This window comes from Phragmites australis, chromosome 5 (assembly GCF_958298935.1).
Source record: "Phragmites australis chromosome 5, lpPhrAust1.1, whole genome shotgun sequence".
NCBI classification, from domain to species: Eukaryota; Viridiplantae; Streptophyta; class Magnoliopsida; order Poales; family Poaceae; genus Phragmites; species Phragmites australis.
The window spans coordinates 2,389,032-2,530,380 of record NC_084925.1 but is presented as its reverse complement, the minus strand read 5'-3'; the positions used below and the strand labels follow the sequence as shown (position 1 = coordinate 2,530,380).

Here is a 141,349-nt window from a genome sequence, read left to right as displayed (position 1 = left end):
GGTTGACTGAACCTGGAACTCTGTTCAAGAGTTTAATGGCCATCTTGCGGGATGTAGTTATATGCTACGATGGAACTGTGAGAAACATCTGCAGCAATTCAATCATACAGCTCAAGTATATGGAAGGTGATGAGACTGATTTTCCAAGTGACTTACCTCCTGGTGAACCCGTGGGTGTCTTAGCTGCCACAGCTATCTCGAATCCTGCATACAGGGCTGTCTTGGATTCGTCTCAGAGTAACAATGCTTCGTGGGAGTTAATGAAGGTAGTAACGTTATAAATATTTCGAGGCATTGATCACTGAGGGATCCTAAGTACTGTTTAACAAGGTTATTGTATTCTTTTATTCTAACAGGAAATACTTCAGACAAAAGTTGGCTATAAAAATGACATCAAAGATCGAAAAGTTATCCTGTTTCTGAATGACTGCTCTTGCGCCAAGAAGTTTTGCAAGGAAAGGGCTGCTATTGCAGTACAGGGTTGTCTTAGGAGATTCACCCTAGCAGATTGTGCTACTGATATCTGCATTGAGTACGTATCCATAAAATAATTGTCCTCAAATGTCTCAAATCACCTTTCCCCCCCTTCTTTTTGTGGATCGCAGTAATCTTGTCTTATATTTATGGCTAGTTCAAGCAACTTCACGAGTTTTATTGTGTATTAGTGTTAGCCTGAACCTTAGGATAAACTCAGATTTCCATCTGTTTGATTGTTTGGCAACCAGATATCCCTGTTCCTTGGAATCAGACATTTATGTCCATTTCCCAGTAGAGCTTCCTTAATCCTTTGATTTCCCCTTCAAATTGTGCAAAGCTATGCGACCTAACTGCCATAGGTGAACTTAGCAATTGGCTGTTCACGTAATTTTGATGTTAGCTACCGATGCAACAGGGTCAGACTGGCCCAAGAGTCCCACTCGCCCAAGCAGAGGTATATTATGAGAAAATTTAACAGGCTGTCACATTATTTGATCGAGTCAAAATTGGCAAATGCATGGTCTGACCTTCTCAAAATGGGAATAGATATAAGATGCTCTCACACTTGGTGCAAGCTTTTATGTTCTTTATTTTAGGTCAATAGAGCTGAACACCACAAATATGGTTTTTGCATTTTCAGGCACCAGAAGCAAATAAGTTTAGATGGAACATCTGAAACTGCCCCAACTCTTGTAGGCCATATTCACCTAGACAAGGTATATGATGCATTCTGGCTTTTCTCACATGACCATTTTTGTGAAATATATATATGTATGTCTTTCTTGCAGGCACAGTTAGAAAGGATAAACATAAGTACTCAAGATATTCTCCAAAAATGCCAAGAAGTTTCTGTGAGATATGGGAAGAAGAAAGGACATCTTTGCCACCTGTTTAAAAAGATTACTTTCGCTACTTGGTAACTTATTTTAGTTCCCTACTATAATCCTGTGAGCTTTCACCTGTTCAAGCCTTAATGTCACCCAGGGGGTGGGGAGGGGGGGGGGGTTGAAGTTTGTTGTAGACTGCTGGGGTCACTCAGGGTATTCTGTTCTTCAGCAACATAAGTTCTAAACCCTTGGTGTTCATTTTATTCATTTCATTGTGTAATGCACATATGTGTATGCGGTACACAGGCATGAATGTAAATACTGCTGGGTATGCTGTTGAAGTATATTGCCCATCTTTTGTCAGCTTAATCTTTTGGGCGAACCTTTTAGTGTATGAAAATCAATATGGTGTCATAGCTAAGGGTCCTGAGTTTGAGGCCTAGCTAACACATTTATAAAAAGATACTTGCGGCCCACTTCTAGTCCACTTCTTAGCCTAGGTGTGATAGGGAATGGTAGGTGCATGAAACTCAATAGAGGGATGTGTTCTGGACGAGGGGTGACATCCTACTTCTGACTGGCTACTGCATCCCACAGTCACACCCTGAATTGAACTTGTCAATTGTGTACAATGGACCTATAATCAACTTGAAAAGGTATACTCAGGCAGCACATAAGATGTTTAACTTCAGGCTGCCTTGACAGTTGGAGCACTCTCAATCTTTGCCAAAAATATTAACTCCATTGAAGTAGTGAGATATATAACTCATAAGAAAGAGGGGGAAGTGATACTATAGCAACCTAATTATTCGCTGCATGAAAATTGAATACTTCCTGTCTCTGCCTTTTGTTAGTTAGGTATGAGGTTATATGTTCTATAGCAATCATACAAGAGCATGCTTAACAGCTTAAGTCATCGCTTAAATTTGAAATGAATCTTTATTTGCTTCCTATTACCTACAATGGACATGGTTTGATGTTGTTTGTAGCAAAGAGCTAATGCTCCTTAGGGCTGAGGCACAGTTAGCTACTTAATGACTGGGTTTTTGTCTAGGGACATGCAGTATGAACATATTTTTGATTGGGAATCAGTCACTTCAAATATTATTTATATAAGCATGATGTTTTTTACATTATTTATATTCACCGTCTGTTTATTATGACATGATTTATATTCATTAGAGTTAATCTAAAGGGTTTCAATTTTTATCCTTGGCAGTGATTGTTCATTCACACAGAAGCCAATTGATGGAAAGCTACATAAGATTCCATGTTTGCAGTTCTCCTTCTCTGATGACAACACCATATTATCTGAATCTGTTGAGAGAGCAGTGAATGTGCTTGCTGATTCTGTCTGCTCAGTGCTTTTGGATACAATTATAAAAGGTACAGTAAGATGCAAAAACTAAGGCTTCTTCCTTTAGAATTTCATTTACTGGGTATGTTCAAATTACACTTAATCCCATTCAAATGAAAATTCATTGTTCGTATCTTATTGGAAAGAATGCTTTGAGCCTAATTTTTATTTTACAATACTGGCACATATATAAAGTAGAGAGATTTAACTATCACTATCTTGGTTGAACTCATCGTTTCCTATGGGCCATGGTTCTTTATTTCTATTCATGTGGCGCCATTCGTAGAACATGAACTTTGTATCATATGGCAAAACCAAATGTTTTGGTTGAAGGGCAATATTTTCCGATGGACCATGGTTCTTTATTTCTATTCCTATGGCCCCATTTCTATAGCTTAAACTTTGGTTTTGTATCCTGAGTTCCAGTTCATAAGATGGATACGAGGTATGCAGGCAGCAGGCAAAACCAACTAGCTTGGCAGAATTTGTCAAGAGTATTAGGTAGCAGAAACACTTGTTTTTCCTTGTCAACATAGTACTATGAATTCTGAAGTCTCTGCAGAATCTGTTTAAGCTTATTTTACCTCTCTTTGTCAAGTTTTGTGTTGCTGGTTTCCTTTGATCCATATTTTAGTTGTCAGAGTTATAGTCTGTTTGTTTAATACATAATGTCTCTAGAAATAGTGAATTCTGATTTTACTGAGTGAAAATAGCGAATTTGCAACTTTGGCTTCTCATTCCTATTCCTTTTGGTGTTTATCAGATACTCAGATACACTGTACATACTTGCGTGTTGCGTATTACTGATGAGATATATATGCATCCATCTATGTAATAGGTGTCTTCCATTTTGCTGAGAATAGTAGTCGATCTTACTCTATATTTATAGTAATAAAATGGATAATGCACGTTTGGGCTATAAGTTCACGGTATTTGTTTTGATAGCATCTTTGGTTTTAAGGGGAAAACAAGTGATGTTCACTATTTGCAGTGGCAGCAGTGTTATAGCTGTGATCAAAACGTAATACTCAATATGCCTTTTGGATTTGACTGATTCCATTGGTGTAAACTTACGCTTGTAGTTATACATACCCTCTTGTCAACTCATTGATGAGTCTAAATTGACTCTTTAGGTGTTCTCCGATGAAGGGGAATGACTCTCAGCTCAATTATTTGGTGTTTGTTTGCACTGTAGGTGATCCTCGAATTCAAGTGGCTAAAATTATCTGGGTTGAATCAAATGCAACCTCTTGGGTAAAGAACACACAGAAGGTATCGAAGGGCGAGCCAGCGTTAGAAATCATTGTTGAAAAAGATGAAGCTTTACGCAATGGTGATGCCTGGAGAACAACAATTGATGCCTGCATACCTGTTCTTAACCTTATTGACACACAAAGGTCCATCCCTTATGGTATTCAACAAGTCAGGGAACTTCTTGGTATCTCATGTGCCTTTGATCAAGTTGTGCAGGTTTGCCACCCAACTTCCTTTGTTTGTTAGTAAAAAGTGGACAAGTGATTTACTTAACATCCACTGTCTGTTGAACAGCGTTCCAAACACTGGGTAGGATTACCATATTTTTCTGTGATCATTTTTTCTTTGGTCAAATAACACATGTTCTCAAGTTCGTGATCACCAGAATGCAAATTTGATTATTGGTATTTACGTTACGTTAGGAAAAAGTATAAGTATCATGTGAGCATTTTTTATGAGGAATATTCTACTAGTGCTATTTTTTGTGGCTAATCATCCAAACATTTTAAATATCACTCCTTCGTTCTAATATGTTTGATGTTTAGCTCTTTGCACAAGAATGTGGGCCTAGTATAAATTTGACTGATACACTCCCGTTTGATTGCCTTCCTTATATCTGCATCTCATACCTCAAATACAGTGTGGATACTGTGTCTGGGGGTTCCAGTGTAACCATGCATAGAAGTACGCATATATCAACTAACCGATGACCTTTTCTTTTGTATCAACTGGGCCACCCATTTAGCATGTCTCATACCGCACTGAGTGCAAGAAGCAGCGGGTCAGTCACTGCCATATATCAGTAATTGGGGCACAAGACAACATTAACATCACTATGTCGGGAAGAGGCACATCAGTGCCGCATGCCACCGTTTGTTTTGAGTAACCAACTGCTTATTAAATAGAAGCATGTGCATTCCGGGAAGAAACAAGCAAATTATGACCTTGGGGTCCTAAAACGTCAAAGATATTAGAACACTTTTCCAAGGCTAAAACGTCAAAGAGAGAGTAATGATTAATTTAGCAGGTTTGACTGCAGCTAGCATAGGGACATTCATTCCTCACTCAAGGACTTGTGGGCATTGGTAGATCTTGCCTTGTTTAGTATCAGTGTCTAGCTATTCTAGTTGATCATTGTAGAATGGATATTAGATCTTCTGATATGTCTTGTGACTCACATTGTGTTTTACATCCAGTTGGCTCAAGTGTCGTATAGTACTTATTACAGCGAGAGCTCTTTCTTATCAGTTTTGCACCATTTACATCACGATCTTATGCTTGCTTATTTGTGCAGCGGCTTTCAACAACTATAAAAATGGTTGCTAAAAATGTCCGCAAGGACCATTTGATACTTGTGGCGAACAGCATGACATGCACTGGAAACTTGAATGGGTTCAATACTGGTGGTTATAAGGCAACTTTCCGTTCATTAAAAGTTCAAGTGCCTTTCACAGAGTCCACTTTATTTGTAAGCTTATATCTAAAGTATCTTGTTTTTTTATCATTTCATAATTTTGTTGATATGTTGGTCTCAAATATCATATTTCTTATTGTAGACCCCTATGAAATGCTTTGAGAAGGCTGCAGAAAAATGTGATTCTGATTCATTGGGCTGTGTAGTTTCTTCATGCTCATGGGGCAAGCATGCTGCAATTGGTACTGGGTCATCTTTTCAGATTCTTTGGTACGAAAATCAGGTAAGCTAGTCCTACCCACCAAAGCTTATTGTTTTATACCAGTAGCGAAGCTTGAGCCCATATCTACTGGGGGCCAAAACATTTTAGATGTCAATAGAAAGCTCCGCTGCTGGTTGATACGGTCTAACCATATGGAATTGCACTTCTGTGTTTTGATTTCTTTGATGCAGCTGAAAAGCAACAAGGAGTACGGTGATGGGCTGTATGATTTCTTAGCTTTGGTCAGGACTGATCAAGAAAAAGCAGGGTACACGTTCTTGGATGATGTTGACTACCTTGTAGAGGAGAACGCGGTAGATGATGTGTGCTTATCTCCTGAGCTGGATGGGACCCTTGGTAAGCCCACCTTTGAGGATAATTTTGAAGAGCAAGATATTCAGAAAGGCAGCTCATGGGAAAATGGCACAACGATGAACTCGAGTTGGGAACAAAATGCAAGTGGTGGGAATGATTCTGGTGATTGGGGAGGCTGGAATAATGGAGCTGCAGCAGCTGCAAAACAACCAGACCAAGCTAATTCATGTTGGGATGTGCCTGCACCGGTGGAGGACAATTCCAATGATTGGGGAGGATGGGGCACCGAAAAGCTGAATGACAAGAAGCTTGTATTTGGAGAACCAGCTGAACTTGATACTTGGTCTGAAAAGGGTGCCAAAATGGAATCAGATGGTGGTGATAGTAACTGGGAGAAGAAGTCCAGTGCTCATGAGGAATTAAAGAAAAGTGTGGATCAAGACCCCTGGGGAAACATGTCAGCATCATCATCAGAAAATACATGGGACAAAAGGAAAGGAGATGGAGATGATGGTGCCTGGGAGAAGCAAATGGGCTCTTGCAAGAATGTGGATCAGGACTCTTGGGGTAACAAGACAACATCACCGTCAAGCAATGTGTGGGACAAAAAGAAGTCTGATGAAGGTCATGGTAACTGGGAGAAGCAATCGAACAATTGGAATGAGCAGAGGTTGAATGTAGATCAGGACTCCCGGGGCAGTGCATGGGGCAAAAAGAAGTCAGATGGTGGTGACAATCTATGGGAGGAGCAGCCCGGCACTTACAAACGGAAGAAGATAAACACGGATCGTGATTCTTGGGGTAACATGATGTCACCACCATCGAGCAATGCATGGGCTGCTGATGAGGGAGATGGAAGATCAAATACCAAGTCTGATGCAAGGTCCAGTTGGGGCAATAATCGGGGTTCAAAAGAACCTGCTGATACCAAGAGAGATAAGATGGAGACTGATGAGCATTCAAAACTCCCAAAAGAATCGGATCCCTGGAATACAGGTAAATCAAATAAAATTTCCTGGGAGAAGTCTAATTCACTACAGGATTCCTGGGGTAGCAGTGCAATTCACAACAATAACACGCAGGAGGGTTCCTGGGACAAAATGGCTGTAAAGGATACCAATACACAGCAAGATTCATGGGATAATGTAGCAATCCAGAATAACGATGCACAGAATGATTGCTGGGACAGTGTAGCAGCAAAGGCTCAGCCTTCAACTGAACAGGATTCCTGGGGTAATCCAACACCATCGGACAATTCACAAAATGCTGCTCTGGTTTCCCAAGGAACCACAAATTCAGATGCAAAGCAATCAGGTTCTTGGGATGGCTGGAATGCTGCCCCTGAGAACTCATCGAACACTGATAAATGGAATGAGGCAAATGATTCTAGCAACAACAAAGGCTGGAAATCAGATGGATGGGGTGCCAAAACTGGTAACTGGAGAGGTGAAAGAAACAATGCTGGGAGACCCCCGAGACCTGATGAGAGGGGTCCACCAATGCCAAGACAACGGTTTGAACTAACAACTGAGGAGAAAAACATTCTTCTAGAAGTTGAGCCCATTGTGCTGTGTGTCAGAAGGATCTTCCGTGAAGCATGGTAAATTAACTGATAATTACTTTTTTTTGTGCTTCATAGTATACGATCAAGTTTTTCAGTATCTTTAAACAATGAAAAGTGTGACACCAGACGTGATGTTTTACATGAAAGAATGCAATATGCAATACAGCTATCTGGTTTTATGTAATGATAGTGTGACGTGATGTTTTACATGAAAGAATGCCATATGCAACACAGCTATCTGGTTTTATGTAATGATGGTCTTGAAATTTTAATTTTATCTGTGTCTTAAATTTCTCAGTGATGGTGTTAGACTTCCACCAGAAGATGAAAAGTTTATCCAAGAGAATGTTCTTGAGCACCACCCTGAAAAACAAAGAAAGGTGTCTGGTGAAATCGACCATATAATGGTACAGTTCTTATGTCATTTTTGGGTTCTGTATTTACTATGTGATCATTAATATGCCATAGCAAAAAATACCAAAGTCTTATTTTGGACCATGGTTTATAATTGCCTCATTTGATTTGACAGGTCGACAAGCACCAAACTTTCCAGGATACCCGGTGCTTTTTTGTTGTCTCTACAGATGGATCACGTTCAGATTTCTCTTACTTGAAGTGCATGGAGAACTTCGTGAGGAAGAACTACACCGAGGATGTTGACTCATTCTGCACGAAGTACTTACGGCCTCGTCGCAGGCAAGCACCAGCAGCTGATGGAGGGATGGCACCACGGTCTACCACAGCTGAGACCGAGCAAGGGACTCTAGCTCCACCAGAGACTCAGCTACAGACTCCAGCCCCTCCAGCGGCGACTCCTCCACCAGAGACGCCAGCTTCTCCAGTAGCGGCTCCACAAGAGATTCCCAATCCAGATTCAACGGGAGATGCTGGGATTCTGTCGATGGGGCCTGATCTGAATAACTGATGCTTAGGGTGTGCAAAGCAGTTGTATGGAAACTCACCAGACTTGTGCTCTGAGCATGTCCCTTGCTAATCTGTCTACTTCCCCCGACTGTCTAGAGAGGTGGCAGCGGCGAAAACTCTGTAGATTCTGGAGTATGTTATGCTGCCTACCGTAGCAGTATCTAGTTCTCTCCCCCCTTCGATATCTGTGACAATGCTGTGACTACCTGTTGGTAAGCCTTGTGATTTCTGGTTGCGGCAACCTCGAGATGATGCTGAACTAGGAAGCCTCGGGACTATGTTTGGTGCAGTTTCAGTTTGATCTTGTTACCAGTCCAGGAGCTATCATATCTGCGAATCAGCAGAAGAGCCTTGCTCTCCAGAGATTAACTTGTTGAAGGCTGATGCTCGCACAGCATGTGTTGAAGATACAAAACAAAATTCATATCCAGTTTTAGCCGTTTGGAAGCAGGCTCTTTCTGTTTCTATTATGCTGTCGTTGCTGGAGTATGAGTTTGAAAGTCTCAGAATTAAGGTGGTGTTTGGGCACAAGCCAAATTTAGCAGCATCATGCATGGTTAGGCGAGTTTGACCGAATCCGGGTAGCTTTTGACTATTTCAGATTTCAACTTCGAATGAATGAATACGCCTAGATGGTATTAGTACAATATGGATTACTTGTATTCATACAAATCGTGTCCTAGTGTTATTCGGATACGGACACGAGTGTTGGAATCTGATTCGGATTTGGATTTCCGATTCGATAAGGAAAATTTGGACACGTGAAATACAATTTAGAATTCGATATAGGGGTTGGAATTCGATTCGGATCCAGAGTGTCTGATTTGAAAAAAAAAAGTGTCAAGTAACACTAGTCTAGGGCTGGCAATTGGATATGTAGGTTTGGATATATGCGGGTTTCAGTCCTGACGGGTTCGGATTCAGGTCATAATTTTTGCAAATGGGTCTAACGGGTCAGGTCGTGCTTGGGTTTTATATTTCTCCTATGGGTGTTCGTAGGTCACCCGATAGATGCATTTAGATGCTGCTGTTGCTCCTATTTTTTTGACCTTCCTGTTGCCCTATGTCCTGCCACTCCCGTTACCTAATCGGCACATCGTCCCACTATGTCGCCTTGGTAATGACCCACCATGGCATCGCCTCGGTAATACGCTTTGCTGCTGTCGCCTACCTAGAACCCTTGCGCGTCGTGCTCCTGCTGTCAGAGGAGGGCAGAGCCTCTGCCGAGCTGAGTTCCTGTGGCCGCACAAGTCTGTTGCACCTGCCGTCGGAGGGAAAGGCCAAGCAGAGCCCTTGCCCGAAGGGCTACCCAGTTGTAGCTCTGCTGCTGCACGCACCGTCGAAGTCTTGTCAGCCGTGCCCCCTGCTGCTGCCGCTCATGGGAGCGCACGTGGAAGAAGAGAACAGGGCGCAATCTTGCTATAGCACATCTACTGTTGCGACGAGCCTTGCTACTACCCATAGAGATCGGCGACGTGAAGCGGGAAGGCATGCAGAGGCTCTATTGCGAACACGCCCGACAAGCTGAATTTGATGGGCGCCCGAAATCTGACAAGCGCCCTAAAGGTTCAGGTTTAAGTTTAATTTTTTGTTTATTTAGTACTTCGGGTACGGATCAAGTTGAAAATGTCTAATTTTAAATTGAGCATGATTTTACTCCGCCTAAACTCGACTCGATCCATTGCCAGTCCTACCCTGTCCTCGTTTGATTTCGTTCGTATCGTTACCGTAATCCCGTTGTCTGTAGTAAATGCATCTTCCCCTCCGATCCCCATCCAACGGCTCAGACGCGCTCGGCCGGCCGTCCACGCGCCGCTTGGGCCAAACAAAACCGTCTCGCCGCGACTGGCTGGCTGACTCACTGACTCCCCGTCCCCACCACCTCCACCTCCCTCCAAGTCTCGGTGCGCACTCCCCCGCCTCGCCGCCACGACAACCGCCCCGCCGCCGCCGCCTCCCTCGCCGCGCCCGGCTCCCACCCCCACCTCGCCATGCAGGCCCGCGTCGTCGTTTTCCCCGTCAAGGGCCGCGCCTGGTGCTTCGCCTGCCCGCGCGCCTCCGCCGCCGCATCCGCTGCCTCTGGCGGCGATGGCGCCCTTCCGCCGACGACTACTCTGAAGGACCTCTGGCGCGGCATCGCCTCCGGCGGCCGCACGGCTCCGGAGAACGCCGAGGCCGTCGTTGACTTCGTCGCGGATAAGGTGCTCGGCGGCACGCGCGCGGCGGTTCCCGTCGCCTGCATTTGGGTTTTGGGGGGGGGGGGGGGAGGGGAGGTTCTGATGGCGGGGTTTGGATGCGCAGATGAACCGGGCGTGGATCGGGTTCGGGAGCGCGCCGGAGGGGTCGATGAAGAGCCGGATCCACAGGTGAGTCGGGGTTTAAGGTTTGGGGTTGGTTTGCGTGCGACCGAGCGACTAGAAATGGCGACCTAATGTGTCCTTGTGCTTTTGATGCGGTGCAGCTTCGGGCTGAAGCTGCTCTCGCGTGTGCGGCCGTCGGAGGTGCTGTTGAAGTCGGTGACGAAGGATGTAAGCACGCTAGAGATCGTGCATCCGGCGAGGTGAGCTATGCTAATGATCGCTTGCATTGCTGCTTGCCTTGGTTAAAGTAATGTGCATACATTTTGTTGTCTCGTTTTGTATTCTGGTGTTCAATTCTGTGCTATGCTAGTGTTTGTGAGTTTGGTAGTCTGAGTTAATGGGTCTTGTATTGTAAATTTCCTCCAGTTTTGTGGATCTGAATGTAAACAGTATCTACTGTTAGTGCAAGTACGAAAGCAATGTATCATAGAACGCATACATTGTTGCCCATGAATGAATTAGTATATTACACCGAACAGAAAAAAAAGACATACAGTTTTCACAATTTTCCTAGTGAGATAAGTGCGTTATGTATGATAAAATTTGTTCGCCAACTTGCTTAGAATCTCGGTCAGTTGGTCTCAAGAGTCAAGACGCACACTGGGTTTTGCTGGATGTGGCTCCCTTGACATTATTTCAAGTTGGCAGTGGACGTCATTGGTTGCTTGTCTTTTTGTGTTCTGCATGACTGTGATTTGTCTTAGAATGCTGTTATTGTGGCTTTTAGATAGGCTTGTTCAAGGATGGACATGTACATTTTCCGTGTCTCTGCTCCAGTTGTTATTGCATAGAAACAGCTCCAAAAGATCTGGCAAATGACTTGCGAGCATTGATTGTGTTAACTTGAACAGACATGATCGATGCTTGACATCCATGCAATGTCCTTTGAAATTAAACTAGTATTCATTAAAAAGTAATATTGATTTCGGTACTCTATGTAAAGGTTACATGCATTATTTTTACCCTACATTTTAATCCCTGTAGTCACACACTTCTCCTGCAAAGTAGTCAGCTGGTGGATTTAGTTGGTCACTTGGTCTCTACTCTGTCTCGTGATTTTTTGTCTTATTCTTTTACACAACATAGCAACCTTCTGCACTGTTTTCCTTGTAAAAAATTGCTTGGGTCTGATATATTACAAGTTCACAACTGCATGGAAAACTGCAACTGAAACCCTAGCATATTCATATTGATTTTGGCATACTCATAGGATGTGCATATTACCCATATTGATGAACATGTCTTTAGATGTCATTTAATTTTGTTGGAGCTTTGAGTTTACGACATTCCACACATATGTTAGATAGATAGATTAGCTTTTTTAAGCTCTCGCGATCTGAAAATTAACATGTCCTAGTTTCTCTTTTTCTCTGCAAATTGTTTGGAGATGGTAGTTGTGAGTTACTACTTTATGTACATTTTTAAGGCTTTTAGGGTGTTCATACGACTTTTTGTAATCCAAGGAAGAAGTCAGCATCTTTAATCTTCTATAATAGAGTAACTGTATGTAAAAAATTCACTTATTTTCTTACGTATGCTTTCTTGCTTGTAGGGTATAGTGTGTTGTTTTTGCATCTACTAAGTTTATATGACCCCAAGACCCTAGAAATGAGTCATTTGTACTATCATTTTCCTTCACTGGCTTTATTTGTACTTGTGTTACCTCATGTACACATTACTAGATCATATGCTTGATGTGATTTAGAAGTTAGCTGCTGGGTTTTAAGAATCATTATGGTACTATAAGCATCACATGGTAATTTTTCTGACTGCCAAGTGCTAACATGGTTGGCCAGCAATTTTTTTACTCACACGCCTTCATTTATCTTTACACCTGCTAATTCCGAATCACAACTTCTCACTGCAGTATAAATCCTCGTCTTGTGCGTCGACGGTTGCGGCATATCGCTGTTAGGTGAATGCTTGATGAACCTAACCTCACACCCCACCGTTCCACATACACATTCACACACGCACATTTGTATTGTTTTATTTAATTTAAATATTTTATGACTTTTTTGCTTGTGCATTAATTCTGACAACCAGGGGTGCATCAGTTCACAGGAACTTTCTCTATGGCTCAGTTTGTTTGCTTCCAGTTACTAGTGTTTTCATGGTAGGTTTACACGTTACAGTCATTTTCTTTGCGGACAGTGGTGTCAACTACCAATTCATAACAATGCTTTCAGTTGGACAATTTCAATTTTCTCTGAAGATATTGTTATTTTACATTTATTTTTGATTTTACTGTATGAAGTTTTGACTAAGACTCAAAGGATGGGATTGTATGCTGCATTATTGCACATTACAATGTAAGCTTCATAATAGCAAATAATGTTAAATAGATGGTATAGCTTGCAAATTTACATATTTATAAAGGAGGTATTAACTTAATAGACTATATCAAGATGCAACTGTCTTATACTTGATTTATTCAATTGCAGGTACTACCTTTACCAAACATACCATTTTTTTGGGTGTTATTTCGTGCTTATTCACATTGGAGAGCTCTACAGGTTTGTGAAGTCATCCAATTAGTGCTTAAGAGATTTTGCCTTCACTCTTAATTTTTTCTGCCTGAACTATACTCATTGTTATGGTTTTCACTGATATGCCGATTATACAGCATATTTTCCCAATTTCTTAAAAAATATGTTTGTCTTGTGAGTTTATACCCTTGCAGTGCTAACGAAAGATTCCCTACAAATCTTCTTGGTGGCAATTAGCACCTCTAGGGTACAAAATTGTGAAGAATTTTTCTTTTTCAGTGCATAAAAACTATTAAAGGCACATATCTGAATTTCTTCAGTTTACCAGTTTAATCTGTTAGATAGACGTCCTGATGATAACAAGGTTGACGGTTGCTACTTGGTTCAGACTTGCCATGTCTTCTTTTGTTGGTATAGATGTCACTGTGACTATGACAGAATTAACATATAGTCTGCAAAAATTAAATCAAATAAAGAAAAGATTCAACAAAAGCTTATGGAGCAAGATTCTTTGACATGCCAAGCTTGTGATACATTATCTTCTTAGTTGTTCTTTTTTTTTAATTTTCACGAATTTGCACTGTAAGCCATCTTTGTGGTACTGCACTATCACTTGCAAAGTGGCAGCCATGGCTAGTTTACCAGCCAGGGCCAGGTAGCTTTAAGTTACTATAAGCTGAAGTCTCTCTCCTTTTTTTTTTGAGCTGGAAGGCTCTTGAAATAAACTACTTTGGAAAATTTCTACTGCGTAGAAACTTAAGTATTATTCTTATTGCGAAGGTCATAGCTGTTTTGCCCTTTCTTGGGTTGTGTAGAAATTAGAATGCCATGCTGTCTTCTGGTTTATTTCATTGTTTTTTTATTTCTTAGGTTTGCCTGATATTTATTTTGATATAGGGAAGTGAGAGGCTCCAGTTGCTAGTTTCTGACTGCTCAGATAACTGGAAAGTCCTTGAGAAGAAGAAAGAGATTAGTTCAGAAAGGGATGGCAGCCCCTGTGAAAATGCACAGTATGCTCCTTGGGTAAGTTGACCTAAATTTGAAAAAGAGTTAGACCTTCAGGTTGTTGTATCCTTGGGGCAGATTTTGCACCGAGGCAATTTAGTGGACAACTGGAAATTATCTGTTATTTGAACTGAAGTGGTTTCTGCCCCAATAATGCCTTTTTGCACATCAAAATATGTGTAGCATTGCCTGAATGATGTCATTGCTGCACAAAGATAAGATCTTGGAGTGAAATCTACCAACAGTCCTTAAACTTGTACCGGGTTCTCACCTAGTTCCATGAACTCTCACATTGCAGATTTAGATCCCTAAACTTGCTAAATGTACCACCCGAGGTCCAAAACCCCGGACACCCCTTCGACTGCTGATGTGGCCAATGACGGGGCATGCTGACTGTGTAATCTTTTCTCTCATCCTCTCTCTTCTTTCTCTCTCATCCTCTCCCCTCTCCAGACAGCCACTCGGAGCTCATGACCTCGTCCACCAGCGGAGCCACCTGAGTGAGCCAGCGCCTCTTCTGCTCTGAGTCTACCCGAAGCAGCCGACATTGCTAGGACCATCGCCACCGCTCCTAGATCCACCGGCCCCGAAGCCCGCAGCGGTAGGTGACAAGATCCAAGGGGGGCACGACATGCTGCGATGCGCAGATGCCCACACCGACAACGCCAAATAGCCCGTCGCTCCCGAATCTTGGTCATAATCGTGATGGCCAAGCGAACACCACATGTAGACAAAAACAATCAGAGCAGGTTTTGTCTTCTGATGCCATTGGGGTAGTCACCGACGGAGATGATGGAGTAGGCGCAGGTGAGGTTTGCTGCTTTCTTATTGGCCAGTGGTGCCGATTTGTGCGGATCTGCAGCTACTTCGTGAGGAGAAGAAGCACATGCGGATGGCCAGTGCGGGACACCGGAGAGATCGGTGTCTATGAAGCAGTTGGATCTCGTCGCTTCCTGGCCTGGCTGCTTGCGTGAAGGAGCTGCCATCGGTGGACGGTCTAGACGAGTAGAGAGAGGAGAACCTCTTGGCCTGGCTGTGTGCTTGGAGGAGACCCTGCCAGCGGCCGGTCTAGACAGGTAGAGAGAGAGAGAGAGAGAGAGAGAGAGAGAGAGAGAAATGAGAGAGATGGTGCTGACATATGGATCCCACATGTTAGGAACGCACCTGCCAGAGAGGAGAGGATGAGAGAATATTACACAATCAGCATGCCCCGTCATCTGCCACATCAGCAATCGAAGGGTACTAGGGGTTTTGAACCTCGGGTGGTACATTTTGCAAATTTAGGGTCTAAATCTGCAATTTGACAGTTCATGAACGGTTGGACCTAGGTGAGAACCTGGTACAAGTTTAGGGACCTCTGGTGGAACATACTAACCATTGGTTCTAGATCAGACACTTGAAGAGTACTAGTAAACTGAGGTCCTATTGCTTAACCTACTGTAAGGCTGCAGTTGTTTTGATATTATCCAAATTATTCTTTTTGAGATATATTATCCAAACTACTCTGTTTTATGAAATGGACCCACAATCAAGGGCAACCGAATCTCCGTAGTTCCACCTTTAATATCATAAGATCATATTTTGTGTGTGAATTTCTTTAATATAATTTTCTGTAAGCGAACAGGTGGAACTAAGAGTTGTTGGGGTGTGGACCTATTAGATAGATTATCTTAAAGTTATTTAAATGAGATTGTTAGATTTCAGTTACTTCTACCATATATTCTATTTCCTGCATGTGTGCTTCTTTAATGCTTTTGGTATTCATTCAACAGAATTTGCGATCATCGAAAGAGCTTGATGGGTTTCTCAAAAGGGGAAACTTGGATGAAGGCTTGGACTGTGATACCCTTTCGAGCATATGCAAGGAGTATGATCTGGACAAGATTGATGTTCTCAAGTACAGGGATCTGCCGTAACCACATCCAGATCCTTGCTCTGAAGTTTTTTCCATTATCCACTGATGTTTGTACGGTAAAATTCTTCTACTAGTGAGATCAAGCTTAAGGGTACAGGAGTTGCACGGACCACTAACAATTGGTGATCAAATGCGGCTTTTTTTTGACAGCATCGAGTGTTCTAGTTATTCTTGAAATCAGTCTGCTGCTATTTTTGTAAGCTGAGAAACAAAGAGCACATACAAAACTGTAGGAACCCAGGGTGATTTGTTATTGTTCCCACCGTGTAAATAGAGGTGGTGACATTTTGCTACCTGCCTAGCTCTTCCGTTTCAACTCCTGTCAGAATTTGCAGCTTTGAATTGTGAACAATGAAGCCAAAAGTAGGGTTGAGATTGACCATTAATACGTGTTTTTTTCTTTTCTTTTTGTTTATGGATCCGAATCTATCTTTGGGTCGATCTGAATCGTATTTTGGGATCCAAAGCAGAATATTTCTCTATGCAAAGTAGCACTAAAGATTTGATGAAAGTTTTAGGAAGTTTTATGTTTCGACTGATGCACTTGCATTATCTATCGGATTGCCATTTGGATGATAGGAAAGATGTTTTCAGAAATTCGGCATCTCAAATTCGTTCTATTTTATATGCTTGAAATCAACATCGATTTTGCTAATAAGGGCAGGTGGAGGGTACTAGAAAATCACCAGAGAAGCCACGCCATGGGTGTGTGGCTGGGAAATTCCTCCATACCTTTTTTTAACCTAACCCCTAGCGCTAAAAAAGAGAGAGAAGAAACAATGTGAAACAACCGCGACTGTGGAGCATGCATGGCCGCCATAATTTTGTTTGTTAGTTAAGTGTTTGATTGCTATCATAGGCCCATAGCTCTAGACTGCCTAATTTTTTAGTCTCTTGGTCACTCGTCGCAGTCACAACTTCACGAGAAAGTTTATCTAAGTATAGATAGTCAATTTTCTTGTCATAAAAGTATGGTCAGACAAACATTAGACCTCTCTTAATGGTTTACCTCGGTTTATGTCTTATATATTAAATGCACACACATATACATATGATGAAATCTGATGTGATAACTGATAAGCGATTAAATAATAAAAGAGAATGAGCTAGTATCTTAGGGAACAAACATGCTAGACTCGAAATCCAAGAGATAAGAAAACAACAAATATGCATAGGGGAAAGGTAGTGCCTTTGGTATATGTTGTCATATTTATCTATTGGTTATACAAAGCTATCTAAATATAAGCTATAAACATTATGTATTAGGTTGTTTCAATTTAACGAAGTTTCTAGTTGAAAAGTTTTAATTCAAGGAGGTTTCGAGAGAAAGAATTTAAAAAACAGGAAAAGTTTCAAAACGAGGGAAATCTCAACGAGCAAAGTGCTTGTTAGGCTTGCGAGTAGGTGGCAAGCCAGCTCGTTAACGAAACAGCTAAATCATGGACTTAGCTCGTTAAAAATTGCACTGAGCCATAACAAACAATTAACTCCTTGGTTGTGTCCCTATTCTCTTCATTTTTCACGCCTTTGGTTCATGCACGCATGATATGTTTTCCCTTGAGCGATGGAAAATGGGGGAGCCTCTCGTCTCGTTTCAGAAGAATAAATTCAGTGGGGTGTGTGTACGTGCTGCGTTTCATTCCTCCGAAGTGCTTTGCCTCTCAGATCCCAGGAACATGTACAAAGCACAGCACTGGCTCTGGTGAAGCAGAGGGAGCAGGAGGTTAGAGACAGTACCAAGAAGTAAGCTCCACATCCATGAAGCGTCTTTCGGCAAAAACCACATACATGAAGAACGTCCAGAGCAAAACTTGTACTGTAACAAAGCTAGAAAGAATACATTGAGAATTCAACCAAGGACAGACCGAGCGCAAGCACAAGGCTGTGCACAGACTTATTGCAATACTAGCTTCTGCTGAGAGTTCCTTAAAACAATTACACACAAGGATTTCAATTTACAATGCTGAAAGACAACGTCGACCAAGTCACCTTCACAGAGATTGAGGCGAACTCAACCTCTATCTGTTGACTGGTGCATCCACAATTGAACGCTTTGAAGGAACTACAATGTTCAGTGTCACTGCTGTAAGAAGGCCCTGAACCTGCCTTGAACTTCAAATCCATCTCCAAGTATCTATCACTACAGCAACAACAGTCCTCCTTAAGTCACGCGACTCACCAATGGCGCCATCAAAGAGCCGGATTTCTTCAGGCAACCCACTGATGGTATAATACACTACTAACCCAGGGACATGCCTAACTAGAGCATGTACAACACCGTTCGACTATAAAACAGAACGGCCTCATCCAACATGAAAGTACAAAGTTTTTGTGCCTCACGTACTAGCACACCAAAATCGTTGCTCTTCAGCGCTAAAACAAGATTTGCCGAGTTAGATTCTAGTATAATCTTAAAACAGAATGGCTCGAAACCAAATTGATTGCAGCCAAACAATCATTTTAATTCATTTTAAGTAGGAGGTACAAGACAGATTCACATGGTTCACACACTCGTGCCAACACACAAACATGTGCGGGACCCTACACATGTGAGGTAGAGATGCGAGGACCTTAGGTCTCTGGTGCATCGGTACATGTAAGAGGGCGTCTATTTTGCAAATGCGTGCAGGATAATAGCGCATAGGTGAAGCAACCGCCTTTTCGATTTCCTTGTAAACATGCTAGAACCTCTCTCCTCACTTCTTGTTTTTGGTACAACAGAAAAATCAAACTGAAACAATGAAAAAAAAGTAAAATCGTCTGAAACAAAAGATCAAACTAAAACGTTTAAAGTCAAAAGGTTTCAATTTAAGGAAGTTTCAAGTCAAAAAGTTTTAACTCAAGGAAGTTTCAAGGGAAAAAAAATAAAAACAAGAAAATTTTCAAGTAAAGAGATTTCAAATTGGAGAAAAGTTTCAGAACGACTAAAGTTTCAAGTCGGTTTCCAATTAAACAAAAAATTCAGTTTGAATAAAGGAAAAAAATCACTAGAAAATAAAAAGCTAGGGTTTCATCCCCACCGCCGTTGGTGTCGCCGCCGCAGCCTCCTTCAGTCTCCAACACTCGTGTGTGACATCGCATGCACTGACCATATGTGGTCTCAGACTCCCAAAGCTAGGGCAACATGCTCTTTCACTCTTAAATTGGGTTAGCCCCTTCTTAAATTCGCAACCCAACTCTCATACTCCTCTAAAAAATCTCTCATACGACCCATACCCTCATGCCTATTTTCAAGGATCAGCTCACACTAACATGCAGTACGGAAATTTTCTAAGGGCGTGTTTGGTTCTTTTGCCCGCTCGCCTCGCTCGGCACGGCTAGCCTTGCCAGCGCTGGAGAGCAGATTTGGCTCTCTCACGCTGGCAAGGTGAGCACGGGTATCGAGGCAGCTGGCAAAGCATCCAAAAGCGTGATTTCTTGCTTCACCAAGCAAAACAAGCCGCAGCAAAGCTACCAAACGCGTCTTAAGTTTAGATTTTCTCTCTCTAGGATTTGGACACTAGTTCCCTCCTTGATTTATGACAGCTTGTATGATTCACAATTTAGTTACCAATCAGAAGAATAAAAATCTTGGCTAAGTTTGGGATTTTATTGCGACTTGTAAGCTTATTGCGTCGACTTAGTCCATAATCTGACCCTCACATGCTAGTCCACAAATTTTGCCAAGTCCATCATTTGAAGGGGTGCTCCATGATCTGGGTTTTGAAGGGGACATTTACACATGGTGGAATCAGAATCCCCAGGGAGAGGATTATATCCGGGAATGACTTGACAGGACAGCTGCAAATGATAGTTTGAGGGAGCGTTTTCCGGTAGTGCAGGTAATAAATGGTGATCCTCGCAATTCAGACCAAAAGTTGGTAATAATCATATGCATTGATTGTCCTATTCAATGACGTTTTTATAGTGGAGGTAGAGCAGGTGACTTTAAATTCAAAACCAAATGGCTTGTTGAGGAGGACTACACAAAAGTAGTGTTAGAAGCATGGAGTAATGCAATGGGAGGGAGTGAAGGGACCTGAAGAAAGTATTATAGTCCATTGCTGTTGATCTTTTTTTTTTACAGCCGGATTCCCTTTCCGCGGCCTACATTGGAGGTACATGTCCAGGGGTCAAACCCCAGGCCGGCAAGGTCACACCCGTGGGCCTTACCAATGAGCCGTTCGCTCGCATGCCGTTGTTGTTGATCTAGCAGATTGGAATTGTAAGGTACTTGGGTATTTGGAGAAGAAATTAAAACAAAGTAAAGAAAGACCCGGAGGTCTGTAGGAGAACAAAATCCTCCTTGATATTATATCTTTTTCGAAGAGTGCATTTGTTCCGAGGTGTCTCATCTCGGACAATGTATTCTTGCACATGAAATGACTCATTATATGAGGAATAAGCGAAAAGGAGTGGCAGGCTATGAGGCTATCAAGTTAGACATGAGTAAAGCATATGATCGGGTCGAGTGGGTGTTCCTAAAGGAAATGGGTTTTCACGCCACAATTCCTTGGTACATCTTGTGATGAAACATGTTTCTACTGTTACATACCACATTAAGGTTAATAGGGAGTATATTGATGTTATATCAAAAGGGGATTACGGCAAGGAGATCCTCTCTCTATATCACTTCTTATGTGTTGAGGGGTTCTCATCATTACTACATAAATTTGAAGTAGAAGGGAGGATTGGAGGTGTCAAGGCTTGCTCTAGTGTACCAAGCATGTCCCACCACTTACTTTGATTCATGCAAATGAGGGGATGCGCATCAGTTACCGAGTATTCTTCATTTATATTAGTTGTGCTTAGGTCAAACCATTAACAAGGATAAATTTGCTATCGTGTTTCGAGCCAAGAGGAGGAGTGCACAGAAATTGGCATATAATGTATGTTGCAATAATGCTAGCCAAAATAGGAGGAGTGTAGGCTCGGGTCAAACTAATGGAGGAACTGATAATTATTGGCATAAACTATGGATCGGAAGCTATCGTGCCCGAGTAAAATCAAGCATTTTATGTGGAGATTAACACATAATTCATTGGCTTTGTGCTCCAACCTGAAGAGAAGAGGGATTGATGTGGGATGCTTCTTTTGTCGCAGGTTAGATGAAGATGGTGCACATTTATTTTTTAAATGCAAGCATGTCAAAGAAATGTGGAGGCAGATGATGATGGAAGAGAGACAGGTCGTGTTTGCAGAGTGTCAGTCAGCGCCTACTATTTTGCAAGCTATTTTGGCTCTGAAACCCAAGGAAATGGTAAAAAAACTATCACTTTTATGTGGATTTGGTGGGATGAAAGAAATCGAATAAGGGAAGGTGAAAGAAGAAGGGATATTGATATGCTAGTTTATGTTGTCAGGAAAACATATGCTGATTATGCACAAGTGTTTTAGAAATAGAAGGCAAGTACTCAGAAAGTAAGGGAAAAATGGAAGGCACCTTATAGCAATTGTGTGAAGCACACACAGATGTGAGCTTTTTCTACCTCAATGCATTCAGGTGGATGGGGTTTCATAATAAGGCCATGTTTGTTTCAGCTGGAGATTGTGATAAGCGGATTGTGGATTATGAAAAGCTTGATTGTTACAATCTGGATTGTAAAAGCTGATAGCTGTTTGGCAATCTGAATTTTGATGTGGGTAGATTGCTGCTTTTGGATGTCTATTGTCTGTAATGTCCTCATATTTTGGGTGGCTCACAGGCCAGTGACCAATGGGGCCCACATGGGGGTGAGACGAGGAAGGCCAAGGATAAGGTCGGGTTCTCTGTTCGTGTAGCTCACAGAGAAGAGAGAGAGAGACCGAAGGGAGAAAGGGAGGAGGCTGGTCGGGTCGGCTCGGTGACGGCGTAGGCGCAGCGGCACGACGCGTCCGCAAGACTGACTGGCTGGGCCAACTGAGCGGTGTGACGCCGGAGAGAGGAGACTGGAGGGGAGGAAGAGGGAGGCACATGAGGGAAGCCGGAGGAGGGAGAGAGAGAGAGAGAGAGAGAGAGAGAGAGAGAGAGAGAGAGAGAGAGAGAGAGGGGTGGCGTGATTCGGTGGAGCTTGCCAGCGGGGAGGAGGTCCTACCGGGGTGAGGTGGCACGCGGTCGAGCGGCAGTACACGCAGGACAGAGCGGCGGCTGGGCATGAGCACGAAGGGTGCGGCGGTGGTGACCAGGCCGACGGGGAGGAGGTTTGACTGGGGCGAGGTGGCGTGTGGTTGAGCGGTGGAGCACGTGGGAAAGCGCGGTGGCTACGCAGGAGCGCGAAGGGCACGATGGCGGTGATCAGGTCGGCGGGGAGGAGGTTCGGTCGGGGTGGTGTGGCGCAGCGACAGTGCACGCGGGACGGCGCGGCGGTTGGGCAGGAGCGTGAAGGGCGTGGCAGCGGCAACTGGGACGGCGGACGACACTGCAGAGTGCTCCAGTGGCTGCATGGGCTGAGCAGCGGTGACCGGGACGACGGGTCTAGAGGAGGTGGCGCCAGTGCCCATGCACAAGAGCGGTGACAACGCGATGGGGAGAGGTGGCACGACACGATGGGTAGTGGCAGACATGTAATTTTGATGGACAATCTGTGTAAAAGCTAGGGGAGGCTGGATTGTTGGATTGTAATAATCTAAGATTGTTAGAATCTAGAGCTAGAACCGTTTGTTTCAGCTTGGGATTATAGAAGCTAGAGTCCACAATCCCAAGCTGAACAAATAAGGCCTAAGAGATAGCGAGGGTGATGTGCTAGTGCCAGGAGCTGGAAATATTCCCATTGTGATGTGTTGCATAGAGCAAGGCAACTTCTAGAGTTCTATCACATATGCATTAGCCAAGATATTAGTTAGGAAGCTACTAGAATTATTTTTTCCATAGTAAAATTAGAATTGTCTAGATAAAGATATTTCACATGAACCTTCTAAGGTCTTGATATTTGTAGCATGACATGACTAGGATCTCGCCAAGTGTCACTCATCCAATAGTTTTTTTCTGCCTATATAAGGAGGGTGCTAGGTAGAGAAGAGATTCTTGTCATGTACACTTTCCTCTAAATTCTTGAAATTGCTACTTGCAATCCCAGCCAGGTCCATTAACCATAAACCAAACCATGAAATTTCTGGGAATAACCCTAGTCCAAGCTAGATTACCATTTTTTTTGAATTCTTGAAATGTTACCAACAATCCCAACCCAATCCACTAGAATTTGCCGTGAATTTGGCGTGGATGGGGCTGAGATTGCACCTTCCAAAATAGACATTTAATTTAAATATGTTTGATGCCAATAATTAGTGTAACCGCTTAGCTAATTTAATTTCCAAATAGGTCAGGTCATTACTTTCATTATTATAGTCTTCTTAATGTATTTTGGATAGCTACATTTGCGAAATTTGACGATTAATTTATGCTTGCTGAATTCATATATGATTTGTAACATACTGCTATGTTTAACCAATAAGGCTACTGCGGGAGCAATGAGACGATGCTGAGGGCAGCAACAACAACCCTAGGCCTAGGAAAACAACCATGGTATGCCTCGATGAAATGGAGGGCGGCCAAGCTCTACCGAGCTACCATGGGGATGTCGAATCCCTACTGGTGTGGTACCGCATAAATGAATGATGCCTGGACGTTTAAAACTTTTTGGCCCAAACACTGAGGTCTTTACCACACCAGCCGGTGGCACATTCCATATGGTGATTGAGTACGATGGTTGATCCCTCGAGTTTCCAATAGCTGGAAGGGATCTCTATGTCATGGGCTGGAGGGGACCTAACAGTTCATATGAGATCAAGTCAAATTATCAGTTTGAGAAGTACATGATAGGTGAGGTCAAGACGGTGGACATTAACAAGAATTACAACTCTCTGACTTATGGTGGGAAGATCGAGAAAACTAGGTTGTCGGTTCATGCTTTCAGAAGCGCTTTTGACGACTTATATAACTACAATGGAGGAAGTCCATGGAAAGTGAAAAAAGTTTGCAGAATAATTGCAGTCCACATAAGTGAGGCTACACGCCTTCAGGGCGTGTTCAACATAGTCTGTGCTTCATTCAATGATGGCATTGTTAGCTGGTTGCACAAGATGACATCAAATCCTTGTTAGGTGAATAGATGGAGCTACTACTCTAGTAAATATATGGATAAAATAGATTACATGTTGCTTGGAGAAAGGCCCCCCAATGATTAAGTGCCACATCATTGATGTACAATCACCTGAAAACATTCTACGGGAGATACGTGTGTTTCATCATGATGGATATAACGAGGGTGTGTTTCAACACGAGGCTTTACTTAATCCTTCTATCTTTGAAGCTGTTGTCGATACATCTCAGGAAGTGGAAGGCAGCAACAACAACTGGAGGAAGGGAAAGCATGACCAAAACAAAAGTGGAAAGAAAAACAAAAGGCTGAAGAAAGTTTGCAAGGGAGGATAGGAGACACCTCCTTCCTTGCTGGAGAATTGCCCTCCACTTCTTTCCGCCTTTCATCCTCCATTGTTGGAGGATTAGTGGCATGGAGTCAAATGGAATAGTGAAGGTCAGAGTTTCTTACCATCATCACACCGGAGCTACAATACAGGAAGTACATTGAGGCATTTGGGAACTGAAGTATCAGACTACATGATGCATTTTCCTGCTCTATGAAAATTCTAAAACCTCAACAAAATAGTAAATATTGTCACCATTCCTTTCTTAGGGATCGATCATTGTATTATCATCATTTAATCAAAAAAACAAATATTAAATATTTCAAATTGGTACTCACTATGTGAAAAAGTATATGGGTGACGAGTCCCGTACCTATCACCCCGAACACGTCACTGATGACTAGTCATAAGTGATGGATGAAAGTGCATCTAGCCCTTAAGTGTGGTTTTAGCAATTAATGATAATACCTATGGACTAACAATGTTGTTGAGAATTATTAGTAGGTTGTTCCATAGGTAATGCATGGAGGAGATATATGCATCAAGATAAATGAGCTCTAAGTGATAACCGGGTAAGTGATGATAATACATATAGACTAACAATTATGTTGAGAATTATTATTAGAATTATTCTATAGGAGATGCATAAGAAATGAAGCATGAATTTATTGAAGAATACCATGAGATCAAAAGAAATGCATCGTTACCATTGAGCTCTTAGTGATGCTCATGAGATGAATGAGAAGCTCAAGAAGATTAACGATAAGCAAAACGTCTAAGTTACTTGTGGAGATCAAGTAACTAAAGGTATGGCATTGTTAATTAGGTTGTATGGACTAACCTATGTTCTTTGTGCTTAAGGGTGAGTTGGGGTTAAGTTCTATAAGAAGGAATGAGTTAAATTGAGATATTCAATATGCCAAGTCGGAAGAGCAAGATCAAGACAAGCTTAGTGGATAATTTGTTTGCTTGATGCTTGTAGTTCATGCCTCAGTGGTGAACCAGATGAAGATGATGAAAAGAGATAAGTCTTCCATGCTTGATGCATGGGAAGCAATCAAGTAAACTTCATCAAGCTTTCAGAAGATCAAGTGAATATCAAAATGGAAGCGATGATGATCATCATCATCAAGAGAAGAGGATTTGATGATGAGCCTTTAAGCGCTATGAGAAGTATAAGGCTTAGATGGTGTGTTCATCAAGTCTGACGGGATTGCTCAAGGCAAAGGTATAATTAGAATAGGTTTTCTAGTTTTGCCGGTCACAAGGAGTTTGGTAAGAGACCAGGTTATATGATCGATAGCCGTACTATCAATAGGGACTTTCGAAAGCGTTGCTCGATTATTGTGTTAAGTGCTCAAACCATGTGTTTAGTACGAGATGAGTTTGTGTTGAGAGTTCGCTTTAGGAGTCCAGGATATCTGAAAGATGTTTTAGATCTAACCCTTTATATTGTTGGCCTTAGTGGTGAAAAGTGGTTATAGCCAAGTCTTAGTGGTGTTTGGCATGTTTCATGTGGCTCCTAGTTTAATCTTGTGGGATTAAGCTTTGGACAATGGGTTGAAGTGTTTGAATCGGTCTTCAGAGTATTCCTAGCTTTGATCAAATATGTTTGTGATCATGAATTTAGTAGGGATATGTAGCCCTCTGAATAAGCTTTCTGTAGAGTCCGAAATTGTACTTCGAAATCAAAAGTTATCGCTATTTTCAGAGTGTTAGTTGTGCTGAAATCGGAAGTTCCAATGTGTAAGGTCGAAAGTTCCTATATCAGTCAGGAATTTTGATGTTTTAGGAATCTGAAGCTCTTGGTTTACTAATTAGTTTATAATCGAAAGTTTTGATATTTTAGTCGGAAGTTTTGATCTAAATCGGACTATCCGATATCCTCAAAGCCTATGGTTCTCGATTAGGGTTGTTGTTAATCGGAAGTTCCGATCTAAGCATTAGAAGTTCCGATGCGTGCTGGAAAAAGACTGTAACAGTTAGTTTCCGACCGTTGGAATTCTTGGGATCGGAAGTTTCGATCAATACAAAATCTACCAAACGGTTAGTTTTTCAGAGTGGGGTATAAATACCCCTTAGCCTCATTTCGTGGGGCTTGTTGATTAGAGGGCTTTATGCTACTCTTGTGAGGTGTTTTGAACTTGGTGTTCTACCTTGAGTGCTCTCCTTCCCTCTCTAACAAGATTTGGTGAAAATCAAGCCTTGGTGACTTAGTGAGTAGAGAGAGATGTGTGTAAGGGGTGCGACGCTTTGGTAGCCCACGGATTGCCGCATAGGTTGCGTGTGTTTGAGCACTCGGTGTTGATCATCCGTGAGTTCAGGAGTTTGTTACTCTTGAAGACCACCTTCTCCTAGACGGCTTGGTGTTAGATTGCCAACGATCTCCTTGCGACCGAGCTTTCTCTACGGAGATGTAGGATATCGGTGGATATCCGAACTTTGGTAAAAAATTATTTTCTTCCGTATTTACTTACTTTTGTATTTTACTTTGATATCTATGCTTGTATGCTTATTTGTATGTATATAGAGTTAATTTTGTAGTTTGAAATTTGTTGTTTTGAATTTATCGAAACTTTCAATTTTGGGAATTAGAACTTCTAGTGAACAATAAAATCAAAACGGACGATGAACACTATCAGAACTTTCGATGAACAGTAATTTTAGACTTTCATATTAGAGTTATCTTGCTTGATTCGAATAATCTTTATCTCACCCTAGGATTGTAAGCTTCATATTGGTTTAGGGTGTTTGTGCACTAGTTGAGCCTAGCATATTTAGTTTTTCTCTTGTGAAAAATTCGCTAGTTTATTTTCGCTGCAAGTTTAAACGAAATAGTAAAAATGGCAAACCTTTGGTAAAACACCTATTCACCCCCTTTAGGCGACATCATTATTCTTTCAATGGGTATGGATCCATCACCAATGAGGTCATAGGTGACGGATCGTAAATGTGACCCGTCACTAAAATACGTCTCCCATATACTGGGGAGGAAGACATAAGCGACGGGTAAACTAGTTACCCGTCACTTATGTTAAGACATAATTGTCTGGTTAATAGATTACCCGTCACTTATATTAAGATACAAGTGATGGGTAACCTTTTCATCTGTCACTTATATCAATACATAAGTGACGAGTAATAAGGTTACCCGTCACTTATTACTTAACATGAGTGATGGATAACCTCTTTACATGCCACTTATGTGTAGCTTAACCTGCAGGATTGTATTGTTTTCTGACTACATCATGAAGCATAGCCAGGATTTTACAGTTATCTTCTCCCTGCAAACAACAACAATGTATCCAAATCCATATCGAAAAACACATTTATATAAGAACTCACTTCATCGTAGAATTGCAAATTTTACAAAGTTCGAATCAATTCATCACATAATAGCAAAGGTTACAAAGTTTCAATCAATTTATATTAGGGTTTTTATAGTGAAACTCGTTGTGTGGGTTGATCACTTTTATGAACTCGGCGATCCGTTGTCGAATCTCTGAGAGTGCACCGACGTCAAAAAAATAAGCTGAAAAATCCTGCATAATTTGACGCGTAACCAATCTTATGTTACCATAAAATTAAACTAATTACTGAAATTAGTTACGAATAATCTTGTATTGAACTTACATAAGGGGATTTCATATCCTTTGCTCGGATCGTGAGGAGTATGTTCCATGCACATAGAGTCCGCAAGTGTTATCCGGTGGTTGTTGGTAGTACTGATGAAAAGAAAATTTACTATTAGATCAAAAGGAAAAAAGTACCAACAGAGAGCATTTGGTAATATGTTTGGTAGCATTTACTGTGAACTCGATCTTGTGTGTCAGTCTACGGCCATCTTTCGCGTTGTAGTTAGGATCAGCTCAAAGGTACTTGTCAAAAGACCTGCATAAAGAGGGATAGATTATGGAACATTTGAATGTTAGAAAAGTTAAATATGTAAACTAAGCCAGATAGAACTTACGCGTTGATGAGTCCTTTTACAACGCTGTAATCACGCTCTTTAGGTTTGCCTTTTGGTTCTATTGGTCTTGATGAGTCGAGGTACCATATCAAGTTTCACTTGAGGCAAATGACCAGTAAGACCTAGTGGCCACCGGTGTTGTGGACGCCCAATAGGTAGTCCATTTTGAAATATTGTTGCATTGCCCTTGCCATATAATCCACATCGTAGTCGCTATGAAGGTTGATGACCGAGATTGTAATGGCCTCAGGGTCAAGAAATCCGATGGGCTCCTTGTTCTTCTTTATTTCTTTGACCAAATGTCTACATATAAGAATATATTTAAATTCAAAATTTAGTGGTATTAATTAATAAATATACAATTTCAAAGAACTTACAATATGAACATCCATAATAACGATACGTCCATGGCATCAAGGTTGAAGATGTCATATAAGCCATTGAAATCCATAAGGAAGTAGTTGTCTTCAGTTAAGAAGTGTCATTGTTTATACTGCATGACTATGAATTAAGCATTGATGTCTCTAGAAGTCTGCATGTAGTAATTATCCAAGTCGACACATGCTTGTCCCATCCTTGTTAGGTCATCTACCGTCATCAAGGGTTTCCCATATTGGAATTTTGTGTTGGCACTAGTCCATGCTGCTCCAATGTCTGTGGAATTATTTGCCGGTACAATAGCCTTTGACCTCTTCGGTAGGTGCTTCTTTAAGTCTTTATTCTCAGCTCCCTTTTCCTTCTTCTTTGGGCTCTCTAGGGGAGACAAAATTGGAGCTGGAAGTGAGGCCACCGGATGTGGAAGAGAAGGTAGTGAAGCCTTCTTCTTTGAAGGAGGAGGAAGTGAGGGGCGAGGCGGCGGTTCACTTGAAGCTTGTCCAGATAGGGATGCACTGGAGACCACAAGGTCGTCACTCTTCTACTGGATACCTTTGACGAAGAGCTTCACCCAGAGTTGTGACTGCGTCATTGGGGGAGCTCCAACATGTGATCGGTGATATTGTTATGTATCATGTCCACCGTAAACGCAGCATACCCAGCACATATCGGGACCATATGTAAGAAATGGACATCTGTATGCACCTGGCTCCTTGCAACCTCAATGTAATACCCGCTAGACCTGATTATAAGGCTGTGGGGCATGAGCCCTTCTAGCAGGTCAATTGTATACAGCTCAGTCACGGTGGCTACTGGTTGACCTCCTTGGAGGCGCAACTACTCTTCTGTGCATTTCCAGGGCTAGCTTCCTCTGGGATGGAAATCTCTATTCCGTGTGCTGCAAGTGTTTGCATAAACTTTCTGGATGATGTCCCGTATCAATGCATCCACGTCCATTGCACCTGACCTCTTCCTCTTCTTGTACATTCTGAGGTCTTCGGGGAAGTCAAATTTTCAGCCCTGAGAATTGGATACACCTCACACTCGCCCTGGGTGCTCCTGGTTTCCTAGCACTGCTGAGAGAACATCATGTTCCCTAACCCCGGTGAAAGAACCTTGGCTAGCTTCAGCTGCCTTTTCTTTTACTTTGTCTGCAATTGATTGGGTTTTGCTGTTTCTAAATGTGATTTCTCCACTTTCGGACAGCTCACCCTTGCACGTAAATATGACCACAATAGTCCCAGGAATTGCAACCAAGGATTCTCACGGTCTTCTTTGGCTAACTTTTCATCCTACGTTTGCCATTTCGCCCTTTTCCCCATGTACCCGTTTGCACCGATCTTGTGGTTGTGCTTGTTCCTAGCCCAAAACTGCTTCTTCCCTTCACTCTCCTTTTTGAACTGCTCTTACTTCTTCATCTGCACAAAAGTATCCCAATCTTTCTCTTTCAAGTGCTTGTAGCTCTCGATGGGTGACACTCATTTAGCCAAGTACCGATTAATAAGCTTGCTCTTAAAGCTTCGGTGAAGTTTCACGATCGCTTTCATTGTTACATTGACCGTGACGATCGTTTGATGCTCACTCATGTTTCCAGGGTAATCCAGATACTCCTTGACGATATTATCAAATAAGTCCCTCTTCACTTCATCACTGAGGTCATCGAATTTAGTCGTTATTGGCACCCTCTCACGAAAAATGAGCCATGTGACCCTCCAGAATCTATTCAATGTCTTTTCATCCATAGGCAGCCCGTCAACATCGATTCCCATGATTGTAACCTTGTCCGTCGATCACTGTGTTTTTGACCTTGGCTTTCACGCTCGTGCACTACTACCAACTGTCTTGCATGGAAAGTGCGCTTCCTCCATCTATAGAGAAAACAAGGAGGTTGATATGAACAAAAAATATTCTTTCATTCATGAAATATAAAATGCATTGAATCATATTAATACCTCTTCGACGGGATCGTAATCGGAGCTACCTGCCCGACGTCGGCTCTCCCACTCGCACGAAATAGGGCTTGGGCTATTCCACGAGCGCCAACTTTCGTTGTTGCCGGAGGAGGACGACGGGTGTGGGCTTGGACTCCTATCCCCACATCTTGTGCCGGGGCTGGCTCTAGTGTGAGCATCCTCTGTGCTTGTAGTTTCTTAGGGGTGATAGTCTTTTTCTGCCCTATAGTTTCTTAGAGGAAAGAAAAATAATTAAGGCTAAGAACAGGGTGGAATCCTGGGGTTCATACCAATGCAAACAAGTGTAAATGCTCTGGTTTTGTAAGTAGAAGGGGATAATTTGTTTATTCTGTAACGTAATGGATTATGGAAAATTGAAACACTTAAACAAGACAATTTGGAAAGTAAAGGAGGGTAACATAGTGTCAAGTTGTACAACGAACCTGGTTCATGGATATTGGTAGCACTCTTACTAAGGTTGCTTGGATTTTTAAGCATAAGCCAAGAGTTGATTATAACCACTTATTTCCTTCAAGTGCTTCAGGATTTGTGCAACTTCTGTTGAAGGCATAGAGCCAGTAATTCCTTTTACATATTTGACACTCTGCATCTCATTCAAGAAAATAGGAAGAAGGAACATTTTGCCTTTTTGTTTCCCTACTTACATGAAAATTGTAAATGACCATCGGAGGGCAGCTCAATTCCTGGGCACTTTCACCCGGATGTTTTCTAATCAAGCTAACTTATACAATATGATTCCTTGGCATGGGTATAGAAAGATTAAGGAAAGGTTTGTGCCTTTTTTTGGTTGTAGGGCACATTGCTCGGCATGTGATTGCTTTTACATATTTATATTCTCGGCATAACATGTTATGGTTGCCTCATGATAAAATACAATAAGTAGTAAAAAGACTCTAGATAAACTAAGGAGGTTTCAAGGAAAGACATATGTAAACTTTTTAGTATATGCAGCATATTAATGCAAAATTAGCATATTTAGTAAACAAAAAATAAGTATAGCGTCATAGTCACATGTCAATCCACTTTAGAACTTCAAAAGAAAATATTGGCCTAGTTTTTGCATGTTCACCACACACCTGATAGTGTGCAAATCCATAGCATAGATAGCGCAATATGTGCAGCAAAAGTTTGGATTGCAATTTTGATCTATGGTACATGACAAGAGACCTCTTCGCAAGCTATAACATTCAACGCATGCAATGGATAGCTCTGCTGATTATAAAGAGCAATCAGCTTCACCTTAATAATCATCTAAACATCACTAACAAGAGAAGGTGTCGATGGTGAAAGCTAAACATCACTAACAACGCATGCGAAAACTGATTTTTGATATCTAAGCTTTATCCCAATTTAAGCAAGTTTTTAGGTACTAGGCTTTAAAACCAATTTAACAGAAATCTTGTCATGATTAAATTCAAAATCAGAACAACCAATAAGCATTGATGAACTAGATCAATCCCGCCATTGTAGCCATTGTAGATGAGGAAGCATCTACATCAATCGGTATGTTAGTTTCTGAATTTGTTAACTTCAAACTGCAATATTAACTGACCTTCTTATAATTTATAGAAAATAGATTTTTTATCTCTAAGCATGCAGATATACCTAGGACAAGTCGTAGGTACGTATACATGCCCAGAGAAAAAAAAACGCCAATACCATATCAATCGGCACATGTGGATAATCTCGTAATTATGTTAAGTCATCAATTGCAGAATAAGAAAGTACCAAACTAGTTACTCACTGGGATGTGATGGTAACATCTAAAACACCGATATAGCGATACACATCTAATATCATGACATACATATCTAATAATAAGCCAACATATTTTGAACTAAAATACATATCTAATTTCAGGATCTAAATTGGCTAACTAAAATTGCTAACTACAATTTGCTAACTTGAATTTGAGAACTAACTCAGGTGTTTCGTGGCCCTTCCAGGTAAGAAGGATATATGTCATTGAGGATCTAGATGTCAGGAGTACGAGGGTGGTCACCCGGACCCAGACAGCCGGATAGGATGGAGCGTCCACCTCCATGCTGTGTAGATCTACGCCCTCCACCTCCACTGCCACTATTGCTCGCCATGGGGACGTCGAGGAGGTGGCGATGGGCCGACGCGCGACAAGGACGAGGAGGCGGTGGAGGACCGATGCACGATGAGGATGAGGAGGTGGCGGTCGGCGTGACACGAGGAGGAGGAGGCAGCGGGCTGACGCACGACGAGGAGGAGGCAGCGGGCTGACGCACGACGAGGACGAGGATGAGGAGGCGAAGAGCCGATGCGCGACGAGGAGGCTGCGGATGGGGAGGAGTCGGCGGTCGGGGAGAAGGAGCGGCGTCAGGCTGAATAGAGCAAACGAGGAGAGCGGCTAAGTGCTGGATATACATATAACACAGGCATCAGTATCAGTTCTTAAACTCCCGTGTGCGAGTAATAATTGAGGAGTTAAGAACCGGCACTGATGGTTCTTGGCGCATCAATCGTGGTTTTTGCGCGGGAGTTTAAGAACCAGTACTGATACGTCAACATTGCCAATTACGCTTGAACCGACATTGATGAGGCGCTATTTATGACCTTTTCTGTAATAGTTGTTGGGGATGACCTCCCGCCCTCCCCCCCCCCCCCCCGTCTTCGGAGGGTAGCTCGAAGTCTACTGGAAAGGTCGCATGCTTGCCATTGCAATTTCGTTTCAGGGACTTCATCTGAAGGTGGCGAAGATTGCGAAGCTCCATCAGTCGAAGGGTGTAGGCGCGCCCGCATTCTCGATTTCCCGTGCCGGTGAAGACGTAGGCAAGCCTTCGACCGAAGGACGAAGCCCGTGCCTGCGGTCCTGAGTGATCGCGACGGCTGAAGGTAGAAGCCGACCTTCGCTCGGGGGCCGAAGGCCATCTGACGGACGACTGAGTGGAGAAGACTTCGGCAGATCTTCGGAGACGAAGATCACCGCGGGATAGTGGGCCCGTTTTAGTCGTTCAGGGCAGGGTTGTAATTATGTAATTATGCTCACTTGTACCATAATACCCCCGGATATTCCGAGAATGTAGCAGGTAAAAGGGTAAGATTTGTAAACCACGTCTGGGGTGGTCGAGTACGAGCTATAAATAGTGTCATACTGTACCCGGAGAATCGATCGAAAAACTGTTCCACCTCTAACACGTGTCACCCCGAGAACCCTTCGACATTCCCTTGACCGAAGGACCATATTATCTAGGATCTTGGTTCCAACAATAGTGTTTTGTAAAATTTGGAATGGTCATAAGAAAGTAGGATATAGATGCAAAGATGAATAGAGCGTGGAGAACTGAATGTTAGAAACGGTTATATTTGAGGATCATATGTGCTATGTGCAAATCCAAGTCATTTGAATAGCCTCACCTAGAGGGAAAGGGAGGGAGTATCCAATGTGTTAACCTGTCCATTCGAATAATTTCATGAGTGGGGAAAGGAAAAACCATAGCTCCTTTTAAGATTTTTTATTAGAGACATAAGTGGGTACCTAATTAGTAGTTATGAGTCACTATTTAATTTATATATTTTTTAACTTAATTAGGTGGAAGTGAATCTCTAGTTTTTTTTTTAGGCATGCCTAGTGACTAAAAAATACGAAACTTGCATTCCTATTTTTGATTGATTTTTCACTTGTAGTGCTCTGTTGCTTTGATTGGATTTTTTGAACCATAATTAGTAGGGCTCTTTTGGTTGTTAGCTTGAGACGTTAGAGCGTCGGAGGGGGAGACGAGGAATCGAGCGTATTTCCTTCTGTCATTTGGGAGACAGACAGTGATAAAAATCCAGTTATTCAAAATTCAGAATATTCAGAGAAAAACAAAGGATTCAGATATGTTGACTAATTAAAAAACGCATGCATCTGATCTGATAATTCTGTAGCACTAATCCGCCTGCATCCTAGCTAATTAATTCCTACAAGCATCTTAAGGCTCAAGTGCAGGGAATAATTGAACTGCAAATCAAGCACCATCATATCAGGGAGGCCAATTGCTGCAGGAACGGCCTCGGGAATTTTCAGCCCACGTGGTATCCAAATGGTGAACATTTTTCTATATTTTCTAGAGAGGAAAAGAAAAATTAAAAAACTATACGACCATTTTAGAATTTGAGAGAAATAGACTCCTTCAATCCATTCAGTGGATTGAAAGTAAATATTGCCTACTAAACAGATAAAAGGTTAATCTAAATGCCTATATGGATAAAGAAATGGTAGCAGAGGCACTTTCCACCCGCTGTATGGACGCATTCTCTTAGCTCTTATTTGTTCCACTGTTATTGATTTTTCAAAATAATTGGTTTGCACAACTGAGGAGTGCATTCTGGCATGCTATACTTCTGTACAACAATAATCATTGGGCAATCATTGTAACAGGTTATTTTAATATATCTTGCATGTATTTTTTTAATACAACAGATGGATCATGGATGACGGGTACATTCATCACTTTGAGATGAACTAGCATGGGTCACATCAGTTCCCAATCCTCTATCATGCAATGGACCCACTGTCAGGGTGCAAACAAATCTTCAGAATTCCATCTTAAAAATCATAAAACGATCAGATTTGGCGTTTTTTTCTCTCTCTTCAATATGTTTGATTATTTCATATTTTCATGAGGTTAATTTCAGACGAAGTTAATTTCATGAGGTTGTTCGATTTCAAGTACTTCCGCGTACCATAAGTTCTATTTCTTGCACGCTTTTGGTGTTGTTCATTCAATAATATTTGAGGAAAATTCGTCAAAGAAACTAGATGGGTTTCATGAAAGACGAAACTTGGACAAGATTTGGATTGTGGATATACCGTAACCACATCCGGTTTAGAGCTCTGAAGTTTTTTCCTTTTTCCACTGATGTTTGTTGGGTAAAATTGCTCACCAAGCAATTCAAGCTTAAGAAAGGTACATGAATTGCCTGGAATTAAATATGGATTATTCTCACACATCATAATTTGTTTTTTTTTTTGTTATGCTTCAGTGCAGTCTGCTACTAGTTTAATAGAAAGTAAAAAAAAAAAAGGGGTCAGGGCTTGCGATACTGTAGGAACCCAGGGCGATTTGTAATTTTGTACCCACCATGTAAATAGAGGTGGAGGTGCCCTTCTGCTAGTTCTTCCAGTACATCAGCAATCAGAAATTGCTAGTGGATCTGCAGCTGTGAACTATGAAGTCAAATGTAGGGTTGAGATTGCTTTCAAACCAAAAAAAATGTAGGTCGAGATTGACCATTGTTAGTACATGGTTTTTGCTTATGATCTAAATCTTACTTTGGTTAGATCAAAATCTTAATTTGGTTTTCAAACAGTGACGAATCTAGAATAAAAAATTAAAGACTCTTTCTCCTTCCTCCTCATATCTCTTCTCCTTTTCTTTTTTTCTCTTCCGTACCTAAAAATTAACTAAAAATTAAAGGAGGAATGAGAGGCTTCAAGAGCTTAAGGCTATCTCCAGTAGATACTTTAAAAAATTATCTTCTATAACACTATTACATCATTCTCTATTTTTTTTCTTCTTCAATAGCTACCTATTTCCTAAGTTACATTACTCTTCTCCTTTTCTCGGGCCAACAGTCATACACAGCAACAATAATGCAGAGTCCTTTTTCCTTCGGCAAAGTTGCCGCCCGAAGCAGCAGCCTGCATCACTGTTGAACTAGATACCAATTCTGTTGGACTTGGATACAGCTATCTCCGATAGCTAAAAAGTACCAAAACGCGTTGCAACAATATTGCAGAATGGAGATACGGATTCTCAGATGGCCTAAGACCCATGTGGATCGCCGCTGCTTTCAAAGCAGATTCTTCTCTTTGCTAGTAAATATCTGATCTTTCTGAGGTGCTTTCAGTGAAAATTCCAGTCCTAGTGCTTTGCATTTTGACTGTTGACCGATGCACTTGTACTACCTCCATTTCTGATTGCCATTTGGATGATCGGTATAAGTCGGCAGTAGAGAGAATTTTTTTTACAAAAGCATCAGAAAGTTGTGCTAGTAATTTTATATCCATGAAATCGACTCATATCTTAAGCGTGACCATTATACTGACAAAGATTGGAGCAAATCAAGCAAATGGTCATCCATCTCCCTTTGAAGCTTATCCACACGGTACACCTTGACAGCAACATTTCCATGGCCATCTTTAACGCAGATCGTGTCCGATGATGAGGATGGCCCGAAATCGACACGCCAACTTGTTCGTCGCAGTTGCACCCTGACCAGGGAAACGTTTCACTCGCTCGGATAATTCGAAAGGGTCGTGCTTCCTACTGAGCTATACAGGTTTGGGATTGCCCGTGTCTTGTGCGCCAGAGAATCTCTCGCCGTCGACTCCGTCTCCAAAATAGTACAAAACACGAGTGCAACTTATGTTGTATTTTTTTATGTTCTTATTTAACGCTTTAGATCATATCAATAATCTGTGACTGTTGAGAGATTTTTTCTTTTTATACATGCTGCTAAGCAGTGCATGGAATAGGCCAGGCACCACGGCAGTTTGACACGGACGGCTGATGAAGGCTGCATCACGTCAGAATATCAGATCAGCCGGGGCATCTAGCATACAAGTTGTATGTGCGATTTGACCCTGGCCCCATGGGCGTGGAATTTTTTTCCTTTTAACCCTTTTTTTTAAAACATATTCTACAAATAAACTTTTATAAAAATAATTTTTAAATTTAACATCTTAGTAGCTACTATATATATATATATAACATTTTACATTAGACTTATAAGATCATGTGTGACAGTTATTATAATGCTAATTGGCACGATGTTGTGTAATTTAACAACCACAACAATAATTCATTTTTTATATTGTTTTCTCGTAGGTTCATTCGTAGAAAAAGTTTTTGAAAAATGCTAAAATATAAAAAGTCCACCCCCATGGGCTCCAGGGCACATACACACACAAATCCGGCAGCCTACTTGCGCAGAGACGAGATACGACCTCCGTTTCCAAAAGGAACCGAACCCTTGTTAGGGAAGAGGAGAGAGGTTTTGGCCTTGGTATCGTATCCCAGCAGGAGAAAACGACGTCTCCAAGCACCCACCTCTCCCTGTCACGTACACAGTATTCTATACCGGCCTACAGAATCATCCTGTGTCATATAGTTGCCATGACATGCATCAATGGTGGACACGGATCCTCTGCATTAAGGACGATTAATGCAGAGGATTACTGTTTATACAGTAATATGAGTCTGCTGCTGTAGTCCTCTGTATTAATTTATTACTGTTCACTGAGGATACTGTAGCTGCAGTGTTTAATTCTGCTGTGCCACGGACCTGTACTGTAGCACTAGGTACTGTAGCGTACTGCAGCAGTTGCTCCAATCCCTCCATCTCCAAATCAACGACTGTGGAGTGCTCCTAATGCACTTCACTGTAACTCTCTGCAGTTGCCAATGGCAACTGCAAAGGATCCGTGTCCATCAATGATCAAGCTGATCTGACCTAGCTTTGGCAGTAACATAAAATGCAACAGTTGTTAACTGCATAATAGAGTAGTAGTACTGTTAGTTCGGAGCCCGTGGTGTTTTTTTTCTTTCGCACTAGCAATAATAAAGTGGAGTGACATGACATCTCACCTTTCCGACCATTTTTCTTTTTTCTTTTTTTTTGCCTCCGACTCTGAGTACAAACATAGTATCGAAAGATGTCTCAAACTTACGCCTACCACATGCGTAGTACGTAAATTCAAGCATACACAGATCTATACCTGTACACAAAAATGAAGAATATGTCATTTGTATAGGTCGAAGTTGTGGCTTCACATGAGTTTACCGGGACTGGTGCAACAACCATTGATGTCTAAGGATCTTTTTGTTTGAATTTTTGTTTTTGAGCTTTTTTAAAAAGCTATGTTTTTATCTTGTTTGAAAAGCTGTTTTTGAAAATAGGTTGTTGATTTTTATAATAAATTTTTAGCTTCTCAGTCCATAACTTCTCAGAAAAACGTATCTCAGCGAGCTTATCAGTTTTAGTTTATTTTCCTCAGAAATAGACTTCTGGCTTCTCCAGAAACCACTTCTCTAGAACCCCGTTTGTTCTGACTTTTAGCTTCTGCCAGTAGCAGAACCAGAACCAGAAGTAAAAAAACAAACAGGACCTAAATGTCAAACTCAGGTGAGTGGGCTGTACAACGGCAACGCTCACCACCACGTTACAAGCGTGTTTGTCTTCCGACCATTTTTTATGGTTTTAGGCTTCTCAACTCTTGGCCACTGTACTATGTTGCGAGAAAATTTATTTCTTCTTGCGAGGACTTCTGCCCTAAATTTGTCCTAGCATCTTTTGCTCTTTTCATGCGTGTTGTTGCTGAATTGATAAATCGGAGCGAATAATTCATAAACAATTTAAATTTTTGTCTGATCCTTTATTCTTTCAAAATCCAAAATACCCTGTATTTCATTTTTGTCTGCTCCTTCTCTATTATTCTTTCAAAATCCAAAATTATAATGGCATCCGCCTGATTTTGTGAATTATAATAATATTTTTTAATCGATAAAAATATAATGACATCAATCTAATTAACTCTTAATTTAATCTACTCTTCACCAATCCCTAATAACTTCTCTTTATCGCTACTACTTAAAATTAAAAATAAGTAGTACACTTCCTTCCTACTGTCTACCTCTTAGGTCCATGACCTCCGCACACGTGGGCCCGGCATGTGCTCAAGCGTGGACCCTCGCACTCCCGCCCAGGCGTTGCCGCACCGAGAGTGAGCGCACGCTCACACGTGAGCAACTAGTAATAAAATAATCGTTTATACTACGGTACGGTTGTACTGCTGCGCCACTTGGCTTGCTCGACCGCGTCATTATGATTAGCCTCGCTATGCAGATGCACCCTCCCCGTCCCACGTATTTATGTGTCAGGCCCCTCGTGCTGCTACAGTAAATTGCTGAGCTTCTGTTGGCAGTTGGCAGCACGACCTGCACGGTGCACGTACGCTGAGACCTTTGGTTTTGCTCGTGAATGGGAGCAGTTTTTTTTTATATCTGTATTTGGTTCTTAAAAACATGATAACTTTTGATGTTAAAATCTAATTTTGATTATTTTAAATTCTATAGAAAGCTTATTCAGAGGGTTACACATCCCAATTGAATTCATAACCTCAAACAAATTGGATTAAATTAGGAACCATCCAAAACTAAATTCGGACACTTCCACACTTTCCGCACCAGAATTTCTAAAAATAATTCTCACTTGATTTTGGTTAGAAACTATTGATCACTGAGACAAGACAATTAGTTCTACATTGTATCCCTCTTAATAGTGTGGCATGTCTATACTTAAAATCAAAGATAAAACTCGTTTGAACCACTTTGAGCTTTTGAATAACTTTCAAGTAACGTTTTTTCATTCAAACCTTGAGTATTGCCAACTTCTATATAATCTTTACTCCATCTCTTCTTGATTTTTCATATGATTGATGTGAATTATTCATAGGTTTCTATGGCCTCAGACGGTCTATTGGCACAAAGCATTCACTCACTCTTCACCACCGTCTTGGTCCTTCGGTGCTAAGCCATTTACTTGCCCTTCACCATGGATTGTCCATCGCAGTCGAGTCTTGCTTGTCCTTCACCGTCTTACCATAGAAAACCACTTTGTATTCGACATCTTCAAAAAAATTATTTTATCAAATATGGAGTCCACTCTTGTTTTTCACTCTTAGCATATATGATTTCACTTCAACTTATGCTTTCTTATGGATCCTAACCCTATCTCATTCTCAAGCATAAAATACATGGATTAGTTCATAAAACCTAATTGATAATTTTTGTAACTTAAGTTACTTGATCTCTACACGTAACTTATTAGCTTTCATGCATATTGTCAATCTTTATATAGAACCTAACCTCACTCATTCTCAAGCACATATCACACGGGTTAGTCCATAAAACTCTATTGGACATTGTCATACTTTTAGTTACTTGATTTACACAAGTAATTTAGTCTTCAAATTTATTATCAATCTTATTGAATATTTTCTTCTCTTTATAAGCATCATTTAAAGCTTATTTATCTTGATGCATTTTTAATCTCCTTATTTATCTAGAGCTCATATATATCTCTCAATACATTACCTATGGAACAAACTACTAACAAACTTAACACCGTTGTTAGTCTATAGATATTATAATTAATTATTAAAATTATATATAAGGGTTAGATGTACTTTCAGTTATTACGTCATTTTATACTTAATGTTACTACGTCTAAAATTTATATTTTTATTATAATATACGAACATTTAGCAAGGGTTTGTCCGTTTAAAAAGTTGCCCAACAACCTCAAGACTAGGTAATTCCAGCTAAAAAGTGTAAAACAGGCCGCTTGTAACGGCAGCTGGCTAACCTCTTTTGACCGTAACCACGTCCACGCTGTCTCGTTCAACAAAACCGGAGGGGGTAGGCACCCACCGGTGGTGATCGAAATACGCGGGGACTCGGGGTGCCCTCCGCAAAAGCGAGAGAGAGAGGCGAAGCGAGAGAGAGGAGGAGGACGAGGAGGAGGAGAGGAGTCCACGTGAGTGAGAGGGAGAAGAAGAGGGAGGAGAGATCTCCCCCCCTTCCTTCCCCTGCCTCTCTCGTCCCCTCCGGCGCCAATTCGGCATGGATCCCCCCCGCGGAGGTCAGCGCCCCCCCTCCGCCCACGGTTCCTCCCTGGGTTTCCCGGTGGTTTTTTTTGGGGGCCAGGTTTGGCCCACGGCGCGCGGCGCGGCTCGATCCGCGCGATTGGTGGTTTAGCCTGCGGGTTAGGCGGCGCGGGCGGGGGCGATTGCGTGCGGCGAGGCGGGATTTCGTGGCGTGCGCGTGGGTTGGGATTTTTAGGGGTTTGCGAGCTCTAGGCGTGCGGCGGCGGCTGGTGCGTGGTGCTCGTCTTCCCAATCCGAGATTTGGCGTTTGGGGTTTGATGCGTGTGAATGTTATGTTTTCGCTCTTGGCGATTTCTACTGTTCAATCGCTGGTCTGGTTAGTTAGACGCCGATGCGTGATTCAGCTGGCGATGGAGCTCAAGGCACGCGGATGTCGCCGCAGCTACTGTCAGATGCTCGGATTCGTGTGCATGCGGTGATGGCTACTCGCATTGCGCGCTTTCCGCCCGTGGGAGGTGCGGGCGGCAGGGTTTGGTGGCTTTACGTCGTTTTCCAGGGCTGTACGTTTCCACGGCTGGTGCCTCATTGTTGGTAGCAGTAGTATCTCTTCTGAGATGGGAGAAAGGCTCGGCCGGTGGTTCAGCTGCTACGGGCTTCTGTTGGGGTATTGTATGTTGTTTGGGTTGGTGGGATGGCATTGACTTTGGGATTTTCATTCACATGCATGGGTTTGCTTGCTTTGTGGATGTAGTTGCTTTCGGTACGCTTTGTCGATTAAGTTTGTTAGAAGAGTGGCTTTAAGTCTGCTTCCATTGATGCTGTCTACAGGTAGAGGTAGGCAAACAAAAAGTTTAAGTTTGTTAGAAGAGTGACTCTAATCTATCTCGCCTCCCATCGGTGATGTCTACAGGCAGAGGCTAGGCAAGTAGAAGGCTCCTAATATATACGGTGCACCTATAGCTCCACTAAATACGGCTCCTGGCTGGTGCCAGATTCTGAGTTTCATAGAAGAAATGCTGTGCATGTCTACTCCACGTTATCAGTTGCAAAAATGCCTATAGATATGGAAATACTGAGGCATAATTATCTTCTATTTTTAGAATATATTTGCAACCATTCTTGTTTCGCTGATGTCTTCAATTTTGTGGGTCCCCTCTGTGAAGAAAGAGGATAATAGTAAGGGAGGGAACTGGCAATAATTGGCAGCATTAAATTGAGATCAAAACACATGTCTTAGGACAGGACACAAGACACCTTTGTGAATGTTAAGTAGCTAGCCCGATTGGGTGTTTGAGTCGAATAGAATCAGGAAGATCGCGTGGGTCGGCGAGTAAGAGATGAACATTGACCGTTTTACGGTCTGGCATCCACAAGAGAAAGTGGCACTAATCTTCTCAGTGTGCCCCTGGACTAGGGACTGGACGATGCCCCAAGTTGAGGGACTTCCCAAGGGCACCACAATCACTTGACCCTAAGACCACAGGAGGAGGGGCAAATATGTATTTCACGTGTGCTGACTCAGAAAAAGGAGATGGGGTCTGTGCTGACATATGCTGGATAATTTGACTTCTTTATTTTATCTAGTGTAGTTTAATTTCTAAGAAATTGGTTCTCTTATTAAAGTTTGAGGCCTTAAATTGAGTCAATCATGCATGTAATAGATGATGGTTGTTAGTGTGAATTGGCAAACTAAGGAAGCTTGATAATATATGTTGGAATGATTCCCCCAAAACCTCATAGCCAGCCACTCTTTTCCTTGACTGCTTTATGGGACCTAATGAATTTAAAGTTTTGTATTTTGGTCTCAAACTTTGTTGATGTGTTATTGTAAATATGGATGTTTAGAAGTTTCTTTGATACATGCTTATTGGCCTTCTATATCAGTACGCGTATCTGATGATGCATGTAGAGTCTAATGCTGCAAAAGCTTGAATTATATTTGATATTTATCAAATGGATATTAATATGTTGTATTGTTATCTTGCTCCAGGAACTACTATTGATCCTGCTAAATGTCGATTGATGAGTGTGGATGAAAAGCGAGAGCTAGTTCGTGGATTATCAAAGTGTCCAGAAAGTGCTCCTGACAAACTCCAGTCATGGAGTCGCCGTGAAATTGTAGATATTCTTTGTGCTGATCTAGGAAGGGAGAGGAAATATACTGGATTATCCAAGCAGAGAATGCTAGACTATCTCTTCAGGGTGGTGACTGGCAAATCATCTGGCCCTGTGGAGCATGTGCAAGAAAAAGAGTCAATTCCTGAGCCCAACACAACTAACCATCAGTCCCCAGCTAAGCGACCGAGAAAGAGTGACAATCCATCACGATTACCAATTGCTGCAAACAACTCAGCAGCAGCTGATGTAACTGGGCCAATTAATAATGCACGCTTCTGCCAAAATGTAGCTTGCAGGGCTATTCTTAACCTGGAAGATAAATTTTGCAGACGCTGTTCATGCTGCATTTGTTTTAAGTACGATGACAACAAGGACCCAAGCCTTTGGTTGTTCTGTAGTTCAGACCAACCCTTCCAAAAAGATTCTTGTGGTTTCTCATGCCATCTTGAATGTGCTCTCAAGGATGAAAGAACAGGCATTCTGCAGAGTGGACAGTGCAAGAAACTTGACGGTGGCTATTATTGCACTCGCTGTTGGAAACAAAATGATTTGCTTGGGTATTGTTCTGTAGCATCTTTTTGTTACACAAATTTTCTATGCAACTCTGCTTTTTGTTTATGTGCTTCCAATTCCATTATTACTGCTTCATTGTCTTAGTTTGAGCTTTCTGTATATCTTGACTGATAAACATAACAAGTAGAGGTATCTTAGATTGATTGTTGTGAGACCTAGCCTTGATAATTTTCATATTTGTTTTGCAGATATTATTATTTTCTGGACCTTATTAATGGAAAAGAACAAATCTTTGCCAGAAAAAAACTTTTGTTGTTGCTTACTTGTACCATTCTTACGGATTGATCCTTGTATTGTTGTCATTATTTAGTCCAAAAACATACAGTGGATAATTGGATATTTCAAATTGGTACTTTTAGATGGGACCTCCTGTTCTCGTGTTTAAACTTTATGCAATGAGCTGTCACTGTGACTTGTTATACGCATTTCTACCTTGTAGAATGATGCATCCATCCATTTTCTGTCTGGAGTAAGAATTGTTCATTGGGGCAGACTGAGCCTTATGCTATGCTATTTTAGGTTTCAAACTTATAATATAGGTCTTCAACCCTATTTATTTTTCAGTTCTTCCAGTATATCCTTAAGGGACCTTGCTGTTCTAGTTTCAAGGGATGGAGTGAATGTTTTAGTTCAGTGAAATTTTGGGCATTTGGCATGGTTGTGAGGTGAGATATACATTCAAAGATGGACATAGCATGGATAATTTAATGTTAGAAACAGTTATTGTTGAGGCTCATATTTGCTATGTGCAAATCTATTTCATTTGAATAACTTCGCAAAGAGGGAAAGGGAGGGAGTTTACCCATTGAATTAGCTGGTTCATTTGAATTACTTCACAAGAGGGAAAGGGAGGAAGCATAACTTCCTTCAAGAATTTTTTTATGGATTTTGCACTTGTGCTCTGTTGCTTTGATTGGAATGTTTGAACCATAATTAGTAGGGCCCTTTTGGTATGTTAACTTGCCGAGCGACCACATGATTGTTAAATGCCCTTGCTCAGGTCCTGGAAGAAACAACTGGTGATAGCTAAAGATGCTCGACGGTTGGATGTATTGTGTCATCGGATTTTTTTGAGTCATAAGGTCCTCGTCTCCACAGAAAAGTACTTGGTATTGCACAAAATGGTTGACACAGCGTTGAAGAAACTGGAGGCTGAGGTTGGTCCTTTATCTGGAGCTCCAAACATGGGTCGTGGAATTGTTAGTCGACTTGCTGTTGGTGCTGAAGTTCAGAAACTATGTTCTAAAGCAATAGGTGCTATGGAATCTATGTTCTGTGGTGCATCTCTTGCTAACTCAAGAATTCAGCGTACGTTTCCATGGTTTCCATGCTCTCTACGTTAGAACTTAGACCTCACATATGCAATGTAATTGACTTATTGTGCATGTTTCCATTTTCAGGACCTTGTGCGATACCATCGAACTTCATAAAGTTCGAAGCTATAACCCAAACATCTGTCACTGTATTTTTGGATTGGGATCAATGTCCTATGCTTGTGCAGGAGGTAACTCGCTTTAATCTATGGCATCGAGTGGCTGCTACTGAATCCTACCCATCAAATCCGACTGCCATAATTCTTGTGCCGTCGAAGACATTACTTGTCACTGTACTTGAACCGGCTACAAGCTATATCTTTAAGGTTGTTGCTTTTAACAACTCCAACGAGTTGGGATCATGGGAAGTCAGAATGAAGACAAGCTGTGAGAAGGAAGATCCAAGGGGTTCAATGCCTGGTGGTGCTGGACTAGATCGAAATAATGGGAGCCCAAAGACAAACAGTGATGGTCAGTCTGATCCTTCATCGGAGGGTGTGGACTCGAACAATAATACTGCAGTGTATGCTGATCTAAACAAGTCACCTGAAAGTGATTTTGAATATTGTGAAAATCCTGAGATCCTTGATTCAGATAAAGCATCTCATCACCCTGGTGAACGTATTGATAACTTGCAGAATATACAGATGGTTGCAGGTAGGGTAACAGAAGTCACTGAGCTGGAAGAAGCTCCTGGGCTCTCAGCGTCAGCTTTGGATGAGGAACCCAATCCAAGTATTCAAACAGCGCTGCTCAGGGAGTCCTCAAACTCAGTAGAGCACAATCAAAGAAGCCTAGTTCCTAGACCACAGGACGTATCAAATGCACCAGCTGGAAATGAATTGGTGATTGTTCCACCTCGATACTCTGCCTTAGTGCCACCCACTGCACCCAGAGGTATGGAAAATGGCAAGGAGAATGGTGGAAGGAGCTTTAAAGGAAAACCTGGTGATAACATTCTTCAAAATGGCTCTTCAAAGCCTGAAAGGGAACCGGGCAATTCGTCAAATAAAAGAACATCAGGGAAATTGGATGACATTGGTCACAAGGATGGGTGCCCAGAAGCATCTTATGAGTACTGTGTAAAGGTGCTCAGGTGGCTGGAGTGTGAGGGCTATATTGAGACAAACTTCAGGGTGAAGTTTTTTACATGGTTTAGCTTGCGAGCCACCCCTCATGAGAGGAAGATAGTCAGTGTCTACGTGGATACTCTTATTGATGACCCTGTCAGTCTTTCTGGCCAGCTTGTTGACAGCTTCTCGGAGACAATATACAGCAAAAAGCGGTCTTCCATGCCCTCTGGTTTCTGCATGGATCTTTGGCATTAAGGAACTGGAGGTTCTTATCGTTCTCTTTGTATGGAGCATATTTGGCCCCATTCTTTCGTAGCAGATCGTTGCATTGATTCTTCATTGGAAATTTCATTGAAGTAGTTAACTTATACAATCTTCATTGAAACTTCCTTCGCTATGACAGTAGGTTTAATTTATCTGCAACTTTTATTTACTTTTGCTCCATAGTTTACAGTAGTATCATCTGTATCGTCCATGCCATTCTTAGAGCATCATGAGCTGTGCGATTCGGCCAGCTTAGGGGCATTATGAAATTGTGGCGGGCAGGCGGGTGGAACCGTTCTGTGGGATGAAGCAGGTGTCGTATCGACGTCGACAAATCCGAGCTAACCATATCTTGTCAGTAAAATTACTGCTGTATCTGGGGGAAATGCGGTGTGTTGCTGGCTTATGTGGGGAATGGGAGGAATTATGCTTAAGATGCAGAACGTCTGCCTTAATGTTATGTTGACTCGTGCTTCTCTATCTACTGCTTCTTTTGTTGGCATACCGGTGTGCTGTTTGAGCGCTTCCATTTAGTGATTTGAATTTTTTTGTAGCATGCAATGAAACTGTTACATGGCCAATATATGTATCTTAACCTTGCACAAGCGCGATCGATGCATGATGTGCAGGATTGTTTTGTTGACCACGAGCTGGAAGGCCCACATCACGGACCCGGATCCTCTGCCTTGCACCTGATCTGGGCTCTCCGAATTTTTGATTGGACGGTGCGTGTTTACCTTAACGCAGAGGGCTGTAGCTTCTCTGCATTGGCTTCTCCAATGTAGAGGATCTTAGTCCCCACATCACACAGGGTTGAGGCATGCAACCAATTTCGCCACCTTTTCATCGTCCAATTTCAAGGTTGAAGACGGTACATATTAATCAAGCATCAAAACAGGGAGTAGTAACGTTGCATCGCATCCCGGCATGGATGAAGATTGAAGCTAAGCTAGGCTGGCTTCAGTTCTAGCTGTTGGTGCTGCTGCCGCTGCTGGAGGGGAAGAGGAGGGCTTGTGGATGACGAATGACATGCACTGGCACTGACGCGAGCTGTCGAAGGCGATGAGGCGGATGTAGGCGTCCGGGTACTCTTTCCGGCACTCTTCCGCCTCGCGGAGCACCTGGGAGGCGTCGGTGCAGCCGAACATGGGCAGCTTCCACAGCGTCCAGTACCGGCCGTCGTAGTACCCCGGCATCTGGCTGTTGCTCCGGTGGATCCGCCCGGCCTGCAGCAGAGCAGTCAAAGGCTTGCATGACATCCCATGACCAAATTTAATGGAATTCTGATGGTGATGGACAGCAAGTAGGCATGCTTGTACCTCGTCAAACTCCAGGCAAGGCACCCATCCTTTGGACATGATGAACTCGATCTCCTTGGCGATGGATTCTTCGGTGAGGGGAGGCAGGTACGACAGCGCCTCGTACCTCGTGTTCGTGAAAGGGTTCCATGTCTAACCCATGCATCATCACATGCAAATCAAACGCCAGTTACAACTAGAATTCGGTGCATGAATCTACGATGCAAATCTATTTGTTGATGAGTTAAGCATGGTCACCTTCATGCAGTAAGTTCTGAAGCCATGGGACGCAGTCCTTGCCCTGCAAGATGGACCTGGCAGCCTCCTTCCGGCAAGCTTCGCCGGACGCAGGCTGAAGATGCTGGCGCCGGCGACCAGGCTGGCTGTCGTGTTGATGAACATGTTCTTGACAGAGAGCGAGAAGCAAGAGAGGCTTAGAAAAGAGACGGCAATGGCTGGGAGCAGCAGGCGAAGCTGGAGCGGTGATGCCAGCTTTAAACAGGAGAGTAGTTTGCCCATTGGTCGAGAGGAACGGTGGCTCCAAGATGGCAACTCTATGCGTCTGTAGTGTACGATGGGACCAGAGCAATGGCGATCTCTTCCTTCGGTGTCGTCGCCGACATTTTTATTCCTTCCTCACTTTACACTTTAGCGTGCCTGTCCAGCAGGCTGCTAAAGGAAAGTGTTTAGGCGAACATCTCCAATTGAAATAAATAAATAAATGAAAAGTATTAGGCTTTGTCACTTGTTTTTGGCTCTCTGATTGTTTGGAACCGCATAGAATCCACTGAACATAGTTTACAAGGGGCTTGACATGTGTCATTCAGAAGAAAACACAAATGCACACTAAAAGCAATATTTTCATACTATGCAAAACTGTAACATGATATTGTCAGCTAACTCGTTAAATATCCTTGATCCTTTATTGTAGACATGAAAAAAATGTAAAATCTCAGGCTAGAGGTTTCTGGCACTCCTGGTTCTGATCATGCCATGCTTCCGAGCTCTTGAACGAAGGCGTAGTATTCTGACATGGAGGGCAGACAACACAGAATTGATCCACATTTGCAGTAAGTAGAAGGGCTCAACGCTACCATGTGAGAGCTGCAAATTTGTTCTTAATTTACAGGTTGATTAATATATGCGGCACACACTACCAAAATGGCCCCAAAATTGCAGGGCTAAGGCACTATTTACAGAAGATTTATAGAGCCACTGCAGGTTCTAGTGTGAAAGACAATTAGACCTACTTCTAGTCCTCACTACGTTATACTGCAAATGATGCTCCCTTCACACTTGCATCGTTCAGAATGTCGACCAAGTCGTCGTCCAAAGCCAAATCCTGCACTCACAGTAGCAAAGTATAAGCCCTAGTTCAAATGTCAATATCTCCATCACAAACTGCAGCAAGTTCCAACTTCCAAGCTGTTGTCTAGATGATCAAACCACTTGTTCAAGTGACAATTGTACAATCCATTTCATCGAATTAGCTTTGAGATTCATGCCGGAGCTTTGAAAGGTAAGGCAACGGAAGAGGATTTCACTCGTATGAGTGAATCTTAAAGCCATTTCAACGGTAAGGATAGTACAAGCGGTTGCTCGTACAAGTGGTTTCACATGCATTTCTTGACTAGATGGTGAGCTTTGCCTTCTCACTGGCTGAACGCTGATGAACTTGATCCCTGGAAGACGAAGAAGAAGGAGAAGGAGAAGAATCTTTCGATGACGGCGTGACGAGCGCGTGCAACCGGGTCAACTCGGGCAGCACGACGGGCTCCAGGTCCGGCCGGTCCCTGCGCCGCATCTCGCAGCACTTGAGCGCGAGCTCGGCGAACTCCCGGCCGGGCCTCCTGCACCGGCCAGCCGGTCACGTTGCCGTCCAGGAGGTCGGCGAACGTGCCTTCCTCCAGCGCGTCGGAGACGGTGTACGCGAGCCCCATGGCGTCCCTAGCGGTGATCATCTGGAGGTAAATGACGCCGAGCGCGTACACGTCGGACTTGGTGCAGACCAGCCCCGTCTTCTGGTAGTACTCCGGGTCGATGTAGCAGAAGGTCCCCGTGGCGGCAGTCATGGTGGCGTCGTCAAGCGACCGCGGGATGATGCGGGCGATCTTGCTGACGAAGTCGGCGTCGAGGAGGATGTTGCCGGGTTTGAGGTCGCGGTGCACGAACGCCTCGGGCTTCATCTTGTGCAGAAGAGGCGATCCTGAAGCGGAGACGCCACGGCAGTGCTGGCGTGCCGGACCGGCAGAAGAGGCGGTCCTCCAGGCTGCCGTTGGTCATGTACTCGTACACCAGGCAGCCGTACTCCGGGCAGGCGCCCACCAGGTGCACCATGTCCGGGTGCCGGATGTTGTTCAGCAGGTCAACCTGATGATCATAACGCAACTTCCCTAAGTTATTTCTCCTTCAGGTCACAAAAATTTGTCGTTCTGGACATCAGCATGGTATCGAAAATACAACTTCCCTAAGCTAATTATTTCATCACAATTCAGAAAAACATAGCCTTTTATCAATGATGAATGCTGTTTGTTAAGAACATTAGATAAGTTTACCATGATGCCGAAATGGCAAAAAAACTCTGGGCAATTTTTTATGTAGTTTGGAAAGTAGGAATGCTAGTGACAAAGGGTATACTTTTATCAGACAAAATCAGCTTTGGACATACCTCCTGTTGAAACTGCTTCAGTCCCTGAGTTACATTAGAATGGAGGATCTTGATCGCCACAAGAGTACTGTCAAGTGTGGCTTTGTAGACCGGCCCATAGCCTCCTTCCCCAATCTTCAGCTCGTCGGAAAAACGGTCGGTTGAATTGGCGATATCATCCGGGGTGTATATTCTGCATTCGAGTCTAGTAGGGAGACACTCTAGCATCCTTTTTGTCTCGATTGGCCTCGGCAAGGCTTTACACTTCAGATCAAGTCTGTAAGTCTCTTCTGGAGCAGATCCGCGTCGACTATCATTTCTAGGTGAGTAGAATTTTGGTGGCAAGCGTCTCAAGATCGGGTGAACGGCATCCTGGGAACTATGATTTGTAAATTCCTCTATGATTCTTTCTCTGCGTTGAGTGTCCGAAGATAGTGTGTCAAGTGTCAAGAGTTCATGCTCTGGACCAATTGCTGACTGAGAACATGGTTCCGCATCCGGTCTGATTCTGTAGGGAGGGAGGTTGGAAGAGGAACTTTCTGGGTTTCTTGCCATCTCCTTTTGTATCTGTTCAACATATGCACATGAATTTTTGGTCAACAGGTGAGTGTGGTCCAAGTAGAATGCTTTAGATTTAGTTCAAGTTTAGAATTGGAGACACAATCAGTTTTACAATGTAAATCATAAGCATCAAGCTATGGAGATGGTGACGCAAATTCGAGGCTTTTTCACTCCTTCGCCAACTTCAGGGCACGCAAGAACACCATCTCTTCGCTTTACAAGCCAGACGGCTTGGTTTCCTCCCATCCTGCTATGGAGGAGATCTTATTCAGTCTTATCCATAGAGTTTTTTATTTTTATATTTTCTAACATAAATAATTAAATAAATATACCATTGATATAAAAATTTACACGAATAGCCACCCACCGATCTCTTATAGAGTTACTGCCCCTCATATTCAATTTGTATATGTTTGAATCTTGTTTGAATTCAAATTGAATTAAAAAGAAGAATATCATATGAAATGATAAAAATGCACATAAATAAAGTATTACAAAGGAACTCACTTTTTCACCATATAACTTAGGGCTGAAAATAATCTTAAAAATTATTCCATCACATAATAAGAATATTAGTGATTTTTCCTAGATTTTTAGAATTTTATTTGTGGCCATAATGTTATAAAAGTAGTCTTTTTTGAGAATTTTAATTTAAATTCTATACATATTTTTTTTCTATGAATCTAATTAAAATAGGTTGCATATAGATTATGAAACATGTAAAAAAGTAATAGCCTTTTTGGAGCAACAGAAAATTATTATTTTAAGTAGAGAAAATAAAAGGGAAAATGGGAGGAGCAGAGTACTTCTGTCAAGTACTGTTCACACACTGGCCACCTGTTCTTCCCAAAATCCTAACGCCCCTGAAAGTGCTGTAAGGGTACTGTTCACACATGGTTAACCGCCGTTTGAGGGGTTGTAATGGCGCGGTAAGGGCCAGTGCTGCTTATGGTGGTAAGGGCGGACTGTTTATCGAATCTTTTCGTTCGAAGTATATTTATTTAATTATTTATATAAAAAATAAAAAATAAAAAATTCTGCATCTGCATGCCACTCTCTCAAATCAAAAGCCAGCCCGAGCCCGGCCCAAAGCTCCGAAAGGCCCAAAGCGCGTGGTGGCGAGGGCGCGCACGCCAAGAAGACGGTTGCCGGCGGCGGGTCCATTAACGGCTGGTGCTCAGCTGGTTGGCCTCGATCTCCACCCGATGACGAAGCAAACGGTTTCTCTCCATCGGCATATCCAGAGCTTGCGAGTCCGGTCGGCATGCGGCAAGGAGCTGAGGTTTAGGCCCCGTTTGGCACGATTTCATATTCTTTTACAAACGATTTGGATTCAGTTTCTTTCTTGAAATATTATTACGTTGAATCAGAATCAACGTGTATAATCATTTAGCTAGTTTAGTAAATTCGGATTCTTCAAGATGGAACGTGAGAAGGGAATGTGATTTTAATGAGAAACACCATTCTCCTGTCAGTAAAAACATAGAAACTCTTATCTTAGTTTTTTTTAAGAATCAGAAACCAAATTAACTATTTGACAGTTTCTAGCAACAACCAAAAGCATTTCTCGCTACCAAAAGCACCTCTAATTTGCATGGACTCCCAGCGTCTTATCTTTCTTCAATTTGCTAATCGCCGACCGTGTTAGAAACTTACAGCCGACTTACGCTTCTTTTTCATGGCAAGCATTGGCCACTTGTAGCGTAAAATTAAAAGGATCGCAAATTAACCTGAATTATGAAACCACTCGTACAAAAGTAACTGGTTTCTCTTTTTCTTAGTTGAAAATACTAGCTTTATTTCTGTTTCTCTGTTGTTGCTTTTTCTAGTTCTTTTTTCTTTCGGTTTGTAAGCTGTACCTTTTCTTCATTCCTTCCTTAATGAATTGGCAGCGCTCTTGTCTCTCTATTAAAAAAAAAAAAAACTTGAAAACATCAAAATAAAACATAAGACTACTGAAAATTCTCTCTTTTCCCCCACTCTCTTCTCTACACATGCACCTATATTACTATATACACGTTAACGTTTCATCATAGTTCGTTCTTCGAAGTTTTTAGGCCTCTTGATGCAATAGATGATAGATCGATCGAGAATAGCATCTGATGTCAACTCGGGGAAATGAAAATCAAAATCCTATTGGACTGATTGACATCTGCCCGGCAACTGCAGTTGTTAGTACGTTAATTGCTGACAAACGGTCTCCGTCCGTCTGATGCAATCCTCAGTTTTTTCTCAATCAATCCCTTAACGAACTGCGCGTCAGGCTGCCAAATTAGAAGATTAAAGTTAGCAACCATGCAACGGAAGTCATATATTTAAACTCGTACACGAAGAAGTTTTTTTCTCGAAAAGAGAGAAGCTCTGCAATTCATTAAAGAAGAAAATAGTTTTTACAATAAAACATAACCCTGACTCAGAACAAAGAGAATGAAAAACTACATAAAATCAAACAATAAAAACGTTAGCACATAACAATACCAAACAGCTGAGCACCAATCTAAATTACTACATGTTTGTGCTGCCCTTCACTTTGATTAAATTTAGTCAAATCCACCAAACATGCACAAGAAATAGTTAATAACTGAAAACGAGTGCATGCATGCATGCATGTGTGTTGTTTTTCTCCTTTGATCGTCTACTGATGCTGACCGGTGGTTCAGGTAAAAAAGGTTAGGCCTTTTCTGGCAGCTAGCTACCAACTCTACTGCCTTCCTTTCTTTCTTTCTTGTTTGCAAGCGAAGTCAAAGTATCAAACTACAGCTGCATCATGCAATGTAAATGTAAGCAACCAACAAAATCCTTTTTTTTATCGATAGTTAAATAATCAAGCAAACAAAAAATGTTCTATATATTCAACCATTGTGTTCTCCTTTTTTCACATAACAACTTGAGAAACCAAATTGAAATATGTATTGATTTATATGTGATAAGTGATTGATAAGGTTGTTAATTTGGTTTATCGAGTTTTGTATTGCCTGGCTTGTGCGGAGAGTCCACAAATTCTTCGGATAATCCGTAGTTTTGAAATGAATTGGGATGTACGAAGAGTCCGCACATTTCTCGGAGAGTCCGCAAATTTTTTTGGATAGTCCACCGTTTTGTAGTAAACTAGGATGTGCGGAGAGTGCACATATTTTCTCAGAGAGTCCGCCCTTTTACGAAGAGTCCACAAAATTCTTCGGATAGTTTGCAGTTTTGAAGTTAACTAGGATGTGCAGAGAGTCTACCTATTTTCTCAGAGAGTCCGTATTTTTTCGGAGTGTCCGCTCTTTTCTTCAAAGAGTCTGCAGTTGAGCAGAATTTGAATTTCGATTGGAATGTGCTCTAAGTTGATTTGAGTTTTTAATTGAGTATTATGATTATGGACTAACTGCAAATGGAGTTTAAAATATGTGTTTACTTATCTCATGGTATACAAGTGATGGATGCAACTTAGCGATCGACGACGGGTGATCGGGGCCAAGTGGGGTCACTACAAGGAAATAGGGCTTTTGCCACGGAATATATTGCAACGACACATAATTTGTTGCAATAGATAGGTTCTATTGCCACAATTAGTAATATCGTGGCAATATGTCGATTATATTACTACAAATTTTCAGTGTTGTAATATTTTTCACTTTCGTTGCATTAGCTTGCTCTTTATTGCAACGAAAAAAATATTCGTTGCAATATGTTGCTATGTATTGCAATGAAAAATAAATTGTTGCTATGTATTGCCACGGTTCAAAATAGTTGTGATATCATTTCATTTTTCGTGGTAATTAGTTTGTTTATTGCCACAATTTCTTTCCCGTGGCAATAATTTCTTTAATCACTGTTAAGTCCTAGTCAGCTTGGGCCAAATTTGGAGCGAGAAACTATCTCCCATTCATCTAATTTCTTAATCGTTGCATTAAGTCTCCCATGCTCCTTTCTCTCTGCACACGGCACAGCCTAGCACCAATTTGTGGCCTAGCCGCCCCAGCACCTGTAGCCCCACATCGCACCCTAGCGCTACTCCACTGTCGCATGCATGTGCACGCCACTGCCGTCCGCCAAGCCGAATCGAGCCGTCAGCCCATATCTGCGACGATCTCGTACTGTGGCGTGGCAGTTGAGATGGACAGGTCTTCCTCGCTTGCGACTCTGTTAGGCTGCTAGCGGCTAGCCCCCTCTCAAGGCCTGCCCCCATCGCCAACTCCTCCATCAAGGTCGAGCCGAATCGAGACATCTGCCCGCTGGACTGGTGGAGTGTTGCCGTTGCCCGTCTGCAGTCCTGGTCGGCGCCTTGCTGTGGGCTGCCCGTGAGTGCCAACACAACTACACATCGTGACGCCGTCGCCGTGGGCGTGGACCAGACAAGTGCCCGGCTCCCGGTTGCCGACTCGTTGAGCACCCTGTAGGGTTGGGCTATGGCTTATGCCCTGTGGTAAGCTTGTTTAATGTCCAAAATTTCTTTGTCAAATTGCCTGTGGGTTGTGGCTCTTGAATCTTGATAGATGTGAAATTGCTTTGCCAGGCTTTCGTTCAGTTGCTGATGTAGAACAGTGGAAGCATAAGATCTTTGAACGTGAATTGTTGAAGAATTGTGCAAGCTGCAAATGTTATGCCTGTTGAACACTTGAACTCACTATTGAAGTTGCTGCAAGCTACAAATTTTCAGACTGTTTATGCAATTGTGTTGTAGTGCTGTGCAAATTTATTGAGTTATCTGAGTAAGTGAGTAATTTGTTTATCTCTTATCTGTGCTTCAGTCGATTGAAACTGCTTGATGGTTGCTGTGCAAATTTATTGAACATATTTTCTTATTTCGAAATTTTAATATTTAAATGTTGCTTTATTTCATCCTCCTCCTCCTTTGGCCTGCTGCAGTTTATTGATGACCATGACGACTTGCTACTTCGGGTCGAATTTTAGTATCATCTATTTCATCTACTTCCCCCACTCGGTTTGCACCAATCCCTTTTCCCTTCCTCTGTTTTCTCCTTACAAATCTTAACTGTTACTATGTTATCTTATGATTTGTTGTTGTGTGCATTAAGAGGACCAGTTTCGTGATCTATGCTATGTTTGTACGACTTTATCTGATATTTTTCTGGTTTTGAGTTAAATATGTGATTTCCTTATTATTTCTAGATGTTATGATGCTTCAGCAACAGTAGTTAATTGTCCTTGTCAAAGTGTAATGGCAGAGCTAATTTGTGGCTTTGTGCTGTCACTTGTTTCAAAACTTTTAGTATTTGTTGAGTGGATATCTAAAATATCCTCTGCTTTGGTAGATAGGATCAATGTTTTTGATTTGTTCTTTCTTAGTCGATTAATCCATGATGATTGTTAACTAAATTCTTAAGATTACGAACATTGTAAGACCTAGACATTATTTAATCAGAAATCAGAATCGAAATGATAAAATTAATATTTAAGACATGTAAAGTTTAAATATGTGTCCTTGGCCTTTTCTTACATAGGAAGCAGTTTGCTTGACTGTTAGTAATTTCTTGGCCTTTGATTTGTAGCCTTAAGCAGGAAGTATGCCACCATCAAGGAGTTGGATGCGTATGAGCAGATCATCTGATGAGTGGTAAAAAGGCTTTGAGGAATTTATTTATATTTGGAGGTACTTATAAAGGAGAAACTGCACCCTGTCCTTGTGCAAGATGTCGGAACATGTCCTACAAAACACGCTAAGAGGTCCAAAGTAACTTGATTTCGAGAGGGTTTGATGGAAGTTTCATTCAAGGGGAAGAACATGGTGAATATTCTGGTGAGGATAACATTGATGAAGGAGTTGGCGATGAAGATGTGACACAGGACGATCTTCCAGTTCATAATCTGATCTCCACCCTTACTAAGGGCACTATCCATGGAGACATCACAAGTAATCATGAAGATGTTGATGCTAACAACGAAGGGGCATTTGATGATGTTGGTAATGTTTATGGCAGTAGTTTAGGAGCTGGAAAGAATCAAGAGCCAAATGATTGTGCTAAGGAATTATTTAAATTATTAGGAGGCTGAGAAGGAATTGTACCCAGGTTGCAAGAAGGCCACTAAGTTATCATTTTATTGTTAGACTCTTTCAGATCAAGTGCATGTTTGGTTTCAGTAACAAGGTGCTAGAGGCAATACTTCAGTTGTTCTCGCTCGTGCTCCATGAAGGCCACTGTATTCCAAACACTTTGGAAAAGGTGCAAAAGGTTGTTCGTGAGCTTGGACTTGACTACCAAAAGATACACGCGAGCACCAATGATTGTGTGTTATTCCGAAAGGAGTATTCTGACACGCATAAGTGTCCAATCTGTGCTGAAGGTAGATGAAATAGTTATGTGTTGTGTGCCATATTATAGTTTGTTTGTGTCCACTATTTTGTTTAGAATTAACATATGACATTCTGTTGGACCCCATCGGTATCCAATGCTAAAGAGGGAATAATTAAAGGTGGTTCTTATTGTTCTCATATAAGCAACTAGTATTATTTGTGTACCACATCCCCTTCTAAGTAAACATTGCTTTTGTGCAAATGTTCTATAAATTACTGTCGCAAGAATCAATGGTGAGTATATTACTGCGTTGTTTCATTTTGTAATTTGTCCTTATGTGAATATACACAAAGGTTTCTATCTGCCAAGTCAATTTAAATATCTTAGTCCAAAAGGGTTGAGATATTTCCTACATCTATAAAGGCTCGACTGGATTGGACCTTATGGCTTGCTTGTTACTGAATCTAGAGTAATTACCAAATGAAATCCTTGCACAATTGTTGCAGTGCATGCAACCATCAGAAGTCAAATTATTGGTCAAATGTTTTAGTTCATATAGTCCCTCGTTCAGCACAATGGATTTATTTTATTATACGTAATGACTCGTTTCATTATTGCAAACCTATCTAATTTTGGTTTCTTTTTATAGGATGGAATGATTTGAGTGGAGCACTCGGTGCTATGCAATGCATGGATAAGACAAGCAACTCAAAAGTAGAGAACAAGCAATCCCATGTCACCAAGAATAGTGCTAATGCTGTTATGAAAGTTTTAAGAATTTTATTGTTTCCTTTAAGGAGTTTCTTATGTAATACATGTCGTGTTTCGTACTTTGTTGGATGTTAGCACATACTTGCAATTTATTATGAATTATTATTCATTTTTTATACAATTCACATTTATCATTTGTTCCTATGATATGATGGGTGTAATTTGTACCCATGTTCATGCTATTGGAGCGAATAATATAACCATTGTAGTACCAGTTCAACTAATTTTGTTGCAATAAGGGTTTGTGGCAATGTCAAATAATGTTGCAATATATATTGCCACCAACATATCTTTGTTGCGATAAAACCAATTGCCACGAACATATTTCATCGCGATAAGACCTATGGCCACGAAACATATTTCGTTGCGATAGAACTAATTGCCACGTACAAATTTTGTGGTAATAATGATTATATTGCCACGATAATAGCCGTTGTAGATGTGGGCTAATGCAACATTAGTTTAGTTGCAATAAGAATATGTATTGCAACAAACAAAACATATGGCAACAACTTTGCAACATGGCACTATTTGCAATGGCTAGCGACGATTTTCAAATTATTGCGATAGACATTTATTGCAACGATTTTGACCTTAATGCAACAATTTTCTCCCGTGGCAAAAGCCCGATTTCCTTGTAGTGGGTGCTTGGTGCCAGATGATCAAGGAGGCCGGGCGGAGTCAAGGTTGATCCTAGTGGTATACGTGGAGGTCAAGCAAAGCTTGGAAGATGGATGAAGATGACGTGTTGATAAAGTCAATCGAAAAAGATGCCAATACAAGTGACAAGGCAGCTCGAGGGATCAGGAGCGGGAGAAACTTGCCGACAGTAAGGATCGTAAGATGTAGTACACGCGTCGATATCAGAGTGCTTGTTTAATGTGTAAGCAAGTGGGTGTAGTTTTTTCGCTGTGTATTTGTATTGTGTTCTATTGTGATTCTCTTTTAGAGGTGCGCTGGGTGATTGAATAGGAGAAGACCATCAATTTCACAAGAAATTTGTTGAGGAGCCTATTCACCCATTTCTAGTTGTCACTCACGATCCTACAATTAGTATCAGAGTAGGTTTGATCATTTGTTGACCTAAACTAGCTTTGTGATCTGTAGGGGGCATGAAGAAAAGTGGGAAGATTATGATATTTGATGGTTGTGATCTTTCATACTGAAAGTTGCGCATTGAGGCTTATCTTCTAAGGCAAAGAAGTGTAATATGGGAAGTAGTTGATTCCAACTATGAGACCACTGCTGCTCGCATGACTCAGGTTCAAATCGAACAATATGAGACCAAAAATAAGGCTAGAAATATTTTGTTCACTAGTCTGAGTCGGGATGAGTTTGACAGGGTCTAGCACCTCCGTACTGCCCGGGAGATCTGGAATACTCTGAGTGTCTTTCATGAAGGCACTAATCAGATTAAGGTCAGACACCAAAGCACATACAACCAAGAATACTAAATATTTGTGCAAGGCCTTGGAGAGTCTTTGGATGCGATATTTGCTCGCTTTGATGGGATTGTTAGTAATCTTTAATCAACTGGTGTTTTGCCCTATTTTGAACATAAGAAAGTGATCAAGCTTCTATATACTTTTGACCGTAGCATATGGGAAGTGAAGATCTCGAGCATTGAAGAGTCTCCAAGTTACAACACGTTCACTTGTGATGAGTTCTTCAGAAATCTCAAGTCTACCGAGATAGCTAAGGCGGCTGGAATCGGTCTCAGAAATCCCCTGTCACAGAATATGACGTTGGTTTCCAGACCTGGTGGTGGCAATCAGTCTGTAGTAGATTTTTTCGCTAACACTTCATCGAGTGGATTTGCTTTATCTTTATTTATTTCTGTCACAGAGGAGCAAGTGGACGCGCTGAATAATGAGGACTTTGCACTGATTGTGAAGAAGTTCACCCGATTCTACAACAATCACCGAGACTAGAGGAGGGGTGGTTCTCGTGCCTGCTTTGAGTGTGGTGACAATACCCACTTCAAAGCAGATTGCCCCAAGCTCAAGAAGAGCGAGGACGGTGACCACAACTACAACAAGCATAAGAAGAAGAATAAGAAGCCATTCTTCAAAAAGAACCGTGACAAGATGACCAAGAAGACGACCAAGATGGCTTTTAGGGCATTCGTGGCGGCTCTTAGCGACATCGATTTCTCTTCCAGCGAGGAGGAGAGCTCGGAGGAGGATGAACCACAAGCAAAGAATAAGAAGAAGGCCAAGGACTTCACCGGCCTCTGCTTCATGGCAGAGGACAACAACGACCCCGAGCTGAATCCTTCCGAAGTATTGCCTTCTTGCGACCAGCTTTCCTTCCAAGTAGATACCTTAAATGATGCTTTCGTTAGCAAGGATAGGTTACTTAAGAAATATGTGCGTGAGTTGAAACATCTTAGGTCTAAGTTTGAGTATGTCTCTACTGAACTTGCATTGCTTAGGTCTAGCCCCAATGTTGAGGAGTGTGAGAGTTGCCATGATTATCATGGCTGAACTTGTCGAGCTTCATAATATGCATGCTCAAGTCGTCAGTCGGCTTGAGAGTGCCGAGAAGAAGCTCCTTGAGAAGGAGTCTAGATCTACTCTCTTGTGTGCTTGTAAGAATTATCCCTTGCTTGCAAAGAATATTGAACTGAAAGATAAGCGTCTGAAGGAGCTAGAGTCTAGATTAGAGAGTGCTGAGAGTTCTAAGAATGTGCAGCCAAATTGTTCCACCTGCACCATCTTTCAGGGCAAACTCAGTTGGGTTAGAGGGTAAGTTCAAAAGTTTTTGATTGAGAATGAGTACCTCCTTTCTCTGGTGAAGAAGTGCTCAGAGGGCAAGGGAAAAATAAATTCGATCTTGGCTAAGACCAAGGTGTGTGCTAACAAGCCGAGTTTGGCTCTTGAGTTGGGTTTTGAGAGGGTGGCTTATAGTGGGGAGAGTAAAACTGTGTTCACCACACCTACTACACTAGAATCTAAAAGGTACAAAATCAATGCCACATCATAACCCATCAAGAAACATATTCATTAACCCACAAAGAAGAAATTCACACCACAACCCAAGAGAGCTCAACAGTCTAAGATAAAAGAGCCTATGAGAGAGCCCTGAGTGACCGGTAGACGAGTTCCTGAGAGACGCTACCACTGCACCTACTGCTAGAGAGAGGGTCATTTGGTTGTGTTTTGCTTTCATCGTAGGAGAGATGAGCGGTGTGGACATGTACTGCTCCTCTATTGGTATATATGAGCCTTTTTCTCGCTTCCACTCATGAGTCCCTAACGCTTTTCACTCTCTTCCTAGAGGTGTTGCCCGACGTGGATTTTATCATGACTCATATGGTTTTGGTCCACGTGTAAGAGGCTTTGAGTCCTAGCGCTTTGGCGGACCATATTTTCCTCATCGTGGTACTTGCCCTCAGTGTACTAGACCTATTTTACCTACACCTACTTTTACCACTTCAGGGCGGATGATCCAGTACTGGATTCCCAAGAGGTTTATTACTAACCCCAGTACTGAGCCATCCATCTATTATTCTTCTCATATGTAGGTGGCAGATGAAGACCTGGAGAACATGTGGCTCATTGACTCCGGTTGTTTGCGCCACATGACCAAAGATTCATCATGGTTCTCCAGCCTCACCCTCGTGAAGCAACATGAGTACATCATATTCAGGAATGATCGGAAAGGAAGGGTGAAAGCTAAATATATGGTAAGGGTGAATGAGAGTTTCACTCTCAAAGATGTAGATTTCGTGGAGCATCTGGGATACAACCTTCTCTCTGTATCTCAGTTGTTGGATGAGGACTTAGAAGTGCACTTCAAACGCGATACTTCTTGAGTTCTCGATTCTTCTAGCACTTTGATTTGCAAGATTTCTCGAGTTGGTAGAGTTTTTGGAGCTGATTTTTCTGAGTCTCTTGGTTCTTCTCGTTGTTTGATCGCTCAAGCTTCTTCTAAGCTTTGGATGTGGCATAGGAGACTAGGGCATATGAGCTTTGATTTACTTACTCGTTTGAGTGCCCAAGGCTTGATTCAAGGATTGTCCAAACTCAAGTTTGAGAAAAATCTTATTTGTGCTCCTTGTCGGCATGGCAAGATGGTTGCTGCCTCTCACCCACCAGTCAATCTGATGATAACTAAACGACTGGGAGAACTTCTCTATATAGACACTATTGGTCCTTCTCGGGTTCGTTCGACGGGTAGAAAGTGGTATGTTCTTGTCATTGTTGATGATTTCTCTCGCTACTTTTGGGTCTTCTTTCTTGTGAGCAAGGATAAAGTGTCCTCACTTTTAGAGCTTAGCTTTGAAATTGTCCAAGGAACTTTCTGGTGCATTGAAAGCAATTCGCAATGATAATGGCACCAAATTCAAGAACTATCTCTTTGATGCTTTCTGTCTTGATCATGGCATTGAGCATCAATTTTTGCCCCACGGGTTCCTCAGCAGAATAGCGTGGTTGAGTGGAAGAATCGCACTTTGGTGAAGATGGCTAGAACGATGCTCGATAAGCATAGGACTCCTAGGACGTTTTGGTCTAAGGCCATTAGCACACCATGCTACATCTCCAATCGGATTTTCTTGCGCTCGATTTTGAATTAGACTTCTTATGAGTTGCGCTTTGGGAGGAAACCAAAGGTTTCACATTTGAGAGTTTTTGGTTGTTGTTGCTTCATCCTAAAGTGTGACAATCTTGATAAGTTTGGGTTGCGTTCTTCCGATGGTATTTTTTTTGGGTATTCTCTTCATGGTCATTCTTACAGGGTCTTTAATCTTGACACTAACACCATCATAGAGTCATGTGATGTGACCTTTGATGAATCAACCTCTTATGCTAGTTCTGTCTTTGAGTGTGCGGATGATCAGGAGATGAGCGAGAGCATCTTTGTAGATGGCGACCTTTCAGCTCTCGGTAAGGACGAGAATGATCCACTACTTCCCTCGACCACACATGCTTTAGAGCTGCAACCTGCTTCTTCTACTCCAATAGAGGGTCCTGTAGCATCTACTTCCACTTTAGCTGCTCTCGAGCTTGCACGAACACAGGTTGAGGGGGAGTTCACCTCTAGGCGTGAGGCCCATCAACACCTTCAGTGGCGACATCCTTCACACATAATGATTGGAGATCTTGATGAGAGGGTAATGAGGTCAAAAACCGCTTCTCATGCTTATTTTACTGATTCTATATTTGTTGCTTCTTTTGAGCCTCATGATATTGGACATGCTTTATCTGATTCGAGTTGGATTAATGCCATGCATGAAGAGCTTGAAAACTTTGAGAGAAACTAACTTTGGGTCCTTATAGAACCACCCTCTGATATTCATACTATAAGAACTAAATGGGTTTTCAAAAATAAATAGGGGGAGGATGGATCTGTAATGATAAACAAGGCTAGACTAGTGACTCAGGGTTTCACTCAGGTTGAGGGGATAGACTTTGGAGAGACCTTTGTACCCGTATCTAGGCTAGAAGCCATTAGGAATCTTCTTGCATTTGCAGCATCCAAGGGTTTCAAGTTATATCAAATGGATGTCAAGAGTGCTTTCCTAAATAGTTTCATTTAGGAAGAGATCTATGTTAGGCAACCCTCAGGCTTTGAGCACCTCAAATACCCACATAGAGTTTACAAGCTTAAAAAGGCTTTGTATTGGTTTAAGCAGACACCTAGAGCTTGGTATGATAGACTTAGGTCTTTCTTGCTAGAGCATTGGTATGTGATGATGTCAGCTGATAAAACTTGATTCGCTCTCAAGTATGGCAATGATTTCTTACTTGTTCAGATATATGTAGATGATATCATTTTTTGTGACTCTTCTCATACACTTGTGGCCAAGTTTACAGAAGCCATGAGCAGGGAGTTCGAGATGCCGATGATGGGCAGGATCAACTTCTTCCTTGGGCTTCAAATCAAGCAACGCAAGCAATGTATATTTGTCCATCAGACGAAATACACCAAGGATTTACTAAAGAAGTTCGACGAGAGTGATGCGAAGCCCTTGGCTACACCGATGGCTACCTCGATCGTGCTTGATCCAAATGAAGATGGCGAGGAGGTGGACCAGTAGGAGTACAAGAATATGATCGGCTCTCTCCTGTACTTGACGACAATAAGATCTGACATCCACTTTACTGTTTGCTTGTATGCTCACTTCCAAGCTTCATCGAGGACGTCTCATCGCCAAGCAGTGAAACACATTCTGAGATACCTCAAGCACACTCTCGAGTATGTGCTTTGGTTTTCTACTTCCTCTTCACTTTCTCTTCGAGGTTTTTCGGATGCAGATTTTTCTGGTTATAGAATTGACAGGAAAAGTACCTCTAATACTTGTCACTTCTTGGGTACTTATCTTGTGTGTTAGTCTTCTTGCAAACAGTCTAGCGTTGCGCAGTCTACTGCTAAAGATGAATATGTAGCTGTTGCTCACAGATTTTATAGATGGTTACTATTTTGAGGGAATTTGGGTTGAATTTCAAGATTGTGTCACTTTTGTGTGACAATACTAGTGCCATAAGCTTAGCCAACAACCCAGTTCAACACTCCAGAACCAAACACATAGATGTGAGATTCCACTTTCTAAGAGACCACAATGAGAAGAGAGATATTGAGTTGAGCAACATAGATACCTAACACCAGCTAGCCGATATATTCACCAAGTCTCTAAATGCTACAAAATTTGACTATTTGAGAGGAGAGCTTGGTGTGTGCTATCCCTGTGGCATTGTGTGAGAGGGAGTTACCTTTGTATATACTCTATCTTACTTTTGTTGTATTTGTATTGCATCGTATCATGTAAGATAATAATAGTAGTTGAGCTTTGACTTATATGTCTTTAGCATTTTTTATTGCTAGACTTGAATTTAGACTTTTGAGTAGTTATAAGGAGCAAATTTTTAATCTTAAGCTCCTCTTGATGCTTTGACATGAAATATTTTAAGCAAGTTAACTTTCTTTAAAATGAAATTTAGCAATTTTATGAATCATATAGACTATAAAATGCTACATTCTTGATCACCATGTTCGTAATTACTTTGGCTAAGAGTAAACTTAAAATTTGAACATAATCTTTTGTCACTCTTGAGTATTTGCTTTAGCTTGATCAGTGCTTAAATTAGGGCTAGTTTTGTGAAAAGCTTGTGCTAGACTGCTTTATTCAGTTCAACGGATTGGGGGTCTTTGATCTTTGTCTATGTAAATATTTAGCCCATAATTAACCCTTAAGAGAGCATGTGCTCGTTTGTGTTACAAAGGTACAACTTGTTTTGGCTTTGTAAAAAATTGCATATCTTGAATCCTATATCGAGTTAATAAAATAAATGATCAAGTTTTGAGAATTGAATCTAATATGGTGGCTTAAGGCTTCATGTGGTTTGTCAAAGAAGTAAACCCATGATTGTTTAAAGCTCACTTGAGGATAGTTAAATGATCAATGAGAAAGTTAACTTATGATTTTTAATGTGCTAAGAATGTTTTTTCACGTTGTCAAACTAAGGCTTGGATTGATATGAGGGTGTTTGCATAGCCTATTGGGTTGAACTTGGTTGTCTAGTTTGAACTTGACATAACACTACACTAGTTCATCTAATCTTTGCACTGATCATGAAACTGTGGATATTTTTGTGGTGATATCTTTTGGATAATTGAATAACATGATCAAAAATTACTTCACTCGTGCTTGGGACATGAACTCATTTCGAGACTTTGTGCACTTTTAAGTTATATTTTTTACTTCTCATAGTGTTTTGACATCTCTAGTCCTTGCAAGTGCTTTGTGATCTATATGTGAAGCTTTGTAGGCTTGCATTTGATTTGCACATCTGTGGTATTATCTTGTATCCTTGATGTTTGAATTGCCAAAGGGGGAGAGCATATGCACAAAGATGAGAATATGTATAAATATGCTTCAAATGGGAGAAAAGAGAAATTTGCAACAAACCTCAAAGAAAAATAAAAAATATGCATTCATCAAGGGGGGCTTTTTTTTTTGAGTTTTTCTTGCTCTTTTGAGGTTTTAGCTTGTCTTTGCCTCTATTTGTCCTTTTGCAATCCTTCTTATATCAAGCGACATGTTTTTGCTCTTTTTTGAGTTTTCGTCACTTGGATGTGATTCATCTCTTCAAACTCAAATCTTTGTGTTTTGAGGTTTTGTCAATATACTCATCAAGGGGGTGATTGAGAAACCAAGTTGAAATGTGCATTGGTTATATGTGATGAGTGATTGACAAGGTTATCGATTTGGTTTGCCGAGTTTTGGATTGTCTGGTTTGTGCGGAGAGTCCACAAAATTCTTCAGATAGTCCACGGTTTTGAAGTGAACTGGGATGTGTAGAGTCCGCACATTTTCTCAGTGAGTCCACAAAATTCTTCGGATAGTCCGTAGTTTTTAAGTGAACTAGGATGTGCAGAGAGTCCGCACATTTTCTCATAGAGTCTGCATTTTTGCGTAGTGTCCGCTCTTTTCTTCGAAGAGTCCACAGTTGAGCAGAATTTGAATTTCGATTGGAATGTGCTTTGAGTTGATTTGAGTTTTTAGTTGAGCATTTTGATTATAGACTAACTGCAAATAGAGTTGAAAATATGTGTTTGCTTATCTCATGGTGTGCAGGTGATAGATGCAACTTGACGGTCGATGACGGGTGATCGAAGTCAAGTGGGGTGCTTAGTGCTGGATGATCAAGGAGGTCGGACGGTGTCAAGGGTGATCCTAGTGATACACGTGGAGGTCAAGCAAAGTTTGGAAGATAGATGAAGACGGTATGTTGACAAAGTCAAGCGAAAGGGATGTCGGTGCAAGTGACAAGGCGACCTAAGAGATCGAGAGCGGGAGAGACTTGACAGCGGTTAGGATCACAAGATGCAGTACACATGTCGACATCAGAGCGCTTGCTTAATGTGTAAGCAAATGGCGTGTCACGCATTGAGAAGCGTGCAGAGGGTTTCTCGATTTGGCCTCAAAACCGTGGGAGGACTAGAGGAGTACGTAACGCCATCACGAAGTTTGCGTCGAGACGAAGCAAAGTCGTGAGAAGCGCCGTGGCCGTTCGATGAATGAAGAAGAAAATTGACCAAAATATCCTCGACGGTAGGTATGAGTGTACTACGTGAGAGAGATATTTTGGAAAAAAAGCTAAAAAAATTAGGGGTAAGTTTTCTAGCTTATAAATAGAGAGGTAGGGCTAGAGAGAGCTTAAAACCAGTCATTTGAGCATCTTGTGCCACTCATATGAAGGCACTGTGCTAGAGTTTTAGAGGATAGTAGGATGAGTACTTAGCATATGTAATATGTGAGAGTTTTGAGAGAAAAATTTTTGTAATCCGTCTAAAATAGAGCTAACATCTTTGAGTAATGAAATTTATTTTGTTACATATACTTGAATTCCCCTCATTCTAGTTTTACTCTATTAGTTCCCTTGTCTTGTATGCAAGTTTTTTTTTTAGTGTTGATTTTCGTTTTTCTTTTTAGCTAAAATGTTAACATTTTTAGAGGTGGTTCTTCTTGATGCTAAATGCATAAAATTCATATGCACATGCATATGTAATAGGATCTTGAATTTTCTTGCTTTTAGACCATCATCTTAAAGATCTTTTTCATCCAGTGTTCATCTCTCGATCCTTGAGTGATTTTTTCTCAAGATTCAACCTTTATGTGGGGATGAGTCATGTATTGGTTTACTGTGAAACCTAGTGTTCGATTTCAACCATAAGACTCACCTTTTGTTGAATCTTCAAGTTTAGTTTTTGACCTTTCTCGGAATCTCTGGCTCTCCGGTACAATCTCCGAACTCTCCGGAAACTCCGGACTCTCTAGAGTTTCTAGGATTTTCTAGGTATGTGTAGTTTTTTAACTGCATATTTGTGTTGCGTTCTATTTTGGTTCTCTTTTAGAGATATGTTGGATGATCAAATAGGAGAAGATCATTAATTTTATAAGAAATTTGTTGAGACGTCTATTGAATTCTCTCTAATCGTCACTCTCGATCTTACACAACTCAAACTTTTGTGTTTTAATATGCATAAATATAGTCTGATCATCTGAGAAAGTCCTGGTACGTAGATCACCATCTTTTACTTGCTTTTAATTTGGCTCCATGCAATGTCCATACACATATAGTAATAATATTATGAGAAATGTAACTTCGCAACACGTTGTGCATGCAAGAACTATTTTGACCGTTAATCGCTCCCACATGATACTCATTTATCTATTAATTCTCTCACCTACTTATATGATTTTTACACCTACTCTTTTAACATAAGTCTCAACGTAAATAAATGGTCTTGATACCACATACGTCCGCATACCCTTTGGAAATTTTCCTTCCATAATAGTATCCATCTATCTATCTACCTTGGAATTCAATCAATCATCAGTTGAATTTCTTTGAGAATTCAGATTGTCCGTGAGAAAGAAAAAAGAAGATGTAGCTAGCAGCTAGGTGATCTTTGGAGACTGCCATCCGTCGTCAAGGTTCGGCGTTAAAGATTCAGTACGTTGCTTCAACTGACTGTAATCTTGTAATGTTGACACGCTTGCATGCATGTGTATGTAATAATCTTATAATGTATTCGCCAAATCTTGAGTGCCTTTTGACCACATTTTCTTCTTCCTGCCTTTGATGACGGATGGATGACGATGCAAATGCATATATGCATGCGCCGACGACTGTGTTTGTGTGCCCCATTTCTATACGAGGGAACCCTTCTTTTTGTGAGGTGAGGTATGTACGACGGAATTGATCTTGGAATGTTGTCTCCTAACGACAGGATGTGTTCTTGAAGGAATTTATGGAATCTGATTTGATATTGCAGCGGCTGCGTGTGTTAAAAAGTCTGAATTCTGAAATCTAACAACCCGGCTTGTTTGTTAAAATGGAATAGCGCTGCAAAGTCATATCGATTAAGGGATCTATGCAGTAGTACTCTAAGGAAGGAAGGAAAATTTTCATTAGGAATTAGGTATATGAACGTATGGTTTATTAGAATCGTTTATTTGTATTGAAAATCGTATTAAAAAATATGTAAAAAAATTATAAAATAGATAACAAATAACTGATGAGTAAATATTAAGTAAAAGAGATAGACAATGTGTATCCACACCTCTGTGGAGTTGTATATTCACTACTCTCAATTGCAAACCGTCTTGTGGACGACTGGATGTGTATTGTCCACCTCATCTGTTTAACGAATGATAGATATATAGCGAAAAATTTAACTACTTGATTGCGATATGGATGCTACAGTAACATACATAATATTGCAAGTCTACTGTGGGCGTCTTTGTCAAGGTCCAGTTTTGCCTAACACACTGCTGCTGCGAACTGACTAATCAAGAGCAGCTTCCTTGTTCTAAACGTGGACCTACTAGATACATATATCTTTCTTTCTGCAGGTCCTTCAACGCATTCTGTAGCTACCAAAAAATGCGTCCAAGTTACATATTTTCTGCCGTTCAATTCCAAGAGCCTTCGTTTTCGATTCCAACCGAAGCATCCGATACTGGTCACACGTTGCGACGTCTGCCTGCCTTGTCACTCACAGGAAAGGAGAAGAGGAGCGGGGGCTCGATCGACCGGCTACTTACTGGCACCTGACAGCAACGTTGCAACGAACTCATGATCAAGACCTGACCTACAACACGCACTGCAGCTCGATCGACATGCGTGTGTGTGACTTTTGATCCACAGATTTAATTCGTTGGTTTACTTGATCAGAAAAGCTTATATTACCCTCCGTGACATGCGAGCTGATCATAGAAAAAGGCTAAACAAACCATTCTCGTTTTGCTCTCTACGATGTATGACCGAAAATAGCGATGAGAGGTAGGTGAATAGATATTTAAAGATAAGGGGTTTAAAATTCTCTTAAATATATGAGTATATGAACGTTTATGCTTCTAACAACAAGAATAACAACTTTCTAAGGTTGAAAAATCACAGTTTAAAGGCAAAAACGAAAATTAACAAGAAAATCACAATAAAAAAAAAACTTGCAAACTTATGAGGGGACCAATAGAAGATTAGAAGAGGGGAATTCAAACATATGCAAAAATATAAACTTCATTACTCAAATATATCAGTCTTATTTTAGACGAATTACAATAACTTTTCTTCCAAAAACTCTCACCTATTATATAGGCTAAGCACTCATATTACTCTCCTCTAAAACGCTAGCACTAGGCTCTCAAATAGGTGGCACAAGGGGCTCAAGTAGTTGGTTCCAACTCTCTTGTAGTCATACCCATCTATTTATAGGTTAAAAAATTTAATCTCTAAGTTTTCTAGCTTGTTATTAAAATACATATCTCTTATAGTACACTTCTATCTATTACCGAGGGCATTTTGGTTCATGTATTGCTCCGTCCATTGAACGGCTATGGCGCCTTCACGACTTAACTTCTCCTCGACACAAGCTTCGCGATGGTGTCATATACTCATCTAGTCCTCACACGGTTTTGAGGCTCAACTGTGAAACCCTTTGCATGCTTCTCAAAACGAGACTTACCGCTTGCTTACACCTTAAGCAAACGCTCTAATATCGACACGTGTACCCCGTCTTGCGATCCTGATCGCCGACAAGTCTCTCCTGCTTCTGATCCCTCAGGTCGTCTTGTCACTTGCATCGGTATTCCTTTTACTTGACTTTGTTAACACGTCATCTTTATCCTCTGTTTTATGCTCTTCTTGACCTCCATGTGTATAGCTAGAATCACCCTTAACTCCGCTCAGACTCCTTGATCACTCGTCATCGACCACCAAGTTGCATCCATTACCTACATACCATGAGACAAGCAAACACATTTCCCTAACTCTAACTCCAGTTAGTTCATAATCAAAATGCTCAAACCAAGCTCAAGCAATCCAAAACTTGACAAACTAAATCAACAAACTTGTCATCACCAAGAGCTGGAAGGTCACCATTTATAAAGATGCTATCGCTCATCTCCTGATCACCTGCACATTCAAAGATAGAACTAGCACAGGGATTGATTCATCAAAAGTTACATCATATGATTCCATGCTGGTGTTAGTGTCAAGATTGTAAACCCTGTAAGTATGGCTATGAAGAGAAAACCCAAAAAAAATACCATCAGAAGAGTGTGACTCGAATTTGTCAAGATTACCACGCTTTAGGATAAAGCACTGACAACCGAAAACTCTCAAATGTGAAACATTTAGCTTCCTCCCAAAGCACAACTCATAAGTCAAATTCAAGATCGAGCGCAAAAAAATCCGATTTCAGATGTAGCACGTTGTGCTAATGGCCTTAGCCCAAAACTTCCTAGGAGTCATATACTCATCGAGCATCTTTCTAGCTATCTCCAATAAAGTTTTGTTCTTTCTTTCAACTATGTCATCCTGCTAAGGAACGCATGGGGTAGAAAATTGATGCTCAATATCATGTTCAAGATAGATTGTATCAAAAAGATAGTTCTTGAACTCGATATCATTATCACTGTGAATTGCTTTCAATGCAACTGGAAGTTCTTTGAATAATCTCAAAGCAAAGTTTTGAAAGTGTGAGAACACTTAATCCTTGCTTACAATAAAGAAGATCCGAGAGTAGCGAGAGTAATCAATAATAATAACAAGTGCATACCACTCCCACCCGTCGAACGAACCCGGGAAGGACCAACAATGCCCATATGGTGGGTTCTCCTGGTCGTTCAGTCAGCACCAGATTGATTGGTGGATGAGGAGCGGTAACCATCTTACCGTACCGACAAGGAGCACAAACAAGGTTCTTCTCAAACTTGAGCTTGGGCAATCCTCGGATCAAACTTAGGATACTCAAACGAGTAAGCAAATCAAAACTCATGTTCCCTAATCTCCTATTCCACATCCAAAGCTCAGAAGAAGGTTGAGCAAGTAAACACCGAGAAGAACCAAAAACCTCAGAAAAATTGGCTCCAAAAACTTTCCCAACTCGAGAAATCTTGCAAATCAAAGCGCCAGAAGAATCAAGAACTCAAGAAGTATCACGCTTGAAGCGCACTTCCAAGTCCTCATCTAGCAACTGAGATACAGAAACCAAGTTGTATCCCAGATGCTCAACCAAAGCCACATCTTTGAGAGTAAAACTCTCTTTTACCTTTACTGTTCCTTTGGCCTTCACTCTACCTTTTCAATCATCTTTGAAAGTGATATACTCATGATGCTTTATCAGGGTGAAGCTGGAGAACCATGATGAATATTCGGTTATGTTGCGCGAACAACCAGAGTCAATGAGTCACATGTCCTCCAAGCCTCTACCTGCCACCTACATAGAAGAAGAACAGAAGGTGGATAGCTCAATACTAGGATTAGTCAAAAACCTCATGGGAATCCAGTACTGAGTCATCCACCTTGAAGTTGAAATAGTAGGAGCATGCAACTCAACACCAACACGCTAGGGACGAGTACCACTATAGGGAATACGTAGTTTGCCAAAGCGTTGGGACTCAAAGCCTCTTACATGTGGATCAAAACTATATGAGTCATGGTAAAATTCACACCAGACAACGTTTCTAGAAAGAGACTGAAAAACGCTAGAGACTCATAGGTAGGAGCAAGAAAAAGGCTCATGTACACCAACAGAGGGACGATACATGTTCCGGGTACTTCACTCCCACTCACGCCTCTCATCTCTCCTACGGCGGAAGCAAAACCCAACAAGGTGACCCTCTCTCTGACAGTAGGTGCAGTAATAGCGTCTCTCGGGAATTCGATTGCTAGTTACTCTAATCTCTCTCACAAGTGTCATCATCTTAGGCTGTGGATCTTTCTTGAGTGTGGGTTTTTCTTTGTAGGTTGAGATGTAGATTTATTCTTTTCTAGCATATATTGTGAGGCATTAATCTTGGCTTTCTTCAACTCTAGGGTAGTGGGAGGGGTAAATACAGTCTTGCTAGAATTGGTGTAAGCAACTCTCTCAAAGCCCAAAGCTAATCCAGCCTTATCAGCATACATCTTGGTCTTGACTAAGATCAAATCTATTTTGCTATTGCCTTCTGAGCACTTCTTCACAAGAGAAAGGAGATACTTATTCTCAACCATGAGCTTTTCAGCTTGCTATAATCCAGCTGAGCTTGTCCTTAAGGACCATACAAGTGGGACACTTAGGCTGCACATCCGTAGAACTCTCGACACTCTCCAATCTATACTCTAGCTCTTTTATGCGCTTGTCTTTTACTTCAGCATCCTTTAAAAGCAAAGGACAATTCTTACAAGCGTCTAAGAGAGTAAATGTAGACTCCTCCTTAAGAAGCTTCTTCTTGGCAGTCTCAAGCCGACTAGCAATTTGAGCATGCATAGTTTAAAGCTCGGCAAGCTCACTCATGACAACCAAGCAACTCTCACAATCCTCATCCTCAACCTTAGCCCTACATCTAAGCAACTCAAGCTCAAAAGGAACAGACTCATACTTAGACCTAACCTCCTTCAACTCACTCATAGTTTTCTTAAGCAATCTATCCTGGCTAACGAGAGCATCATTCAAGGTACGACTTGGATGCAAAGTTGATCGTAGAAAGGTAATACCTTAGAGGGATCAAGTTCGGGGTTGCTGTCGTTGTTGTCGTCTGCCATGTAGCAGAGGTCAGTGAAGTCCTTGGCCTTTTACTTGTTCTTCACTTGCGATTCCTCCTCCTCCGAGCTTTCCTCCTCACTTGATGAGGTTTCGATGTTGCTGAGAGCTACCATGAATGCACTAGAAGTTGCCTTGGCCGCCTTCTTGGCCACCTTATCACAATTATTTTTGAAGAAGGGTTTCTTGTTCTTCTTCTTGTGCTTGTTGTAACCGTGGTCGTTGACCTCCCTCTTCTTGAGCTTAGGGCAGTCTGCCTTGAAGTGAGTGGTATCACCATACTCAAACAAGCATGGGAGCCCCCTCTTCTCTAGTCTCTCTTGTTGTTGTAGAAGCGGGTGAACTTCTTCACAATGAGAGCAAGGTTCTCATCATCCAGTGCATCCACCTGCTCCTCTATGATAGAAACCAAGCAAGACAAAGCAAAATCACTCGGTGAGGTGTTAGCACAAGAAAAGCTAGCTCCAGCCTGATTGCCACCATTTGGTCCGAAAACCAATGCCATGTTCTGAGACAGGTGGTTTCCGAGGCCAATCCGAGCCACCTTGGCTATCTCGATGGACTTGAGATTGCTGAAGAGTTCATCACAAGTTAACATGTCGTAACTTTGTGACTCTTTGATGCTCGAGATCTTCACTTCACATATACTACAATCAAGAGCATAGAGAAGCTTGATTGCCCTCTTATGGTCAGAGTATGGCAAAACACCAGTGGATCTAAAGTTGCTCACAATTCCATCAAAACGAGTAAACATAGCATCCAAAGATTCACTAGGCCCTTGTACAAACATTTGATATTCTTGGTTGTAAGTGCTTTGACGTCTAGCTTTAATATGATTAGTACCTTCATGGAAGACACACAGAGTATTCCATATCTCCCGGGCAGTACGGAAGTGTTGAACCCTGTCAAACTCATTCCGACTTAGGCTAGTTAACAAAATATTTATGGTCTTGTCGTTGGTCTCATACTATTCGATTTGAACCTGAGTCGTACGAGTAGCAGAAATCTCGTAGTTGGAATCAACTACTTCTCATATTGCACTTCCTTGGCTTAGAAGATAAGCCTCCATGCGCACCTTCCAGTACGAAAAGTCTCTTCCATCAAATAATGGAATCTTTCCACTTCTCTCCATATCGCCTACAGATCACAAAGGCAGTTAAGGTTAACAAAAGATCAAACTGACTCTGATACCAATTGTAGGCCCGAGAACGGTAACTAAAGGGGGTGAATATGTCCTATAAATTTCTTACGAAATAGATAGCCTACTCTTTGTTCACCCAATACTTCTCAAAAACGCACAAACAGAAACATAAACTTTAGAGAGACAAATCAAGAAAGAAAATTCCAAGACAACATGACTTCATGGATGGAATATGAATCATAGGCTCTATTCAAGACCATTCCATATGTCTTTGAGCAAAAAACTTGAAACTTGAACGAAGAACAAAGCAAAACGACAGTCACCAAAAGAAGCAACTCTCCAAGTTAATGGTCTGGAGACAAGAGAATTCAAAACACTCTCAAATACATGAGTATATAAACATTTATGCCTCTAGCAACAAGAAGAATAACTTCTCAAGGTTAAAAAATCGCAGCTCAAAAGCAAAAACAAAAATCAACAAGAAAATCACAACCGAAAAGAAAAACTTACAAACTTGCAAGGAAACCAATGGAGAGAGACTAGAAGGAGGGGAATTCAAGCATATGCAAAAATATAAACTTCATTACACAAAGAGGTCAGTCCTATTTTAAGCAGATTATAAGGATTTCTCTCTCAAAAACTCTCACCTATTACATAGACTAAGCACTCATATTCATCTCCTCTAAAACCCTAGTACTAAGCTCTCAAATGGGTGGCACAAAGGGCTCAAGTGCCTGATTCTAACTCTCTCATAGCTCTACTTCTCTATTTATAGGTCTAGAAAATTCGACTCCTAAATTTTCAAGCTTGTTATCAAAATACTTCTCTTTTGTAGTACACTTCTACCTACCATCGAGAGTATTTTGATCAATATTTTGCTCCGTCCATCAAATGGCCACAGTGTCTTCGCGACTTAGCTTCGCCTCGATGCAAGCTTCACGATAGTATCACATACTCCTCCAGTCCTCTCACTGTTTTGAGGTCCAACTGTGAAACCCTTTGCACGTTTCTCAAAGCGTGACTCATCACTTACTTACACCTTAAGCAAGTGCTCTGATATCGACACGTGTACTCCATCTTGTGATCCTGACCACAGACAAGTCTCTCCCGCTCACGATCCCTCGAGCCGTCTTGTCACTTGCACCGATATTCCTTTTGCTTGACTTTGTCAATACGCCGTCTTCATCATTCGTTTCATGCTTTGCTTGACCTCTACATGTACAGCTAGGATCACCCTTGACTTCGCTCGGCCTCCTTGATCGTCTGACACCAAGCACCCGCTTTGCCCCGATCACCCGCCATCGACCGCCAAGTTGCATCTGTCATCTGCACACCATGAGACAAGCAAACACATTTCTCTAACTCTAACTCCAGTTAATCCATAATCAAAATATTCAAACCAAACTCGAGCAATCTAAAACTTAACAAACCAAATCGACAATATTTTCAATCACATATAAATTAAGGCATATTTCAACTTAATTTCCCATATAACTTGGAAACAATGGAATAGGAGTTATGTTGACTTAGCTAAGAGGAACATAGTTGTAATTTGCTTGATCCCAGCTATTGATCAGAGATCCAATCGGTGGTTAGGAACATAAAAATTCTATCAGGGCAGTGGACGTATGGTTCATCAGAACGGCTTATTTACATTGAGATCCGTATTGAGGGATAGATGAAAAAAATTATAAAGTAAAAAAAAGAATCAATATATATAGATAAATATCAGATGGTAGAAGAGATAGAGGTCGAGACAAAATAAACGTATGTAAAGGTATACAAAGTTACATTTCCCGGTGGTTAGGAGTGTATCCACCATGAACTCTAGGCGGAGGGGGCTCATGCACCGATCCTGTGAGCCCTTTTTAATTTTTAAACATAAAAAAGAAATAAAAAAGAAGAAGAAAAGGAGTAAGAAGAATAAAAAGAGCCCTACTTAGTAGCCTTTTATCCGCCAACCAAAGAAGGCAAGACGTACGTCAACCAGAAGAAGGCTCAACGTGGGGAAGGGAACATCACGAGTGAGTTTGTACTCAACATAAAAAGGAGTTGATTAGTACTAACAGCACTGCAGCAGGTGTCCCTGTCATCCTCTTGCGAAGACACCGCCATGGCCATGGCAGGCCAAAGCCGAGTCTTTCCACCCACCAACTCCTCTGCATCTTCGTCCTTTCGCTTCTCCAGTTCCATTCCTACCCCCGTTTCCTGTCTCTTCCTCGCTTGGCTACATGTGTATAAATGCGCCGTGCCGTGCCATATTATTCCTGAGAGATTTTGCGGTGCATGCGTGATCTTCTCGACCACCAAGGAGGAACGAGGGCCTGCTAAATTTGGCAGTGAATTAATCAGTAGCCAGCCATTGCTCAGTGCAGTTATTCGATTCTTCAGTTGCCCGGTCGTTTCCATTTTGCCAGGCGAGAGAGAGAGAGAGCAGAGCGTGCCGGTTCTTGGAGGGAGTTCATTGCTCCTGGTTGGCTCCATGCGTCGCGGCGAGGTGGCTCGGATTAATGGCTTCCATTTGGTCATGAGGGATTGATTGATCTATGCGTTGCGTTTGCGCCGGTGGAGATTGCGGAGGAGGAGGGGAAGAGGGACAGCTGCTTGTTGGTTGGTTCTTGCAATGAGCGACGTCTCCGGCAGCTTCGTGGTGGCCGCGGCCGTGGTCGCCGTGTCGCTGGCCGTGGCGTCGGCGGCGGCGCACGACTACGGCGAGGCGCTGCACAAGAGCCTGCTCTACTTCGAGGCACAGCGGTCGGGGCGGCTGCCGTACAACCAGCGCGTGCGGTGGCGCGGCCATTCGGGCCTCACCGACGGCCTCGAGCAAGGCGTGGACCTAGTGGGCGGGTACTACGACGCCGGCGACCACGTCAAGTTCGGCCTCCCCATGGCGTTCACCGTCACCATGCTGTCGTGGGGCGTCCTCGAGTACGGCGAAGGCGTCGCCGCCGCGGGGGAGCTTGCGCACGCGCTGCAGGCCATCAAGTGGGGCACCGACTACTTCATCAAGGCGCACACGGGACCCAACGTGCTCTGGGCGCAGGTCGGCGACGGCGACTCGGACCACTACTGCTGGCAGCGGCCGGAGGACATGACCACGTCGCGGCGCGCGTACAAGGTGGACGCCGAGAACCCCGGCTCGGAGGTGGCCGCCGAGACGGCCGCGGCCATGGCCGCCGCCTCCGTCGTGTTCCGGCGCGCCGGCGACGCGCACTACGCGCACCTCCTCCTACACCACGCGCAGCAGCTGTTCGAGTTCGCGGACACGTACAGAGGCCGGTACGACGCGAGCGTGGAGGTGGTCAAGAGCTATTACCCGTCGTCGAGCGGCTACCAGGACGAGCTGCTGTGGGCGGCGCTCTGGCTGCACCGCGCCACCGGCCGCCGCGACTACCTTGACTACGCCCTTGCCAACGCCGACGACTTCGGCGGCACTGGATGGGCCGTCTCCGAGTTCAGCTGGGACATCAAGTACGCTGGACTCCAGGTCCTGGCATCCGAGGTACGCACTATGATATGATGAAAATACTTTCAAGAAAATCTACACGTATAATATTAATGTTTTCAAACTAGATATTTTGAAAGCTATCGTTAGGCAATGTTTTAAAAGTTTAACCAAATCTAATGCAAAATGTCATGCTTTTATGTTCGGAGAGAGTAATAGAGATTAAAATTTCCACTGTTGATTGGGGTGTAAATTTAAATTGCTGACATGCATGGCGTGAAATCTGAATCAAGAGCTGGTAGATAGCATATGCAGGGTTAGCATTCTCTTTTGTTGGCCCACACTTTGATGGAGATAGATGTTTAGCTGCAGGGCTGCAAAGCCAGTGAATACAAACAGTTCTAAGTTAGCATGAAGGGCAAGCCTGTTTGGTGCAACCTTTCCTTTTGCTTACAAGCATATCCCTGCCCTGCCCCCTTGCTTGTGTTTGAATTTGATGGATGCACCACATCCAACAGCTCCGTCTTGCTGAGGAATGCATAGGCGCCGTATACGCTTTTGGAGAACTAGCACGAGAACATCTGTACATGCAGCGTACGTGCTGATTTTGGCACATTCACATTTTCTTTGACAGAAGTTAAATCATATATCATCAGAAGCGTCATACGTAGAACCGAGCGATAACTCGATTGGTAAAGCCTTCAGTTAAAACTATAGTTCGTGTGAGTACTTCTATAAAAGATTTAGTACTCTCCTCCCTTAATACAAAGCTGATGGAAGTCTTCTTCTGGTGGTTCAGTTTTTTCTTTTAAAGGGCCATATCATCAACTAATTAAGCAAATGATGATTATTCGTAACAAAGCTATATATGGAGCTTCAATTGTTTTTGAGCAAGCTGATCCTTCCTCTACCTGTTACTTTGTCCTTTGCTAACCCTTTTTTTTTTTCCTCTAATGTGCTCTAGGTAGCATTATTCTTCAAGCAACAGACTGTTTTCCTAACCTTAGCATTTTTTTTATAAGGTGTACTAGACTGATGACATTGTTGGGGTTTTGTAGAAATGAACTGACTTCCTAATCCTAACTCCATTGACCATTGTTCCCTCCAATGCTTAGAATACAAGGCAGCCATCTCTTACCATGCCCATTTCTTTATGCATCCACAAGCCTTTCCTCTGTCACCATGCTTAGAATGTGATGTTGTGAAGCAAGCAAATCAATCAACTCTGAAGATTCTAGCCATCTTGCTGGTGCAGTTGGAGAAGAGAAGTCAGTGTCATTTTGGAATTTTCTATAGAAAGCACGATATAATTTGGGAACAAAATAAAATCGATATAATTTGAGGACAAAATAAAATGAGAGTATGAGCGAGACAGCTCCTGCTCATGAAGACAACACAAGAACCATGGCATTCGACCGACAGTGGTTACATGTCTGGGAAAAGTTGAAGTGGTTGGATCACAACCAGATCCCTGACAAACTGAACCCAGGAAGGATCATGTGCCCCAGGATTAATTCTAATATCTCAATTATTTACCTTCAGCTTAATATAATAATATATGAGCCTTAACAATTAATTTTGGTTGACACTGAAATTAGGACCATAACAACATAAGGTTTATGCTGTCATGTACAGATACAATCACATGGCTGGCCACCAGGCAATTGGATAGTGTCAGTTGGGAGGGATGAACGGCTGTGGATGCAGTTTTGCATTTCCCTATGGCTGGCCACTAGTCTTACTCCTAAAGTCAACGGTGCAATAGAGTTGGCCCAAAGTTTGACTAATTAACAGAAACTGATAACAAAATAAAACGATGATATTCTATTTATTTCAGTAAAAAATGTGGCACAAGATGTCTCACTGATAAGCTATTAAGTTTAAATGGCACGCGAAATGCAACTAAGTAAAAAATCCTCCTTTTTTTGTTTAACAACGCAAAATATGTTACAAATTTTTAAGATAAAAGTGGTTTGTTCTTCAGACATTGAATTTCCACCCCAAAAAAAGATTATTGAAATATTCGTAACTTGTCACTTATCTCCTTTCGAAGATTGTATTGTGCATATGAACAGTTTAGATAAGAAGCAATTCATCATCTATTACTTGTTGATTAATTTGACAGCTGCTGAAAATTTATTTTTGACCTGAGTTTTACAGCTGCTGAAAATTTATTTTTGACCTGAATTTTACAGCTGCTGGTTGAGGAGAAGGAGCGGCAGCTGCGGCTGAGCGACGAGCAGCGCGCGGTGGTGGAGCAATACCGGTCCAAGGCGGAGTACTACGTGTGCTCGTGCATGAACCGGAACCCCGGCGGCGCAGAGCACAACGCCGGCCGCACGCCGGCGGGGCTGCTCTTCATCCGCCCCTGGAACAACCTCCAGTACGTCTCCAGCGCCGCCTTCCTCCTCACCATTTACTCCGACGTGCTCGGCGCCCTTGGCCAGCCTCTCCGCTGCGGCCAGTCCGACGCCGGTGCCGGCGAGGCCGCGGCCGAGGCGGGCGACGTGCTGGCGTTCGCCAAGACCCAGGCTGACTACATCCTGGGCACCAACCCGATGCGCACGAGCTACCTCGTCGGCTACGGCGCGGCGTACCCGCGGCGGGTGCACCACCGCGCGGCGTCGAGCGCGTCGTACCGGCACGACAGCGACTTCATCGGGTGCCTGCAGGGGTTCGACTCGTGGTACAGCGCGCGGCGGGAGAACCCGCACGACCTCGTCGGCGCCGTCGTCGGCGGGCCCAACGCCGAGGACGTCTTCAACGACCACCGCGGCGCATACATGCAGACGGAGGCCTGCACGTACAACACCGCGCCCATGGTCGGGGTCTTCTCCAAGCTCATGCAGCTAGAGGGGCAGCAGCCGCGGCGTCCGCCGTCCTCGGCGACTGCGGCGCCGGAGGCGGATCTTCGATAGGAGAATCCATTCCTTGGAAAATGTTCGATGTGAGAGGAAAATAACATCGGTGAAAGGAAAAGAGAGAGAGAAAAAAGATATTGAGTAGGATGGATGTATACATGATTCTTTTTTGTTGATTCATAGAGATTGTTTGTTTCATCTTTTGCACATAAAAAGGAGATGAAAGGAAGAAACATAGAATTTAATCGAATCATGTTTTGCACGACAAACGGAAATATCTTTATATTTTCTTGGTTTTCCATTAATGTTACCCGCTTCCTAATCTTCAGTGCTTTAAATCAAGGTTTCCGGAGACGATTTCAGTTGACGTTGAACCGAAGAAGTCAGCGAGATCTAGCGGTGGAGTTTGATTTCTAGCGGGATTTTTTTATTGGCGGGTTTAGAGGGAGTTTTTGAAGAGGGAGGCCAACCCGATAGAGAAGGACCGTCGAATGAGATAGTGTTGAGGTAGGGGAGATAAGTTGACGATTTCAACAAAGTTAGGTTAGCATGATGATAGTGACGGGTATATGATGCCGTCGAGAATAAGGAAGAGGGAGCATTCCGTGAAGAGAGAGAAGGGAGGTGGGGGAGCGCTATGAGAAATAAAAGAAAGATAAAGTATGATAGACAGGTAAGAGTAGAAGGAAATGAGATTGGTTATTAAATAAAAATCTCATGATTGAATTAATGGGTTGAAAAAAATATTATTATTAGATGACTGAAAAATAGCATCGGCCTAACCTTTACCACGCGAAATTAATCTTGTGATTACTGGTGGGAGCGACTAACGATAGGGGTTGACTTGATCAACGGAAAAAAAGAGCCGTTCCTGCGGGTGAAGGCTGACAGGTGGACCCCACGACCACGGAACTGTACCCCGCATGTCAGACACCCGCATGTACCCCCTGCGTGCTGCGGAACCGTTGCTCATAGGTGTTCGAGGGAATGCCGCAGCCACGGCAGCTGCTCCGGCCTTCGCAGACGCCGCCAAAGGTGATCGACGAAATGCGTCTCGGTGAGCCGCTGCCGGAGGCGATGCGTGTCGACGTTCGTCGGCTTGACGCCGCGTCGGCGCGTGCGCGCGGAGTAAGGACTCTCTGTTGCCGGCGTGTGCCTGGCGCGGGACGTCGGTGCGGTGCGTGCCGACATGCGCACTGAGGGATGCGGTCAAGGAGAGGGGACGGGGAAAATGGTGGCTCGTTTGGTTGCTGCCAGCCACTGGCTAGCATCTGACGACCGGTCTCACACCTGAGCGTTGACGTCACGTCGTCGTCGGGGGCAGTGGCGGACGCAGAGGAAGCAAGTATTTTAGCGTGCCGACGTCAGGGTCTCCGAAGTCGTCATGCACCATCTTCGTCTTGGTCTGGTACGAAATTCGTGCAAATACTCCCTTTGCTATACTGGTAGGCTTCATGTGTTCAATGGAGAGAACGAGATTACACTTTTATAATACTATTATATAGAAAAGGTCTTAAGTCATTTTGGTTACATGAATAATAAAATCGCTTCAACAACTTATAACTCTAATTTAATACTCGAAAAGAATAAAAGAAATCAACTAAAATACTCCCAGATAATCGGATCACTCGTATACCTAACTAGTGCTATAAGGTCTAATATCTTATTTGTTGTGAGCAAATTGAGCCGACTTACTTCTAACTCGGATGATAATCGTTAGCGTGGGTTTGGACGAGTAATGCGCTACTTAATAGGTACTATGAATTATATATTTCACTATAATAGATACCCATCAGTACTATAAAGTTATAGAGATTTAAATTGGATATACGAGAAGGATGAGATTAAGGTCATAAGTGGATATGTATTTACTCTTGGTGGTGCTGCTATTTCATGAAAGTCTTGCAAACAAACATTCTAACGAGGTCAACTATAAAAATAGAACTCACAACGTTAGATACAGGCACTGTTAAGGCATAATAGCTACGTGAGCTCTGAATATATTTGCCAGTGGTTGAAAATCGATACCGGCTATCCTTATGAATTGTGATAAATAAATAATTATTATCAAAATAAACAGTTCTAAAGATAACATGAAATCATCAAGATATGTAAAGAGATGATTAAAATCTATCAGTAAATCGAGAAACTCCAGAGTAATAGCCTTGGATTATATCTAAACAACTAAGAATCTAACAAATCAATTTACAAATAGACTATCACAGAATGTGATAGATAATATATTGAAGAAGGTGGATATGAGACCCATACAAGTTATACCATAATTGTAACTCAACCTATGTGATCGAAGATCACGTAAGTTATGACTTAGGAAGAACAAAATATTGATTAACTGAAAGAGAATACCACATAATCCACTCGAGTGAAGATATAATACTCTCAGAAACTGTAATGCATATTGACTATTGGCTTAACGTGTTCTGTTAGTTTTAATTAATAAAGATGCTATCCTATAAAATACTTTTAAAAATCACACATATATAAATTTGATCGTTGTCGTAGTCGAGACTTAAATGATCTTTAATAAATTTATAAAAATATTAAAAAGTACGATTTATATGTTCCACCGAGGATAGCCTGCTGACAGTCAAATATTGCTCCACAGCCTCCACCCGAGGGGTACCCTGTTGCTCCGGCCTTCGCAGACGCTGCCGAAGGTGATCGATGAAATGCATCTCTGATCCGCTGCCGGAGGCGATGCACGTCGACGTTCTTCGGCTTGACGCCACGTCGGCGCGCGCGGGGGGTGAGGACTCTCTGTTGCCGGTGTGTGTCGAGCGCGGGACGTCGGTGCGGTGGCTCGTGCAGTGCGCGCTGACATGCGCACTGAGGGATGCGGTTAAGGAGAGGGGACGGGGGAAATGATGGCTCGTTTGGTTGCTGCCGACCACTAGCTAGCATCTGACGTCCGGCCTCACCGGAGTTGACGTCACGTCGTCGTCAAGGATAGTGGCTGACGCAGAGGAAGCAAGTATTGTGCGTGCCGACATCGGGTTCTCCAAAGTCATCATGCACCATCTTCGTCTTGTCTGGTATGAAATTGCCACGCAAATACTCACTCTGCTATACCGGTAGGCTTCATGTGATCAAAGGTGAGAATGAGATTACAGTTTTACTATTCTATTATGTAGAAAAGATCTTGAGTCATTTTGGTTACATGGATAATAAAATCGTTCTAATATCTTATAGCTCTAATTTAATACTTCGAAAGAATAAAAGAATAGCTAGAAATCAACTATGATACTCTCAGATAATCGGATCACTCATGTACCTATCTAGTGTTATAAGGTCTGATATTTTATTTGTTGTGAGCAAATTGAGCCGATTTATTTCTAACCCAGATGATAATCATTAGTGTGGGCTTGAATGAGTAATGCAATACTTGATAGGTACTATAAATTATAGGTTTTACTATAATAAATACCTATCTACTAGAGGGTTATAAAGATTCAAATTGGATATATGAGACTGATAAGATCAAAACCACAAATGGATATGTATTCATTCTTGGTGGTGCTGCTATCTTATAGAGATCTTGCAAACAGACTTTGACGAGATCAAACATAGAAACAGAACTCACAGTGTTAGACACAACCACTGTTAAGGCATAATAGCTACGTGAGCTCTGGACATATTTGCCAGCGGTTGAAAACCGATACCGGCCATCCTTACGAACTATGATAAACAAACGATTATTGTCAAAATAAATCGTTCTAAGGACAATATGAAATTATCAAGATATGCAAAGAGACGATTAAAATCTGTTAGAAAATCAAAAAACTCTAGAGTAATAGTTTTGAATTATACCAAACAACTAAGAACCTAGCAGATCAATTTACAAATAGATTATCACATAATATGATAGATAATATATCGAAGAAGATGGGTATAACCCATATGAGTTATACCATAATTATAATCTAACCTATATAATCAAAGATCATGTAAATTAGACCTTAGAAAGAATAAGATATCGATTAACTGAAATAGAATACAACACAACCCACTTGAGTGAAGATACAACACTCTCGAAATTTTAAATTGACTATTGGCTTAATGGGTTCTGTTAGTTTTAATTAGCAAATATGCTATCCTATAAAGTATTTTTAAAAAAATACATCTATATAAATCTGATCGTTAATCACATTCTATAAAACTTAAATAATCTTTAATAAACTTATAAAGAGAATAAAGAGTACTATTTATATGTTCCACCGAGGATAACCTACTGACAGCAAAAGAATTGCTCCACACCCTCCGACCTTCGCAGACGCTGCCGAAGGTGATCGATGAAATGCGTCTCTGATCCGCTGCCGGAGGCGATGCGCGTCGACGTTCCTCGGCTTGACGCCGCGTCGGCGCGGGGGGGGGGGGGGGGGGGTGGTGAGGACTCTCTGTTGCCGGCGTGTGCCGGGCGCGGGACGTCGGTGCGGCGGCTCGTGCAGTGCGCGCTGAGGGATGCGGTCAAGGAGAGGGGACGGGGGAAATGGTGGCTCGTTTGGTTGCTGCCAGCCACTGGCTAGCATCTGACGACCGGTTTCACCTGAGCGTTGGCGTCACGTCGTCGTCGGGGGCAGTGGCGGACGCAGAGGAAGCAAATATTTTAGCGTGCCGACGTCAGGGTCTCCGAAGTCGGCATGCACCATCTTCGTCTTGGTCTGGTACGAAATTGCGGCGCAAATACTCGCTCTGCTATACTGGTAGGCTCCATGTGATGTGAGCACCTTGGTCTTGTTTTCTTTGCCCATCCAAGTTGTTGGTAAATTATCACCAGGATATTAAACGAGGACATTGTTGATTACTATATATCAAGCCGGCAACTGACATACTTTTTCCCTTTAATTGTATCTTCGGGTGCCACTTGTAAGATTCGTTATGATCTTCTTGTTAGTATATTGTACCAGGTCATTAGGTTGATAGCATGTAGTGATTAAGTTATGCACCACAAGATAACAATAAGAGGTATTTAGCAGCACACTGAAGCTATTTCAGCATCAGCTGTCTCCTGCATCAAATTTTCTGATTTGGAATGGAATTGGATTTGCTTAATCTCAGGTCAAGTGTGCTACGTCAATTTTAGGCGTATTTTTTGTTTGTGATCATGACAGATTTTGACTACTGGAAAGAAAAGGTTCAGATCAATTATAAGAGTTGCAAGAATGCTGTACTTGTATCCTCTCTATTGGTGGGCCATAATTAAGTAGCATATCAAGAGCTGTTTTAATTGGATAATACCTGACCTAGTTCCTTGTACGTTGACTTTCTTGCCCCACAATTGCAGTTTAGGACAACCTAGACCTAGTAAGATATGTGTGCATAAATACCTGCTAGTGGCTTAGTCCCATGGATATGCTTTGTACGTATGCAAGTCTCTGTCTCTCTCTTTGCTAGAAGGTCTCTCTTTATGTTCAGTGCTCACAAGGGTGAGCAGGAAGGATGAAGCTGTGTGTTGCAATTCTCTTATTCTACATCTTGCAGTATATCAGTGCCCAGCCTGATTACCGCGGTGCGTTGTCATGCAACTTTTTTAAACTCATGTAGTGCTCATGTGTACCTGAAGCATCGTTGATAGCATGAATGCTCAATGCAAAGCCAACATTATGTAATAGAGGAACAAACAATTTGAGGAAAGCATATTCAGATATCCATGTATATGATTATGAACAATCCTTGTAGACGCTAACAAGTTTTTTAATCTAGACGATGGTGTGTTTGGCTTGGTAGAGTACTTTTGACCTTTTTTTTTCCAGGTTTCATAAGCATTGATTGTGGCATCCCAGAGAACTCTTCCTACCAAGATCTCACTTCAACCATAATATATGTCTCGGACCATGGTTTCATCGGCTCGGGAGAAAACCGCAACATCTCCTCAGAGTACATCAAGCCATCACTTGCAATGCGCAATTATAATGTCCGGTTCTTTCCTGATGGCAAGCGGAATTGCTACACCTTGAGATCCTTGGTTGCTGGAAACAAGTACTTCATTCGTGCAGACTTCTATTATGGAAACTATGATGGCCTGAACAAGCTTCCTGTCTTCGATTTGTATATGGGGGTAAACTATTGGCATGAAGTTAAGTTCAGCGATGCAAGTGCAGTTAATTGGATGGACATCATAGTTGTGGCTCCTTCTGATTACCTTCAAGTTTGTCTGGTGGACAAAGGAATGGGAACTCCGTTTATTTCTGGGCTGGATTTGAGGCCACTGAAGGCTACTCTTTACCCAGAGGCAAATGCTAGTCAATCTCTTGTCCTGATCAATTCCAATCGTTTCAACATGGGCCCCACAGACAATTCAATAGTTAGGTGAGTTTTGAATTTAGTTCTGTCTGAATCAAATTTAATTGATCAATATTATCGCCATTTTGGTTGATAAAACTAGAATTTTGATGATGCAAAACTTTCAGAGTGTCTGGGTATCTTGTTGAAAATAAATAGGAAAAAGAAAATACAACATCTTTATGAATGAATGTAACCTCTTATTTTAAGCATATTTTGCATGGATTATGTCTCTGCAAGCTGTTCTTTTTGAAATAGGAGGCTGTTTTTTTCGCACTACCTTTGATTCAGTTTTAATTAAATGAATGAACTGTATTTCGAAACATATTTGTTTGGTTCAAACAGGTACCCTCTTGATCCCCATGATCGCATTTGGTCGACATATGACACAATCCCGGGCTGGACTGAGATATCTGCAACATCTGTTGTTCGGAATTATCTAACAGATGCCTACAATGTGCCATCAGCCGTCATGCAAAATGCTGCAATGCCTGCCAATGGCTCAAGAATTGACTTCTCATGGGATCCATCTGATCCCTCGCTGAATATCAGCTCCAAATACTTCTTTGTTTTCTACTTTGCTGAGTTACAGAGTGTACCGAGCAATGCACTGCGACAGTTTGATCTCATTGTCAATACCAACACATGGAGCACACAACCTTACACTCCACGATTCCTATTTGCTGATTCCTTGTCTGGCACTGTACAGGGGCAGGCAAGGTATACTGTTTCACTTGTTGCTACGAAAAATGCAACACTTCCCCCTATTTTAAATGCCATGGAGATGTACTTGATGAAGCCGACAAATGAGACTGCAACTGATCCTGGAGATGGTATGAATTTAACGATGTAATATTAGTACAGAGTGTGTATTTATTATTGTTAATTACTGTTACTATGTTAAGTTTTCTTACAATTAGCATATCAGAGGTAGTACAACCAACTGTCCCTCAGTTGTCACCTATCACACTGTAGGTGTATTAGTATCTTAAAGCTCGAGTCTGTCTAACCATTTTTTTTGTTCTTGCATACCAGCTAGAGCCATGATGACAATTCAAGAAAATTTTGGTGTGAAGAAAAACTGGATGGGTGATCCATGTGCTCCAAAAGCTTTTGCATGGGAAGGATTGAACTGTACCTATCCTCCAGCTGGTTTCTCAAGAATAACAGCATTGTAAGTTTCAATGTATGAAATAAAAGGAAGAAGAAAAATGAATTGTTATAAGTTAAATATTTAGACATTACAAATAAACATTAGGACATCTCAACAGGAGAAACTAACTGGTCCTGATTCCTTCATTATTGTTATTATTTCTTTGCAGAAACTTGTCTTCCAGTGGGTTGGTAGGTTCTATTGCTACTTATTTTGGAGATCTGAAAGCACTACAGTACCTGTAGGTTCCGCAGAATATCTCACTGTAAAAGTTCAAACGTGCTACAGCTTTTCTTTCGATACTACAAGTAAATTGAATTCATGTGGTTCATTGCCCCTCTGCTTGTTTTTTCGTATGTTTAGGTTTTTTTGTATTTTTAGTGATTGTTGTACTGTTTAGTATGGTATAACTAGAACAACGTATTTTTTTAAGGGAACTAAAAGTCTGTTTGGTAGAGCTCTCCCTGATTCAAATTCTCCACGGAGAGTGATTCTCTAGGAAAAGTGATTCTGTGGCTGAAAATGATTCTCTAGAATAAACTATATAGAGGAAGTGATTCGGTGCGAAAAGTGAATCAGTGGAAACTGTTTTTTTCACTCCTATAGATTTCACTCAGGGGGCTAAAAGCTGAAAGCTACTGTTTGGCAAAACTCTCCTTGATTCCAGCCGGGAAGCTGCTCTGTGACCTCTACCAAATAGACCCTAAATTGTCTATACCAGAAGAATTTGCAGGCATGCTAGCCAAATTCGAAACCAACATGATTCCTTGCACAGATATTCCTTAGATAATTGGCAATGTTTGCAGCTGAATTACTGAAAAATACATGAAAACAATTTACATGATGGTGCAGGGAAAGACTTTTAAACTTCATACAGTATATGGTAGTACATTTACTGAATTTCTTGTGCCTCAGTGTAGTCTTGATGCTTGAAGAATTATTTGCTTTCTTGTATGTCTCCACCAAGCACTAAACATTATGTTCAAAGAAAACAATCACGTGAAATATATGTTTTTGGACTTAGGAGAGAAGCGGAAGCCTGTTTGCAGTGACTAGTTCAATATTTTTTTCCTCTTGAATTCAGTTATGAATTTAAGCTGATAAAATATCACTACTGAAACATTCTGTTCTTCACAAAAACTGTTACCTATTCCAGAGATTTGTCACGCAACAACTTGTCCGGTCCTATTCCAAATTCTCTTGGGCAACTTCCATCACTAGTGTTTCTGTAAGTCTTACCACATATCTGCTCCAGTTTCGGAATCTTGACAGAACAATTTTTCATATACCATGATTTTTCTTTATAGGGATCTCTCCAGCAATTATCTAAGTGGACCAATTCCTTACAGTCTTATTCAAAAATCACAAAAAGGGACTCTATCACTAAGGTCTGTTTTATACTTTCATGTTACCAGATTATAGAGCGAACCGGCATTATTTGTTTAAAAAGAAAAGTATTCAAATTAGTAAAATAAATGTTCAAAATGCTTGGAGGATGTGGTTATATTTTAATACTGTTGATTTAGTATCGTAATCTGCTTTAAATTTATCCTATTTTATTTAGACTTCTTTTGCTCCTCAATTTCATGCTGTCCATTTAATACGGAAGCAGAAGGTATGCCATTATCAGGTATCAATTGTAATAGTCAGTAAAATTAGGACATTACCATAACTTCTGTAGTAAACAAAATTATGCTTTTGTTTTTGACCTTTTCATCTGCGCCAGGGAGTAGGAAGGCATGGAAGAATTTCAGTTTGCATTTTACTCGCTCCCAATGTATTCTTATGGGATTTTTTCCTTTAGTTCTTTTTGGGGTTAAAAGGCACCTCCGAGAACAGTGTCAGTACTACCTTTGCCTAGTTAATATTTAGATCTGATTGATAACTTACATAGAACACTCTCTTTATTGGTAGTATTATGGAAGCATATTTAATGTGAATTGTTCCGTACATTTTGATACTACCAGGGTTGGTAATAATGCAAATTTATGTGAGGATGGTACTGCCTGCGGATCTGGTCCAAAGAAATTTAAGGGGCCACTTGTCGCTGCAATAATCATTCCAATAGTAGCCGTCATTGCACTATTTGTCATTTTAATTCTTCTGCTGCGCCAAACACTCAAGAAAAAAGGTAATAAGTGTTAGGGTTATGCAGGTCATTGTATTCCATAGCCCTCAAAGAGCAGATATACAAGCATGGTTATATGAAGAAAAAAAAAACCTGTACAAAAGGGAAAATACAAAAGGTACATATACATTGCTGTTGTGACGGAAGCTCAATCGCTTTCACAGCTAAACTCCACTGTGGACGAGTTCCACCTTCAGATGTTAGCAGTTTGGCAACGTCTGGACAGCTTGGGTGCAGAGTTCTATACTGCTGGCACCTGCAGGTGTTGTGACCGCCACCAGAGTCAAAGGGCGATTCATCGTCTTCACGAGTTCCTCTCCTGGCTTCGCCATGAAGTCTTTTTTTTTCTTCCTTTTTTTCTTTCCCTTCTCTCTTCCCTGGTTCTTGCCCCTTTCAACCTCAGCACAGAGAGAGCAGCAGGGAGGGGAGGTGGCCCGACGGCTAGCGTGAGGAGGGGCGGTCGACGGCGGCGGGAGCTTTGCCCACTCCCGACCAGATCTGGCGGGTGGGCGGCCGGCCGATCGAAGCCCGTGCGCACCGGGCGGGTCGCACGCGGAGGCTGCTGGGGCAGCCCGATGCGAAGACAACGGCACAGATCGGTGGCGGTGGGCTGGCAGAGGAGGAGAAGCCGGCGGCGGAAGGGAGCCAATGCAGCCGAGCGCCTCGACGGCGGATTCGGCCAAGGGCAGCGCGGGGAGCCGACGGCGGACGGATCCGCACAGGGTGGAGCAGGACAGGCAGGCGGACAGGGCTAGAGCATGGAGCCGCGAGAGGGGGGGGGGATGGAGCTACTTTCACCGGCCGAAAGTGGTGGCTCACCGGCGACCCGCTGGAAGCACACCGGAGATAGTGGTGTGTTGGACCGAGAGACACAGGCTCTGATACCATATTAGGGTTATGTAGTTCGTCGTATTCCATAGCTCTCAAAGGGCGGATATACAAGCATGCTTATATGCAAAGAAACCCTTGTACAAAGGGGAAAATACAAAAGGTACATATACATCTAACAATAAGGTCGGGAGGAAATAATTGTTTGTGTCTTGTGCACCACACAGTGTGGTAGTATTTGTTGTCTTTTAATACTTTTTTCATACAACAACAACAAAGCCTTTGTCCCAAGCAAATAGAGGTAGGCTAGAGATAAAATCTACAAGATCCAACTAAAAAGATGATGGAGAAACAATAATAAAGCCTTTGTTTCCATATGTATGCAGCTAAGAAAAGGACTACTAGTCCTCAAGATGAAACAGCGTTACTTGAGAACCGAGAATTCTCATACAGAGAACTGAAGCATATTACAAAGAACTTTAGCCAAGAGATTGGTAAAGGCGGGTTTGGAGCTGTGTACCTTGGTTACCTGGAGAATGGAAACCCAGTTGCTGTGAAAGTGCGGTCTGAGTCATCTTCACAAGGGGGTAAAGAGTTTCTGGCTGAGGTAAAAGGAAATCAATTTGAAGAAGTTTGATGTGTCACAATAGCATTAATTTGCAGTAAATTTTCCGTACCTCCGCCTTTTTTCTTTGTCGAACCATTTTCTGAATTCTGATGAATGGGCTGTTCCAAGAATTTTTTTTTTTTGGTGGTTTTGTAGATAAAAATACACTTAGTAATCATTCTTAATATGCCCTTTTTTTCTGAACAACAGTTCTTCAAATTACACTGCAGGCTCAACACTTGACAAGGATACATCATAAGAACTTGGTTTCCTTGATAGGCTATTGCAAGGACAAAAATCATCTGGCCCTTGTCTATGAGTACATGCCTGAAGGGAACCTGCAGGATCATCTGAGAGGTTATTCATCTTCGCTATTCAAATATGTATACTTATATCAGCTTTAAATCCTAGTTTTAGGCTTCCTAGATTAGAAATAAGCTATGTGCCATATCTCGACATTCAAATTGCATAGGAATGCTACATTTCTCAAAGAAGCAGTTCGTAGATCCTAAAGCAGCTGCAGGTACTCACTGCATAGATGCATACTTATTTTAGAAAGTATCAAGTCCATGAATATCTCATCTTGTTTAAACTTCTCCAAACTGACTGTGTTCAATTTCTGTGGACGCGCATAGGCACTTCTACTAGTAAACCACTCACTTGGGAGCAGCGTCTTCAAATCGCCCTTGATGCTGCTCAAGGTAAGAACAGAACCATCTAGTTTAGAGATTTCCTGTGTACCTGTACATTGTTGCAAAAACTTTAGTATATACTTTATCGCAGGTCTGGAGTATCTGCATGTCTCGTGTAAGCCAGCATTGATTCACAGAGATGTGAAGAGTAGGAACATCCTCTTGACCACAAATCTTGGGGCTAAGATTGCTGATTTTGGTCTGACCAAGGCTTTCAGTGACTCAAAAACACATATCTCCACTGAACCAGCTGGTACAGTGGGCTACTTAGATCCTGAGTACGTCATTGTTTTGTTGGAATGAAAGATCTTTTGAATATATCTACCAAGTAGTAAGTAAACTCTACCCTTGTATCCTGTGGATCTTGCGCAGGTATTACCGCAGTTATCAGATCAGCGAGAAGAGCGACGTGTACAGCTTTGGTGTCGTGCTCCTGGAGCTCATCACAGGCCACTCCCCTGTTGTCCCTATAAACGAGAGCGTGAGCATCCACATCGGGGAGTGGGTGCACCAGAACCTCGACCACGGTAACATCGAGAGCATCATGGATTCAAGGGTGGGAGGCGACTACGACATCAACTCTGTCTGGAAAGTCGCTGACTTGGCAATGCGCTGCAAGCAACAAGTCTCCAGGCAGCGGCCCACGATGACAGACGCTGTGGCACAGATCAAGGAGAGCATCGAGCTCGAGGCCCGGTGTGATGGAAAGCGAAACTCGGCTTTGGCCGGTGATGATCTGAGCGAGAGAAGTGCATTTGAGGTAGAAGGGCTCGTTGGGGAGATATCAAGGGCCTCTCCTGGTCCTGCAATGAGATAGATTTGATCTTTAGCTGAAGCTCTGGAGGTTACTCAGGTTAGAGCCCGCTTCACTTTTGTTTTCAATGGATCTTGTGCCATGGGCGTTGCTTAGATGAAGTTGTGAAAAAAGTAGTATAAAAAGGTGTTGAAATGGGATCAGACATGCATCTGATGGTGTTCTGACGGGAACCTGAAACCTGCAGTTCAGTCTCAGTGTTTATTTGCTGATTTTGTGTCATTGTGTGACCTTAACTTTCCATCGGTGTGGTGGTTATGATGATGATTGTGTAACCTGCTAGTCATGCCGGATTTTTTTTTTATATGTTGATGCAAAGTGTTCTCCTGAAAAAAAAACCAAAATAAAATGTTGATGCAAGATGGAACCTCTTGAAGGCATGTACGTAAGCATTCCCAATTAAGTATAGTTGGTTCTCCTGCAACGTGCTTGATATAGTACACACTCGGGTTGAATGTCAAACCCTTGAGTAAGCTGTTAACCCATTCATTCCTTGCACGTAGCTGCAAACATTTTATAACGAAGGAATTCTGCTTCTGCAACTGATAGCATGCAATTGATACGTGGTGAATCAACTCTCTCTCTCTCTCTCTCTCTCTCTCTCTCTCTCTCTCTCTCTCCCAGAAAGGGTACCCACAAGCATTTCATTCAAAGATTTATAAAAATCAAAATGACTTGCATCATAAAATTTGCTAAAAATGAGATAGGCACTCGAGCTAATCCTGAAAGGGCACTTGCATCACCGGTATACCGAAGAGGACACAGAAATATTTAACACATGGGCATGCTTGACGCGTGTGTGCAAGCGTGTGCGTGTTTGAGAAACGTGTCAGCTCGATTTACCAACCATGGCCAGCGTCAGAATAATTGAAATCGTAGGGCCAACAAAGCACGTCAGCACACTGCCAAACGACGACGATACTCTATCTTATATGATCAGGTGATCGATTTTAATGTGCAACAAAATGAAGACGACGTCATAATAAAGGATAGTTTAATTGAATAATTTTTTGAGGGATCCCATTGAATAATTAGGTCGGCCTTTTTTTATGGAGGAAACAGGTCCGTATTTCATTTCATAGATGGAACATGAATATTACAGAGCACCGATTATACAGGTATCTCTGAAGAAAAATAAAACTACAACACATCCCCTGAAAGGTCCTATTCTTCTGATTCATCTCCGATCGACCAAACGGGCACGATAACGCCCTGCTGGAGTTGGATATGGAAATGCACCGAGAATGGAGTCGGACACCATCCACCCCAACAGCGAGGAAACTTCACTTTTTTGCACCATGATTGACCACATGTCACAAACAGATCTTAGCAACAATGAATGCCCAGGCTTCATGAACCGGCGCAAACAAGCGCCACCAACTTCATCACCAATACAGAAACCAACATCGGCAAGCACACCAACAAGGGAGCATGACCCACATCCAAAATCACAGACCCGCACCACAAAAACATAATATCTTTGTAAACACCTACCATGGCCGTCGTCAGAGTCGACGCAAAAGCCAACGAGCTCGCCGAAGACCAGCAGGAAGCACAAACCCAGCAAGAAGTCATCAAAGATGACGCATCTCAAAAAACCTAACCCTATACTAAACAAACAACCTAAACTACCAACATATAAGCTACTAACTACCTATCTAGGGACGCCAGATGTCGATCCTCCTATTCCCCCACACTCTCCAGCAGCGAAAAGCCCACAGGAAGAGGGGAAATGGTCGGATCGACACCGGAATCGAAGAAATCGCTGAGCAGCCGCCTGTTACTCCTGTAGTTGGGGAACGACGGAAGAGTTGAGGCGAGCCATAATTAGGTTGACTAAATAGCATGATTTTGCGTTGTTGTCGGTTAATATATTTAGAAGGAGCTGTTTATCAAACATAAAAACAGAACAGTTATCCTATATGTCCTCGAAAAATAAAGCAATATTTTTTTTAAAAAAAAGCGGAAGGACAAGCACACAAAAAAAAATGTGAAATGGCTTATTCAATTCCAATCCCAGCATATCATATTGTTAAGGCAACTTTGTCTATAGGATACTAAAAGATTTGATTTTGGCACCATTATATTTGATTTTGGCTGTAGGACACTGTGAATTTGTGGTTTTGCCTATAGGACCTTAGTGGAGGGGCAAAAGACCCATTATGTCCTTAGCTTCACACCTTCTGAAAATATTTTCTCCATGTATAGATTATAATTCATCATGAAATTTTACAGAATGATGCAATGTTATGTTCCCCATCTGTGTGATTTTTTTTTCAGATTTTCCACGAAAAATTTACAGGATAAATCTAAGGGTATAATAGTCTTTTGCACCTCCAATAGTGTACCACAAATTTACATTGTCTTATAGCCAAAAGCCCAAAATCGAACATAATTGTGTCCTAAAGACAAAGCAACACTCTCTTAGTGCCTAGAGACAAATATGGCTATTGTTAATCTATCTCGATTAGTCTCCATACCTCATTCCAACCCCACTAACGTGACGTTTCTGTTGCTCTTTTAAATCGTTGCTAGATCCAAACATACATTGAGGCACTATCATGAAAAGTTGATTTGGTTTACTTCTCCTGAAAATGGAAGAAAGAAAGGACGTTAGGTAATGGGTCGCCACAATTTATTTGCACACATACTTTCTAATATTTCAATTCATAATTGTATGATATTTTGGAGAGTATAGTACGTCAAACTTTTGAAACTTGATCACCAACATATCGAAGGAAATTTACATTGGTCATTTGATAATGATACTAGCGGATGAAACTTATTTTTATATTACAATATATTTTTAAATTTCCAGTAATATATCATGTAAAAGGTAAAGATTAAACAATGTTGAAAATTATGCCAACATACAAAACTTCGTACATTCTTGAGCTGAAAGAAAGTACCTAGAAAATTAAAAAATGGAACAATTGTTTGTTTATGGCGATTAATATATGTTCTGATGTATCCTGGATTGATTTTTTTCTTTGTAGTTCTTTACATGAGCATGCTTTATCTCTGTACTGTTCCTAGCATGATAAATGCAACTTGGAAATTCTTACTTTTTTAATGAAAAGTGACTAGGGTTTGATAATTAATAATTAATAAATTACCAGAAATACATTATATACTGATGATAAAGTATCATCGTATATGTATCTGTCACCTTGTATGATAGGTTTAATAACCACCATAAGGTAAATAAAATATATCCAGATATTCCAGATATTTTAACATGTTCTACACGGAACTATCTTTAAATTAGGACAGAATTATCCAGATAACACAATTAATGAAGGTTATACTCAAGACTCCGAATAGGGTATATCTCACCAACCCGACTATATAAGGATATAAGGAGGAGCAACCAAAAAGAGAGCGAAACAGGAGTAAAACAAGGTCGGATAGAAGTAGGAATAACCCATTAAGACCCACAGTAGCTTCAAGATACAATCAGATTCATCCGACAAAAACTTCGTGATTTAGAAAATAAGAGAACTCATCGAGATTTATATGTTCAGATCTTAGACAAACTCCTATAATTATCTTCTTCTAAGATTAATTAGACAACATAGGCCATAGGTTTGTTATCTTAAGGAGGCCTAAATATATATAAAATCGCGTGTTCTCCTCCTCGTTACACATATTTGATAAGTATATATCTCTATTTTAAATAAGTAATTGCATAATCAACTTTACCAATCATCAACTAAAATAGATTCAAAGTTTGATATGGATAATATAAATACAGTGAACTATGTTGCGCCACCATCAGTTGGTACAGCCACCTTCGCACCACCTCAGTTACGACTAAGAAACTAATCAGTTACGACGGCACATATAGATGAGTTACGATCATAGGATAAAAAGTGTATAATTATGAGAAGTATTGTAGTTTGCTGTTTTGCCACCCCTAGTTACGACTAAGAAAATAGTTAGTTACGATAGCACATATAGTTGAGTTACGATCACATGACAAAAAAGTCAGTTACGATAGTAACTATACTGCTTTTTGGATCGTAACTGGGGTATGCGCAGAGGTGATTCAGTTGCGATTACAGTTACAACTAAGTAAATAGTCAGTTACGACAGCATAGATAGTTGAGTTACGATCACATGACAAAAAAATCAGTTACAATAACAAACATACTGCTTTTTGATCGTAATAGGGGTGTGCACAGAGGTAACCTAGTTACGATCACATAAAAAAAAATATATAATTATGACTAGATAAGGTACCCAGTTATGACCGTATATATTTGTAGTAACTGATCTATCTTGTAAATCGCAATTATACTATTTTTTAATCGTAATTACGAGATAACGTAACAGTACATTTAGTCACATAATAGATATTGACTTTAGTTCAACCAGCCAGCCTCCATTGTGGACGTGTGTGACACGTGACTGAACGCAAGAAAACACATCCCTCGATTCATGGGCTTCATAAACTTGTTGAGCACATCATATATCTAACCAATTATATTTACTAGAAAACCTAAATATGTTTAATTAACAATTGATCAAGTCTATCAATGCAAGTCAAACTGAAAGCGACCCAAAATAACGAATCAATAGAATGAAAGAGTCTCGGGGAAAAAAATCTCAGAAGAGTACGATGCAGCTAAACCGCCCATTCCCTTCTTTTATGATTTTCCCTTTGCTGACATCCTTTTGATTCTTTCCACATCATAAGTCACTTTCTTTTTCTCCTTTAACCTTTTCTTTGTCTTTTACAACATACTACTTGAGAAGAAAAGGTGAGTTAGTGGTCTAGAGGTTACCCAAAGTACCCTCAGACTGCCTTTAAGTCTTAACTAAATATATCAGAGGATTTAAGCAGCTTAGATTATGTATTTATATTATTTATGTACCATCTATGCATCTTTGAAATGAAGGCGCTAATGTAATAAATCAAACATTTGCATGGGGACTCTGAATCATTGGCAAATATTATACCGGTTTGGTGCTTGAATCAAACGGAGTTATCATGTTCGCACTGATCGATCTCGACAAAAGCTTTGCAACACTTTCTAGGGAAGATTAGAGAATGCGTTCTTTTCTCCTTGCTTAAGGGGACTAACTAGATGCTTTACCTGATAATGACTTATTGATGTAGCCCGACATTGTTGACAACATTTTCTCGGTCAACCAGGCAACTGCTATCTTGTCTCTCGCCAGTGACAGATGCAACGAAGTTATGAAAGAGGTGATCATTTTCCACCTCCTCCTCCACTTTATGTCCCTCCTCTTCTCCTTCTCTTGTAATTAGGAAAACAATTCTCTTGGCCTCTACCTATAGGTAAAATATTAGTGTGAATATGAAGAGCACGGGCCTAATTTTATTAGTGGAAGTTGGCTTTGTTAACAGTAGAACCATCATGGATGACTTTTTTTCTCTTTTTTTAAAAGAGAGAGAGAGAGAGAGATAAATCTGCTATATTAATATCCACCTTTGTTTGTGGCATTTGATGCTTGACCGTTCATCTGTTGGACGCACATATTAATGCCGTACTGCATCAGAGAGTACTCCCTTCGATTGTAAATATATGTCGTTTTAAACTTGTACATAAGGATTAAGAAAGTAGATCAAATGATCTTATTGCTCTTTATTTATTCTGCATTGGAAAAGATAACTCATTTATTTCTGAGAGTGATAGCATTTATTAAACAAATACAAGATGGGAACAAAAGAGAAAAAAATACATAGAAGTTCGAGAATGATTTACATTTAGAGAATAGTTGAAAAGGCTAAAGCGACCTACATTTGCAACCAGATAGAGTACTTAACACATATCCATGATAAACCTTATTGTGCAGCCGAATTTGTTTTCATGATGATTTGATATTTCATCTGTGATGGTGGAGACGTGAACGTTCAAAAAATATCCAATTTCCCATTGCATACGCCCCGTTGAGGTAAATGAAATAAGCACTTTTAAGTTCCAACAAAAGGTGAAAATAAACTCCTATTGTACAGCAAGTAAAAAAAAAATCGAGGAAGGCGAAATACATTGAATTTTTTTCATGAGTAAAATACTTTGAGCTGACTCATTTAGATATATTTGGGTAGCCATTTTTTGTAAACCACGGGACAATTCATCACGTCAAAAAGGGTGTCATGCAATTTTTATCAAAAGAACAAATTTATTGGATCATATGTTTTATATAGGCTAGTTTATAATAAAATTTAGAGTTGAAGAATAAACTTTGTTACAAACTAATCTCTATGAACATATGATCAAAGATTATCAACTTTAAATATATTATTAAAATTTAGTCAACTTTAGAACATATAATAAATTTTGATGTTTAACTCTAAAACTCAGGTATTAAAAACCCATAAAAATTCACCACTTCTCTCCCAATCCCCAGAAATGCTCCCAAATCGAACCACCGGCGCCGGCAAACCGAACCCTGCCGTTCGTCAAGTCTTCCTCCACCTCCGTCTCCTCCCTGCTTCTTGTGCCTGCAGCTGCTCCGGCGACGGCGACCCACGTCTAGGCTCTACCTCCAAGAACCACTCACTGTAGAAAGCAAAGAAGCTTCTCCTCCTCTCCATTGCGGTGTTGCCATGGCTGGATAGCAGACCTTTGGCCGTGTCGTCACCTTGATTCCTCGGGCTCTCCGAGAAGCTGTCCAGGCGCGGCGGCCGCGTCGTGACCTTCGTCTTGGTGTCCACCCGGAGGGTGAGGGAGGAGGGCGAGGAGGACATCTCACCTCACCTCGTCACTTTCTGCAGCGTCTGTTCCTCGAGCTCTCTCCGCCACCTACCCGCCCGCCCCCGGGGTCGCAGCGGTATGTCTCTCTTCCTCTTCCTCCTCCTTGGAGATTCTTGGGCTTCCTGCGGTTGTGCGCCTATCATGCGTTCCTTTTTTTCTTTTGGGTGTCTTTCTGTGATCTTTTAGAGGAATTCTTCGGTCGTTTGACTTGTAGGTTGTAGTATCCGATTGAGAGCCGTTTGTTGCTTCTTTTCCGAGGCTTTGCCTCGAATTAGTGGGAGGTAAGGATTTGGAGAAAGTTTCTTCTTTTTTGGATGTAGTCTGACTTTTGGCAATTGGTTTCGGTTAGTTTTTTTCATAGAGTTTGATGAAACTTTTGTTTATGATGTGGATTAACTTACTACTGCATCTGATTCGTCATGCCATGAGAAGGTCCTTGGTTGTTTTAGGATTTCATTGGTCGGTTAAGTCGAAAGTTGCGATAACATGATTTGTGTTTGGTGGTGCTTCAACAGTGGAAATGAAATGTCTGGAAACAACCGTTATAATTCATACTTTTTTCACACCCTCAAAATAGATGTGTGGTTGGCATCATTTGGTGTGGCAAACTAGACCGAGGAGCTTGACGACTTGTGGTTGATCACGGCTTGAGCAAGTGAGGCGCTAGATAATTTCTCTAGTGAGGACAACTAGTTGGAGCCGTATCTACTTAATTGGGCTGATCTGGAAATATGCTACCATGCTACTCCATCAAATCTCTTGTTGCTTAGCTTCCAGTACCATCAGTTTTTCTAATATTATGCCAGAAAATACTATGAAAAGTTGTAATAGCCCATAATACTTTAGATGTAAATGTTATAATATTATTTTCATGTGACAGATCTAAATACTTCTATGTATAATGATGGTAAAAGTTTTTGAAGTTTGGTTGTGTGGGTTATAGGATGGCTGGTGACATTGATTTTAGACTTAATGTAGTATGCCATATTCTTGTAGGCTTATGGCGATATTTTCATGCGGTGATGGAAATGCGAAGTCCATTGCTATATTGCTTATGGGAAATTCATGTGATGTGTTAAATTGCAGGGTTGAGTCACTAAATTGACTTTCTGCTTTATGCCGTTCAGGCTGCCATGAGAAGATAGAGTTATTAGTGCCGGACATCTACCTACGAAGTTCAGCATGGGTTCGGGGAATTTGGTAATGAAGAGGGTGTTAAAGCCCAGCTCCTTTGATCTGGACATACAATTTGATCAAAGTTGGATGGAGGATGTTACATGCCCAATCTGTCTGGATTTCCCTCACAATGCAGTCTTACTGAGGTGCACCTCTTATGAAAAGGGTTGTAGACCATTCATATGTGACACGGACCAGACTCGTTCAAATTGCCTTGAGAGGTTTAAAGGTGCTCATGGGCTACCAGCCAATGTGAAAGTCTCATCTCGTACTGTGGCTCCCCTTGATAGCATTCATATCATTTCATCTAATGCAAATAACCGCCCAGCTTGCCCGTTGTGTAGAGGAGATGTGATCGGGTGGTTTGTTATTGACGAGGCTCGCTTGCATCTTAACCAAAAGAAAAGATGCTGTGAAGAGAGCAGCTGTTCATATGTTGGTAACTTCCATGAGCTTCAGAAGCACACCCAACAAAAACATCCAAATTCATGCCCTTCAGAAATTGATCCTGCTCGCCGGGTTGATTGGGATAATTTGCAGCAGTCCTCTGACATAATAGATGTCTTGAGCACAATACATGCACAGGTTCCTAACGGTATAGTTTTGGGAGATTATGTCATCGAGTATGGGGATGATGAAGCTGGAGATGATTATGAAGTTTTCCACAGGGTTAGGGGAAACTGGTGGTCATCCTGTCTTTTTTGCAAGGCATTCTGTAGATCTTCAGGAGGCCGAAGAAGAGCAAGAACAAGGGAAAGGAGAGGCAGTGGAAGGAGCAGCAGCAATAGATCTACTCACGAAAGCTTTACTCTTGAAGTGCCCACAAGATCTGTTGACATAAGAGAACACAGATTTGATGAAATTGATGACGAGTATATAGTTACAGGGGCCATGCCTAGGGTTGCAGCATCCAGGAGAATGGCCAGTCATTACAGGTTTGTGTGCTTACTTTGCAATTTCCTGCTTTCTGTTGTTACTCAGCGATTATATGTTCAAGATGGCAAACACATGCAGACACAAAAAATAGGAACATCAATACAGATATAGTTCTCTTTTATATTCTCCATGTTGCACACACTTCTGTATAATGCTATGTTCGAATTATGACTATTACATGGCTACATCCTTCTTTGTATGCATGGAAATGCTGTCTTCTGGAGTTTGGAGAGGTTGTACAGCCTATATATGAGTCTAGTACTCTAGTGATCCCTTCAATGTTCTCACGTGATTATTGGTTTACTTAATAAATTTAAAACTTTACAGTGCTATTACACCTTACTCCTTGTTGCCACAATATACATGGTGAAATGTGAACTATGGGCATACACCTTTTTCTGGATAACTCAAAAACCTGAGACAATCAATAGTGTAGTTTCTGAATCTTTTCAGCTTTGAACATGCTCTGTTGCTCTTTGAAAGTCAGCACAAGTAACACAAATACAAGTGTAGAACACTTATTAACACTACAGTCTACAACTATAATAAATTATATCTGCTCTTTTTCTTTTGGCACTCTCTGTCTCTGATAAGCATTCTATCGTTGCTCTATCCAGGGATCCCAGATTTGGACACCGGCGTTCTCACTCCTAGGATCAACTGGCAAAAAAAAAGGAAGGCCACACTGATATCGGATGCAGAAACAATCAGAATCGTTCTACCTCTGCTCATATCTACCTTTTTTTAAAAAAAATTCTCAGCCCAAATTTCTTGTGCAGATAAGATAAGATAGCAGGAAACCTTTTCTTTGTTGTTGATTCACAGCGGATTTCATCATTTTAGGTTCTTTGGTGCAAATATTTAGCTCCTACCTTATAGCAATGTTGATCAACCTTTCTGTTCTGTGAAATCCTTGTATCCCAAAATGTTGCCCTCAAACACAGTAACTTTTAAAGGAAGTGCACTCAAATTTGTCAATTGTTTAGTTTTCCATGCTTTCTCATCCTGTAGTGAAAACTGTTGTAAAATTGGGTGTTGGATTGTTGAGGAGCTATTATATGGATGCTTTGCTTCTGGTGCTGGATTTGTAGAAGAGCTTCCGTGTTGAAAGGTGACAAAAAGACTGCTAACGTCTGGTTGCTGCTGGGCTCTTGAGCAGATTTCGTGCTGAATTGTCTGATCTGTGCTGGGGATTCTCAAGAGCTTTCGTGCCGAACTGCAATCCTCTTTGCTTCCATGGTGTGCCCACTTGATTCTAGTTGACTTCAATCGTTGAGTTCAGTGGCTTGAAGATGCCTGGCTTGCTTGGATGGGCAGGTGATGCCTAAAGTTAGTTGTTCACTTCTAATCGTCTTTATTACACATAATTGTCACTTTCCTTTTCAAAAGAAAGAAGAGCGCTGGTTTACAAGTTACCGGCCTCCTGGTTTACACGATATCGAATTTATCGAAATATTGACACCAATATTCATACAAGATGAGTGCAATTACAACGCTAGAGGTAAACAAGTGCGGTATCAAAAATGCTATCAGTATAACTATAAATACAAAGTACTGAAAGGAAAATTAAACACAACCAGTCGGGCAGTGTTACAGGTTCTCCAGAAAGGAAAAGGAGCAATTGATGGATCAAAATCAGAACAACACAACATAACTTGTCATCACAAAGGGCGGTGTCACATGCCCACCATCAAAACGCACCGTGCGTGCTGCATCAGGAGTTCCAACTATACAACGCCAAGCTCTTAGGTATATCTAGAGTGCAGGAAACATCTGATGAGAACAACTGAGATTAACTTATGGGTGATAATTATTGTATCTTAGTAGACCAAACAAACAACAGCAGGAGTGGTAACTTTATTCCTACTTCATGTCTAGGTGAGGCAATTCCGAGACATTGCACAAGTAAACCGGGTTCGGCCCACTTCAGGGTAGTCATCTCGTTCCAAGAAGGCACACTAGCCTGATAAAAGAGTATTTGCCAACCCAATTTCTGCAGCTGCACTGACGAAAATTTAGGCTTCAGTCGCTTCAAGGAAGCTGGAAGCTTGGTGGGGGCCATCCCCTCTTAAACTAACGAGCTTGTTAGGGAAAGTTCATATATTTCAGTTAGCATCCACTCTTCTCCAGTTTGTCCTCCAAGAACTATTGCCTTTGTCCCTCCCACGACACAAGTGCTGTGGCCCCAGGCGAACCGTGGAGGGTGCCCTGGAACATTCAGAATCCTCCAGGTAAGCTTCCGTTCAGTTGGATCTAGGAGGTAAAGCTGTGAAGCAGAGTGAAGACCTGCCACTGACCCGCCAAATATCACAATTCTTCCTCCAGGAAGGCTCACGGCAACATGATCAAGGCGAGGAGGTGGGCCAACTCCAGCAGGATTACCAGCTCCTGGCATCCCACTGCCAGTGATGCACCGCCAGCATGGCTTATCTTCACTTAAATCCAATGTGAATACATCATTAGACCTGAGTCGTAGAGGACCACTTTTAGCAAGACCACCAAACATCAGGATTTTCCTTCCATTGTAGACGGAGAGTGAGTGCCCCAGTCTAGAAGGTGGAGTCCAAGATGCAGGTATCTCTCTCCAAACAGGCTTTTCCATTGTTACATCTAGAAGGAAAGTATCACTGAGTAGCACACCAGAGTCAGCACAGCCACCAGAAACCACCAGCTTTGTCCCATCTAATGTGGAAGAGCTATGCCATGACCGGGGAACTGGTGGTGCAAGGCCAGGAATCTCACGCCAAGTTGGATGTTGTGCATCCAGATCCAAAATGAACACATCATTGAGGAGCCCCTGCCCTCCACAGCCACCAAACAAAACCAACCGTGATCCATTTAGGCATGATAGAGTATGGCCCCAGCGACCAGGAGGAGCTGAGCTCACATTGATGTGCCTCCATTCTGGCTTGCTGGCATTCAAGTCCAGCACAAATGTATCATTCATCGGTTGCATGTTAAGACCTTCTCCACCAAAAAGGACAACACGGTTCCCTACAGCACAAGTGCTGAAGTTGCAGCGAGATGGCTCCACTGCACCCCCAACTGTCAATTTCCTCCATGCAACAGCTTCCAGGGTGGTCAACTCTTGTGCTAGCCGTCCCCATGCCAAACTTCTTGATCCAGCCACAGTCTCAAGGGCCCTAGTAGCCTCACTGCCCCATGCATTCTGGCAAACCATCCTCCAAAGGTCTTCATTCATTGTAATGTGATACAGTCGCTTACAAACAGAGTTTACAGATGCTATATCCCTGGGCGACAGTCTTGACAAGATCTTCTGGCACAGCACCTCCTCACTCAGTAGGAAGAGATTGGAATGTTCCCAGGAGTTACCCTTTCCCACTGAAGTTGGTCGGGGAGTGTTATCCGGTGCAATCCATGTAGATCTCGCAAGTTCCTTTGTTACAGAGCAAGGTGACGGCCCCAAATCAACATTAGAATCATTGAAGAACTGAATGCCCATATAGTGTGTTATTGTTTCATCATCACCGTATATGGGTGTTAATTGCAGCCTCGCCATGTATGGAGAACCATCTTTTCTAAAATTCAACAGATCACCCTGGAACTCAATCCCTTCCTCTAAACATCTCCGAATCTCAGTAACTACTGCAGCATCAACAAGGGGGTGTCTCCTCTGAGCAAATGGTCCTCTGCATTGTAAAAACCGGCTGGCAAAAAAGCAGCATGACAATAGTAAAGAAGATATGCAAGGGAACATTGTACAAGTAAAATGACTAACATAGCACGTTAAATTTTCAGGTTCGTTCAAAAGCAATAGAAAATGTTAAACTGTATTAGATCAACTGAACTAGCAAACATGAAATTTAACCTTTTTTCACTAGCAGTTGAGCAATACATTCTGCACGCATTTAATATTTAATTTTGTGAGCATAATGGTGAGACAATATCAGGAAAGCAAGTTATGTTATTCAAGAGTTCCCAAAGGGCTTTCCCGGTGATACTAAAGGCTACATTTAGTGGGCCTTCACTGATTGAACCCACATGAATCATGGTACTGAAGGCCACCATTCATAATCAGATTACTTCAAGTTTTCTACCATTAATTCGCAACTATGATTTGCATACAAAAACAAACAAATGTCAGCATTGCCAACATATGTGTCTACAGAGAATTTCTAAACACAACTTATTAAACCATTAACCAAAGCTTGTTCTTCCTTTCCTTTACAACTTTTCATGTCAATCCAAAGCCAGGCCCACATATATCCATCAAAACTCCTTCAGGCATTTCCTATTTGGTCACTGAAGAAACTCAGTTACTAGCACCACTGTTAAATAAACAGTGGTCGCCTGGTTGGATAAGATTTGGTCTAAGGTCCCAGGGCAGGAATCCAATTTTGCTAAATACCTTAGGAACAAGTAGTAGTATACAACATCAGGAGCAAACAGTTTTATATTCATCACAAGTATGGTGTATAGTGCCAACAACCTTTAGCATCATGCCGGACATTAACAAGTCTTCCTAAAAGGATACTGATAAAGTTCTAATTCAATAGCCAGACGATGAAACTTTATTGATGCAAGACTGAACTAAAAGGAAACATTTGCGAAACAGAACTGTTGGCAATAGGACGTTCAAGTAACTGTAACCACAATTCAAAATTTTCTGCCTCAATCTCCACACAAATCCTTTATCTACATGTTAACTGCACTTAGATGTTATCTACTAAACTGGCCACCACTAGTTGTTAAGCCGATGTTCTTTTATGCAACAAACTCCATCCATTTTTAGTTACTAGTTTCACCATATGTGCTGAAAAGCTGTAGTGCTAAATTAAGATCACTACCAACTTATGAAGTAAAAATCAGTTGCATGCAGACTTAATTTGAAATAAAATGAAATAAGCAAACCCAGATTACTTCTCAGAAAAGAATCTCCAAAAAACTTGGGAAAATAACCCTTTTGCCTAATTATAAGTTATCGCTTTGACTTAAGTTTGTCCTACGAAAAAATTTACGAACCAGCTTCGGGATATGTTTAGATTCACACAATTGAAGAAAACCAAACTAACTCTCTCAAGGGTTTGCTATAGCTTGGAACATGTGAAACATCGTCCAGGGAAAATTGGCATCTTCCTTTTAAATAGCTGTGCAAAATTATAGTGAGCCTAAACAAAATCCTCCTTCTGATTATCCCAGGATACAAGTTCAAACCTTAGACAATGGAGTAATTTTCATCTTAATTTCCACTTCTAGCAAAAAAATAATAATAATGGTGCAATCAACCTTTAAAATTGATTTGGGGCAATCAACAATTCAAATCAACTCTTACTGTAAGGAGAACCTAAAATCAGCACATCATATATAAACAAAAAGATGTTTACATAAGATCGTAAACCAAACACCAACATGACTCTGGTTGCTAAAATTTCTCATGTCAATAGAGACCTTAATTGCTATAGTTTATGATGCTATAATCGGAACAAAGGAACAAATACCTGAAAGCAAATCAACATAGCAAACCAGTTAAGCTACCACCTACCGTTGTTCCAGCCAAGCCATTTCCTATCCAAAGATTATCTATGGGCTATGAAAATTGCTCGGGTCACCGCAAAACAGCAAAACGCACACTAACTTTCCGCGGTGGATCACCCATACACCCTAATCACCTCCTCTACCAGGCTAGCAACGAATGAAATCAATTAATCCCCTCCGCACCTGCCAGCCCAGAACCAACAAGCTCGGCCTCGAATTGAAACGTTTGAGCATCGAATCGAACTGGAGCAGGCAGGTCAGGTGGTTACCAGTTCCTCCCGAGCACCTCCTCCGCGCGGTACCCGGTGGCGTCCTCGAAGCCGCGGTTGACGTAGATGATGGGGAAGTCGGGCTCGAGCGCGTCGGAGACCACCATCCCGCACGCGCCCAGCACGCCCTCGATGGCCAGCGAGAACCCTGGGGCCACATCCCCGCCCCCCGCCTGGACCTCCTCTTCCTCCTCCTCCTCCTCCTCCTCGGAGTCGCTGTCCCACTCCATCGCCCGAAAACCCTAGCCCATGCCGGGCCGAACGCTGGGGCGGTGCGGGTCTCGCCGCTACGACTAGCTGGTCGGAGCCGGATGCGGGGGGCTCGGGCGGATTTATACTGCGCCGCGGCAGCTGCTGCTGATTTGCTCGGTTTATCGGTGGATTGATTTTAATCGGGGAGGAGGAGGACGACGGCGACGACGGCGAGCAAGCAACGAACGAGTGGACGACGGTGACGGACGGGCAGGTCGGGTGATCCTGCCCGTCGGATCTGCGGTCCGGAGAACGGACGGTTCACAGTGTGTGTAGGGAGCCTTTGGGAGCAGCCGACCAGCCGTGTGCCGCGCAAAAAAAAAAAAAAAAAAAAAAAAAAAGCAACGGAGCTTGAGCTGCGGCTGCTCTACGGCCTTTTTACCTCACGTAATTTTAGTGATGGCTTAACAGTTTTTGAATAAGCATCAGTGCCAAATCTAATATTCAAACACGGGTGAATAGTTTTACCATAAAAATCATAACAAACTGAGTTATACTTAGTTAACACACAATTTATAACAAAAGGTTATTTCACCATCTGGTACTAGCACTTAGTACTAGATGTGGCAAAGCTGGAAGATAGCTATGAGACAAGTTGGCATGGATCATTGTATGTGTCCTTATACTTGTTTTCGGTATAGTTCAAAGTTGTGGGGGCTTGTACTTTTTAGTACAATTCTAATTTCAACTTCTACTTAAGTCGGTGAAGAACACATCTTTTGGGTATAATCTTTCTTACCTGAAGCCGAGTGCCAAGATAGTGGGAGATTGTAGCAATAACCGCTTGTTGGGTTTACTCCTGCTGTAATTTGTAGAGTTTCTATCCTAACTTCTGAAAAGGGTGGTTCTAGCAAAGTTTGAGAACTTAAAACTCCCTCTTCTATGAGAAAATACGCCTCTTTACTGTATTATGCAAATGTCTCTGGTCATGAAACAGTTATCCAATCACCTTAATTGCATCTTATTCCCAGGACAAATGGTGATCATCGTTAACCATCAGACTCTTCATTGCAAAGTTGGTCCATTGCTCCAGGACATCTTTTTTTCTATGTCCCATTCGGTTCTCCCACCAGTGCCTTTTATAAAGGTGTGCAACTTGTTGTCATCTGCCTCTATCCGGTCAACAATTGCCTCATCCTCCTCCCCCCGATCAACGACCATCGGTTCTTAATATTCTTTGTTGTCTGAACTTGCATCTCAATCTAAACCACTGGCTCCTACGAAACAACATTCTGCTCCACCGCGACAACATTTTCATCCACCCCCTCAGGGGCACTCGGCTCCCCTTCTGTCGAACCTACCACATTTCCATGTACAAGCATCACATGGCAAAAATGTTTATACCAACCCCATACTCACAAATTGCTTCAGTGTTTTGAACAGAGAACCTCCATTAATTTTCACTGCCACCCGATTACACGCTTCCTAGGAATCATAACCTTCGTTGCGAACTGTTGTTGTAATAGATTATGCAGCCACCCACATCTCTAAGTCGAATTGCTTTTGGATCACTCAGGCTACTATCCATATACTGAAAATTGGTCAAGTATACCCCACTATTACTCTGCATTACATAGCTATAAAAAATCATACTAATATGTGTCAGCTAATTTAATAGATATTGACTACAGTATCAACAATAACAAAATAAATTAGTCACACGCCTACAATTGTGCTTGCAAAAATTAGAATCAATGAAATCCCTACCAAATAATTCTTTTGGAGAGGGATTTGAATCCAAAACAGGAGAAATATTTTTTTTTTACATTGCGAGGAAGAAACAGGGAAAACGTGATTTCTCCCATTTCTGAATTATTTCATTCTCATTTACAACTGTGATTCTGATTTAACTAGCCAAACAATTATATAAAGTAATTCTGATTCACCAGATAAATATTTTTAAGAAGAAATTAGAACTAAAATGTTTCTGAAAGAATCTGGAACTCTACCAGACAGGCCCTACGTCTACATACGGTTTCAAATATGTGTCGGAAACTCCTAATTTTCATAAACCCTAAACAAATTTCAACAATATCAATATGAAAACTAATTGCTACGTTCCCAAACCCTATCCAATTTCTAATAGTATATGTGCTACACTTCAAAACTCTAGTCTATTATAATCTTAATCTCTTAACCCTACATCTAAAATTTCTCATTGCTATCCTAATTCTACTCTAATTACTATTCTATTTGTACACTAATTACTTTTCTATTTCTACTCTACATATTTGCAAAAAAAAAACCTTCAATAGAGGGTGAGCGGCCGGCTCCAATTGCCCTCTCCCTCCCTGCCTCAGTCGCAAGGTAGACGAAAAGGTATGGGAGGGAGAAGGGTGGAGCCGTGATATGATGATAAGGATCTTTCGACATCCAGAATGACAAAAGCATGTTTCGACAACCAAATTACCGACAAGGCTACATGACGTCTTCTCAGCCACACAATTGATGATATGTGCTACAGCACGCCAGCAGGTTGTGGATCCGACATGGACCAGTGTCCCCAACATGTCGGCAACCTGATTGCCAAACCTCCCTAGTCGGCATATGGATTGCCAATAGATCCCCTAGTTGGCATACAGATTGCCAATACACCCCTAGACTTCTATTATTGCAATTTTTCAAAATTAGGTGCTATTTTTGTATAATTTCTATTAAAATAATATAACAACAACAACAACAACAACAACAAAATCTTTAATTTCCCATTAAAGTAATATTATTTAAAAATTCTAGCTTTTGACAAGAGATCTGGAAGCTTATACCTTTGGTTCACATCCTACTCGTCAATCACTCATCGGGTGTTTCTCTACGCTGACGACGTAGTGCTATTCATCCATCCCTTTGCAGCCGATTTGGGCTTGGTTAGGGAATTATTGCAGCACTTTGGGAATGCCTCGAATCTACGTACAAACATTCAGAAATGCTCTTCCACACCTATTCAATGTCAAGAGGCCGACATCAAGGTGATCCGTGAGTCCTTATCATGCGCAGTCACCACATTCCCCTGGATGTATCTGGGACTGCCACTGTCCATTCACAAGATCACCAAGGTTGACCTTCGATTCATCATTGATAAGGTTGTTGATCGCCTTCCTAGGTGGAAGGCGTCCTTGATGCCGCCGGCTGGTTGTGCGGTCTTGGTGGAGATGGTGCTCACAGCCATGCCTATCTACTAGCTCATCACTCTGGAGCTGCCGAAGTGGGTCATCAAAGCGATCCACAAGTTGCGCCGAGCATTCCTTTGGAAAGGGAGGATGGATGTCTGGAGTGGCTGTTGTCTAATCATCTGGCGTTGAGTGTGTCAACCAAGACAATTTTGGTGGTCTTGGGATCCATGATCTAGAAACGCTTAGCTAGTCCTTGCACATGCGTTGGCTCTGGCTGAAGAAGATCGAGCCGGGCACACCATGGGTTGGGCTCAATCTGCAGGTAGCCTCCAATGCTCAAGCACTCTTTGCAATCTCAATGTCTTCTCTGTGGGAGATGGTGAGTCCACTATGTTCTGAGGGATAGTTAGCTCCATGGTAAGTCAGTGGCCGACGTCGCGCTGACACTCCATGCGTTGGTGCCCAAGCACGTCGCCAATCAGAGATCGGTCAGTCAGGGACTTCGGGACCTTTAGTGGATAAAGGATATCAAGGGTGCCCTAACAGTGTCGGCCTTGTAGGATTACCTCCAACTTTGGGATGCACTTCAAAATATGGAGCTATAACAAGGGGTGGTCGATACTCATGTCTGAACGCCTTCAGCGACGGGTCAGTTCTCCACCAATTCGGCATACATGAGGTTCTTTACTGGCCGTGTTGAATTTGAGCCGTGGCAACGAGTTTGGAAACTTGGACGCCTCCGCGTTGTAAGTTCTTCATTTGGTTGTTGCTCCTCAATCGGTGCTAGACGTCTGATCGTCTTGCACGGCGTGGACTCCCGCACCTGCACCAGTGCCCCCCTATGCAACCAAGAAGATGAGACGGGCCAGCATTTGATCTTTTCTTGTGTGTTCACTCAGGAGGTATGGTTCAGCATCCTGCGGGTGGTCGGTTTACAGCACTTGGCACCGAACAACCTGTATCTCCAATTTGCCACATGGTGGCACGGCACGACGCTGAGCTTGGATGAACAACGATGTCGCGGGTTCAACTCCCTTGTGATTCTGGTTGCCTGGTCTATCTGGAAGCACCGGAACACATGCGTCTTCGAAAACCTGACACCGAACGTATTGTCCACTGTGAGTGGCATCAAGGATGAGGCCAAGCTATGGTGCTAGCGGGAGCTAAGGGTCTGCGTGCTCTATGGTCCTAGAAGTGTCTATTTTTGGTCATTTTTTGTAACGTGGCGTGTATGTAAGCACATTAAAGTGGCAGATGCGTTGGTGGAGTCTATGTGTCTCAGGTGTATTGTAATCTAAATTCTTCTTCTTAATATAATAACGTACAGTTCTCCTGTATGTTAGAGAAAAAAACATCTACTCGCTCCTTAGTTCTATTTCTTTCTCGTTGCCCTGAACCTGAACTTCATGTCGCTGTTTCTTTCTCGTTGCTCTGAACCTGAACTTCATGTGCTGTTTCTTTCTCGCTCAGCACGCGTATCGTCGCGATGGACACCCTATACACCATCTTCGTTTGTTCTTTCAGACCGGCACTTGATTAGGAAAAAGAGAAGGACAAAGACTTGGAGAAGGTTTTCAGGCCACAAGAAAGTTGACATGCACTGGGGTGAACCCAGTCTGTATTATTTACAAGTTCACAGCAATGGTAGAATCCAAGACACATGCTAATTTACAAGCTTGAATATCCTTGGGCTAGTCCATAGAAGGTACTGCTGAAGCTTTACATACTGGACACCAGTTCTTCTGCCGAAGCCACTGGCCAATGCAGCACACATGGTACTGGTGTTCACATGGCAACCGGCCAACTTCTTCACCCTCCATATACTCCTCCTGGAACAACAAGCCTTTTCATTTCAGTAAGGATTTACCTATCAAGTAATTACTGACAGAATATTTTGTAACTTTCTCTTAGTCACAGACGGACGATTAATCAGTGTTGGTGGAGGGGAAGGAAGTTTCAGATGGCTCCTTTATTCGGTACTTAACACAAGTTTCTGAACAAGGTAGATGTTTTCAAGGTACTGAACAAGTAGAGTGTAGGGTACAACTGTTCCAAATTGTGTTCTAGAGAATCATCATAAAGGAATAATAAGTAGGACACCGCAAAATTAAGCATAAATACTGCCAGGGATTCAATAAACTGAGTACTAGTTCATTTTCATAAGGCTGTAGGGTAAGTGAGATAATAGCAGCATAAGATGTGTTGATTTTGTCTTCAACAATAAATCAAGAATGTTCTAAGACAAGGATACTTAATGTTGATTGTTCAACACCAGCAGTCAAAGTCTTTCACTTAGTGCCCAAAAAATCAAGAATATTCCAAGGTCACAGGCCACAAAGGTTATTTGCTTATTACACATCAACAGTTTGTCAATTGTCAGTTTCCTGTTCCTTCCTTTTACTTTTCTTGACAGATAAAAAATACTGCAGGAGTGGCACACATCAAGTAGTGCTATCAATTCCCACCAAAAGAAAGTGCAACCCAATGTTGGATGTTTTATCCATTTTATTTTATAATTTATACCCATGGTAAAGATAGATCCCCGGTAACCAGATACCTGGCATATGCTGCATTTGATGTCATCTGAGACTGATTCGTTTACTTCTGCAGCAACTGGACTATATATATTTCTTCTGAAGCATTTTGCGAATTGCTCTTCAGAAAGGGCAGTGCTTACTGAGCCTATTCTCTCTTCTAATGCCAATAATTCCTATTCAAATAAAAGGAGATGACCTCTTGTATAAGTATAAACCAGGAGTCCATCATAAATGACCAAAATAACTCAAATCATAACAAGGGTTCAAATGTAGAGTGAGGAAAGGTTCCACAAAGAAACCCCCTTTAGCCTTTAGGTGGGATCAAACATGATGAAGATGATACCTCATAGGACATATTGTCTATATCCATCCGCATGCCTCTATGCTGATCAAGGGTGGCAAAAGCACCAAGGAATAGATTAGTCTCCAGCACCAGTAATTGCTGACAAAATTTTATCCAAGATTTCAGCGAAAAGAAAGACGATTAGAAGAATTTTAAGGGAAAAATAATGCAACCAACAAACCTCATAAGTCAGCTCTGCTTCTTGTTCAATCCTCTCCAGCGCTAGTAAAACCTACATGCAACAAATCTATTTCATTCCGAATTTTTTTACGGTTTTAACACCTCATTAGCCAAAGTTAAGGTCGTTTATCATAAAGATCGCTATCATTGGTATTTATTAATCCTGCATAAGACCTATCTACCAAAAAAAAAAGCAACCATCATAGGGAACATTTTAGAAAAGGACCTCTGTAATTCCTTCCATGGTTATGTGTCTTTGACTATCTCTCTCCCCCAAGGGGCCATGAAACACCTGTGGAGGACTTTCTTCAAAAAGGGAGCTTGATCTTCTCCTTGCAGTCCGAGTATTTGAGCCACGACGACTAGACGAGTAAATTTCATGAGGTAATTCCACAGACAATGGTCTTATTGAGCTCTCTGGAGAGGTTTCTGTGAAAGAAAAGTGTGACTGATCTGACTGTTGATTCCTTTTGGATGAGTCGTTAAGGGAAAGCATGACATCCTCTCTTTCCTCAGACACTCTGAGTTTAGTGACCTGAGGAGAAGATCGTCTAGTCCTTACTGACACTACCAAATCCTGATGATTTCTGCTGCTTCTTTGCATCATTTGTTGAGAAGGTGGTTGTTCCCTCGTTCTAATTCGAGGACCAGTATCGCGAATATGTGTAAGAGGTGAATGACCTATATTGGACGGTCCATTTAAGCTCCTTGATCTGGAAGAGCTTTCCCGGACAGAAGCCCTCTTTCTCATAGCCTCAAACCTCCTATTATGAATAGAATCAAATGGGCAACCTGATGGTTGAACATCAGGTACTGAAGTACAAGCAATGTTTTTAAGACCACGCCTCTGTACTCCACTAACGTGACCATAAGATGGCTTCACACCAACGGTAGAATTTCCAGGTATTCTAGACCGATCAGTAAAAGACGAAGAGCAAGCTCCTGGCGCACCCAAATTCAATTCTTTATCCTTTTGTCTATGTGTCCTAGAACTTAGTGAAGCACTCCTAACCAAGGACTCAACTGTATGTGCAGAAATATCTGAAAAACCAGCAGAAAGCGAAACTAGATGATCAGGTGGTAACAATTGACCTTGTTCAGTAGTAAAATCATCTGTCTCAGTTTGCAGAGCGTCTGGAATATCGTCCTCTGCAGCATTGTTCTTACTACCCTCCAGATTCTTGACCTCAGCCTTTCTTCTACTACTACTTTCAGCAATGTCAACACCTACCGACAAAGACTGCCTTCGCTTTTCCTCAAACTTTCCAAGTGGAAATTTGGAACAGCTTGCAAGCGTAACTTTTGAGCTTGAAGATTTAAACGGATCACGCAAATATCTTGGTCTCTCTTGATCATCAGCCATCCTGGTTTTCATAGGATTGAGTCTCATGCTGTTTCCCGGTCCATCACTGTTGTGACTGATCCTCTCTTCAGAACTTTGATTTCTCAAAGGGATTCTGGAACCCCTTCTGAGAAATCCAATTTCTGTTTTAGATCTCCTATTTGAATATTCCTCCATATAATTAGGCAGGAAAAAATACCGCAAGAAATGCTCTGCAGTATCTTTTAGTTCTGCAACACGATTTGGTAAATGTCAGTAAACAACAAACCAGCAGAATGGATATAGAAAAATGAATGAACAGGAAACTTAGCAAATGCAACTGGATGTTTTTAGAATGGATTCGTTTTAATTCAGACGATAACTGCTCATGATCTAACATTAGCATTGCCCCACTATGCCCAAGGTTTTGTCAGACCATCCCCAATACCATAATAACACATTAGATACTATGAATGTAAAGGTACAGAGACAAATATGGTTAACTGTATTATGAACAACCCAGCTCCAAACTTCAATAGGATAGGTTGCACTCAAAAATCTTTTTATAAAAGAACACATTCAAGTACGGGCATCCCTAATAGTTACTCTTAAGCCTTAATCATACTTCAATCTCAAATGGTTGATGAATAATACACCTCTGCAAAACGTTGTGCTCAAAAGATGAATAAGGTCGGTATTTATACAGTCAAATTGACCCTTGCCATTCAATAATCCAAGATAAACCACTGTTCAAGAACTCAGTTTTGTCCTAGTAAGACTGTGGTGCCAACAATGTTAAAGCCAAAATCAAAAGTGGCGAGGTCCTTGGTGCTGGTGGTACCACTACCAACTTTCAATCCAGAACAACAAAGCAGATAGGACCCCACATCAGTAACCGAACCAGCAAGAACTTGAGGCACATCAGCAGAAGGCTAAAGTTGAGTACACAACGAGGACAGATAAACACAACTTTTTCAACTTTCAAGAAAACCTTAATGTGCAAACAAATATTTTCCAGATAAGCATAAAAAAGGATCGGGGACCACCCTCCACATATCATGACATGATCATTGTCTCATTGAGAAGGTGCGATGACATCATTCGTCTATCCACATAATCCTACCATCTACCAAGTAACATTTTTTCCTCTGAAAAAGGAGGGGGGGGGGGGGGGCTGCAGAAACTGTACAGTAACTTAGATTTCGCCGAGTGTCCCCGCACCTCGAGCAAACCAAACATCCGTAGAAATGTGTAAACGGAAACCGTATTGCCATCAAAATACATTTTATGGAGCAAAAAAGAATCTCTTTTTTGTAAGTACCAAGTTTAACGTCTTCTGAATCATTTCAAGAGAAGTAGAGAACTATGCCCAAAAAAGCCTCCAAATTTTCTTCCATTCTGAGCCCGAAACCCATGATAACTGATCGCTCTGAAAGCGATCAACAAACCAGAAGCAAGGCGAATCACACCGGCCGCTCGAACTCCAGCACACATCAAACAAACGCCTCCTCCTTGAATCAAGCAACAAAATAAAGAGGAAACATGTAGAAACAACAGGCCACATAGCATCACCTTGATCCTAAAATTCTCGGCTTTCGCTCGAAGACATCAGAGCCTGCCTTCGCCTTTCGCAGCCTTCGCCTTCGCCTTCGCGCCGTGCTTCGAACGCGACGGCGTATCGGATGCCCGCGCCGGGAAGGGACGGGAGGCAGGAGGAACCAAGCAGGTGGGGGTGGGTTCCTGACTTGATCGATCCGAGGCGATTTATCACGGGCCACGAAGCTGGCAGCTTAATGGTATGGATATTCGACGACCCGGCCCGTTATGGTGAAACCAGTGTCCGCGTATGTGCTACGTCCACACGTCCAGGGTACCGCCAGTGCAGTGCAGGGTGTGGGCCCAGGTGGCAGTAAGGTACTATTTTTTTCTTTTATGGAGCAGTAAGGTACTATTTTTTTTCTTTTTATACAGTGCAGGGTGTAGACTTCTACATTCGCTCATACAGACAGATCCACTTATTAGTGTCGTAAAATCATCTATATATAAACAACTAATCACAATTTCAACTCTTATATCTACTCATATGGTCTTAGATTCGGTCAACCAAACAGAAACTTAGTCCAATATCTAGACAGATACTACCAATTAAATACTCTTTTTTTCAATAAATATAACTCCGCTCAACCAGACTATACGATAAAATTCTACGAAACCCCATCCAAAAAACCAAATACACCCAAAGTGATGATATATGTTCACATGTGAAAACATATTGTAGTCTTGTGTTCTCGGCTTTTTCTATTTGGGAAAAATCTGCACAACGATAGGTTCTCTATCACTGTGATAAAATGATGACATTGAAAGGATGGTAATAATAAAGTGTTCAGTTCAGTAGGGGTTTATCTTACTGTTTTCCCTTAAAAAAAATAAAGTGTTCAGTTTATTGGCTTCTGTTTCTATTGAATTCTAGTTGAGTTACAATTCTTCTTGGTGCGACCATAGAGAGAGAGGAAGAGAGTAGTGATCTAGGGCAGTTTGTGGCTGTGCCAACAAATGCCTCAAATATAGTTATCATGGAGACAAAATTAAGATGATGTGTTTGATTCAGGTTAGTTTGTGCGCATGCCTTGTTATCCGGTAGGTCAAGGATGCTTTTAGACTAATTTTATTCCTCCACCGAACTACCACTAACCCGCCAAATCGCACAGCTTTGAAAAAAAAAAAGGTGAAATGGAGGAGAATTTTATACGAGGGCAACTGAAGTGGCGACCGCATCAAATGGTTCGGCTGCAACTATCGAAAATTCAGAAAGATCACCTGAAAACCAGATTCATGGGATCCTTTCTGGACTTTGGGGTTTTTGGACACAACTCTTTTCATCGTTCATGGACTCATATCAGCTTTTGTGAATGCCTTCTCTGTATATCTCGTGCCAAAGGACCTGCGGATCAAATACATTTGTTATGCAGAATTGCAGAGGGAGAAGTAAACCCCAGTTCGTCAAATGACACGATAAGGATACAAGAATAGGTCTTCAGGAGTGGTTGGCATGATGACATCGATCTGATGTGACCAGGAGTGGTAATGAGGAGATTAGGATAAGATGATAGGATTTCTTTTTGGCTGCAGGTTTTGGTGTTTGCTTTGCAGCACACTGATCCAAGCTTCACATAGCAGACGGCAAAGGCGTCCTGTCTGGCTGTGGGGCCTTCACAGCTAGATAAGGGTAGCCTTGGCCTTCGCAACTAGCTAGAGGTGTTTATTTGTGCAGCCTGCACCCAAAATTAGGTCAAGTTCATTACGATTGAGATGAGATCACAGGGCAGGCAAGAAATTGGCAGTTTTTTTGAACTTTAAAGGGCAGCTGGTTTTGCAATCCTTGTGCTGTGCTTTCAGTCTATCGTGTGCATCTCGTTCTAAGAAAAGATAAGGTAGTATTTGGTTCGTGGGATGAAACGGATCTATTCTGTTTTTGAGCTGTTTGGTTGAATCAGAAAATATTCTTCAAAGATTCGAGATGGAGTCGTTAAAAAAAAAGCCAAACGCAACCATCCTACTTTGATTGTGACGCTGATGGTGAACCCGAATACTAAAATAAACTCGTTCCATCCCACCTACCAAACAAACATTTGATTCTGAACCATCCATCTCATCCCTAAATATATGAATAGAATTATCCTATCCCACCTCGCTCTCCAACCAAACACTGGCTAAAGGATTCAGGTCAAGGCCTAATAAGATATTAATTCATCAACAGGGAGGAGGATTGATGAGTGTAGCTTTTTTAACTAGAAACTGAGCATGACGACAATGGGAGTGAACATGATGGTTGCAATGATGCAACCTCTGAAGATATCAATATATACTCCAGTTCTCAGTTTCATTAGTTCATCACCTCGGCTATTTTAACTTGAAACCAGTAACAATGTTTCTCAGAAATTGACTGATTAGGCACAAGTGAAGTGCCATAATAAGCCCCCCATGTATTCTTGAACCCATCACTAATACAAATTTTAAAAGCGAAACAACATCGGGAAAAAAGAAACAGAGTCAAAGCTTGAGAAATAAAGTGCAAATGGATGGCAGTACCAGCTTACCAGGACATCTAGCCTAGCCCATAGGGCCAGACCAAATGGATTGGTTATACGTCACTCAGAAACCACAATGGTATCTGTCTCACTCCACTGATAGCTCACAAAAGTTAAGACAAGACATAGGCTGGAAAAAGAAAATAATTTACCTAAATGTTCCCCTCAAGTCTCAGCAATGCATGCCAGTGCCAGCTGTAGGGATGGCAACGGGGCCAATCTCTACGGGGAATGTTTCCCCATCCTCGTCTCCATTTAGCTATCGGGAGAAGATTTCTCCCATTCCCATCCCCATGAGAAATTTGCGGGGATCAGGTCTCCAATGGGGATATAAAATTGAATGATATTTGATTATTTTTATATATTAATAATATGTATGTTGTATAAATAAGTAATTTATTGATGTATACGAGGGTAAATAATACAAAATTGAGTAAATATCGTAGGTTAGACAAAAAAGAATAAGAGTAATTTATTATTTACTCTACGTAATGTAATATTTGTACATTTATATACTACGAAAAATATGTATATGTGTGATATCGGGGATATAGCGGGGAACGGGGACGGGGAGCGTCTTCCCGTCCCCGTCCCCATATAAGTTCGCGGGGGACGAAATCTCCCCATCCCCGTCCTCTAATAAAGGAATTCCCCACGGGAAATTGAGAATCAGATCCCCATTGACATCCCTAGCCAGCTGCTCGTCTTCCTTCTCCTTTTCTTTTCTGGAAAAAGCACCATTGTGTCGCATCCAGTTTGGGACCATCTGAGCTCCGGAGCGCCTTTTATGGACACCTGCTACTGACAGGGACATGGATATTCTTTTTCATCCACAGACCCCATGGGCATCAAACAGTCATTGCTGACATTGGGGAGGCTGTGATTATCAACAAGCAAAGATGGTTTAGTTGCCAACAAACAAATGCACCTATTGATCAATCACATCATTACAGTGGACCAAAGAGGCCTTTGTATACATGTACATACACTTTGTTCATCAGTCATCAACATTATATTCAGACATCCACACCATCATTGTTAACTTGCACAAATACAGGCCACATGGGCACAACATGTTCTTTATTTGAAAACCAGGGCACAAGCAGTTTCATGCTTCCATGTACTGAAGTCAAGAATTTAGGCCCATCTGCTTCCTCGTCTTACTGACGAATAGATCTCGGGATTTAATCATGCCTGGTAAGCACCCACCGAGTGTCAGGAACGGCAACTGAGCCAGCCCTTCGTTCCTTCCAACAGAGACAAGTGCCAACGGATAACCGGTGCTGTAAGTTGCCAATTTGCTGTTAGGCGAACCCTTTATCAGTAACTTCAGGTTCTTTGCCACTAGCAGCGCGTGCTTCTGGGCGAGATACCCTTGTTTAATTTCCTGAACATTATTGGACATTAGTATCAATAACTTCAGTGTTTTTGCAATCAGTTACCACTTCCAACATAAAAAATTGATGATGCCCTACAGAACTTTTTTTTTAACCAAGGATGCTCAATGGACAATATTAAACTGAAGGCCCCCGCAAAAAAAAAATAAAAAAAAATAAAAAAAATAAAAAATGAAGGAACATGAATTGTGATGATCAGTAATCAGTATCCAGTATCCACTAGACGGACAAGTCTTTTACTCACAGGAACATAATTAAGGAACACCTTTAAAAGTAGGGTAATGAGAATTTTAATATCTCCTCACAGAAGAAAAAAACTTAAAACCAACTACTGAGCATTAGGTTACGGCGATGGATTAATCATGTCATAAGATGGTGGAAGAACATGTGTATAAATGGAATAAGTTAGAAGGTTTTCTATCAGTGGCCTTCAGTGAACAAAGTCATCAGAGGGTCATGAAAACTCATGGTTGTTACATGATGGTTAAGTTATGACATTAGTGGATGTGAAGTGAACAACTCTCAAAATCACAGATGACTTTAGGGGATACTATAAAGAAATTAGTTCAGGTAACATGAAAAGCAGAGTGTCATCAGAAGGCTGAAGCCTACTTATCATTCTGCAAAGACATGCACCCATGCCAAATATTCACTATTTGCAAATTTTTGGTAGTGTCTCATTTAGGTCAAACAATAGTTACTCTATGCAAACTCGGTTCATGCTGGTGGGGAAAATGAGAATAGTCAGCCTACATAGATATGCACTCATTAAGAATGTTCACTCTGCACAAATTTGGGTAGAATTTCAGTTTAGGTCAAATGATTGCTACTCTATGCAAATTTAATTCATGCTGGTTGGGACAATGAGAATAATCAACCTGTAGAAAACAAATCAGTCACAAACTTAGGGGAATCACAAGTTTGAAGTGTAGCCTTACAGGAATATCTGTGATGTCACCAATCGTAAAAATGTTGTTATAACCTTTCACTCTTAGATCCATCTCCACCATTACTCTACCCTTGTTGTCCAAAGATTCCTTTAGGATGGTATCGCGTAGCCACGAGAACTCAATGGCTTACCGATACATACAAAGTGGCAATCAGCTGTTACTGTTTCTCCACCTGATGTTCTGTATAACTTTTCTGTGTTTGATAATGAACCTAAGTCAACTGATTGCTGCAGAAGCACATCTACCTTCTTTGAAGTCAGCCAATTAAGACACTTCGTTGAAGTTATCTCCAATGAATTCAAGTAATCGTGGTCCTCTATGGATAATGGTCACCTTCTTCTCTGGGTAGTCTACCGCGATCTCTCCAGCAAGCACAACACCAGTTGGACCACCCCCAATTATCAACACAGATTCTGATGATTTTATCTTCCCGTTATCTGTAGCAAGCATATAAAACAAAGCATAGGTATGGTAGGTACATAAGGTCACAAAGCATAGTAGTTTTTTTTTTATCCATTTTCAGTATGTGCTTTGACTCCAGTTACCTCTCTGGAATTCTTCTATCCTCTCAGCTCTGCTGCCAGGAGAAGTCAAAGCATGGCCAGTAGCTATGACGAGATAATCATATGCAAGAGACTGACCATCAGAAGTTAGAACAGCATGTTCAGTGACATTGACTGCAGAAGACGTCACAATAGTTGCCTCGGTGAGGTAATCCCTGTGATAGATCAGTGAGCTCTCAGAAAAAAGATGGCTCAACCATTGATCGCAGCTCAGCCCAGGGGATCTCTAGTCTTTCCTGCCGAGTGGTTGAGGGCAGGGTGGCTGTCGCTGAACGGCTCTCCTCGCCGCTGCAAAACCCTAATCCCCTCCTCACCGCTGCCATGGGCTCCGCAGCCGCTGCCTCCATTTTCGCGTTATTGAGCTACTCTCGATCGGCGTCTCCACAATCGAGATGAGGCGAGACAATGACTCCCTTACCGGCATCACGCTGCATCAAGAAGATAAGACAAGAGTAGAGAAGAAAGACCTCTGTCGCCTCCATGTTCACTGCGGGGCCACCTCACCGACCGCGCCGACCTCTGCCGCCTCCTCGGCGTCGCCATGCTCGCCTCGGGTGCCGTGTCGATGGCACTCGGCGCGACATACTTCCTAGACGTCCACAGCCTCGTCTTCTTCCTCGCGGCCTAAGTCGCCAGCGGGGTAGTGCAGTCCGTCGGGTGGCCCTACGTCGTCGCCGTCGTGGGGAACTGGTTCAGACATGCCTCACGCGCGGCACCATCATAGGGGTGTGGAACTCGCACACCTCCGTCGGCAACATCGCCAGCTCCATCCTCGCAGCCGCTGTGCTTGAGTTCAGATGGGGGTGGTTGTTCTTGGTGCACGCGTTCGTCATCGCCGCGCTAGGAGCCGTCGTGCTGGTGTTCTTGGTCGCACATCCGAGTGATGCTGGATCACAGTTGGATGCAATGGAGGTTGAGATGAATGGTGATGGTGGGGACAAGGTCGAGCTGCTCGTGAAGGAGAACAGAGAGGTGGAATTGGAAAGGGTGGAGGATGAGTTGGAGATGGAAATGGGATCGCAATCGCCGAGAGCCATTGGGTTCTTGGAGGCATGGAGACTGCCTGATGTTGCACCGTATGCATTCTGCCTCTTCTTCTCCAAGATTGTTGTTTATACCTTCCTCTACTATTTGCCATTCTATATCCGGGCACAATGGTACGTGCTCAAACTTTCTAGACTCTATATTTTGTTATCATCTCATTGCTTTCTGATAGTTTTCACTATGAGTGAAATCTGATAGTATGTCCAAGGTTAGTTTTCACTGCTACTGCTTTTGTTATTGTAGGTTTGTTACATTGTGATGCAAACTCTCCCGGTACTCTTCCTGATGCGGTGTGGTGGACGGATCCAGCGACATTGAGCTGTTGGTGGCTGGATTATGCAGGATCCCTTCCCCACCTCTCCCGATACTCTTCGGGATGCTGTGCGATGGACGGATCGTCTCCAGGTTAGTAGTCGTGCATAGCCACTCCACAACCCCACTCAGTTCCTAGATTTTTTTTGTCAGGTTTAGGGTTCAATTGATTATTTCTTCTTTACCACTGTTTCAGTCATTTTTTCTCAAACGCGAATCCCTGAGTTTCATCAACTAATAAGTACACTTGTTGTAGTTACACTCTTGATTTAGCACGTTTGGGATGTCAATTTTCCTCCCCTTTTTATCCCAGGTCAATGATGCCATTGAGATGCTTGAGAGAATGGCACACCATGGTGCCTGCAGCTGCAAGAAGAACACTGAAATAGGTGCTGACATCCTGGTCACTCTACCACATCACTTCTTCAGAGAGGCATGCTTCTTCTCGACAGAAAAAAAGCAAAAGATGTTCTTTGTGACAGAGTTATTCAAGGTGTTGCTTGGTGTTCCTGTAGGTCACAAAGGATGATGGGTTTTAGCTACTAGCACCAGGCGACTACGCTGTTGGAATGTTCTTCATGCCAACTTATCAAAAGCGCCGTGAGAAGGGCAAAACTGAGTTTAAGAAGGTTGGTGTAACACAGTTTCATCAAATTTTGATTTAACGGGAGCCAGTGAGCAATGCAAGACTTTCTTGTTAAGCTCCTTTATTTGAGCTATTTTATTCATGCAGGTTGCAGAATCACTGGGACACATAGTACTTGGGTGGTGGCTGGTTCCAACTGACATCTCAGACTTGGGCGAATCTGCACTTGAGACCGAGCCAGTCATTGAGCATGTTTTCCTTACCAAGAGTTCAAGATCGAAGGCCGAGTTTGAGGAGCAGGTCATTCCATGAGTTTATATTTTAAAGTTATAATGCACGTGTGATGTATTTAGCCTTAACTGTTTCTCATCAATTATTACAGATGTATATCCTTAGGAGGCTCTCAATCAGGTCTATCCGAGCCGCTCTGAATATCTGGCGCGGAGGAGAGAGGGATTTCTACATGTGCTCTCCGTCTTAAAGGTGCTTCTCTTTTCTCACTTTAAAGTTTTTGTTTGCGCTTTTATTTCATTATGTTTTTTAGTTGAAAAGGATCAGGAAGTCTCAACTAAGATCAGTTTTTGGAAGGAAATTTTGGTAAGACTTTTCATAAAGTAAAGGGGGATAATAAAAATGTCTTTATCTTGCTCTTTATCATTGTAAATATGAAGCCTAAAAACTTTTCAATTGATTTATGTTTGTGTGAGTAATTCTTATTCAATGATGTATTTCTTGTGATTTTTCCAGGATTATTGTTTATAGGGCCAGCTTAAGCCAAGTCAACTTAAAGGCTACTACTATGCAGACCTAGGTCATGAAAGCTTCATGAGTTATATGGCTCTGGTAAATACAAAATCTTGATAATCTTACACAAAAATGCCATGATCGTAGTCGGCAAATGGGAACCAATAATAGCAAGGCCGTTGTAGCATGCCCGATAACCATGTTGCAGAGTCCAACTGTAGTTCTGTTGTGGCCGACTGCTATGCCCGACTCTTCAGGATGTGACCTCCAATTAGGTGGTGGGAAGAAAATGTGTTTGGTTTGAGGTAGGTTAGGGCTCCCAACTGTTTTGTATGGAATTCTATGCAACTGATGCTTTCTTTTTTGGTAGTGTTGGTGCTTCATTTTAAAGTTCTATTCGACATTGTAAAGCTGCAAAATATGAGTATAATTTGATTTATAAAAGCCATATATTCAAACAGGTGCACTCAAGGTTCTCCACGAACACCTTCCCCAGCTAGGACCGTGCACAACCATTGCATGTTTTAGGCCATAATGGGGAGATCAATACCCTCAGGGGGAACCAAAATTGGTACTCTTGCTAAATCTTTTGTTTGTTAGTTGTTAGGATAGTAAACCCCTTCAATACTTGCCGAACCATCTTGTGCTCAAATAGATTTATTTATCGCATATTAACTTATTGAGGCTGATTCTTAGGTACACAACCGATGCAGAATGATGGTTGATGAGGACTTGTGGAAAAAGGTTCACAGTGTTGGTTTGGATAATACTTGTGAAGTTCTGAACATATTATTGTAGATATGGACCGTATGGTCAATCTTCCTATGAGCCACCTTATTTTTCCTTCAAGCTATTTTTCATCCTAGCGCTAGGACTAATTGTCTAGCTTATAATCGTAACAAATGATTACTTACTGTTGATTTCCTTAGTAAAATTAAGTTAACTTAGTGCTAGGTTGACGCCATAAAGAAAAATACAAATTGGGGTGCTAAACTTTTGTATATGTTACTTAATTTGTTATTTCCACTTGGATTGCTGACTATTAGTGCCTATTTTGCAGCAACACTAGCTGCCTGTCATGTGACATGCATTTCTTAATATTAAGATTGAGATCATATAGCACAATTGTTTAGATTGGGACTTTGTTAGCCTATAATTTTGCAGATCTGATGTGGTTGGCCTACCTTTTTTCAGATATACATTGTTTTGTTCATCAACCCTTGGAACAGTAGGAATAACCCTCACAAATTGGCAAATCAAGTGGAAAATGGGATTATTTGAATACCCATTTAATTTAATTTGGTATTGCTCATTTTGGTAATTAGGGTAATGATTTTGTTCCAAGGGTTGATGAACAATGGGTGAACTGTGAAGGGGTATATGTCAACATGGGTACAGTCTTTCGCCAATCCTTAATTTTGTTTGGTGTGTGCAGAGTGCAGACCTTCACTTTATAATTGAAGCTATTGTCATCAGGTTGCTGAAGACGTTCAAAGGGTAGTGATTTGCTAGAACATATGTCATCTACTTACTCTAACCAGGATAGAAATACCATGTATCTCTAATGATTACCTATGCATCACCGATACGAATACAATATTTTTCTAAAAAAACCCAATACAAGGATATGTTTTAATTTTTAAAATAACAATAATAAGTTACTTAAATTTAGACATTCAGCAATCAGGCAGGAGCTATTGCATATAGTCATTGTCCACAAATTAACACAATGATACAATCACTGCACCTTGAGCAGAAACTGAGGAACCAAGACGCACACATAGATCAAATTAAGACGATGCTCTCATCCTCCAAGTATAGTTTGAAAAAGAACCAGGAACTGCACGAGCATTTCATAATTCACAATTTCACATCACTGGTTCTACAGAGAGGTGCGACGACGACTCACCAAATCCAGCGAGGTGGAGCCGTGGATGGTGTCGTCGGAGGCTCAAGCGAGGCATTGTCTGCACCATCCACAGAGCTCACACGACTGGTGGAGGGTGTTGTCGTCGGCGTGGTGATGACCGACGAGAGTGAGCACGGAGCAGAGAGTCATGCGGGCGGTGGATGGCGAGAGGGAGCATAGGGAGGCGGTGTGGACCATGTGGTGTTGTCTGTTGTATTTAGGTTAGCTATTAGGCTGGACCGTATCCCTCAGGTATCCATAAAGTATTCACAAGGTATCCATATTAAAATGTTTTTTCTCAGGCAGTACTACTTGAACCGGATCGTTTTGTGGTTGCATGGATATAACCTGAGAACGGAGTATGTTGCATCGGAGGAGTATATCGCAAGAAGATTGGGTTAATCGGGATGTTCAATCATTGGTTAAATATTGCTGGATACTTGCTGATGGGTGAGGTTATTTTAAATAATTTAATATATATCTTGTTTTTTCTTGCAGATTCATTAGGCATTGTTCTTCTAATTATTAAGTATTCAAGTTGTGTTAGGTCATAATATAATAGGTGTCGGTAAAATTTGGAAATTGTAGCGTTAGTGCGGGCACTCTACTAGTAATCTTATAAGATCTGGTCTCATGTATTTGCGGTCTGTATCTAATTCATAGCGTAATACATAATAATTTATTTTCTTACTTGTTTCCTCGTACATAATTTTCTCTAATTTCACTATAAGTTTTATGACAATTTTTTATCTTATATCACGTAATGAATTAGATTCTAATAGTAAATACTACCTCTATTTTTTTACTTGTCATCAACCTTTTTTACTGTAGCAATTTTGATCTTACGTTTTTTCCTACGAAAAATTTACGAATACTTAAAAGTATCTAATACTAATAAAGTACATTTCACGATGAATCTAATGATATGAAAGTTTTAGTTATTTATAAATCTTTTACAGAAAAAACATAAGATCAAAATTGTTACAGTAAAAAATTAGTGACATGTAAAAAAATGGGGGTAGTACGTAAGATCACACAGTGTGTGCTTGGTCAAACATAGCGTGCGATTAACCGAATGAACCGCAGCCTAGTTTACTCGGAACCGTACAATTCTTGGCGCGCAAACGTGGCCACGTGTCTTAGAACTGCATGCCGTTTAAGTTTCCTGGTCTGGCCTGGCCTGGCCTCCTCTATTATCATCTCCTCCAAGTCTCCAACGCATCCATCCCCAACTTGCAATCCTGGGCCATTTGTGGGGGCTTCAAATGGCCCTCTGCCCCCTCCCTCCCTCCTAGTGCCGTGCCATGCAGATCCAATCGTCAGATCCTCATCTTCACCTCCGCAACATGAAGGTCAAGCTTGAGGTAGGTAACAATCTCTTGTCTAAAGTTTTTTCAATCGGATATATCAGATAAAATTCAAATAAATTAAATAAATTTAAATAAAATATTGGTAAATATGGTAATTTTTTTCTATCAGATCCACCGGTAGACCTAGTAAATCGGATATCCGAATTATTCTCCTTGCTCTTGTCCTCACTCACTCTACCATCTACATTGTTACCCAATTAATCGATCTTATTTTTCCCTTCCTCTACATGTCATTGGCATCGTATTTAGCCCCGTTTGCAACATGGGAATTTCGTATATATAATGTATGGATTGCATATGTGGTCGTTAATAAATATGTAAAAAAGGCTATGTTTTTATTTAAAGTGCATGTCTGTAGATATGTTTCGTGTTAAAAAATTTGATATCTTGGATGGAGATCAAGCCAAGATCTAGTTGTTTTGTGTCCTTGGCGTACAAGAATCATACTCTAATTATGAATTATGAACTCTTGATCACACATTATCTCTGGTTATATTGCAGTTATATAATTATTATGAATTATGGGAGACGTTTGATCTCCATAACACGCACTATTCGGGCAATTGTTAAAAAAACCACGATTCTGTCCGAAAAATGTTACCTGACAGGTGGGACCCACTTGTCGGTCACACTAACAGGTGGGCTCCACCTATCAGCCTTTTTTTCTTTCTCCCCCTCCTTCTTTCCTTTTTCTTCTCTGTGCACCTCCCTTCTCCGCCGTTCTCGCCTCTTTGGCCCCCTCTCCCTTCGCCTCTACACAACGAACGGGAGAGAGGAGCACAGGTGGCGGCGGAAGGAAGCCGAGGGGAGTAGGGCAGGGAGGCGTGCGAGTGATCAGCAGTGACGCTGTCGACCATGGCAGCTGGGATCTATCTAGATCCGGCGAAGGCTGGGGCCAGGTGGGAGGGCGGCACAACGATGGCCTACGGCGAAGGCGAAAGAAGGGGCACGGCGCAGGGGGCTTCAGCTCAGTGGCACGAACCGGCAGCGCGGAGGGCTCCAGAGGCGACGACGGCTTGCGTCCCGCGGTGACTTCGACGCGAAGAGGCTAGATCTGAGTGGATTCAGGCTGATTCGAAGAGCAGCAACTACACTTGCGACACTGCTAACATGTGTTGGCGAAAGTGCGAAGGCAGTCGCTAGTGCGAAAGAGCACATTACGGTTGGTGTCAGCACTGGTGATCCAGACCCTAGGCGGGTCAACGGCAGGTCCGCACAGTGAACGATGGCTTGCAAGAGTGACGGCCACAACATGTCATGTGCTCGGCGGAGGTGCTCGAGAAGGAAGGTAAGGGTGGCGGCACGATGTTCCTACCGAGGTCGGAGTGGGGAGGCATTAGAGGGAGAGAGGGAATATAGAAGACAGAGATGAGGGAGAGCGAAGGAACCAGGGCGGTGGCGCTCTGGCGTAAGGGAAGAGGCCCCAAAGAGCAAAGGCGGAGAGGCGGGCCAAAAAGGCGAGAGCGACGGAGAAGGGGTTGCACACCGAGAAGAAAAAGGAAAGGATGGGAGAAAGAAAAAAGAATGACAAGTGGGGCCCACCTGTTAGTGTGACCAACAAGTGGGTCCCACTTGTCAGGTAACGTTTTTTAGATGCAATCGGATGTAATTGTGGTTTTTTTAACAATGGCCTGAATAGTTGTGTTTGAGTGTAATTTTTTTTAAAGGTGGTGGTTTTGCACCACATTTGCTCCAAAATTAATGGTATTGCGCAATTTGCTCTACAATTAACTGTTTGTGGATCCCGAAGCAGGCCATGGCCACACCATCGTGGTGGCTGCCGAGGAGCGCCAGCGCCAGAGCCGACGCACCATCGCCGTTCAGCTCCAACCCTGTCTCCACGCCCACCACGCCCGCCGCCGCGTCGGCGTCCTCCTTCGGCTGCATGACGGCCACGCCCACCGACACGCCGCCGGCCACCCCAAAGGACAGGACCAAGGCGGCGCCGGTGGCGGCGGCGTCGTACGCGTCACTGTGGTCGCCGAGGAGGCTAATGCAGAGGGCCGCCCGCGCCTTCCGCAGCACAAGCAGGTCGCGCCGAAGGATGAAGGAAGTCGGCGACGAGCCGACCTCGGTCACCAGCAAGGGCACCGACGCCGTGAGCGTGGTGTCCCTGGACGGCGAGCTCCCTGGCAACGATGCCCCAGGCGGCGCAGTGGCGGCCAATACGCAGGAGGAGCACCACCACCTTGAGGCCGTCCCGGAGAAGATCATACACGAGGCGAACCATCAGGTACCGCCGGTCGTGGCGGCGGCGGAGGAGTGCGTGAAGTCCGCGGAGGGGAAGGAGACCGGCGCCGCTGAGGAGGAGGAGCCCAAGAAAGGAGCGGAGGCCGTTGCCGTCGCCGACGACGTGGCGGACAAGTTCATGATGGTGGTGAAGGAGGCGATCAAAAAGCACGAGGAGCACGCGGATCCGGACGAGAAGGAGGAGGCGTTGAGCAGGTTCCAGGGGAGCCGGGTGAAGACGGCCATGGAGGCACGGCCGGAGTCGGAGAAACCGCGGCGCCGGGAGGTGGCGCGGAGCAACGACGTGATCGAGGAGGCGCGCAGCAAGCTGCTGGAGAAGCGGCAGTGCAGCAGGGTCAGGGCGCTCGTCGGCGCGTTCGAGACCGTCATGGACTCCAAGCACGACTCCGCCGGCGGCGGCAAGCCGCAGCACCACCACCGCAAATCGACCTGAACCAATCCATAGCAAACAATCGGGCTGCCGCATGCACGGCGCTAATTAATCCGTATTACTACTAATTAACTCCGGTTAATTTGTGGTCACACTACGAATATCGTCATGGAGGAGTCTTTTGTAAGGTGGAAGATGAGGGAGATCGATGTTGCATTTTGCCCAAATTCTCCGAATATATTATTATATACATTACATCAAGCTTCCTAGATTTAAAGGATCTTAAGGTGCACGTGAACACGCATCAGGGAGGGATTGATTCGAGGGTCATTCGTCGTTGGCTTTAGAGAGAACTCCGAGCGAGGAGGCAGGCCGACCAGTGGAGGAGGCGTGCGTGGGGCAGTTAGGTGGTGGGTACCGACGGTTGTATGGGGGCGGAGACGGTTAGTGGGACAGGGTGGGGTGAGGGAGTACGAATCTGTCAGGTAAGCGTGGAGGAGGTGGTGGACGTAGATCCGACGGTATCACCATCGAAGACGGTTGGGGGCGGATAGGAGGATGAAAATGGTTGTAAGTCGTTAGATCGATTGATTTTTTTTTTTCAATTTTAATCGCTGAAGAATACAATCGCCCATATGTGATCGGTTTCTCCCTACCTTGATGAAAACATTTGTGTTTTGCTGAAATTCTCCGTATGATTGAATTCGAAACTGTCTATTTGACTCAAAACGGCGTTCGATCAGCATATGGCATCGATCGTGCACCATGCTACCCATGCATTGCTGCACGATCGCGCCAACACGAACACTCGGGGTTCTGGCCTGTACGTGCTAGATGCCATGGTGGCCCAAGAAGAGAAGGGACCAGACAAGAAAACGAGAAGCATGACCATTCTTCTCATGGCCAGCGATCATATTAGCGCTGTCAGTTACTGATATCCCATACAGTAAGGCCCTGTTTGGAACGCTGTAATTTCATAGCAATTTTGTAGCGCAGAAACATCCACTCCTACAACGTGGAGGTTTCCTGTGGAATTAGTCCCGCGTGAATCCATTCCTGCCTTCCAAACAGGCTTTTTTGTTGTTATCTCGGGGCCGGTTTACTTCTCTGTGTTCACCGTGGACTTAGTTAGACTAACTAGTTCAAACTAAGTTCGTACTCCTTTTGATTATAAATACATATAATTTTTTAAAAAATATTCAGTTAAAATTTTAAAATTTTGACTCCCAATAGTTTTTAAAATATTTAGTTTGGAAGACTTAAAATCATATGGGTAGATTTATCTTAAAAATACTTTCATAAATACATTCTATTATTTTGAATAAAATTTATAAATATATTTTAATATAAAATAGTGGTCAAAATTATATATTAAAAATTGTGTTATCTAAAAAAGAGTATTTATGTCGGAAAGAGTAACCGATTAGCTGAAGCTAAATATGAATAGCCGTCTCCTCCGAATCAAGAAGCACGCATCGGTTGACTACATTCTGTCTGCCTAACTTGGTGCCGTGCTTGCTTTTGTTTCTCTCCCAGTGGCAAGAATTGTCCGGCTCAATCTGGCTCTTTCTCATCCTGTCTCTGTTTGAGGGGATTGTTCTGATTCCCCAAGGGGAAGGTTCCTCATGAATTGTCTTCAAAGATTTGACCTTTTCGTACAGATCGAGCAGAACGCATTTTAATTTTTGAAACAAACAGAATATAACTTATGTGCCAGTGCCTAGTAGTGCTGCTTTTTCTGCAGAATGTGAATCATGGGAAGCAGGGGAAGGATGTGATGTGATTTATGGAATAATTTGCTCTATGTTCTTAGTGATTTGCAGACAGGAGCATTGCTTGCATTGCTCGGCCCTAAATACTGTGTGTTCAGTGTTCACCAGTGTTATCGGGACACGGATACGAGTGTTACAATCAGACTCGGATTTGAGTGTTCGATTCGGTAAAGAAAATTTGAACACGTGAAATACAACTTAAAATCTGATGTAGGTGTCGAAATCCGACTCGAATTCAGAGTGTCCGATTCGATAAAAAAAACAGACACGGATGTTAAGCAACACTTGTGTTCACTCATGCCCAAAAGTTCGCCCAGAATGGCCTCCCACTGTTGCCATGGAACAGCTAGCTTCTCCATTTTAGCAGTAAAGAGTAACATATGTTCTATTCCTAAAAATGAGCAGTAACATAGGAGTGTGTTCTACTCTCACGTTTACCAGTTCTTGATTACTTGTGCTTGTTACATAAAATTTGTAATCAGTTTTCTCCATTTCAGCAAGAAGAAAAGGTAGCAAATATTGTAGCCCCTCGAGAAGCTTAACTGGAATCCAGTCCAATCCAAATCAAAGCAAATAAAAAGTAGAGAACACATGCTTGAAAGAAACAAAAAAGGAGCATATCAATAAGAAATTGAACACAGAAACAAGTTTGAAAAATATCGATCGTATCATGTATGGATGTGTATCATCGAACATATACTGGTCAGTCAAATCCTCTCCTAACAGCATGTAAACCTGGATAACTTTTGAACGAATTAAGATCCTTTTGTAGTAATTAACCTTGTCCATGTATCTGACTGAATAGCTAGAATCATCAGCACCAGCCCTCTTAATCATCTACAGAAAAGAGAGACGGAGAGAGAATTATGGGAAAATATAACTCTGTATGCCGTTGAACCTCATCACAGCGGAAATTTCCCTTCTTGGAATTCTGCCTGAATGTCATGCGTGCGTGGTCGTCAATATAACTCCATCGCTTGATCATCGGTTATTCAGTTACTCCATCTCGGCAGCGCCGGCGGCGACGATGGCGAGCTGCTTGTCGCAGCAGGAAGGGCAGACGACGCTGACCGCCGCCGCAGCGGGGAGCCTCGTGGACGCCGACGTCCGGAGCTCGGCGAGGTCTTGCCTGAGGCGCGCGTTCTCGTCGGTGAGGCGGTTGCACCAGCGGCGGAGCAGGTCGCAGTCCACCTCCGTCTGCTTCAGCTTCGTCCTCGCCCTCCTGTTCTGGAACCACACCTCCACCTGCCGCGCGCTCAGCCCCACCCGCCGCGCCAGCTCGCGCTTCTCAGCCTGACGAAGGAGAGATAATCGATTCTAATCAGAATGATCTAACCGATAAAAAGCAAACAAATTTCGATTCAATTGGTTGATTAACTCATCAGATGAAGAATTATCTTCAGCTATCTTCAGCTAAACCATATGCATGCATGCACGCATTTCTTGATTGAAAAGAGCGTGTGTGCGTGTGTGTACATGAGGCAGGATGTTGTGGGCGCGGAAGCTGTCCTCGAGCAGCGTAGCCTGCACGCTGGTGAGCCGGAGCTTCTTCCTCGCGCCGCCGCCGCTGTCGCTCGAGCTCCGGGGATCGCCGTCCTCGGCCTGGAACGTCCTGGCCTTCTTCTTCTGCCTAGCAGCAGCAACAACAGCAACACCGATCTCTCTCTTCTTCCTGCACGCCAGCGCCGTCGGCTCTCGGCGACGACCATGGTCTTGCAGCGGAGCCTCCTGCGGCGAGAACACCTCGCCGAACAGCTGCACCGTCTTCCTCTGAGGCGGCGGTCGGCTCCCTCCGCCGCCGATCTCCAAAGACAGCCGCGTGTCGAACTCCTCCACGGAGTACTCCTCCATGCTGCTGCCGGCCGTGGTGACGCTAGACATGGCCGAAGCTGATGAGTTGGTGGCCGGCGATCGAGCTAGAAAACTCTATGAGCTGAGTAGTGTGATTGTGAATGAAGTAGCTAGCTAGGCTGGTTTTTATAGGTGGCAGCATCCGGAAGAAAATTTTATAAAACCCTTCACTAAAAAAATCTCTACGATACTCTAATCTATACCTTTCTTTTCTGATCTAACAGTTGACATATGCAACTGAGAATAATAAGGGAGACATGTGGTATGTACAAGAGAGGGTCTTTTTATGAGACCGAGTCTTATAGAATTTCCTTCCGCAACATCCAAGCTTACACGGTCACGCGGTTTCATGTGTGGTTTAACCTTTTAACCAAGACAATTAGGCTAATCAATGTGATTAAGTGCTAGTATTAATAGTACACGTTGATGCTGGTTGGACTCGGGAGATGCTATTCTAGTTAAGAACAGAAAACATAACAGCTGCTGGCACGAACTATTCCCTCCGTTTCATCATGTTTATCCATAACTTAACGTGCGCACTAACCAAATAAGTACTCACTATGTTTAAGGATGAAAAATGTATTTTGTTTTGAAAAAAATTATCAAAGTAAACTATTATTGTTGATTTTTCTTATAATATATTATCAATTGCTATAAAATCAACATCATATTAATAATACTTTGAAATACAAATATATTGAAACAAAATATGTATATAATTTAGCAACAAAATATGTATGTAATTTAGCTAATTGTCGATCAAAATTGATAAAGTTTGACTAATTTTTTGAAACAAAATACTAAACATTCTTAAACGGAAGGAGTATTAGATTTTAAAAAATCAACGAGAAATGACTATCCATATCTCTATTAAATGACATGATACAACTATTTTTCTCTCTCAAAATATTTAATTAGAGATAAAAAAGTAAAAAAATGTAATAATTAAAAAAACGTATTCTACTAGAGTATGGATAGACATAGTGAAACGGAGTACATAAATCGGTTTCTCAGTCTTCAAGATTGATCAAGTGGTAGCATTACGAGCAGTAACTAGTCGCTGGATGTGTTGAGAAACCGACGACGATTTTATCATGCGTTTAATAGCACTCATTTGTGGACTAATAATATAATAATGCAACGATATCGACAGGTAAGTCAAAACACATGTGCTTGGCTTTTCAATCGTCAGGGCAAACGTACGAGATTAAGTAAACCGGACAGGGGGACTGTTAATTGTATTGGTGAAGAAGATTAAGTGAGTAGTTACTGTCTGCCATGTTGGAACGCAACAATCCATGCATCGATCGATTGCCTTGACCAAGGAACAACTCGGAGTCGATCCAACGCCGTACAAAGTGTACATTGGTAGGAAGAGTAGACTGCGTCTGTGATCGAGTTTAATTTTCTATGAGCTGACTAACCTGTCAATCTTAGTGGTCATGCATGCAGGGAACTTGTACTTGTGAACAAGCTTATTGGTCTGACATGCGGTTTGACACGTAGCTGGGGAAGGACTGCGGACACGTAGTAAGCCAGGACAAAGTGTACGATGGTCTCCTGAATTATTTTGAAATAATATTATTTTATTAGAAAGTACAAAAATATAATTTAAAATGAGAAAATTATATAAATATATGTCACTTTGTACTTCAAATACCGACTACGGTGTTACAAGCAATTGGAATGGCATACAAGTGGAGGTGAGATGAGTGTTGTATTTTTATGGAAATTTTAATGTGAGAAATCTCCTTTTGGGTCTCGAGTTCTGCTGCTTGGCCCAGCCCTTTCTCGTTTTCGGCCCAGGCCCGTATGCTCTCTGTATTTATACCGGCTGCTAGGGTTTCGGAAAAATCAGAGGAAAAAGAAAAGGGGAAGGGATAAGGGAGCTCGGGCGATGGGTGCTGGCGGCGGCTGCCCTCTCTCCGAGTCCTGCGGGATTTGCTCGGCTGGAGGTGCGCCTGCTGCCGTTGGAGGCCAGATTCGATTGGAATCGCTTGGTCTATGGGGGCGCGGCTGGATCGGAGGGGCTCTGATCCCTGTGATGTTCGTGCTCCTTCAACCCCTATATCTATCTCCTCCTTTCTCCTATGGGGTTGCAGAGAAGAGATTGACTCACATATTTTGTTTTTCCTTCCATATTTTGCTTCTCGGTTGTGCACTGGAGTTGAGCTCGAGCTACTGTCGGGCTGTGGCCGGTGCGGCTGGTGCTGGGAAGTGAGAATTTGGTGGTATTCAGAGCTGCAGTGCCGAGGTTTGCCCACACGTGCCGTCGCAATGTGGTAGGGCTTTGTATCTCCGATCTCCTCTCCCTCCGGCAACGGCGGGTGATAGGTTTTCTGGGACAGCGGCTGAAGAGCCGTGCCTAGCCTCTGTTATTCATGCTTTTGATTGCATCTCTCTGTGAGTATACATTTTCTTCTTCTTTGATCTGATCAGAGGCTTGGGTTTTAGTTCAATGATGATTATTTGCATTGAAAATTGTAGAGTAGTCTAAGTAAAGTAGCTTCAGACTTGTATATGATGTCTTAGTTCAGTGCTGCTGCTTTCTCAGACCATTATTGTTGCTATATCTGGTATATGGTCTCTGATACGTTGATTCAGATCATCCTTATGGCTATAATTGGTCCATGGTCCCTCTGAAATGCTAGTTCAGTATATTGGTGGAGTTGGTACTGTTATGTAGATGGTATGATCTGATTGAATATCTTCTGGAGGTCTGATTTTGATACTTTCAGCAGCACTGTTTGTGTCTGTCCAGACTTTGAATTTACTGATATACATGTTCTGAAGCTAGTTGAGGCTTAGACTAAACTCAATTTGGTGATATGCAATTTTGCAATGTTTAGGGAGCAGGTTCTATGAGACCTGGAGCCAAGTGTTGCAAAATAAATCTGAGAACAATGTTATACTTTAATTCCTGTCCTCCCTGTTCAGTTTCAGCAGCTAAAGTTCACATGATCAGTACTTATTTATCTGTTATATTGCAGTCCTACTTTGTACTATCATGTGTATTGGAGTCCTGTTGTTTATCTATAGCTCTTTCCTTTATGGAATATTGATATATATGCTCATATATTCACACTATACTCAACAATCCAGAAAACCTAATAGTGCTTCAGTAATGGCTAGTTCCTCCTCCTCTGGTCTCCCTCCGTCATCCTCGGATGCAATCAAGCCCGAGAGCTTTGATGGGACTGGCTTTAAGCGCTGGCAAGCCCGTACGAGGCTGTGCTTAATGGAGCTCAGATTGTTCTGGGTTCTCACTGAAGAGCCGCCCGCCCCTCAAGGGGAAGCCGTGCTAGACGAGGTCGAAAGAACGCGTCTCGACGCGTTAAGGGCCCGTTGGGAGAAGGCGAATGCCTCAGCTCTGGCACGTCTCTTGGCCGTCCTGTCGAACAGGCTGTTTGATATCTATGTGGGTTTTGGGGAAGCGCGGAAAGTGTGGATGGAGCTGAATGACAAGTATGCAGAAAGCGATAACAGCAACGAGTCCTTTATGGTGGCAAGCTATCTGAACTTTCGCATGGGAGATGGCAGATCAGTCATGGAACAAATCCACGAGTTACAGCTGATCGTGCGGGACTTAGGCCAGTACGGCTGCGCCCTCCCTGAGAACTTTCAGGTTAATGCCATACTGGCCAAGCTGCCTACTTCTTGGCATGACTTCGTCACTGCACGTCAACACTTAAAGCAGCGGTTGACTCTTAATGAGCTCATTGCTGCTATAAATGTCGAAGAGAAGTCAAAGGCAGGCTATGGTGGGGTAAAGGCGCCCGCTCAAGCTAACATTGTCGAGCACAAGAACCATACTGGGAAGAATGTGAAGAAAGAAAAGGTCAAGCCTGGTTATTCCGGACCGAAGACTAATGTTATGAAAAGGAAGAAAAAGCCTGAGATCGTCTGCTACGTCTGCGGTGGGTTGGATCACAAAGCCAACAGATGCCGCGACCGCAAAGGCAAGGGGCCGACACCTGACCAGCAAAAGGTTGCTAAAGCCCAAGTGCATGTGGCAGTTGCAACAGCCGATGTTTCCGGCAAAGGCGACTCCACTACTGGGTATGTACCTGAGGCCTTTATGGCAAATTCACTAGTTAGTTGGTGGGTTGATACAGGTGCAACGAGGCATATTTGTGTTGATCAGACATGTTTTACTTCTCTTCAGGGCGCAGATGGTGGATCCATACTGATGGGGACCGGGGTCTCGGCAGCAGTGCGCGGAGTAGGACAAGTAAGCCTGAAGTTGACTTCTGGCAAGACTCTTGTCCTGAAGGACGTGCTGTTTGTTCCTGCCATGACCCGCAATCTACTCAGTGGATCGATGCTGTGCCGGCAAGGAATAAAATTAGTCTTCGAGTCGAATAAAGTAGTGATGACCAGGTGTTGGTCGTTTGTAGGGAAAGGCTATGATTGCGGAGGCATGTTCCGTATTTCTATTCTTGGTAGCTCTGCAAACATTTTCTATTCTTCTTATTCTAATAAGAACATTGATATTTGGCATTCTCGCTTGTGTCATGTTAATAATGAAGCAATTGTGCGTTTGAGCAAGATGGATCTTATTCCTTCATATAAATATGATAAGAGCCATAAGTGTGAGGTGTGTGTGCAAGCTAAGCAGCCCCGTAAACCGTTTCATACGGTCGAGGGAAGAAGTACCTCGCCACTTGAGCTGATCCATTCTGATCTTTGTGAGATGAATAGAATATTAACCAAGGGTGGCAAGAAATACTTCTTTACTCTCATAGATGATGCCACTAGGTTCTGCTATATCTATTTGCTGAGAACAAAGGATGAAGCATTAGAATACTTTAAAATCTATAAGGCCGAGGTGGAAAACCAGCTGGGGAAGACAATAAAGAGACTGAGGTCTAACAGAGGGGGGGAATATATTCCTAAGGACTTCTCCGAATTCTGTGAAGAAAGTGGCATAATCCATGAATTTACGCCACCATACTCACCTCAGGCCAACGGAGTAGCTGAAAGAAAGAACCGAACCGTTTGTGACTTGGTAAACACCTTGTTACAAAGTTCTGGTATGGCTAACTCATGGTGGGGTGAGGCTGTTCTCACAGTAAACTATGTCCTGAACAGGGTTGCTCCTCGAAATCGAGAGGTGACTCCTTATGAAGGATGGAAGGGGAGGAAACCGAATCTGTCCTATCTTCGCTCATGGGGATGTTTAGCTAAAGTTCATGTTCCCCTGCCGAAGAAAAGGAAATTAGGACCAAAGACTGTCGACTGTGTCTTCCTAGGATATGCACATCAGAGCACAGCTTATAGATTCCTGGTGGTCCATTCTGAGGTCTCAGACATTGCCGTTAACTCGATAATGGAGTCTCGGGATGTGACATTCTTTGAGCACATCTTTCCGATGCGAGCAAAGGAGATTAGTTCCCATGATTTTTCAGTTGATCACCATGTTCCTCAGAGTGTTGATGACACGGTTCCTGATCTGGAACCTAGGAGGAGCAAGAGGCAAAGAACGGGAAAATCACTGGGAGATGACTTTGTCACCTATGTCGTGGATGATGAACCACGAAACCTTTCAGAGGCATACGCTTCACCAGAAGCGGAGTACTGGAAGGAAGCAGTCCGTAGTGAGATGGATTCGATCATCACTAACGGAACCTGGGAGTTAGCAGACCTCCCAGTTGGATGCAAGCCGGTCGGCTGCAAATGGATCTTTAAGAGAAAGCGGAGACCCGATGGTACCATAGAAAAGTACAAGGCCCGATTAGTGGCTAAGGGTTTTACGCAAAAGGAATGAGAGGATTACTTCGATACTTATTCTCCTGTAGCCAGATTACCTACTATCCGTGTGCTCTTAGCACTGGCAGCCTCGCATAATCTCCTTGTGCATCAGATGGATGTCAAGACCGCTTTCCTTAATGGAGAGCTGGATGAGGAGATTTATATGCAGCAGCCAGATGGATTCGTGGTAACAGGAC

The 141,349-nt window shown here is 42.2% G+C and overlaps 11 protein-coding genes and 3 pseudogenes across 18 annotated transcripts in view; 8 read left to right on the top strand and 6 right to left on the bottom strand.

Moving 5' to 3' along the window:
- The window catches only part of LOC133918377 (DNA-directed RNA polymerase V subunit 1-like), a 13,984-nt gene extending 5,125 nt beyond the window's left edge, over positions 1-8,859 (top strand). The window contains exons 9-19 of the mRNA XM_062362237.1: positions 1-266; positions 357-532; positions 1,118-1,193; positions 1,266-1,393; positions 2,524-2,690; positions 3,857-4,131; positions 5,210-5,383; positions 5,472-5,612; positions 5,783-7,506; positions 7,769-7,877; positions 8,000-8,859. The exon at positions 1-266 is cut by the window's left edge and continues 1,462 nt beyond it. Coding sequence (XP_062218221.1) covers positions 1-266; positions 357-532; positions 1,118-1,193; positions 1,266-1,393; positions 2,524-2,690; positions 3,857-4,131; positions 5,210-5,383; positions 5,472-5,612; positions 5,783-7,506; positions 7,769-7,877; positions 8,000-8,395 — 3,632 coding nt within the window. The 3' untranslated portion in view covers positions 8,396-8,859. The remainder of the gene's footprint in view (positions 267-356; positions 533-1,117; positions 1,194-1,265; positions 1,394-2,523; positions 2,691-3,856; positions 4,132-5,209; positions 5,384-5,471; positions 5,613-5,782; positions 7,507-7,768; positions 7,878-7,999) is intronic.
- A 1,041-nt stretch (positions 8,860-9,900) lies between these two features.
- LOC133918378 (uncharacterized protein C23H3.12c-like) lies at positions 9,901-16,549 on the top strand. Of its 2 annotated transcripts, XM_062362240.1 has the most exons (9): positions 9,901-9,966; positions 10,142-10,595; positions 10,696-10,760; positions 10,856-10,954; positions 12,622-12,669; positions 12,801-12,870; positions 13,199-13,270; positions 14,141-14,266; positions 16,021-16,549. In XM_062362240.1, the coding sequence occupies exons 2-9, from the start codon at positions 10,386-10,388 to the stop codon at positions 16,162-16,164; spliced, it is 834 nt and encodes a 277-aa protein (XP_062218224.1). In that variant the 5' UTR covers positions 9,901-9,966; positions 10,142-10,385; the 3' UTR covers positions 16,165-16,549. The 2 variants fall into 2 exon arrangements, with proteins under 2 accessions (XP_062218224.1, XP_062218222.1); XM_062362238.1 differs by lacking the exon at positions 9,901-9,966 and having other exon boundaries at positions 10,001-10,595.
- Positions 16,550-41,305: 24,756 nt separating this feature from the next.
- LOC133918375 (VIN3-like protein 2) lies at positions 41,306-47,327 on the top strand (annotated as a pseudogene).
- A 371-nt stretch (positions 47,328-47,698) lies between these two features.
- Positions 47,699-48,673, bottom strand: LOC133918376 (ribulose bisphosphate carboxylase small subunit, chloroplastic-like). Its single transcript, XM_062362236.1, has 3 exons — positions 48,382-48,673; positions 48,145-48,276; positions 47,699-48,051 (listed from the first exon to the last, which is right to left on the bottom strand). The coding sequence occupies exons 1-3, from the start codon at positions 48,640-48,642 to the stop codon at positions 47,770-47,772; spliced, it is 675 nt and encodes a 224-aa protein (XP_062218220.1). The 5' UTR covers positions 48,643-48,673; the 3' UTR covers positions 47,699-47,769.
- Positions 48,674-49,390: 717 nt separating this feature from the next.
- LOC133917311 (U-box domain-containing protein 52-like) lies at positions 49,391-51,325 on the bottom strand (annotated as a pseudogene).
- A 25,777-nt stretch (positions 51,326-77,102) lies between these two features.
- On the top strand, positions 77,103-81,578 carry LOC133918374 (endoglucanase 5-like). The gene is made up of 2 exons (XM_062362235.1): positions 77,103-78,524; positions 80,663-81,578. Exons 1-2 carry the CDS (start codon positions 77,646-77,648, stop codon positions 81,383-81,385), a joined length of 1,602 nt encoding a protein of 533 aa, XP_062218219.1. The 5' UTR covers positions 77,103-77,645; the 3' UTR covers positions 81,386-81,578.
- Positions 81,579-85,817: 4,239 nt separating this feature from the next.
- On the top strand, positions 85,818-94,159 carry LOC133918373 (putative leucine-rich repeat receptor-like protein kinase At2g19210). Of its 2 annotated transcripts, none has more exons than XM_062362233.1 (13): positions 85,818-86,010; positions 87,100-87,655; positions 87,974-88,461; positions 88,664-88,802; positions 88,951-89,022; positions 89,938-90,009; positions 90,089-90,169; positions 90,749-90,912; positions 92,124-92,344; positions 92,575-92,701; positions 92,980-93,045; positions 93,128-93,314; positions 93,409-94,159. In XM_062362233.1, exons 1-13 carry the CDS (start codon positions 85,836-85,838, stop codon positions 93,851-93,853), a joined length of 2,793 nt encoding a protein of 930 aa, XP_062218217.1. In that variant the 5' UTR covers positions 85,818-85,835; the 3' UTR covers positions 93,854-94,159. The 2 variants fall into 2 exon arrangements, with proteins under 2 accessions (XP_062218217.1, XP_062218218.1); XM_062362234.1 differs by lacking the exon at positions 85,818-86,010 and adding an exon at positions 86,615-86,855.
- A 6,046-nt stretch (positions 94,160-100,205) lies between these two features.
- On the top strand, positions 100,206-103,665 carry LOC133918372 (uncharacterized). Of its 3 annotated transcripts, none has more exons than XM_062362229.1 (3): positions 100,206-100,651; positions 101,703-102,686; positions 103,305-103,665. In XM_062362229.1, the coding sequence occupies exons 2-3, from the start codon at positions 101,758-101,760 to the stop codon at positions 103,339-103,341; spliced, it is 966 nt and encodes a 321-aa protein (XP_062218213.1). In that variant the 5' UTR covers positions 100,206-100,651; positions 101,703-101,757; the 3' UTR covers positions 103,342-103,665. The 3 variants fall into 3 exon arrangements, with proteins under 3 accessions (XP_062218213.1, XP_062218214.1, XP_062218215.1); XM_062362230.1 differs by lacking the exon at positions 100,206-100,651 and adding an exon at positions 100,664-100,856; XM_062362231.1 differs by lacking the exon at positions 100,206-100,651 and adding an exon at positions 100,876-101,230.
- Positions 103,666-104,183: 518 nt separating this feature from the next.
- On the bottom strand, positions 104,184-108,913 carry LOC133918371 (putative adagio-like protein 2). The gene is made up of 2 exons (XM_062362228.1): positions 108,453-108,913; positions 104,184-106,355 (listed from the first exon to the last, which is right to left on the bottom strand). Exons 1-2 carry the CDS (start codon positions 108,680-108,682, stop codon positions 104,756-104,758), a joined length of 1,830 nt encoding a protein of 609 aa, XP_062218212.1. The 5' UTR covers positions 108,683-108,913; the 3' UTR covers positions 104,184-104,755.
- A 4,453-nt stretch (positions 108,914-113,366) lies between these two features.
- LOC133918369 (uncharacterized) lies at positions 113,367-117,916 on the bottom strand. Of its 4 annotated transcripts, none has more exons than XM_062362224.1 (6): positions 117,768-117,916; positions 115,101-116,446; positions 114,876-114,926; positions 114,695-114,793; positions 114,372-114,524; positions 113,367-113,643 (listed from the first exon to the last, which is right to left on the bottom strand). In XM_062362224.1, the coding sequence occupies exons 2-6, from the start codon at positions 116,391-116,393 to the stop codon at positions 113,506-113,508; spliced, it is 1,734 nt and encodes a 577-aa protein (XP_062218208.1). In that variant the 5' UTR covers positions 116,394-116,446; positions 117,768-117,916; the 3' UTR covers positions 113,367-113,505. The 4 variants fall into 4 exon arrangements, with proteins under 4 accessions (XP_062218208.1, XP_062218209.1, XP_062218210.1 ...); XM_062362225.1 differs by having other exon boundaries at positions 114,695-114,736; XM_062362226.1 differs by lacking the exon at positions 114,372-114,524.
- A 3,276-nt stretch (positions 117,917-121,192) lies between these two features.
- LOC133917310 (uncharacterized) lies at positions 121,193-123,540 on the bottom strand (annotated as a pseudogene).
- A 7,374-nt stretch (positions 123,541-130,914) lies between these two features.
- On the top strand, positions 130,915-131,902 carry LOC133917309 (uncharacterized). The gene has a single exon (XM_062361215.1). It carries the CDS (start codon positions 130,915-130,917, stop codon positions 131,839-131,841), a length of 927 nt encoding a protein of 308 aa, XP_062217199.1. The 3' UTR covers positions 131,842-131,902.
- A 2,284-nt stretch (positions 131,903-134,186) lies between these two features.
- LOC133917364 (putative homeobox-leucine zipper protein HOX26) lies at positions 134,187-135,484 on the bottom strand. Its single transcript, XM_062361266.1, has 2 exons — positions 135,027-135,484; positions 134,187-134,843 (listed from the first exon to the last, which is right to left on the bottom strand). The coding sequence occupies exons 1-2, from the start codon at positions 135,429-135,431 to the stop codon at positions 134,547-134,549; spliced, it is 702 nt and encodes a 233-aa protein (XP_062217250.1). The 5' UTR covers positions 135,432-135,484; the 3' UTR covers positions 134,187-134,546.
- A 3,041-nt stretch (positions 135,485-138,525) lies between these two features.
- Positions 138,526-139,591, top strand: LOC133917308 (uncharacterized). Its single transcript, XM_062361213.1, has 2 exons — positions 138,526-139,460; positions 139,567-139,591. The coding sequence occupies exons 1-2, from the start codon at positions 138,526-138,528 to the stop codon at positions 139,589-139,591; spliced, it is 960 nt and encodes a 319-aa protein (XP_062217197.1).
- Positions 139,592-141,349: the final 1,758 nt, after the last annotated feature.

What these genes read in the sequence shown, in the direction of transcription:
- LOC133918378 (XM_062362240.1), top strand. Translation starts at nt 10,386, where the DNA reads ATGCAGGCCCGCGTCGTCGTTTTCCCCGTCAAGGGCCGCGCCTGGTGC. An exon ending in GAGATCGTGCATCCGGCGAG is followed by an intron (nt 10,955 to 12,621) that starts GTGAGCTATGCT and finishes TTCTCACTGCAG; the next exon opens with TATAAATCCTCGTCTTGTGC. An exon ending in ATGCACAGTATGCTCCTTGG is followed by an intron (nt 14,267 to 16,020) that starts GTAAGTTGACCT and finishes TTCATTCAACAG; the next exon opens with AATTTGCGATCATCGAAAGA.
- LOC133918376 (XM_062362236.1), bottom strand. Translation starts at nt 48,642, where the DNA reads ATGGGCAAACTACTCTCCTGTTTAAAGCTGGCATCACCGCTCCAGCTT. An exon ending in TCAGAACTTACTGCATGAAG is followed by an intron (nt 48,277 to 48,381) that starts GTGACCATGCTT and finishes TGCATGGGTTAG; the next exon opens with ACATGGAACCCTTTCACGAA. An exon ending in CTTGCCTGGAGTTTGACGAG is followed by an intron (nt 48,052 to 48,144) that starts GTACAAGCATGC and finishes GCTCTGCTGCAG; the next exon opens with GCCGGGCGGATCCACCGGAG.
- LOC133918374 (XM_062362235.1), top strand. Translation starts at nt 77,646, where the DNA reads ATGAGCGACGTCTCCGGCAGCTTCGTGGTGGCCGCGGCCGTGGTCGCC. An exon ending in TCCAGGTCCTGGCATCCGAG is followed by an intron (nt 78,525 to 80,662) that starts GTACGCACTATG and finishes TGAATTTTACAG; the next exon opens with CTGCTGGTTGAGGAGAAGGA.
- LOC133918373 (XM_062362233.1), top strand. Translation starts at nt 85,836, where the DNA reads ATGGTGGCTCGTTTGGTTGCTGCCAGCCACTGGCTAGCATCTGACGAC. An exon ending in ACAGACAATTCAATAGTTAG is followed by an intron (nt 87,656 to 87,973) that starts GTGAGTTTTGAA and finishes TGGTTCAAACAG; the next exon opens with GTACCCTCTTGATCCCCATG. An exon ending in CTGAAAGCACTACAGTACCT is followed by an intron (nt 89,023 to 89,937) that starts GTAGGTTCCGCA and finishes TACCTATTCCAG; the next exon opens with AGATTTGTCACGCAACAACT.
- LOC133918372 (XM_062362229.1), top strand. Translation starts at nt 101,758, where the DNA reads ATGGGTTCGGGGAATTTGGTAATGAAGAGGGTGTTAAAGCCCAGCTCC. An exon ending in AGAATGGCCAGTCATTACAG is followed by an intron (nt 102,687 to 103,304) that starts GTTTGTGTGCTT and finishes TGCTCTATCCAG; the next exon opens with GGATCCCAGATTTGGACACC.
- LOC133918371 (XM_062362228.1), bottom strand. Translation starts at nt 108,682, where the DNA reads ATGGAGTGGGACAGCGACTCCGAGGAGGAGGAGGAGGAGGAGGAAGAG. An exon ending in GAGGTGCTCGGGAGGAACTG is followed by an intron (nt 106,356 to 108,452) that starts GTAACCACCTGA and finishes CTTTTTTGCCAG; the next exon opens with CCGGTTTTTACAATGCAGAG.
- LOC133918369 (XM_062362224.1), bottom strand. Translation starts at nt 116,393, where the DNA reads ATGGAGGAATATTCAAATAGGAGATCTAAAACAGAAATTGGATTTCTC. An exon ending in CCATGGAAGGAATTACAGAG is followed by an intron (nt 114,927 to 115,100) that starts GTCCTTTTCTAA and finishes TGTTGCATGTAG; the next exon opens with GTTTTACTAGCGCTGGAGAG. An exon ending in TCAAATGCAGCATATGCCAG is followed by an intron (nt 113,644 to 114,371) that starts GTATCTGGTTAC and finishes TTGTTGTTCCAG; the next exon opens with GAGGAGTATATGGAGGGTGA.
- LOC133917309 (XM_062361215.1), top strand. Translation starts at nt 130,915, where the DNA reads ATGGCCACACCATCGTGGTGGCTGCCGAGGAGCGCCAGCGCCAGAGCC.
- LOC133917364 (XM_062361266.1), bottom strand. Translation starts at nt 135,431, where the DNA reads ATGTCTAGCGTCACCACGGCCGGCAGCAGCATGGAGGAGTACTCCGTG. An exon ending in CCCACAACATCCTGCCTCAT is followed by an intron (nt 134,844 to 135,026) that starts GTACACACACGC and finishes CTCCTTCGTCAG; the next exon opens with GCTGAGAAGCGCGAGCTGGC.
- LOC133917308 (XM_062361213.1), top strand. Translation starts at nt 138,526, where the DNA reads ATGGCTAGTTCCTCCTCCTCTGGTCTCCCTCCGTCATCCTCGGATGCA. An exon ending in AAAGGCGACTCCACTACTGG is followed by an intron (nt 139,461 to 139,566) that starts GTATGTACCTGA and finishes ACTTCTCTTCAG; the next exon opens with GGCGCAGATGGTGGATCCAT.